A 114,175-nucleotide genomic window follows, 5' to 3' on the forward strand; every position below is an offset into this window, starting at 1 on the left:
ACAAATAGGATCATTAAATGCTAATTAAATCCTTGTGCCGCTAAAACACAATAAAAAAGTCTGAATTACCCCATAAATTATTCTGACGGTACGAATTATCCTCATGAACTATAAAACCAGACATTCTTCACTCTCAACTTTTTATATATGAAAAATTACCCCCCGACTCGCTCTAGAGCGATTTGTTCCTACGTGGTACACACGTGGCAATTCAATCAGCATAAAAAAACTAAAAAACGGTGGGACCCGCATGTCATATCTTCCCCAATGCTCTATTGCCCATGTATGACATGGTGGGCCCTGTCACTTTTAATTTTTTTTCATGTTGACTAGACTACCATGTAGGATCAAAATCGCTCTAGAGCGAGTCAGGGGGGTAATTCGTCCAATATGAAAAGTTGAGGATGAAAATTGTCCGGTTTTATAGTTCATGGGAGTATTTTGTATCGTCGCAATAGTTTAGGGGGTAAATAAGCAGATATAACTAATAAGACCTTTATTTTACATTAAAAAATTATAGTATGGTAAATAAGCATTTAATAATTGAGAAATACTAGTTAATTGGTATGTGGATGGATACATGGTATACATTATAAAATTATAATGATAGATGTATATGTGTAAATAATGTGAAAATAACGTGGAAACGATGATTTTAACATTACTTGCATGTTGAATTCTAAAAATACAACAATATTGTAAATAATATGTCATGCTTGTGATGAGGGATGTTAGGTCTCGATTTTTCAATAGGTATTGATAAACAGTCGAATTGGGCGGAGTCGCGACACAACTCGATCCGGCTTCTGAATGAACACGCTATTGAGCCCCGCAATCGCAGCACCACGTCTCCTCTGGTTATCAACCGTGCCGAAATCCGGTTGACCTCACCAAGAAGGCTAATCCCTACATGCGAATCGAAGAACACAAGCAAGAACAAGATAGATTGCAACCAATTTGCATATGAATGATTAAGCACACGAATTTACAAACCGATCTAACGGCGAAACTGTTCTTGACAGATTAATCTAAGCAAAACCCGACTCTAAATGATGACGGTTACTGATTAAGTATGATTAGGGACGTCCTAGGGTTGCCCTAGGGCGCACACCCCCTTGGGCTAAGCCCACGACACAATTACAAGGCCCAAAACCCAAATCAGATTCGGACTGGATAAGATACGTGGCTTGTTTTAGAGATTCCCGGCATCTCGGTAGGAATTTTGACGTGGGACCAAAACCATTAGAGTCCATAAGCTTTCCAACAAGTACTCATGGGCCCCGAAATTCCTTCTAGATCAGCGGCTAGGTCCGTTTGAAGTTGATGCTGTCAGAAGGCCCGAATCTGAATCCAAAACATGTAGAACTTTATCTCTTATCTTCTATGGACCAAAAGTGACATGGTGAGATGGAAGTGGACTAGGAGAAGGTCTTGATTTGGTCCCTAATGAACTTCTTTGATCATCCATGCATTCGTTATGCTCGGTATCTTTTCTTTCGCCCAAGCAAGTATCTCTACAAACGAAAACATACAAAACTTATTGTGTAGCAACGTTTGTTCAAATATATAATAAGTAAATCTAATGTAGAACACATGTACCTTTGGTTGATTAATACATAAGATAGTCATGGTTATATCCGAGCTAGTTGTGTCCTCATCATCTTGCATGAGATTTAAAATACTCTAGAGTATGATGATGATATGCCATAGTGGATGATGATGTGACACAGTTACATGTTGAGCTTTAGGAGTTAGTGTGTACCAACTATATAAAAAGTATAGATGTGTGAACAAAGAGAGTATATGTGTATTTATAGAGATACGTGTATGTACGGGTACTTAAGTCTTGTTAACTAAAAAAAAGTCCAAACACCCCCTATACTTTAGATGAAAGTCTATCTAGCACCCCGAACTTTAAAACTGGACATCTAATCCCTTGGTCTTTGTAAAACCGTTCATATTACCCCCTAAGGTGGTTTTGCATATTTTGGAAGCTTAAACAAACAATTTTGAATAACTAATATAACATATTTGCATATCATCAATTTGTACTTATATAGTTATACTATACTATTATTATGTTGGTACTTGTTTGCAAACAAGTGAGAGCTAACAAGTGATTAAAAAGAAAGATTTAAATGGAGATTTTAATATATATGTCCAATGTATATGTCACGTGATCAAACTCATCCAAGTTATATACTCTCTCCGTTTCAAGTTATAAGACGTTTTGACTTCGGTCAAAGTCAAACTGTTTCAAGTTTGACTAAGATCATAGACAAATATAGTAATATTTATAATACTAAATTAGTTTCATTAAATCAATAATTGAATATATTTTCATAATAAATTTATCTTGGGTTGAAAATGTTACTACTTTTTTCTACAAACTTGGTCAAACTTAAAACAATTAGACTTTGACAAAAATCAAAACGTCTTATAACCTGAAACGGAGAGAGTACAAATTAGATAAAAACCATTATACAAAATCACCTTAAGAGATAATATGAACTGTTTTGTAAAGTTTAGGGAGTTAGATATCTAGTTTTAAAGTTTAAGATGCCTTACAAACTTCTATATGTAGTTTAGAGGGTATTTGGACTTTTTTTTAAGAGAATAATATATTTTTTAATTTGAGCTTAAATTGGACGAGCTCAACGACTTCTGAGTTCTACTACTTCTGACCAATAGGCGCATCGAATCGAGACCATCCGATCCAATCTCATCCACGCACACAACTCAAGTAAACGAGAAACCAAAGATCAAAATAAAAAAAAAATCCCCACGGGCTCTTGTGTTGTGTTGTGTCTCGAGTCGAGGTCTCGCCTGAGTCGCCTCTCCCTCCCGAGTCTCCTCTCCTCTCCTTCTCCTCTCCTCTCTCGTGCTCTCGCAAAACCCTAGCCCACCTCCCCCTCCACCCACATGCACCGCGGCGGCGACCGCTCCACCGACCCCTCCTCCGGCCCCGCGCCCGGTTCTCGCGGCGGCGGGGACGGCCGATTCGGCCGCGGCCCTTCTCGCTGGTCGTCCGGCGGTGGCGGCGGCGGTAGCGGCAGCCCACCCCACCGCTTCTCCCGTGGTGGGGGTGGGGGCGGCGGCGACGGTGGCGGAGGCGGAGGTGGAGGCGGGAGGTTCCACCCGTACCGTGGCCCGTCGGACCACTCCGGCGGCGGAGGCTACAGAAGCGGCGGCGGCGGCGAGTACGGGGAGCCGGGTAGCGGGCCGAGACACCGCTACGGCAGTGGCCGTGGTGACCACTCAGGTTTGTGCCCAGATTATCGCGCCTGGGATACTTTAGGTTTTCCCGAGCTATCTTAGGATTGGGATCTGCTTACACGTGACGAGGTGTTTTGGTCACGATTTGTACCTTAGCTTATGTATGAAAATTATCTTAGTAAATCAACTTTTACTGTGGATGTTGGAAAACCTAAGCAATTAATATTCGCATGTGGGATATCTTGCTGAAATTCGCACTGCACACGAGTGTACAGTTCCATTATATGGCTCTGACGTATGTACTAGATGGCAAAGCCACCACCTAACTTTTTTTGCATGGAGGACGACCTTTGATTGGTTTTAGTCTTGTAGAGAATGTTTTACTTCATAACATGGCCTAATGGTTGCAGGAGGGGCTAGGAAATCGTCTCGTTCTGAAACTTGAGAGTCTGTTTATTCTAGGTTCAGCATTCAGTTATAGCATGTTCAGCTAAACGTTTCTTGTTTTATATACTATTTAGTTCTTTTTTCCAGTTCAAAGCCAACCAGGGCCAATGTAGGGATTGTGATAGTAGTAATGAATACAATGCTCTAGAGCATCTCGATGTACTGTTTTATCTAAGTGGGCTTCACTGGAGAATTATTTAGAGCTTATGTTTTACACCCTTTCATCTGCAAAATATGATTTACATCTAATTTTTCGGTGCAGATCATGATAACAGAAACAACTATGTTAAACTTTTTATTGGGTCAGTTCCAAGGACAGCGACTGAGGATGATGTGAGTGTTACACTTACACCACTTGATGTTGTATCTGCTCTTTCGTCCTTAGTTAACTCTTTATGTTCTGCTTTCAATTTGTATTCTTCTGCCTGACTATAATCTGTTATTTGAGGTTGTTTTATCGTAGCTATCGCTGTATCTGAAACAATCCGTAGGCTTAATGCTTACAAGTTCTACAAGTTGGCTTAGAAGATAATATAAATATAGGCATTCATGTTGGTCAAAAATCATCTAAGAAACTATCTACGTTGAGAGAAAAAGCTCACTTAGAAACTAGCTGAAGCTACCTTTTGCCTATTGCTTAGTTTCGGGTTTATCTGATCTCATATCCATTATAAGTAATTCATATGGTTACCCATTTAATTTGTTGTTCACTACTTGATTTTTGGCACTCTTTTGTTGCCTTCTATTTTCTTCTTGAGCTATCCAGTTTGTAAAAGACATTTCTCCTTTCTCCAGGTACGTCCTTTATTTGAGGAGCATGGAGATGTTGTTGAAGTTGCTTTGATCAAGGATAGGAAGACTGGTGAACAGCAAGGTACGGCAAAACTTTTTTCCTTAATATTATTACAAGTTCTGTATCTCTTTCTTTTCAGGTCCTGAGAGTTACTAGGAGCAACGAGGTTGCATCTTCTCTCAGTTAGATTTGGCAGTTGTTGACTTCATTTTACCGCGCTTCCATTCTGTTTCTCTCCTGTTGGTTCAGTAGAGGAAGAGAATGGAAGCAATTAACTGTTGTCTGATTACTGTAATCTAACTGGATATTCTGATCTGCTGCTAGACAAAGTAGCAGATTCAGTACCAGCAACTTTGTTCAGTCACATCAATCTGTTGAAAACTTTTGCATCCATTTCTTTTGAATGTGCTGCAAAAGAACAGGGAACATTTTGATGAATTCAGACCAAACTATTTCATCATTTTCTGTTCCATGGATCCAGATTTTGTTATTCTAGCATCGTGAATTTCTCTGTATGGAATCCCGTTGGTATGAGTGATGAACCCTTTGATTTGTGAGTGGGTTTCTGGTTGGATGGTGCACTGTAGTGTTGTCCTGACTAATCTAAACTGGTGCTATACTTTTTGTTGTTTAGTGTTCAGAAATCATGGGTGCTTGTTGTGAGCAGTACTAATCTAGAGTTGTGGTTGGATGGACAGTAATGCTATTTGTTCAGTTCAGCTATACATTATTACCATGAGTGGCGCGGCCTTCCTGGTTATTCTGAAATAATAATGATATCCTGTGAGTTCTGGTTGTTTGATTGTGATATGCTGACTATGCAATTTATGGATGCTTGGGCATGACAACTTTTTATTCTGTATGCATTTAGTGGGAATTGTATGTTTGCAGACAGAGTGTCATTACTGGGTGTGATGGTCATCACGATGGTACTTGCCATTTGTATGAAATATATCTATTAAAGTGCAATCTCCAACAGCTTTTGCTGTTGTATGTGATCAGCTTGCTCTGTTTGAGTTGACCTGTATTTGAGAATGAATGGCACTGCTGGTATCACTTCCAGTACCAGATAATTATGGCTTTGCTTTTGATGATTCAGCCATTCTGGTTCTTTAGCCTGGGACTGTGGCACCAAAAAATTGAGTCGATCTTTTGTAGAACTTACCTTTATATGATGGTGATGATGATACATTAAGCAATGCGTACTGCACCATGTGTTTATAGTAGTCCTCACCTTTGTGATTTTATGTATTTCATTTGTGGTAACTTTCACTCCGATTTTTTTACTCAGATTCATGATCCATGCATTTCTGTTATTATGGCGTACTAAAGATTTGAGTTCAGAATACCCAAAATCAGATTATGTGGCATGGAATTGATGGTAGTGCTGGGAAAAGCCCTTGCACTTGAACTGTGGTGCTGGTATTTTATTTTTTGTGGAAATGATTGGATGAGCATTTGTTTTTACCATCAGTTGAAGTTGAACTCTGATTCTAGACCCGTTTATACTTTATAATATGCTATCTGGGTTATGACCACACTCCAGCCATTGGAGTCAGGAGGCTGCGCAAGGCATCGTACCCTGAGATGTGCTGTTGTGATTATATTTTGTTTATTGCGCACGACTTGGTTGCCATCTTTAATGTGTGCCTCCCATCAGTTATGAGTACAGGAGTTATGCTCATTATTATTGTTGAGAGAGGATGGTACTATGATGTTCAACATGTAGCACTTATTCTTGGTCAAGCTGTGACTGGCTTGTATTGATATTGAATGGAACTATTAGGTAGTTGGTACATTATGCCACGTGTGCTAATCAGAATCTGAGTGCATCGACATTGTTGAATCTAGGTCTGGCTCATATTATCAGATTGCAAATGTGGTCTCCCTTTTGTGAACCCTTTGAAGATTTTTTGTTATCCTGTCTATTTAATGGGTACATGAGCTTTCTTCCTACTGTTACCACAATTTTCTGCAATTGCTGTGCACCACATGATCCATTACTGTGAACTGCTGTCTGTATGCCATCTTCTGGAGTGATGGATGTAGTATAGTGCTGTATGTGAAGTTGTGAACCAGGCACACCCTGTTTCTTTTATTACGAGCAAAACACTTTATGTTTGTTCTAGTATGATGGTAACATAAGTTGTATGATGCAAGCTGTTACTGAAATTTTAATGGAATATGCAGTCAGTTGGAGCATCGCGAAAGAACTTAATGTTTCATACATTAGCCGTAAATTCTTCTTGCATGAATGTTGCTGGCAGTTGCACAGTGTAGTCTAAATATTTTGACATGCCATATTACCAAATAGTTATATTATTTAATCTTATTACTTTTTAATAAGGCTTTTATGCTTGTCTCGTTGAATGGATTTCGCTTCTTGATGGTGGGAGTAGTATTGTTCATCTTCAATGTCAAAGATTGGAATGTGGAGTCGAATTTCACGACCTGTTTCAAAATAATGCGCCACCTTTCTATCCTGCTTTGGCTAACTCTGCTATGTTTCTCTCATATACATGATCATTGTGAAACATACAGAAAATTGCAACGGCTTGTGATCAAATCGATATGCTCATATTTGCAGGTTGTTGTTTTGTTAAATATGCTACTTCTGAAGAGGCTGAGCGAGCCATCAGAGCTCTTCACAACCAGTACACTTTACCTGGGGTAACTAATCTCTTTGTTGTGTACTCATTTATAGTCAGTCTTTTGTCTGTAAGACTCTTGAATTATTGACTGTGTGTATCTTTTCTGTCAGGCAATGGGCCCTATTCAAGTCAGATATGCTGATGGTGAAAGGGAACGCCATGGTAACTAATAGTATTTTTGTTATCAGTGGGCTATTGGTACTTTAGAACAATGCTGGGATTTGAGTCAATTGTATAGCATAGCTCCACCCCATAACTTCTATGGTTGATAATCGTACTGTTCCCTTTTTAGGCTAAACAAAAATATTAGTGGAGTGAAATATGTTTGACTTGTTAATAGAAATTTACTTTCTTCACTTATATTTTCTTTATTGTACTTATTGGGTGGTTTCATCACTTTTCATCTATTTGTTAGGGGCTATTGAGCACAAGCTGTTTGTCGCATCACTCAATAAGCAAGCTACTGCGAAGGAGATTGAAGAGGTAAGGGTCTGTTGTTCAAAAGAAGGTTATGTAGATTTAGAACTCATCTATCCAAGACCAATGTGAAATTTTGCATTGCTTTTTGATGCTTTATTTATGAACTCATCATTTTAAGTTAAGAAGCATATATCAAGTACATATTAAATCAAATTTGTGTCTGGTTTATTTTGTAGATTTTTGCGCCGTATGGTCATGTGGAAGATGTCTACATTATGAAAGATGGCATGAGGCAGAGCCGAGGTCTGTCATATTAACTTGATTGATTTGCAGTTTATTTTTTTTCCCTTACAAACCATTGTTGTAACATATGCAAAATCAAGGTTGTGGCTTTGTCAAATTCTCATCACGAGAACCGGCGCTGGCAGCCATGAGTGCTCTGAGTGGGAATTATGTAATGAGGGTAAGTTTCTGTTAGCTGAGTTCTTATTGACTTTCTGAAAATTTATAATATATCCATTATGTTGTGTTAGGGGTGCGAGCAACCATTAATAATTCGGTTCGCTGATCCTAAGAGACCTAGACCTGGAGAATCAAGGTGGCTACACTTTCACCCTATGTTTTCTTTGCTGATACCTCCATGCTAATCTAGGTTCAGCACATGTTTTATATTTTATACCTAGATAAATACAATTGCTCCCGTTTCCCAGTAAATACTGATGTCTGAATTGTCTTTTGTTAGGGGTGGTCCTGCATTTGGAGGTCCTGGTTTCAGTCCACGATCTGATGCAGCTCTTGTTATCAGGTTTGGTTACCCCTTCATTGAACAGCTACTTTTTAAAGATTGGAGAATAATGTTAAATTGCAAGTGAAAATAGTTGCAAATAGTTTGCCCCCGTCCCTTCAGCCTGTTCACTGATTTTTGAGGCTTGCATTTTGCAAGTAACAATTTATAGTCCTACAAAGGCTAGTAAATGAAAACGTCCATATAAACTTTGATCAGTAGTCCATCCAACAAACCGAACAATAAAACAGGTATTTTGACACCCCATTCCAAAATTAGTCCAATTTATCCATCCCTTCAGTATGTTTTCTAATTAAACAGTGCGGGCATTATACCCTTGTTTCATATTTTTCCTTTTGATGACTGTCTTTGTAGTACTATATTAAACTGATTTCTTGCTTGAGAATAGTTAGAACTTGAACTGAGTCTACTTTTTCTATCCAGGCCGACCGCCAACCTTGATGAACCAAGGGGTCGGCATATGCCTCCTGACTCTTGGCATCCATCAAGCCCAAGGTCAGCACCTCATCAGTTTAATAACTTTGGATCTGACAATCCTATGGCTCCGAAAGGGAGTACTGTTACATCAACAACAGATACGGTATGTGGTTCAAATCAATCTTTTTATGACAGTTCAATTCTGTTTGCTTCCATTTGCTTACCTTTGATACTGCAATATCATAGGCCACTTTTCGACCTCAGATGTTCAGCGGAAATGGCTCTTTGTCAAGCCAAACAGCTGTGCCAAGTTCGTCACATATGGTAAACTGGGATATTCGACTTTTTCTGTTCATCAATAGCTTTAGATGGAAAATATCGGTTAAACATCATGATACCTTTTACTTTGTAGGGCATGAACCCTCCTCCCATGGCACAAGGCCATCATCTGGGAGGCCAGCAGATCCCACCTTTGCAAAAGCTACCAGGGTTGCCTCAGAATTTCCCTGTTCAATTGCAGAATAATCAGCTGGGACAACCCTTGCAGGGTCCTGCTCAACAGATTGGTCAGCTTCAAGTTCCACAATCTATGGGTCCTGGTTCTTTTGGCCAGAATAGGTTATCTGGTCAGCTTCCTGTGTCACAGCCGTTGATGCAACAAAATGCTTCCGTCAGCGCTGTGCAGGTGCCTTCAGCCGTGTCCAATTCCATGCAAGCTATTCCCGGGCAACAGCATCTTCCCTCAAATGTTGCACCACAAATGCTTCAGCAGCCAGTGCAGCAGATGCCATCGCAAGCACCACAATTGCTACTCCAACAGCAAGCTGCTTTGCAATCCAGTTATCAATCTTCACAGCAGGCAATTTATCAGCTTCAACAACAGCTGCAACTAATGCAGCAGCAGCAGCAATCGAATCTAAACCATCAACAACCCACACAGGTCGCTGAGCAACATGTATTTTCTATGCATACACCAATGTGTACGCGGTTTGTGTTTAGTTGTATAATGTGGTTTACGGCTGACATTTTTTTTAACCGTTTCTGTTTCCACTACAGGGTCAGCCAGTGCAATCTAGTAACCCTGGTGCCCCAAATGCCATTATTCCATCAAACATTAATACAATTCCCCAGCAGGCTACTTCACCTGCAGTTCCTTTAACCTGCAATTGGACTGAACATACGTCTCCTGAAGGTTTTAAATACTACTACAATAGCATAACTCGAGAGAGTAAGGTGAAGAATTGAAACTCATCACCAATCATTTTAAAGATCGCAACATTTGTGGGTCTCACTCTTAGAGTTATTGTTTTACAGTGGGATAAGCCTGAAGAGTATGTGCTGTATGAGCAACAGCAACAGCAGCAGCAACAGCAGAAACTACTTTTGCTTCAACAGCACCAACAAAAACTTGCCATGCAGCAACTTCAGTCACCACCTCAGGCTCAGACACATCCAGCAATGCAACCTGTCCAACAAATTCCTCAGGCACAACAAGGACAGCAACAAATGCAGATGAAACAGCAGGTGCACATGCTGTTCCCTGAGCTATAATTCTAATATGCACATTACTATTTGATTCCAGCTTCGCATGATCTATATTCTGCTTCTATCTTTTTCCTTCTTTCCTGTTGCCAGCTCATTAAAGAGATCCCTTTTCTGTTTCTTGAGTCTTGTCAAACCAAGAAAACTATTCTAATGAATGTTTCTACCTAGCACTGTGTTTCAGTACATGTGCTTCTTCTATGTATTCAAACCTTTTATTTTTTCATTCTCAACTTTGATTTGATTACTTTGTCTATCAGCACTTTTGACACGTCAGGTTGTATCCGCTTCAAGAGACAAAAACTTCTTTGTTGAATATATGATCTTGAAACACTGTATAATAGCGATAAAATTTGAATGAACTTTACTGTTGAGATTTTAACTTTCCTGTCTCTTAAATCTACATTTGAAGTTGTAAGTTGTGTAAGATTTGAACATTTTACATCTCAAACATTTTATATAGGAATTGAATTATACTCAGCTACAGACTCCTGGTGCTATTGATCCCAGTAGGATACAACAGGTACTATTTAACATTACTTTTTGTTCTCAATATGTTGATCTTAGATTCTTCATTGATTAATTTCAATTAACAGAATTAATCTCGGTAACATTTAGGGCATCCAATCTGCACAAGAACGTGCTTGGAAAAGTTGAGACTGAAGGTGAGAAAAATACCTACCTACCCTCAGTATGGCATTCTTTGTGAACTATATGAAAGTAAACACCAGTGACCATTTCATGTTGTGTGGAATGCAGTGCAAGAAAAATGATTTTTTTTTTGGGTTGTAAAACAACAGTGGTTTTTTGAAACTGTATGCTTTAAACTGTAATGAGAAACTGCTGTCATGTTTAAAAGGGTGACCTGAATCAAATCTTTACATGCGATGCTGAGATACAGATAGTTTTATTTGACGAGAAGTAGAGAACTTGAGGGATTTTAGTTCCTTTGATCCATTTTCTAGCAGATTTTTTTTTCTTAAAAAGCAATGAGATAAATGCTGTTGTGTTATCGGACGGACCAGCGTGTACTGACACATGATTAACTTGTTACTCTTTTTTTTCAGGTGAATGATAAATTGGTAAGCTGTTACTCGGAAATGAGCTCCACTCAACCTGCTGCCTCCATCAAATGCCTTGACGGTGCCTGATGCCTGAGTGGTGGCCAAGCGGCCATGCCGATCGTTGTAACTCTGGATATAGCTTAGATTGATGTCTAAAAAGTTGTAGCTCCAATCCGTGTAAAATGTTTGCAGTCTAGGCCTTGTACCGCTGTAACATTTCTGCTGATTAGAATGTTCGCTTTCCTTGCATAGGCAACTGCCAGAGGTTCGTCGCTAGTATGATTTTGGGCATTTCATGACATGTCCCCAGCAATCATCATTTAGATTGTTTCCTCCTTTGAAAGCTGTTTGCTCTCAAGACATGCTAGATAAGAATAGATTTGGCCGCGGCGGGAATCAGCATGTTTGTCCGCTCCCAACTACAATGGCCGACCGACGTGGGCCATTTCTCACATCGATTAGAACATGGTTATCTTTGGAGTACATCTTATTAAGCCCGTTACATTGGACAATGATGTGACGTCGCAGTTCCAAGATTTTTGATAGACTAAACTGGAGACGTATGTGCAACGTTTTAAGATACGAATTGAGATATAAACAAAAATTCACGGATATAAACAAAAAGAGGGAGAACACTTTTTTTTTGGAACAATGCAGGAGAAAAGTACAGGATTTATAAAAGCCACAATGATACATATCTGGGCCCGTGTAGCTAAGCTGTACCTTTTTTAAATCAAGACCACCTAGAGCAGCAGGAAGTTACACCTACCAGGTAGGAATGCATAAGAAGAGTTGAAATAACACATCTTGAAATTTCTTCTCAAACGTGTCCGACGCGACAAGCCATTAATTAACTAACATTGGTGTGATTATGCATTGCAAACTTCATTAGTCAAACTTTCAAAAGAATGAAAATTTTATGCGTTCTGTTGTGTCGTGTAACACCAGATTTTATGCCCAAAATTGCCAGGCATGATGTACGGAAAGCAACACTGGCGATTAAACTATCTACCATGAAAGAGACCAACAAGGGCCCCGGGTTAAACAGTTTGCTTGATCAATAATGATGTCCCAATAATAGAAGATGGAAAGCTGATGCATTTCGAAGCCTTCCTCCATACAAAAGTACAACCACTTGTTTTGAGTGGCACGTGGTTCTCTCATCTGTGGACAGAGAGGCAATTTTGGAGTGATCATTATGCAAGTAAATCATTTTAGATGGGTGATTACACCAGTGATAATATTAATCTTGAAGAAAAGGCCACGTATGTTTGGTTGGTTCATGCGGAACACGTATCTAGCTTAGATTGGTGCTAAATCTATACTTTGTATAAAATTACAAAGCTTAACATACAACCATCCCACATCATCACCCACTGGTAATAATTACATATTTAACTTCATGCAAGTATAAAACATCATCTATAATTTATTTAATTCTATAAATCAACATGCAAACATATCCAATCATCACCCCTCGTATCATTTACACAATATTTTAACAAATATATCTATTATTTTTATAATATTTAACATATACTTATCAATATGTTTCACATTAAAATACAAGTATCATTTGTTTGTTTCATGATAAGTACTGATAAACCCTAATGTTTCAATTTTTTTCCTTTTTTACTTCTAGCTTGATTGTCAAAAAAATATATTCAGAATTGCTTAGTGATTCCCGCAGTAAAACGTGGAGAATCACCTAGTTAATAGTAATCCTACAACCTTCCAAAAAGATCAAGAACATTTTTAGTAATATTCTCTTAAGGTCTTGTTCGGTTAATCTCTCCCACAAGATGATTGAAAGAGATTTGAAAGAGATCTATTCTACATTCTACTGTGGTATAGAGTTATTTCCCCTTAATCCCCTCTCTTGGGATCAAACAAACAAGGTCTAAGAGAGAGAACCTAAAGATTTGTGAAAACACGATAGAAATTCAAGAGAGAATTCGAAAATATGAAGAATAAACATGTGGGGGAATATTGGTCATTTGCAGGGGTAAAATGTTAAACGAAGCAAAAAGAGAAAAAAAGTGAATTTTCCTTGGTTTGTGGCATTGAAGCGTAGCCAAGATAGCTTGTGGCAAGCAATGACATTCCCTTATGCAATAAAAAAAACATTTTCTTTTGTTTTGGGAACATATTCTATGCACAAAACTTCCCGTGTACACTCCGTGCGCACCAACTAGCAAATGTCATAGAAAATTCTAGAAAAAATTGGACACAGACTTCCAATAGTATTACACCTACGTGTGAAATCTTATCTTCAAATTTATTATATTTTAGCCTAAAAAAACAAAATTCTAATAGATTTTTACCCTTAAAACTGTTAGTTTTTTTTCACTTTTTTTGTTGCGGCTAAAATATAATGAATTTGAATATGAGACCTTACAGAAATGTATAATACTATTAGGAGTAAATGTCTATTTTTCTGTAGAATTTTCATGACATTTGCTAATTGGTATGCACAGGAACTTGTGTGCATAGAATATGTTTCCTTTCGTTCTTGTGACAACTCTAATACTGTACACTCCATGAATTTCTGTAGGAAGAACAAGGCACAAACAAAGCCATCAAGAATCTCATGTTGGTGTGGTGTGGATTATCTTCTCTATTTTGGTGTGGTACCTTTTGATTTTATCATATAGGTTCTGGCTTACCCATCGGTTCATCTTACATTGTATTTTCTTTATCTGGTCAACCCATGTTTTAAATCCCACTTGCTAGTCTCCTATATATGATACTAATGATAGGGCCAATGGAGATGTGATGGGGCGAGGAGATGGACCAAAGGTTATTGCGGGCAGCGGTGAGGTGGAGACAGTGGACTTGATCACTTGAGGACTCCCTCGGTGGTCAGCATGAAACGTGGAGCGTAGGGGTGAGCGATGGGCGTGGGATGCCTCGTAGGAAATGATGGTATGGTTCTGATCCGTGGCGCATGTGCACCCATGGGTGCCGTAGGAAGAGGATCCTCTGACTTACTTCCCTCTGACTTTGAGTCACTGACATGTGGGGTCCACTGGGTAAAGGGCCCACACGTCAGTGACACAAGTTAGAGGGAGGTAAGTTATATGATCTCAATTCAGGTGCTGTAGAACATCCTGCTCTAATTGTCTCAGATGGAGGCAAGAAAGTTGAGTTGGTTGTTGTCTTCCTCGCCACAGCGCGCACCCAGTTCGGGAGCGCATGTATGCCTCACCGTGCCATATGGAATCAATTGATGATTGGTCACCAAACATGAGGAGAGGTGGAGGAAGAAAACGAATAGGGAGGATGGCATGTAGGCCTAGCATGTTTTTTATTTTGAACTTATAATTTTGTTGAATTGCCAGCTATATAAGACAAAATCGTTGTGCACCACTAAGGGAGGTTGTTTGACTCGGTTTTGACATATGAGGGAACATCTGTATGGTTATCGGGTTGAGGGAGAAAAATGGGACTCGTGCTACAGTAGAGAGAGGCAACATATACTTTTTTTTTTGCCTTTTTTTTTCATTGTTGTAACAACCCATGGGTCATACATGGCATATTTACAATTTGGTGTTTAGTTCATACACGACATGGGTAAATAAACCCCGAGTACAAGTGTGTGGTAGACTTGCAATTCTGTTGTTGGTCCTAAACCTCTGAGTTTACACAATACACAATACTATATGATTGCAAGTGAAGGTAACTTAATTGGTTATGTTTCTTATAGTGTACTAGCACACCCTCTGTGGTTTGATACGGGTGCAAGTATTTACTGCTAATTATTATGTGATTTGATACGGGTGCAAGTATTTACTGCTAATTATTATTTAAGTGGTAGGCGATGTACCAATCAACAACGTCACAATGAGGCATCCGTGATAACTTCATCAATCTCAAAATATATCAGTCACTAAAGGTGCTCAATCTCCAGATATAGTAGCTTAGTCTTCCGGAGATGCTCATAAGTCTAAGGTGAGTGCGCACGCATTGTGATCATCTGTGTTTGTAAAAAAAGTATACTATATGATTGTTTTAGGATTATCTTATGTAACTAAAAGAGATAGTTAAGTATTTGTCAAATGTGATATTTAACAAGTTACCACCCCTATATGACTATGACATATGGGTCTAGCCACCCTATGTGTCTACTCTCTCCGTCTTATAAAAAATAAATCTAATGTGGGATTTGAGACATCCTAATAATACAAATCTGAATAAATTTCAGAGTGGTAAATATTTAAATACTCTAAATTTAAAAACTACTATCTCCGTACCAAAATATAAGAGATTTTGACAATAGAAAAACATAAACAAAAATAATTTATATCTCGGAACGTGGATATTTTATTTCTTATTAAGAAATTTAAAATGTTTTTAATTTTCAATGAGTAGTAAGTTTAATTTTCAATGAGTAGTAAGTAATCCCTCCGTTTCATATTATAAGACACTTGACTTTTTTTATACTCAAAGTTCTTTAAATTTGATTAAATTTATAGAAAAAAATAGCAACATTTATAATACCAATTAGTTTCATTAAATTTAGCATTGAATATATTTGATAATATATTTGTTTCATATTGAAAATATTAGTGTATTTTTCTACAAATTTAGTTGAATCTAAAGGAATTTGACTAAGGAAAAAAAAAGTCAAAACAACGAAGGGAGTACTTGTGAGGTCTTTTTCTACAGTAGGAAAATCAGCAGCGCACGCAACTAGACAGCCGCAGCCGGCCCCACGTTGCAGTCAGTGTGCACGCAGACGCAGTGACGCCGGCTGCCAGGGAGTCTCCAACTTGACCATCCATCCACAGTCCCTCTCTCCAATCCAAGCTGACTCGACTAAAATGGCTTGATATTTCTCTCTCTTCTTCCCCTCCTCCAACTACTAGCACTATGCTCCTCCTCCTCAATTCTTCCCTTCCCTTTGCTACCCTATCCTACCCTTCGATCTGATTCATTCGCCGCCGCCGAATCCCGGCCGCCGGCGGTAGCTGCTCCGACTTTTCTTCCTTCTCTCGACTCCACTGGGTCTGGATATAGATAAGAGTCTTCCTTGTTTCTTTGCTGTGACCAGTTAAATCCAAGTCTTCATCTTCCCCCTCGATTCCCTTTTCTGCTTCTCGGGGTTTGGTGGTGTTCTAGCAGGCAGTTCGTTCCCCACAAAATTCTAAGCTCACCCTTGCTTTCTTCTCCCCCTTGTTCTTGACTAGGATTTTCTTTTCATTTCCGTAAGGAAAAGGAGATCACGAGTTAGCAATCTTGTGCTCGCGTTAATTTCATTCGATTTGTGGATTCCGAAGATGATATCTCTGTGAATTCGAAAGGGTCAAGAAGATTGTTTATCAGTATCGATGGCATCTTTTCCTCTTTTCCCTGCTCTCCTCCTCCTTCTGTGCTCTTCCTCCCTGGCTTTGGACTCCGTCTCCGAGCCAACCCTCTCATGGACCTGCGGAGACGACCAAGTTGCCATCTTGGACACATCCGATGGCGGCCGCAACCTGTCCGTCAATGGGGAATTGGTTCAGGATCGTGTTCTTGGCTGCCAGAAGCTCCGGTCGTACTACGTGAGCCGCTGCCTCCGCTGCGGCCAGCAGTCAGAGGCATGGAGGGGCGCCTGGAAGCACTACTGCCGTGAAGGGAGTGAATCAAGCAACGGTGAGTTTCATCCTGTTGATTAGCTTTTGGTAACGAGCTTCAATTGTGCTAAGAATAATGCCCGGGTTTTGAATTTGTGTACTTTCTTGGTATCATGTTGTATTGTATAGAATTAAAGTTGAGAGAGCCAATATAGATCTGCTCATGGTAAATTATTGATATGATGTTGTGAGAGAGCACCTTTATTTGTGTACTTTCTTGGTATGATGTTGTACACACAAAGATTTTCTTTCCTTCTAAATTGTGTGTACTCATGGTTTCATGGGAATTATTGTAACTGCAGCACAAAATATACCAAGGAAGCTTTTAAGGCAGCCCTCAATGAATGATGCAAAAATTGAAGATGACCCATGTAAAAACATGGGAATTCATGGACATAATCAGGATGATAATGATTCTTTGGAAGGGCAGGATCATCTACTAGCTGTGCCAGGTGTGATTCTCCTATGCTGTGGTCTGATGATACCGTGCTTTCATGCTGAGAAAAAGGAAGTCAGCAGGCATAACACTACATCCATTCAGCGCAATGCAGGTGAGTCCACACATCATGAGTACCTTGCACTATATTACTGCTGAAAAAAAAAACCATTTGGTTGTCACCCACTCATGCTGATGGTGGACTAGAAATTAAATACACACAATTATTGATTTTTCATATCATGACAGTTGAAGTAAAAAGTGTGTTGAAGACTTACTGATGTCGTAAATGACAAGTAATAAGAGGGAGTATATAGTATTTCTGTTCTTCAAACTGTTTCACGGCAAGAGTCAGATGAATAGCTATTTTGTAAGGATTAAAATCCACATGTATTCTGTGCAATTTGTTGTCATAGGGAACTGGTTGTCTAAAGCTTTCTCTCATCATGAGTTAAATACATGCTCAAATGCTCCCTGTTCTAGTATGTTGAGTATGTCAGTTCAATCTTGTGCTATCCTAACCATCTTCTGCATGGTATAGTTTGTGATGGCACATTGGGACCTTTAGAGCTAACTCTGATGGATTACTAGTATGTGTTTACAAATTTCTTACCTACCATTTACTTACCAAACTAGCAACTCCCGGCTAGTATGTGGATTTACAGAGAACCATAGTGGATCATCTCTACCAATTCCTAACTTGGTCTGTGCTACTTAGGAAGGAGTGGCATCTAGTGCAGAAAAAGAACTTATATAATAGTCCGTAACTAATAGAACAAAATCTGTTTGTTTGATTAACTGTCATCCTGTAATTTTTAACTCATGTGCTGCTATTCCTTCCAGCCTCATTTGTGTCGTTAGCTCTATACACACAGCAGAATGAAATAATTGCTACCTAAGTTTTAGGTGTGCCCATCTCTCTGACACCCCTACTAGTTAGCAATTAATAGGGTTATTGAGAACTCAATGTTTCCTAGAAGAACCAAGAAAAAGTATTTGTAATAAAACTTCTTTGCAAAGCCATTTATATTTTGCACATTATGTATTTTAATATATGTTGCAGAATATCTCAATTCTGGTATGCAGCTCTGACTGTTAAGCTGTTTGCAAGATTAATGTTCTCCTACCGTACTAGCACCATTTTGATTCAGTGTCAAACTCAAAAGCATTGTTGGGATCTTGTCCTTAACAACCAAACTTCTTTTTTCCAGTCGAATCGATTGCATCCTTGGATGTAAGCACGTCATCTGAGAAGGTTCCACCAACTCCACACCGAATACCCCCAAGTCCATCTAGATTCGCACAATCTCCACAAATTGCTCGAGTTGGATCTGTGAACTTAACTGTGCAGCAGATTCTGAGGGCTACTCAGAATTTCTCACCTTCATTTAAGTTAGGTGAAGGAGGATTTGGGACAGTCTACAGAGCTGTATTGCCAGATGGCCAGGTGGTTGCAGTAAAGAGAGCCAAAAAGGTAATTCCATCAGCTCACTCAATCTGTGATTTTACCTTCTTTTTTTTTTTTTTACCTCTAATCAATTTGTTGATTCATCATCAATCATGTTGATTGTAATGTATTATCCCAGTTTGATTTAGATTATGAATGGATTATTGCGCAGATTATCTACTCGATTATAGTGATAAATTAAATATTTTAAGAAATAAATTTAACAAATGGTTTGAAATAAGTGGTCTAGGCAATGCGGTAGAAGAATTTTAAAGAAACTGTGTTTTCCGAAGCGTGGAGCAAATGATCTGGTGAATAAGCTGAAAAGAACAGGGCCAATGCGTAAAGTACACTAGCGGCCCTCTTACAGTGTCAGTCATGCCACTAAACTTTTAAATTGCAGATTTAGGTTCTTAAACTTGTTTATCATAACTCTCTAGAGAGCGATGTGATATGCCAACTTAGAGCCGACATGGTGTGTGGGAACACATAAGCTATGTGTGAGCTTGGTATAGATGGGATATATGCATATATTCCCTTCTACACTGCTCATGTCATCTTGTATGTCACGTCAGCTCCAAGTTAGCATGCCACATAGGCTCTTGAAGAGGGTATGGGCACATTTGGACTCATGATGGTACGTTAAACAACTATAAAGGCCTAAATCTGCAATTTGAAAGTGTAGGGACCTGGATGACACTATTCGGCAAGTTTAAGGACCACTGGTACACGTTGCTCCTTTTATATCACTATGTTGGGGTTAATTAGAATATCTATGGGTGAATACACTGCTCTTAGGATTTGGATTAAGTTACTCCCTCAGGTAAAAAATGATGTTTGATTTTTTTTTTCGTGGTCCTCAAGGTGCCTTACCCATAATTTTATATGAGAATAAATTTATATAATATTGTAAGTGTTTACACCCAAATTTGGCACCTAGGTTCAAATTAAGGAATTATTGCCAAGATTTGGAAAAATTGCCGGTTTCCTCCACAGGGCCGGTCAGACCGCCGTATGTTGGCCGGTCAGACCGTTGCTTGAGGGCCGGTCTGACCGGCGGTGCGTGCCGCCGGTCAGACCGGCTGAGTCCGAGCCCGAGTCTGTTTTTCGTCGGGTCTCGGGTTTCCTTGCTCGGGAAGGCATGTTTCGGGTTTCCATTGGTTTCTACCCCGAGTTGGACGTGGAGGACTTGTAGGAGGCAAGACCAACCCCTATCTAAGGGACAAGGCCGGTTTGATCGAGATATTTCTCTTCCTCAAACACAATCGAATCGTTCTTTTATCTTTACTTTAGCCATGTTTTCTACTTTACTCTAGTTTTAGTTCATCTTTGTCGATTTGCGCCGTAAATCGTCTGCCGTCGCTCGAGAGTGCAATTACCCCTTTGTAGGTTTGTCCCGTAAACCTTCCGTTTGCCCACGAGACGGGCAGTTATCCTCATATCGATCTAAATCAGCTTAGAGGCTGATTTTGATCTCTAAATCGGCTCCGCTGGCCGGTTTAGCTTTTTTTTCTACAAAACCCATCTTGATTTGTCTTTTGGCTAGATTGGGGTGGTTGGCGATTCCATATCACCGCAAGGCGTTTAGGTGTCCCGATCGTGATTGTCTTCTTGTCAAAAAAAAGTTGCCAACAATAAGTTTATGATGTTATGAAATTACATTTCAGGATAAATCTACGTACCATTTTTATGTTTTCAAACTTAGTACTTTATTAGAAGTCGCTGATAGTCAGATCCTATCCAAAACATCAAGTATTTATGACCAGACGAAGTATTTGGTTTACTGCCTGCTAATGGGTTTGACTATTTTTTGTGCACAGGATCAATTCGCAGGTCCCAGAGATGAGTTTAGCAATGAAGTAGAATTGCTTGCTAAGATTGACCACCGGAATTTGGTGAGGTTGCTGGGATTTACTGATAAGGGACATGAACGTATCATTATCACTGAGTATGTTCCAAATGGCACTCTGAGGGAGCATCTTGATGGTACATTGCACTTTCTGATTTATTCTCTTCATTGCCATTTGTGTGTTTCCAAATTTCCATATTAATAAATATTTCTGCATTCTGCAGGCCAATATGGAAGAACCCTGGATTTTAATCAGCGTCTCGAAATCGCAATTGATGTTGCACATGCACTGACTTATCTTCATCTATATGCTGGTAAGCCATCTCTGTTTTTCCTTGGATCAATATTGATGTGATGCGCTCATCTATACCTTCTATAGAGATGTGCCTGCCAGCACAACTCTAATGCCCATCGGACTACTAAATCACCAGCACCATTAAGTTCCTTGTGTAGTGAGCATTCCTTTTTGGCCATCTCGAGTTCTCTCCACAGTGCGGGTCGATCATCATGCCCTGTGTAGCAAAGAAGATGACCTATTCTCTCTCCCTTTATTTATTTCTATCACATGCAATCTGAATATGCAAGGAAATTTATTTTTATGAATTTTGCGAAGTCCATACACATTTTCTACCACATCAGATGCCGAAGTGGCAAACCACCTTGAAGACCCCTCTAAAGGAGTTATTTAAATGTTTTTGCATAGATCAGAAGTTTCCTGGGATGGTTTATAGTTTAGAGGATCTATTAGACTTTTTCCTTGTTAATTTGGTTGCATAATTTCTATTTTGAAATAACACTAGTGCCAATTTTCTATATTTGTATTTGAGTAAATTTCAGAAAGCTACAACTATTTTGTCAAAACTATCAGTATGGTTTAGCTAAGCATTTCAGAGAACTGCAACAATAGCATACGATTTTATCAAAAAGCTGTAACTTTATATCTCTACAATTTTGGCCCCACCTATCATACACATGACGTACACATGCTTTATGCAAATCGGGCCCACATGCCATACACACATAAGGGAGAAAATTTCATATTGATGAAATCATTTGCTATTGCTGCGGTTTTATGAAATTCACACTTTTTATTTTGATGAAGTTTGATTTTAATAATACTGTATTGCTATCTGATAATTTCTCCGATGTGAACAGAGAAGACAATAATTCATCGGGATGTGAAGTCATCAAACATCCTGCTGACAGAGAGCTACCGGGCCAAGGTGTCTGACTTTGGATTTGCAAGAAGTGGCCCCAGTGACACAGAAAAGACACACATCTCAACAAAAGTAAAAGGAACCGCTGGCTACCTTGATCCTGAGTATCTGAGAACATACCAGTTGACTCCTAAGAGCGACGTCTTCTCCTTTGGCATACTGCTTGTGGAAATTCTCTCTGCTCGCCGACCGGTAGAACTGAAGCGGGCTGCTGAAGAGAGAATAACTATCAGATGGGTATGTTCAATGGCTTCTTCTTTGATACCAATTCTTTGCAATTAATTCCAGTGATGTTACACTTGTTGCATACTTCTATTACTATGGATGTGATCATATGTTACCATGAACTAAAATGACACTGATTGTTAATACAGCTCTGGCAAAATGTGAGGGTAAAATCATACTCGTTTTTCTGATCTAACCATAACTGTCCTCAGTTTTTTGCACGATAATTTGAAATATAGCGGAACTGAACCTCTAGCTAGAATTTACCTACAACCGTGTTTCAAGTCAAAACTCTACTTTTGTATCTGTCCTGTCCATAAGTAGAGAATGTGGGCACACTTTAACTTGTATTTCTGCAGACATTCAAGAAATTCAATGAAGGGAACAGGAGGGAGATATTGGATCCGTTGTTGGAGGATCCTGTGGACGATGAGGTGCTCGAAAGGCTGCTGAACTTGGCATTCCAGTGTGCCGCTCCGACGCGGGAGGACCGTCCGACCATGAAAGAAGTTGGAGAGCAGCTGTGGGAGATCAGGAAGGAGTATGGAAAGAGTGTCAGGAGGGTGTGAACATTAAAGTTAGCTCTTTAGGCTTTTGATCTTCAGACATGCATATTCTTTGTGCCATTGTATACGCATGTGGTGATATGATGTTTCTGCTGAGTTGCTTCCAAATGTGCTACTTATTGAACAATGTACAGAGAGGGGTAACACCAGCCGCACTTTGTATGTATCTTTCTACTTTTGGAATTACATGACTGGTGTTGCGGGTTTATTTCTCCATGGAGCTACTGTTCTTTTAGTGAGACTAGCAATACTGCATGTACAATTCACGTTTTATTCTATATATGTTGTTTCATAACCGCGTCTAAACTATTGGGCCAAATTAAACTAGGGACTAGCCATATTTTTTTGTCATATTGTTCTAAAAACCAGTCAAATTTTTTATACTGTAAACTACATCTACACCAATATGACACTATAAATTTCAATGGTTACATTGTAATTTTTCTAGTACCCATTGTACAAGAGAATTAGAGTAGAAGAAATTGATTATCTTCTTGAGAGGAGATAACGGAGATAGAAACATACATATACATATATACTACACAGGGAATAAAGCGAGATCAAGTGAAAAAAGGGGGGCTATATCTTAGCAAAACTAAGTCAACTGAAAATTAGAAGACAAACAACATCAATGAATGAACTTTACTGATCTATGAAATTAAATTTTTACAACAATATGTGAACTATAGTCACTCAGATAACATTCAAGAAAACTTATATGGTAACCAAATGAAGCATAATAAAATATATAATCTTGGGATTATACCTTACCTTTTTGACCTTTGGGGAAGAGAAAAAAAAAAGCTCACCACCGTGAGGTACGTGGTGAGGTTGTGCGTGGCGGCCCTCATGACCACCCTCTCCGCATCTTTCCTCCTAGGCTCCCAATAGTTGCCACCAACCATGCCCATGCGATAATAGACCCCACAGCCCCGTGGTGCCATAGTAGGGCTACTACGACTCCGTGAGCTTAGTGGGGTGACCTCCTCAACCTCGAGCGTCGGGCGCTGGAGCAACTCCCTCACGGGCTCCAGCGATTCAGTGAAGCGATGTGTAGCAGTGAGGTTGGTGAAGCGGTCGGCCTGGGCGAAGCGGTTGAGGCCAGTGACCGCAAGCGCCCCGACGAAGACGAGCAGGTGGAACAGGAGCACCACCAGCCAGAACACATCACGGTAGCACCGTCGACCCTACCCCGCACCCTAGTCACCGCAACTCCGCAAGTGGCAATGGGGAAAGAGAGTAGGGTTCGCGCTCTCCCCCTCCAACAACGAGATGGCCCACCACTTGCCCGCCTGAGTCCCGACTATATGCAACTAGTCGTCTCTGTATGTTGAGCCACTGCCCCCTATGTGATTGATCTCTGTCATCTGACTCTACTTGTATGTAAATTATAGGTGTTCTGTATAGAAAATTTTTCCCATAAAAAATCTTTAAGGTTATTCATATGTTAAATGTTTTGTTTTTATTAAGCAGCAACGCCCGGGGTTCTAGCTAATTTGTTCAAATGCTCTGCCTTGATTTTAAGATACCATCCCGAGATGATATGTTCGGAAAAGGTGCTATGAGCTCTTTGATAAAAAAAAAAAGAAAATGAGCACAGAAACAGCTAATCGTTTCACGTGGCGCTGAAAATCTAAACCGAGTAGCTATTTCAACACAAAAGGGCGCTCTTTGTATCGCCGGCAACAGGTTTAAGGCCTGGTTTAGTTTCCAATTTTTTTCCCCAAAAACATCACATCGAATCTTTGAACACATGTATGAAGCATTAAATATAGATTAAAAATAATAATTGTACAGTTAAGGGAGAAATCGCGAGACGAATCTTTTGAGCCTAATTAGTCCATGATTAGCCATAAGTACTACAGTAACTCACATGTGCTAATGACGGATTAATTATGCTCAAAAGATTCGTCTCGCGCGCGGTTTCCAGGTGAGTTATGAAATTAGTTTTTTCATTCGTGTCCGAAAACCCCTTCCAACATCCGGTCAAACATCAGATGCAACACCTAAAAAATTATCTTTTCGTGAACTAAATAGGCCCTAAGACTCCATTGGCAAGCTACAAATTATTCCCCATCAGTACAGTCATACTTATAAGGGAAAAGATAAAAGGAGAGAGGGAGCGGAAAAACTATAGGGTGTGTTTGGCAAATGGGATATGGGAGGTGGGATTAGGAAATGGAAATGGATGAATGGCTAGGATTAAATGAGGTGTGAAGGATGAATGGTTAGGATGCAATATTGCCCTTTAAAGGGTGGGATATTATTTTCCCAATCCCATTTGCCAAACAAAGTCATAGTACTCCCTCCATCCACAAAAGTTACACATATTACTTTTGTCATCAAGACCAAGAAAAATTATATTATTTTGGATGTAAGGAGTGAATGCAAGCATGCAACCAATGAGCATTTAGATGACTCCATCAAACATTTAATTTATCTTCTCATTTAAGTCTTGAATGCATAAAGACTACAAATAGGAACAACTTATTTAGAAAAACTTTAATGTGAAATATGTGTAACTTTTGTGGATGGAGGAAGTATTATAGTGCCATTTTTTTATGGTTATTCATATGTTAAATGAATATAATGACAAAACATATGTATAGAAAATTTTTCCCATAAAAAATCTTTATGGTTATTCATATATTAGATGAATAGTGACAAAACATATGTTAAACTATTGATCTGTCGCCATCGATAGTGCAATTAAAAAATGGGTTAGGTTTGGATCTTACGATTATTACTAGGTAAAACCCCGCACGTTGCTGCGGGAATTTAGTATGATAACAATAAATAAAAATAATGTGTAAGACAAGTAGACAACATAAGATTACATAAGTTAACATCTTTTATGATAATTTAAATTTTAATAGTATATAGAATGATGATTAAAATGTAAAAGTAAGGTTATATGAATTTATGAAAGAAAAAAAATATTGAGATAGTTTGAACCATAGATTAATCATCTAAAGGCTAAAAATCATTGAGGTGATATAGATTAATGAGAGAAGAAAAAGAGAGAAAATTTGGACCATAGATTTCATTTAAGCACTAAAAACAACTGATTTGATATGGCTTAATGAGAGAAGAGAAAAATAACATGAACTATATAGTTACATAGTATATTTAAAAAATAATAAAGATGTATATTGAAATATTATGTGATAATGTGGGATGATGATTTAACATACTTGCATTTTAAAAGCTCTAAAATTTAATAAATTATAAAATTATAGACAATATAGCATCTTTGTTTGATGTTTAAATTTAATGATTGTTACTAGATAATGATGTGGCAGTGGCATCTTGTTAGTAGAGGATGATGGCATCTTTGTATGTTAAGTTTTAGGAGTTGGTGGGTTATAAATTTATAGTAAGAGAGGATACCTAGTACAGAATAGCAACTCCAAAAGTAATTCTTGGATTTTCTTTAAGAAGTTTTCAAATTTAGATTCTGGCCGCAGCTTATAAGCCAACGAGTAGTCAATGTAAGGAAAAAAAACTGATGGTGTCCAGAAGGCACGACGACTTCCACAAACCATGAAATAGTTCCCACATAGTTCACATTTAACACTAAACTCTCAGGTCTCAGGTTAACAAAACGCAAAAGCTTGTCCGTTGGCAGCCAAAATGTCTTTGGGACTTACTCCCTCTTTACCATAAAATACAAACCGTAACAGATGTGACATATCCTAATTTATATTAAATTCATAGTATTAGAATATGTCGCATGTCTTAGATTTATACTTTTTATAGAACGGAGGGAGTAGCTAGCAACAAAATAGAGGCGCAAGGTAAGGCTGAATCAACCTCTGTGCTCCATTTGGTCCTTCATGGCCTCCTGGGCATCCCTGCAGGGTGAAAAAAAAAAGAATTGTACTACAGAAACGGAGAAATCTCTACACAGATCCTTCTTTCAACTTTATAGCAAGAGAAGCATTCAAATGGCACGCAAGAAATTTTCTAATAACGATAACTACGCATGCACAAGGGCACCAGGGAGATCACAAGATGCTCACGGGATGAAAAATACAGAATAGTTACCTTAAAGCTTTCGCTATATCTTCATTTGCAGGGTCCAACTTCAAGCCATCTGCAAAAGCTTCACAAGCTTTTCCATAGTCCTATACACAAAAGAACAGATCAATTTTTCGACAAATAAAATCGAATTTTTTTAAAAAAACGTGCTCTTTTATCTTTTTTACCTTTAGAAACATGAAAGCTGCCCCTTGTCGATAGCATGCTTTGGGCCAACTGGGCCGCAACATTCTGCACATGTTAGCATCAGCAAGAGCCCCATTGCCGGTTGACAAACGCAACCAGCACAGGCTCCTGTTTGCTAGCAGGGTTGCCTTATCATGAGCATTAGTGGTAAGTTCTATTGCCTGAAGTAGAAGTGCATGAAAATTTTAGAAATACATAACATGGAATGTACTGTTTGTCTATACGACTCACCTCAACTGCAGCCATATCATGCCTTCTAATTAATTAAGTAATCCAACAAAGCATAGGTTTGTCAAATAGAGGTAGTATACTACTAGTACTGAAACAACTTTTTGTCAGGGTGCAGAGCTACAATGTTCTTACATTAGTGTAGTGTTGTCCTGCAAGCATATATTCCTCTCTCTCGAAAGCCTCTCTAGCTTGTAATTTCAGTTCAGCACTTTTCCTTTTAGACAGATCATTATCCTGAGGAAAAAAAAAAGGAATTGCAGTTACAAAAAATATGCAGAATTAATAACGATATGAAGCTGCATCTTTGAAACGATTGGTTAACACATCACTGTCAATGATTTACATATCTTGCATAACCTGTCAAAATAGCCAGTTGGATATTCCAGTACTACCGCTTTTGAAATTAGTTGACTCAACTACGAGCTAATAAATATCTGTGCAGTGCATTCCATATTACTTTTAAATACTATAAAAATACTATAAGATCAAGTAGCACAGCAAATCAGCATGATTAGCTTACGCACCAGAATATGGATGCGAAACAACATAAATTTTGCTGATTAGATGCCAATCTTCACGAATTCAATGATAAATAGTGATCAATAACCTAATACTACATATCCATGGATCTTTTTAGTTAATACTACATACTGATAGATGATTATTCAGTTCATCAGATATGCCAATAACCAATAATGTTTAATTGACAGGATATCATGAGAAAATATAAAAAAGGAAAAGAAAGTTAACATTTGGACCCTCAGCTATGGCCTCGGTCCAATTTTTATCTATCAACAATGACTATCCATTCAAAATCACACATTGTCCATGAACCTAAAGTAAAGTGGTTTTTAGTCACGTGGCATCCACACGGAACCTACTTGGGCAAAGAGTGATGACATCACCATACTGAATTACTGATCAATAATAAATAACCAGAAACACTTCCTTTTCTATCTCGCTTACACCTATGTTATCTTGATTTGCTAGCTAGCTAGCTAGCAGACCATACGTCATCTAAATCATCCACTGCGCTGCATGTGGCGTCCTAATAGACAAATCAAAATTTTAGAAAATATATAGGAGGCATGTGGATCCTAATATTTTCTTTATTTTCTTGAGTGCTTGTATATTGAGAAGGAGAAGATGGATAGGTGGACTGGAGACAAGTTTAAGCAGCAGACTCTGCTCTGCTCCAGTTATCCAGTAAAATAATCCTTAGTAAAAACAAAAAGTAAAATAAGCCTTAGTAGAAACAATATGGCTCCACCATAGCATCAAGTCTAGATGCAGTTGGATACGGTTATTATCTTTATCAATAGCAAGCATGGGTGGTAACTGGTAAGGGAAACTAAGAATGATGATAAACAATGATATGCAATTACAGGTGGCATGTAAAGGAACAAATACCCTTGGCTTCAAACCAAAAGTTTGCACATGAGAAATAACTCCATCGATACTCCAATCAGGCAGTGTTGAAATTGGTGAAGTTAAAGGAAACAACATTTTAACAATGTCCCTTCTGCCTCGATTAGCGGCAACTTCAATTGGAGTCCTATTAAACTGCAGGAGTAAAAGAACTGGTTGATTTAATTCTTCATCAACAATGCAAATATCACATATATTGCAAAGAATTTAACAATTTCAACATTAACAGCTAGGATTCCAAGTTAGAAAATTTGAACCCAATGTCTGGATGGACTTCAGAGAGTCCAAGTGGAAAAAAGAATAAGGTAACCTCGTACAACTTTCTGAGCCAAGCTTGTAAAATAAACATTAGGTTTAATAATATAGTAAGGTTAAACCAAGGGTCAGAAAAACAGGTTTTTTATATCATACTGATATTTGTCAAAACAGGATAGGATGAAGGTTCAAAGGGTACACAGCCAAAGAACTATACAGAATAGGACATTAGTTTGTTCGATCAGTTATAGGGGACCTAAATATTTCTCCACTCAGACATTGGTAAACCGTAAACCTTAGTATTTTCTCATCATTCCCTGTATTAAGCATCGCCAAACAGGCTCAGACAGTAGTGAAAATCAAAACTTATATCCACCCTTTGGAGTGGAATGTGAGCACTCAACAATTGCATTCCTATAAAGCAGCATGGAAGCAATGGTTCCATCATGTGTCACATACTATGAAGTATGCTTCACTAAAGCCATATGTCTTTGTCTTCTTCTGATGCAGACTTATCCATTGGTGCGCACTTGATAAAAAGAATAAGTGAGCAGATTATCCTAATCTCTCAAGATCACTACAGCCTAATGCAACAACATCCAGTCACAGGCTATAGAGGAAAGAATATTACTCACTTCATCTGGAATATTTGAATTAGCACCAGCATCTAGTAAGCACTTCATGATGACAGGAGAGCCATGATTTGCTGCGACCATCACACAAGTAACACCATTGGGATCTCTAAAATTCACATCAGCACCAACCTGTGTAAATGAAATTGTTGTTTGATCTCAGTTGTCATCCACCAAGAAACGAAAAGGAAAATAAACAAGGTGCTACTAGCCTACTACAATTTACAAACATGAATATCAACATCAAGAAAAAGGTAACTGACTTTGATTAATAGCTTCACGCATTCCAATGATCCAGAAACTATGGACATAATCAATGGGGTACCATTATGATTGACAACCCTGTTAGGCTGCGAAAGTGGAATAATCAAGATCTTGAAATTGTTTAAATAAAAGGGAAAAAAAGAAAATTAATATCAGTACATGGTGTGCTTATACAGGAAATAAATTGCATTTATAGCACTCCTGAGAAAGTGAGGATGTTGCGCATTGAGAGAACCAATTATAATCCAACATTAGTTGTGTGCATTGCTCCAGACCAACAGCTTATTCAGCGAATTTGCCAAAGTAGATTTCACCTATGCTCCTCGGTCTTGTAATACTTCTGCTTATGAACTAGCTCAAATTGCGGTAAGATGGGACCCGGGTCAGTCTGTTGTTTGGACTGATCCCCTCCCGGAGTAAGTAAATTGCCTGGTGGCTCATGATTCCACTGAGCCAATTGAGTAATAAAGATGTGTGTTTGACAATTAAAAAAAAGATGGGGCATAGGTGCTGGAGGAAAATTATTTCAATTATTAATTCTAATGTGTCATGGTCTGAAATCAGTGATACTATCCTTAAAAGCTTAACAAGTCAGGCATTTCTTTTGCACAGATGAGGGAGCAACAAAAAAAATTGATGTCTTACATCAGCGTGATGCTCCAATAAAATCTTCATCGTGCTATATTGGCCATTCATCGCAGCTGTCAGCAATGGGGTCCCAGTGATAGAATCTAAATCCACATCAACTCCTCTTGAAAGAAACAACTCTACTATTTCGCAGTGTCCTGCAAAAGAAGAATTTCTAAATAATTAATAAGAACAAAAGGTTCAGCTCAATCAGGAACACCCTAGAAACAGTGTTAACAGTGATTCCTGGACAGGAACAGAGTTTCCTTCAACAGCAGTCTGTTGGAAAACAATAAAATTTGGATTTAAGTTTTCATAAATTTAATATCTAAAGCTTGGCTTGAGCAAAATTCAACATATTAACAGCAAATATGCTTATAATAAAGGACAATAATAATGAAGTGTAGGAACAAAAGTTGTTGTCCAGAAACTTTTAGTTGTTTCTTTTTCATCCAAATCATCAATAAAATGTGAATCAGAGCCAAGCAATCACCCAAGAGAGAAGCATTGTTCAAGACTTCATGCCTTTGTCAGAATTCTATATTTGTCAACAATTTTTAGTAACAAACTATGAAAAAAAAACTTACTAATGACAAAAGACTGATGCAAGGAGTTAGTCTCTATGTGCAATTTGCCATTAGTTGTGAGAACTTGTTGCAATTTTTTCCACAAAATGACAGAAATCCAGAGTCATGACTATAATATAGTGATCAGTATTTTATTACAAGGAGTGCCTCTCCTGAAACAACCTTGCACATGAGGGGAAAACATTCTCTGGTTTCATCTAGCTACTGGCCAATAGTCTGTGCTTATCCATTTTAAGTTTTGAGTTCAAACAATAGTTCAAATTTTGATAGAAATGTTAGAAGAAAATAATGGTGAATCCAAGTGAAGAAAGAATTCACTTGCATATGTATCAAATATATTGTTCAAAATATATGTTGGACTCTGTGTGCGCGGTGTGTGAGAAAGAGATAGATAGACCTTTCGTTGCAGCAGCATGAAAAGGTAACACTGATTTATCAATCGTAGGATCAGAACCGTGATCGAGAAGATATCTTGTAGCAGCAGCTCTCCCATGAATTGAAGAAAGGCACAGTGGTGTTTCACCTGCCAAGAAAAATATGGCATAAGGACCATAGGGAACCCGTATGGTCATATGGATCGAGCCTTCAACAATACAAACTACAAAGGTGCATAATGTAAAATGGTATTGTCTAAACAAAAAAAAAAATCTATTTTACCACTTAGACGTATGGGAGCTCATCTACTTACAGGCTGTTTAGTTTGACTAACCAACACATCTAGGACGGGTTATCGATCACATGATCATCCCACAAAATTTGAAAATGACTCCATTAATTCTTCATCCAATAGCTTGGGACATTATGCAGTGCAAACCTGGAAACTACTGTAGGATAAAAAAGGGACGTCTGAGATTTGTCCACGTCATCCTCAGAGTGTGATAGACAAATCTCAGATGTCCATATTTTGATCCTACGTTAGTTTCCAGGTTTGCACTACATATTTTCCCCAATAGCTTAGCATGTACTTTTTAGATTGAGGTGGTGATGGCCCATTCCATTCCTCAAATCAAATAATGTCATCAAGGATCAAGTGGTGAATTCATCATCATCCCACTTCTCAAACCTAGGTCATTAACCCCTTACGCCTTTAAGTATAAAATTTGGTACCGTATCCCTAGTAGGTATTGAAAGCCATCTAAAAAAACCCCTGAGATGCCAATATACCAAATGACGTGGAGTCGCGGACAACAATGTCGCGATGGTCTGCATCCTAAAAATATTTTATGTGGTGAATCCACTCATGCGAGGGTCAAGTTTATCTTTTGCTTCCAAAGTTAAATTTATGTACCGGCATGAAACATTGTTTTAAGAAGTGGGGCATTTTATTACTGATTTTATATTCATCTGCTAAGTCTCACTACTCACTAGTCATGTTGTTTACCGTGGCAAAACCACCTCAGGGATTATTTTGACATCCTATGCCATCTTCCTATATAGTTGGTACCCACTAAGGGGCATTTACTCCTATAAAGCAAGATATGCCAAAAGCCACATCATCAGCAATTTTAAGCCATCAAATTGCATTAGTACAAAGATAATAGCCATTGGATAAAGAAGCTACTTATTATCCATCTAACTCAATCATTTATTAGTCGTCCATTCACCTCCCTTTGCTCCACCTCAAAGGCACACATAACATTGTTACCTACTTTTGCACATAACACCATGTTTTTTCCTCCCAAGTCCTGAAAGATAATGCTAACTTATTTTTTTCGAATACAACTCAAATTATTGTTTAAGATGTGAGTTTTGTTTTATTATGCATGCATTAGATAGCATACAATTATTAGGCATCATTCCCGAACCCATTTTCATATGCTTTGAGAGAAGTAGAGATGTGCAAACAATCTAATTGCAATGATACCTAGATTGTGCATGAAAATAATATTCATATATCGTAAAAATACACAATGACGCTTTGAAAAATAAAGCATGAATTGTATCATAATACCAGAGGATATATATAAAGCCACATTATCATATATTCTGTATATATGTAGAGTTGCACCCAGCCATTTAAAATTTTGATTTTGTTTGACGATAAAACTAACAAAACATGTGGCACGGCGCGGGGTACCGACTAGTTTATAAGCATTTCAGGACGCATGATACCGGTTTTTCTTCTGCATGAGGTTAAGTAGGCTTCTCCTTTTCAAAAAAAAAAAGAAAGAAAGATGGGGTGCACCTGGCCTCAGTAGTTCTAATGTTAGTACCAGTGACTCCACATGATTAATGATTACCGTAAAAAGTATGGCATGCAAGGAAATAAGAATGCACAATTACTGCTCAGAATACTTCCAGTTCCAAGGAACACATTCCAATTCCATTGAAGAGGTTGTTGTATGCCATTAGGAATTGGAATTGACAATTCAAGTCCAATTATGAGACAAGGTACTGTGTATAAATATGAAACCAGTTATCTGCTGCTACACAATCACGGACGCTGTAACTCAGTTGAATTCCAACCCACGTCAACTCTCTCGCCTCTCACGCATCTCTGCAATGGTACCACTACTTCTCCAACTACTGTATGTGCAAGACCTGGCCTCCCCAGTCACCCTAACAACTCCTCTGGTCCACAAAGTGGCAGCCTCCAGCACACATGATGACAAGGCTCTCCGCATTGCTTAATTAGGTGATATATTTGGTCTCTCTTTCTTTGTGATGATTGTGGATTTGTGGGATTGAGTGGGGGTGAGGGGTCAAGCAATTTGTTTCGGTTTTGGTTAATCTGTTAATTGTTGTGACATTTTTTCTTTCGCAAGACATATATATAGTTTAGTAGGGACCAGGGCTTCCAATATAGATTTCAGCCATTTCGGTTCTACCAAAATTCCTGAAATTTTGGTATTATTGGCACTTTTCGGACTTGAAATTTTAACTGAATTTGACTAAGTTTTGACCAAATTCACAGAAATTTGAGAAAAACCCAAAAATTCGGCCGAGATAGTAACTCCCCCCCCCCCCCCGTTTCAAAATTGCAATAACTGTTAGGGACCGTCCTATCGAATCTTTCTGAGTAATAAAAAAATGATGTTACCAAATTTGATACTTGGGTTCACGATAGTTTTGGAGTGTGATTTCAATGCAAACTGTGGGTTTTCAATGCACTCAGAAAAGGAGATATGCAATGCTTGCACAATGACTAAAATTAGGTTATGTTGACTGAGCTTAAACCATAACTAATTATACCATTTTTTGAACAAACTAGTAGAATAAATCAAACTGAAAAAATAGAACGGAAGAGAGGCAATGCAAGACCTTTGGCATTGAACTGGTTGACGCTGAGGTGGAGGTCCTCCACGAGGTACCTGAGGACATCCATGCTTCCTCGGGCGGCCGCCAGGTGGAGAGCGCGGTTCCCGTCGGCCCTGCCCGCCACCGCCGCCACGACGGCAGCCTCGCCCTGCCCGGTGTCCAGCCCTCGCGCCATCTCTATATCAACGGAAAGAACGGTGAGTTTCGATCGGAAAAGCATAATAAGCAATTAAACCCTAAGAGAGAAAGGGCTAGGAAATATACGATACAATACTCACTCCTGAGGAGGCGGAGGTTGTCATCGTAGGCGGCCTGGAGGAGCATCTTCTCCTGCTCCTGCTTCCCCATCGATCAGGCTCGGGGGTGAAGAAGGCGAGAGAGCGGGAGCGGCAGCCTAGGCCCTAGCTAGCACTTGACTGGAGGAGACGAGACGAAGACGATGCGGCGCCGGCGTGGGTTTGGTAGAGACTGCGGAGTTTGGTTTTTGGAAGGGAGCGGTAGTGGGATTTGGATGATGCGCGCGAGTCACGCTCTGGGCCCCCAACCCAACCAGGTTAACACCATTTTCTTTTCCTATTCTATCGGTCATCTGAATTCGCACAAGGGAGTACCTATACATCTTTCGAAAGATTTTTATGATCGTATCACACAGATTTTTAATCTTTAGATTAAAATCTGATAGATATAATAAAAAGCAAAAAGCAATTAAGAAACACCATAATGGACACTAAATTACCATATCCTCAAGAAAAAGACCAAATCCAATACAAAATTTAAAATTTATATGCGAAGATTTAAAAATTACAGTATAACTTACAAAGTTACAGTGTAAGTTTCATAAATTACACTGTAACTTACAAGAAAATGCACTGTAAATTTGAGTGAGAAAATCGAGTGAGAGATAAGAAAAAATCTTTCGTGTGAGATATAGCAAAATCGTTCGCACAATAATCATAATTTAAAGAGTAGTAAAGGTGAACTGAATTCGCACAATAATATAAAGAGTCGGTTCTTAAATTTAAGCGGAGGTGTTATATAGGTCCGTAAACTTGAAATTTTCACGTTAAAATTCATAATCTTGTTTTAATGAACCATAGCTAGTCCAAATGACGTTTGACTAGAGCTGAACGGCTATGTGGTACTCCATGTAGGCAATAGTTTTTACTTATCCCTTGTTGCTACAGTAGTCATCGAAATCCATCAAAATATCCCAAACCCCTGCGTCCCTTTGCATCCCCCAGACGCTTTCGAGGGAGAGGCCTGAGTAGGGCGAGGACGATGCCGACGATCATCGGTGGTGCGAATTGATTGAGGTGTCAATTTGGATGCGCGACTAGCAGCGCTTGATAGGCGATGCATAATGCGCCTTCCTCGCCTTCAGTGGAGAAGATGAATCGGCGCCCCAACCGCCATTACCTCGCCGCCTCCGGATACCGCCGTTGTCATCGCAACCCTAGCTGTTGTTTGGAATGCAAAGGGATGAAGGGATTTTTTTTTTGGGGGGGGGGAGGGGAGGGGCGGGGGATTTCAGCGACTACTGTAGCAACATGGGGTTAAGTATAAAATTACCACCATATATGTCAAGATGTGAAGGGGGCGGATGCAAAATGCTGCCTAAGTAGAGCACCATGTTAGCGGTCAGCTCCGGTCAAATGCGCTTGGACCGGCTATATTTTATTAAAATAAGATCATGGACCTTAATATATAATTTTATTAATTTTTAAGTTTATTGACCTAAGTGGCATCTTCGCTCAAGTTGAAGGACCGTCAATGTATCTTAATCTAATCTAAAACAGTTTTCGGAAACACCAAATCTTAATCTTTCTTTGATTTTATCTAATGAAATTACCTGGATGTTTTTTAATTAAGATCTAGATTATTTTTTTAATATTTACGAGTGCCACGTTACTCACGCAATTTCTCACAATTCTAAGGGGCAAGCTTTAAAACGCGTGATTTGAAAAATGTAGAAATAGAAATAGTAAACAACAGATGTGTGAAAACACATATATAGAAAGAGAAGCCCTTTAATTACACTGCATAATAAAATAAATAAGCAGAGAAATTTTGCAAGAGGTATAATAAATATTAGTAGAGAAAATATTCCCAAGAGGTATACCTCGTACTTATTTTTCAAAAATATAACCGCATGCTTAATTTTCTACTAATAATCGTGTACGTGCATATGAATTAAATCAAACATACTTCACCGCATAGGCAGACAAAGTGAAAGCTTTTTCAGTTTATCAAATTGTACAAAATCACATCCAACGGTACTATGTTAAAATAATCCAACAAACAACTAGAAAAAGCCATTTCACAATATCACAATAATAGAAGAGCCATTTCACAAATTTAAAATGGTGCCAAAAGGTTATTTTTTTCTAATATGGGAGAAAATAATCTCTACCATTATAAAAATATAATAAGTATGGTTTCCGGTTTTTTTCCATCCGTCATTTAGCTTTCCGATTTTGTGGAAGATTTCTCATCTGATTGATCATAGCGCATAAAAAAAAAGAAGAAGACACCCCGTCATTTTTTTTAACGACTCGCACAAGACGGTGTGAAGTTCTATTAATAGACCAGAAAAAAATTACAAGATTACAACCCTGGAAAGTCGTAACTAGGAAAAGGAAAAAAGTATACCACCACCCACACACCGGCAGCGCCAACACACAGGTCCAAGAGAAGGATAGCACCGGACCGGCCGTTGCTAAGCGTGATCGATCGCTGCTAGGCTGACAACGAAACATGGCCGAGATCGCCCAAAACCCAACCCTTACAGTCAACACAAACCCACTCTATCCAAGACTTCAGGAGTTAGGGAGAGAGGGTGAGAGAGAAGAATAGAACACATCTCCCCCTAGGCCCTCCGACGTGGCCAACTTGTAGTGTCTAGCACACCGCAACAAGAGGATGAAATCTAGAGCGAGCTTGCATCAATTGGTTGGGGGGTTTCGGCTAAGGGATGTCTAAACAACGTCTTCAAGAAGAGAAGCGACGGAAAATACCACCGCCGCCGTCCGTCAAGGTTTCAAAGAGAACCGAGACTGGGCTTTCGCCTGACATCCACACTTGAGGGATGAGACGGCATGACAACGCCCTTAGGAGGGGAATGACGCTTCGAACGTCATCGTTGCCGACCAGGGCGAGACCAGGCTGGGTTTTCACCCGCCACTCACCACCTGCGAGTCCACGGCTGGCACGATGCCCCACCACTGTCAAACTTCTGCCGGCACGTGGGACCACTGCACCGGCGCCCTCACCAGCCAGCCTTCTTGCGCCGTAGACCAAACCGAACCCACCGGAAGCTCCTCCTCGTCGCACCGTGCTCGCCTCCTCCACCGCCGGCAACGCCTCGTCGCGCCTTGCCCGCCTCCTCCGCCACCAACCGCGCCAAGCCGGCCTCCAGCCACCGGCTGCACCTCCTCACGCCAAGCCGACCTCCACTGCCGCCGGCCGCGCCACCTCGCGTCGTAACGCTCCGCTGCTACCTGTCACGCCTCAAAGCATCGTGCCAACCTCTGACCCCTCCTCTAGCCGCCGCCATGCCGGCCAAGTGCGGTCGTCTGTCACGCCTCCTCGGCTAAGCGCCCGTCGTCTGTCATCGCCCGTTTCCAGCCGACGACATCGCGTCCGCACCCACACCTAGTCTTCTCCTTCTCCGCTGCCCGACTCCTTGATGTGAGCAATGGTTGTATCCGTAGTAGCCATGGTCACATCATCTCCGTGGCCCGATCTTTCGGTGAGTTGTAGATAACTACACTTTGGGAGAAACGTTGACGACCCGACTACAACCGTACAAGACGTTGTTGTATTGCGTCTTAGCGATCGATACACCTCTCCGTGGGTTGTTGATCTTGCCGGTGCAGATCAACCTTATTCCTGTAAGCAAATAGAAGAAACAAGCAAGAACAAGATAAAAGCAATCTGAATTGCAGATAGGAATTCAATACAAATGATAAATTGGGGTTCCGTAACGAGCAAACCGTCGATCTAACCGATCACGGGATTACACGGCAAAGTAGCGAAGCTAAACTTTAATCTAAACAAAACCCGAGAAACCCTGAAGTGGTACCTAGCTATTTATGGATGTGGGAGGACGACCTAGGGTGCCTAGGGTCGTGCTCCACCTGGTTGGGGCGCCCCCAACATGGGTCCCACATGGGCCGGGGTTCCAAACAAAGTTACAAGCCCAAAGGCCCATGACAGGTGTTACAGCACCTTGTTTCTTTATTTGCAGATGGCTAGGGTGGAATTTGGTGATGTGGCTAGATCCGTTGGAAAGAGGACTCCGAGAGCTTTCCATCAAGTACTCACGGGTCAAAAACGGAGGTCGTATGCAGATTCGGTGGCTGTTTGAAGTCAGCAGTGTAGCAGGTGGCCGAATTGGATCCTAGCACTTGGAGGACTTGAACTTGATATCTTGTTGTTCATCCATGATGTGAACAATGGTTGTATCCGTAGTAGCCATGGTCACATCACTCCTTCCCCGCCTCCACTTGCTGCCGCCGGCAACCATCTGCACGATGTCGCCAGCCGCTGCCGCATCCGCCGACGTCGCCAGCCGCCAGACGCCGCCTCCACCGCCACCTTCATTGCCGCAGCCGACGTCCGTCGCTGCCGCCGTCTCGGTGTCTCCAGCCGTCGTCGCCAGCCACCGCCGCCGCAATCACATTCGCTGCCTCTTCGCCATCCACCACCTCAGCAGTCAGCATCCACCACAACACCGCCACCATAGCCACCGCCGCCGTCGCCAGCCGCCATCGCCAACCGCTGCCACATCCGCGACCGCCAGCCGCTAGCCGCCATCCAGGTCCGACCGAGTTGGCGCGGATCTGGGGGACTCCGCCACCGTCGCCGCCAAACCCCACGCTGCCACGTCCGCCACCAGGCGTCGCCGCCGTCACCTTCACTCCCCGCCGCCAGTGACCCCTCCGCCAGATCCGGCTGGGCCCGGCCTGGATCTGGCCACCAATTCTGCCGCTCCGAGCAACGCCCCTGGCCGCTGAGCGCGTGGAGGGTGAGACAAGGCCCCGTCGCCGCTGTCCTTGCGGCCGCACGGCTTTGCCGGCACCCGCTCATGCGGCGGCGAGGCAGGGGAGGAGGAGGAAGTTGGCGGTGTCGCCTCCCGAGTCACCTGGGGAGGGCGATGCGGGAGGAGGAGGGAAACGTCCTTGTAGTGTTGGCCTTGGCTAATGATTTACGTACCCCGTCATATATTGTACTACACCAGATCGGTTTGGACTGGTTCATCAATGCATGCATGTCGGTTTCGTCATCCAGTCATCCTTTCCCTTCGCAAGTCGTTGGTTTGGACTATTATTAGAACGAAATACTCCGAGGATGGTCGGTGCCGCATCCCGCATGGCGTCACTGTTGTCGTGCGATGAAGACATTGCCGTCTGCTGTACATGACAACATGCCGATACCTGCTCAGGTTCAGTCTTTTCGCCGAGCTCGCCTCACCAAGAGCTCGCCTCACTGTACATGACAGCATGCCGATACCTGCTCAGGTTAAGTTTCGCGCGTTGACGTAGCCATGCACTAAGTGCTTCCATCCAGCGTATTTCTTGAGCCCCATTGCCGGAGTACGTACAAGTACAACGCGCGTGTGTACGCAAAGCATGCATTCTATAATTAACAAAGTAAAACTCACTAGTACACAAAACATTTTCCTGGACAGGGACCCATTTAAATTGCAGACAAACCATAACTGATCGCATCTGGGAAAATCGTTCTCCCATTTTATGTGCGGAATCTTAAGAGTTTTCGCGTGCGGGCATCTTAAGACCACCGCACGGAAAAATACCCTCCCTAGCTCCTTTTTCCCTCACAACACTTCAAAAAAAAAATTCCATCCTCACATCCTTATCCTCACCTCACCTCTACCTCTCTCTCTCTCCTCTCCTCTCATCGGCAGCGCGCGGGCGACGACTCTGCTGCCGCCGCCGCCGCCGAGGTGGCCAAGATCCGACGGCGCAGCGCAGCGCCTCTCCGCCGCTCGGATCCGGTCTTCCGCCGCCCGGATCCAGCGGCGCCACCCCTCTTTCGCCCTCCCCCGCGCGACAGCGACGATGACAAGGTGGCCGGGATTCGGCGGCGCAGCGCCTCTCCACCGCTCAGATCCGGCGGCGGTGCCCCTCTCCCGCCCTCCGCCGCCCGGATCCGGCGGCACGCCCCTCTTCCACCGTACCCCACGCGACGGCGACGACGGCGACGATGACGAGGTGGCTGGGATCCGGCGGCACGACGCCTCTCCACCACTCAGATTCGGCGGTGGCGCCCCTCTCCCGCCCTCCGTTGCCCGGATCCAGTGGCGCTGTACCTCTTCCGCCATCCGCCACGCGACGACGACGATGAGGTGGCTGGGATCTAGCAGCGCGGCGCCTCTCCGCCTCTCCCCGCAGCGCGATGGCGATGGCGACGACGAGACAAGCTGTGGCGGCGGTGACGGCTACGTCGGCGACAGCGGCGACGATGACGAGCTGCGGCGGCAGCTAGGGTTTCGATTTTTTTTTTGTGATTTTTATTTTCTTTTTTGGATTTTTATTTTCGCATGCGGGCGACATAACCGCCCCGCACGAGAAAATGTGACTTTCGCGTGCGGGTGTGCCTCCCGCACGTAAAAATCGCGATGTTCTCATACCCCTGCGTGCATGCGGGCCGCCCACCCGCACACGAAAACCCATTTTCACCATATGGGAAAATCCTTTTTCTAGTAGTGACTTTGATGCGCCGATCATAATGTTGCACCGTAATTAATCTGATCAGCATGTTTGGATAATTTAGGTTGTGACAAACTGAAGGATTAATTAGTTAACATAAGTGTAATTGCACAAGTGCTAATCAGACACGACACATGTATGTGTAAACTATTTTCAAAGTTAGTGTAAGATCGCCATTCCGTCCAGTTCCATAATTCTTAATGTTTTGAATAAGATTGAGGCCAAACTTTTTGAATAAGATTGAGGCCAAACTTTTATAATCTAACATCCTAGAAATTCATGTTAATAAAAACCACTAAAATTCGATTTTCTTAAAACTTTTGCATCATACACTACTGGAGAAACCATCTTTGGTCGGTCGACCAAATTCCACAATAATCCCGGTTGCAATAAAAACTAGGACTAAATATATTCTTTAGTCCCGGCTCAAAAGGTTAGAGCTACTTTTTGATCTATAGTCCCGGTTGGTAACACTAAAGATCATTTTTAGTCCTGGTTAAAAAACGGCAGGTGGTGTCAGACACCTCTATTATCTCTATGTATAGTCCTGGTTGCTTAACAATCAGGAAAAAAGATCGGCATGTGTGGAGAGGATGAGGCGTGCGCGCGAGATCGATCAGGAGGAGGTGCACACGATCAGTTACTAAGTTCTATCTCCTAGCCTCCCTCACATTTATCTCTTCCTTCTCTCCTCTCCTCACTCACCCCATCTCTTCCTCTTCCTCCTCCAGATCCGCCCCCTCCCCTCTCCTCCCCACTTCTCAGGCGGCCGAGCGGCGGCCGGGCGGCGGCGAAGGTGGCCTCGTGCGGCAGATCCGGGAGGGGAGGTGGCAAGGCGGTGGCGGCGGCCTCGCACGGAGGGCCGTGCCCGGTGGAGGCAGGCGACGGCCGACACGGAGACCAGTGCAGCGACAGGCGGTGGAGGCCGGTGCGGCTGCACGGATTTTTTTTTCTTTTTTCTTTAATGTGTGATTCGATCTGTGTTGAATGATTCGATCTATGTTGATTAGATCTGTGTTGAATGTGTGATTCGATCACTGTTGAGAATGAACTATGTTGTTGTGAATGATTTTGAGAATGCACTATGTTGCTGTGAATGATTTGGGATGAACTATATTGTTGTGAACGATTTGGGATGAACTATGTTGCTGTGAATGATTTGGGATGAACTATGTTGCTGTGAATGATTTGAGATAATGGGCGTGAGATATACAAAATAGAAAAAAAAACTGGGACTAAAGATAGCGATCTTTTGTCCCGGATTCTTACTCCGGTTGGAAAATCGGGACTATAGGAGGTTATCAACCGGGAGTAAAAAGCATTTCTCCACCAGTGATACGCCGGATGGATATTGTGGTTGCTAGTGCTTGCCAAACCGTAAATTGTCACAATGGGGGAAATAAATTAAAGATGTACAATTTACAAGGATAGATTATTTATCAATCATACAACCATCTATGCAAAAGACAGAAAGCCAAATAAAGAAAAGGTTAATTATTAATTTTTGTAATATAAGTTATAGATCAAATATTAAGTAACTGAACCATGTCGATAGCTTGATCTCAGGGGAATACAAAAATTAAATCTAATTTGCCTAGATATATTTTCATAAAACCCACCCACATGAAATAATAGTTGTCGGTGATATGGGCCCGAGGTTACCCACGTTAGGGGGAAGGAGCGGAGGAGCCCTTCCTCCTAGCCACGTGTAAGTAGCCGAGAGACGCCCCACGTCCACCTAGGGGCCTCGGGGTACCCCGTCGCACCCCTCGGTCCCGACGGGTTGCGCCACCTCGAGACCCCCGCTCAGCTGCCACTCGGCGGCTAAGTGGGTGGAGGAGGGGGCGCCGCTGGCGTATTTATGAACGGCGTCCCAACCACGCACGCGCATCGGCGTGGCTGGTCGTGCGACGCCGCCCAAGTGATTGACGTGCGTCAATCACTTGGACCGGTCTGTGACCGGTGGCAGATGGATAGGACGGGTGGCAGCGCACCCACGCCCCGCCCTATGTCAGGCGGCGTGAGGGCAGGTTTGCCCCGTCCCATCAGCCATTAGGGCTCAGCACGTACGGCCGGTGCATTCCCAGTAGCATGTGCCTACAAAAGTCTTCAAGGTTTAATGAGGGAATGACAGGGGATGTCCCCCGTGTCAGATGGGAGACGGTGCTGGGACCCACCTCGGAGCAAGCAGCCATATTGCTTCCGGTCTAAGGCATAAGCGGGAGTAGAACCCGAGGAAGAGGGACCCCCTCCAGGAAAGATGAGACGAATAGAGGCGGTGCATGTGGTATCCCCTTGAACTATAAAAGGAAGACCTTACCCACCAAGCAAGGGGACAACTTTTGATAGCCTGAACTCTAAGGGAAGTACAGTTAGGTTTTCCCAGGAGCCCAAGATCTCTTGTAAGAACTTAAGCATAGTTCCACACACAGAAGTAGGGTATTACGCTTCCGAGCGGCCCGAACCTGTATAATCTCTGGTCTCACTCCCGGTCACTCTCGACCACCTTGGTCAAATCTTCGGCTAAGGTTGGCTCTTAATCACTCGCGCCCTATCGCCTGGTCGAACTCACAAAGGGGGGTGGTCTCATGTCCTCCCGCTAGAGAGGGTTACTCCTCGACAGCTGGCGCGCCAGGTAGGGGGAAACCCGCGCGTTTGTGAAGGAGCCGCTTTTCTTCCGCCCCAAGTTTCCCTCCATCCTCAACGACCATGGTTGAGGTAGTGGAGGAAGAGGTGGTGGCGTATACTCCCTCACCTTCCGGAAGTGAGGACGGTAGCGGGAGTCGCGACCCTCGCCACCACCGCTGGAACTCTCCGACCCCTCCTCGTCGATGTCCCGGACGGCAGGAGGACCCCACCGGTTCGGAGGATTAGCCCTTTCCCCGCTGGCGGACAGGGGCAGGTTACGCCGCGCCGGGGTGCGACGCCGCCTCAACTACAATGATGGCGGCACACCCCACGGCACACTCTAGGCTGTGGGGGCTCTCCTGCGGCACCCTTCGGTCGTTCTAGAGCCGGAAACCCTAGTCCGGCGGTGGCTGGATGACGTGACCCACTTGGTCACCACCGCCCCGCGACAGCTGGCCGCCGACGCCGGCGACCGGCCCGCGACCACTGGTACTTCGCGTACCACCTACAACCCTCTCCTCATCGGCCAGGAGGAGGGCCCGTCGTTCCGCCATGATCTCACGGTGGTTGACGGTCCCGACGTCATCGAGGCCCACGGAGAGCCACGGGCGTCACGACAGTCTGTACGGGGAACAGGACGCTCGCATCAACATCGAGCGCCGCAGGGACAAGCACCGTGCTACCCGCGTGGGGAAGGCACCTCCTCATCAGGAATGTCGCGCCACCCCACACGAGGTGGCCGGCCCCCCACGCCCCCGTCCAGTGAGGCAGGGTGCAAGGCTTTCATGGCAAGTCTCCGGAATGTCCGGTGGCCCCCGAAGTTTCGTCCGAACCGCACTGAGAAGTACGACGGCAACGTCAACCCCTCCGAGTTCCTCCAAATCTACACTACGATCATCGAGGCCGTGGGGGGCGACGATCGGGTCATGGCAAATTATTTTCCCATGGCCCTCAAGGGTCAGGCACGGATCTGGCTCATGACCCAGCCCCCTGACTCCATCCACTCCTGGGAGGACCTGTGCCAGCAGTTCGTTACGAACTTCCAGGGTACGTACCCTCGCCCGGGAGAGGAAGCGGACCTGCACACTAGGGATGGCAACGGGGCGGGGTGGGGCCGGGTTGGGCTAGAACGCCCGCCCCCGACCCCCGACTTCACCCCCCGCCCCTGGCCCCGATTGTTGATGCGGGGTCAAATTATCCCCCGTCCCTGACCTCTCCGGGGCCCCTCAACTCGACCGGGGCCCCGCATTGGGTAGCATCTTTATCCAATCAACACCAAAAATACAAGACAATCATCAATTTGGCAAAAACAAATATTGCACATAATTGACACACCATTAAAAATAGCATGAATCGTCGACCGTCGCGCCCTTGCCTGTCTCGCCGGCCGCCGCAACCTCGCCGGCCACCGAGCCCTTGCCGCAACCTCGCCGGCCGCTGCGTCCTTGCCGCGTGACCGGGCGTCCAGGCCTGTGCGCCGCCCCGTGCGTCGTTTGCATTGTCGGAGGGAGAGGTGGAGGGGACGAGCTCGGGAGTCGGGAAGGAGAGGTCGAGGGGACAGGACGGGAGCCCGGAGGGGAGAGGAGGGGAGGGGAGGGGAGAGGCCGACCGGCGACGGCGAGATCTAGAGGTGCGCAGTGCCCCCTGCGCCGCGCCGCCGCCTCCGCTCACTTGTGTGCGTGATGCGGACGGGAGGGGAGACCGGTAGATGGGGATAGGGGAGGCTGGGGAGAGGATAAGATTAGGGTTTAGTAATTTTGTTTATATATCTCAGTTTTTGTTGGGTTGGGCTGTTTTGGGCCTTCTATGGGCTATGTCTCCCCCGTCCCCTCCTCGCCCAAATGCGGGTCCCCGGCCCTGACTCCCCCATGGGTCAAAAATCACACCCGCCCCCACCCCTGTAGGACGACGAGTCCCTCTGCTCGTGCATACAACGTTTCTGCCAGGTCCGCAACACTATCCCGTGCATCCCGGCCCACGTGGTCGTCTATGCATTCAGGGGCGGCGTGCGGCACAACCACATGCTCGGGAAGATTGCCTCCAAGGAGCCCAAGACCACCGCCGAGCTCTTCCAGCTGGCAGACAAGGTGGTTTGAGGAGGCGTGGGCCTGGAACATCTCTGGCTCAGGCGCAGCGGCTTCGGCTGCCCCCGAGCCCTCTTCCCGCTCTAAGCCGCGGGACAAGAGAAAGAGGAGGAAGTCGGCCCGCTCCGATGATGAGGGCCATGTCCTTGCCGTGGATGGTGCCTCCAGGCCCCTGCGTAAGGAGAAGGCCACCGGCAGCAAGCCGGGCGCCACCACCCCCGACGAAAGCCGTTCAGCGGACAAGTGGTGCTCGATCCACAACACTTACCGGCACAGTCTTGCTGATTGCCGCACGGTCAAGAACTTGGCCGAGCGCTTCAGGAAGACTGATGAGGAGAGGCGGCAGAATCGCCGAGAGGGCAAAGCCCCCGTGACCTCCGCTGGCAACCGGCAAGGGGAGGCCAAGAAAAAGGCCCCCACGATGATGATGACGATAGCGAGGACCTGGAGTTCCAGGCTCCTCAGCAAACCGTCGCCACGCTCGACGGAGGGGCGTACGCTCACGCCTCCCACCGCAGCTTTAAGGCCATGAAGCGAGAACTTCTCGCTGTGGCGCCAACCCACGAGGCGGCCCGCCGGGCACGCTGGTCGGAGGTGAAACTCACCTTCGACCAGAGCGATCACCCCACGGTGCTCGCCCGTGGGGGGAAGTTGGCATTGGTGGTTTCCCCCACCGTGTACAACGTCAAGCTGAAGCTCGTCCTGATCGACGGTGGGGCGGCTCTGAACAACATCTCTCCGGCGGCCTTTGAGGCCATAAAGGCCCCGGGGATGAAGCTTCAGCCGTCACTTCCGATTATCAGCGTGATGCCAGGACACACGTGGCCCCTGGGCCACATCGAGCTCTTGGTCACCTTCATCGACCGTACCAACTTCCGCACCGAGCGGCTAGACTTTGATGTGGCGAATCTCAATTTGCCCTACAACGCGGTCCTGGGAAGGCCCGCGTTGGTGAAGTTCATGGCCGCCACCCACTACGCCTACCTCCAGATGAAGATGTCGGGCCCCAACGGCCCCATCACCATCTGCGGCGACGTGAAGATCGCCCTGGTCTGTGCGGAGCAGCGCGCTGACACCCTGGCGGCGGCCTCTCGGCCAGAGGAGGACGGCAGAGCCCCGGAGGCCTCCACATCATGTGCCTCCAAGAAGCGGATCACCTCGAGCGACGAGGTGCCTGTCAAGGAGATACCCCTTGGCGGTGACCCGTCCAAGACCGCCAAGGTTGGCAGTTTTCTAGTCTCATCACGAGGCATAGAAGCTAATCCCGAGAAGATATGTGCAATAGAGAGGATGCGCCCCCCCCAAAGCAAACTTAGGGATGTGCAGTGCGTCACCGGATGCATGGCTGCCCTAAGTCGCTTCATCTCGAGGCTGGGAGAGAGGGCGCTACCCCTGTTCAAGCTCCTCAACCGCTCCAGGCCGTTCGTTTGGATGGAGGAGGCTGAGCAAGCTCTCAACCAGCTGAAAGCTTACCTCACCTCCCCTCCGGTCCTAGTGGCCCCGGGGCCAGAGGAACCACTGCTGCTCTACTTGGCCGCGACCCCCCAAGCGGTGAGTGCCCCCCTCGTAGTGGAGTGCGACAAAGACCATCCGTGAACCACAAGCGACGAGCCCGATCATGGGAAGGGACTAGGGGCCCCATTAATCGGTGATGGCCCCTCGTCTCCCGACGGCCCGAGCCTCGATGCTCCTGGCCCCTAGGCATGCCCCGACGCCACCATGGGGGAGCAGGAGGCCCTGGCGGGTGGCCCCGAGGTCCCTTGCGCGGATGCGGGAGGAAGCCCCCTGGGGCCCCAAGAATTGACTGCCCTGAGACTGGCGCCCCTGACAGCAAAGATAGACCCCGCCGAAAGGTGCAGCGGCCCGCTATTTTGTCAGCGAGGCGCTTGAAAGTGTCAATTAGGCCTAGAGGGAGAGGGGTGAATAGGCTAATTAAAAAAAACAACTAAAAGCGGAAGCAGTAATTTTCGGATATTTCCGAAATTTTTGGATATATCCGAAAATTTTCGGAGTCAGCACAAACAGCAAAGTAAATCCTAGATCTGGTTGCCTACAACAAGAATATGCTAGCACAAACAGCAACTAGACCTATAGCGGCTCAAACAAGAAAAGCTAGTGGAGAGGGAGGAAGTGAAGTCACCAAAGATGAAGCTCACGAGGTTGTTCCCGAAGTTCGAATCCTTGAGGGGATTCTACTCTCTGTTGAGGAGCTCACTAAGAGCCGGGTCTTAGCTAACCCTTTCCTCAAGAGGTTGCACTAAGCACTCCTCCTTCCACTAAGGGTATCTCTTCCCTTTCGGAGATAAGATCCGACCTTCACAAACTTCTCCCGGCCAACCACAAGTAGATCGGTGGCTCGGGAGCGACACCTAGCCGCCTAGGAGTCCTCAACCTCCAAGAGTAACAAATGAAGCAAATAACTCCCGGAGATGATGCAAGTGCTCACAAATCTTCACGAAGTCAACAACAAGCACTCACACAAACTTGAATCCACAACTCTCACACACACACCAAATCCAAATCGAACACGGGTGAGAGGGGAAACAAGAAAGCAAGGCTCAAAAGTGCTAGAGAGAGAGAGCAAGCCAAGGGCACAAATGATTGGAATGGAACCAGCAGCCCTCACAAGTAAGGGGAGGGGGCTATTTATAGCCACAGCCCAGATTCTGCCCGTTGTGCACAATAATTGAGATTTTCGGACATGTCCGAAAATTCCAACTCAGCACCAACAGCTATGTCAACGAAGGATTTTTCGGACATTCCGAAAACTTTTCGGACAAGTCCGAAAATTTCCAGTACCAACAACATCGTTCTGGATGTTCTCGGAAAAGTCCGAAAATAACTTTCGGACAAGTCCGAAAATTGACTCTACTAAAGATTTTCAGAAAAATCCGAAAATCAGTTTCGGACAAGTCTGAAAATATACAGAACCACTTTTGCCTTCGCAGTCTTTTTCGGAAAGTCCGAAAATCACTTTCGGATATATCCGAAAATTTCCAGAAGCGAAAATCTGGTTCTGTGTGTTTTCGGAAAGTCTGAAAATGAGTTTCGGAAAACTCCGAAAAAATCCAGAACACACCAAACTGAGGAGAAACACTTTTTAAAAATAGATTTTGAGCACTTTGATCACTCCTCGTATGTCAATGCATCATCCCTCTTAATAGTGCGGCTTTCCTAGAACTCAAGGAAACGAAAACGTACAAAATACCGTTTGCTCATTTGCCGTATCACATCACATCAACGTATTCGGCGGGATATGCATTACGCTAACTCATTGAGGACATAACAACCTTCACATCTGCTTAAATAAAAATGTTAGTAATCTTTAATCGCATTGTAATTAATCACCAAAATCATTAGGGGCCTAGATGCACTTTCAGCGCTACGGGACGCAAAAACCCGATACCCTCAAGCTCAGAAAATGCTTTATGCAGTTCTGATGGCCTCGAGGAAGCTACGCCATTACTTTCAGGCGCATCGGGTTTCCGTGGTAACGTCCTACCCTCTCGGTCGGGCAGATCCTGCACAACCGAGAGGGTACTGGACGGACTGTGAAGTGGGCCATCGAACTAGCGGAGTTCGATCTGCACTTCAAACCACGACACATGATAAAAAGTCAAGTCCTAGCTGACTTTGTCGCTGAGTGGACACCAATGGACGATCCCGACCTACCCCTCGACCCTTCCCCCTCCGAAGGCGGGGAGGACCCGAACACCGACATCGGGGTAATGCACTTTGATGGTTCTTTGAACCTTCAAGGTGCCGGAGCCGGAGTCACACTAACCTCGCCAAGCAGGGACGTCCTTAAGTACGTCATTCCTCTCGATTTCCGAGCAACGAATAATATGGCGGAATACGATGGACTCCTCGCGGGATTAAGGGCGGCAGCAAGAATGGGCATCCGCGGCCTCCTCGTCCTGGGCGATTCTCAGCTAGTGGTGAACCAGGTCTACAAGGAGTACCAGTGCACCGACCTGCAGATGGACGCCTACGTCCGTGAAGTGTGACGCATGGAGCGCCATTTCGACGGACTCGAGCTCCGACATGTTCCCAGGCGCGACAACGCAGTCGCTGATGAGCTATCGTGTCTCGTGTCAGCGCGAGCCCCACTCCCCCCAGGAGCCTTTGAAGAAAGGCTCACGCAGCCGTCGGCGCGCTCGGATTCCCCGAGGGTGCCTGATGCCGAAATCCCCACCCGACGCCTCGCGAGCCATAGTCCTCGGGGCCCGAGGGGGTCAACCCCGACCCCCCACGTCAGGTCGCCTAGATGGCCGACATCTGGGCATACCTCGACAATCGCACTCTTCCTAAGGATCACGCGGAAGCCAAAAAGCTCGTGCGCATCTCCAAGCGCTATGTGCTAGTATAAGGGACCCTCTACAGGTGCGGTGCCAACGGAGTCCTCTTGAAGTGTATCTCTCGGGAGCAAGGCATCGAGCTCATCGCCGACGCCCATGAGGGAGAATGCAGGGCCCACTCGGCCTCGCGCATTTTGGTCGATAAAGCTTTTCGGCAAGGCTTTTACTGGCCAACCGCTCTCCAGGATGCCCAGGACTGCGTCAGGCGATGCAAGGCTTGCCAGTTCCATGCCAAGCAAACTCATCAGCCGGCCCAGGCTCTGCAGCTCATCCCTCTCTCTTGGCCTTTCGTGGTCTGGGGTTTGGATATCCTAGGGCCCTTCAAGGCGGCCCGTGGCGGGTACCAACATCTGTACGTCGCCATCGTCAAATTCACCAAGTGGCCCGAAGCTTACCCGATCATCAAGATCGACAAGCATTCGACCCTCAAGTTCATCAGAGGCATCACATCCCGATTTGGAGTGCCGAACCGTATCATTACGGACAATGGCACCCAGTTCACCAGTGAACTATTGGTGACTACTACGACAACATGGGCATCAAGTTATGCTTCGCCTCACCCGCCCACCCCAAGAGCAACAACCAAGTCGAGCGCGCCAACGCCGAGATCCTCAAAGGCCTCAAGACCAAAACATACAACGTCCTCAAGAAGCACGGGGACTCTTGGCTAGAAGAACTGCCTGTGGTGCTGTGGGCCAATCGGACCACCCCGAGTAGTGCAACAGGAGAAACCCCTTTCTTCCTGATATACGGCGCCGAGGCGGTCCTACTGTCGGAGCTCTCCCTAGGCTCGGCTCGAGTTGCGCTGTACAATGAGGCAGATCAGGATGGGCTCCGTCGTGATGACCTCGACTATCTGGAAGAGCGAAGAAGGCGCGCGGCCCTCCGGGTGGCGTGCTACCAGCAGAGTCTGCAGCGCTATCATCAGCGCCACGTCCGGGCCCAGTTACTGCAAGTCCATGACCTCGTCCTCCGCCGCGTCCAGTCGCGCTTAGGATTGAGCAAACTCTCACCAATGTGGGAGGGAGCATACAAAGTGATCGGCGTCCCCCGACCAGGCTCAGTTCGATTGGCCACGGAAGACGGCACAGAACTACCTAACCCCTGGAATATCGAGCACCTTCGCCAATTCTACCCGTGATGTCATGTGTCATTTCTTTTGGGCTCGGGCCAACTTCCACACACCCCTCGGGCTGTGCGGGCTTGGCCGGGGGCTACCAAGTGTCAATTCTTGTATTTCGACATCCTTTCTAGCAATAAATCTTTCTATTTATTTAAAGCCATCACGTGTTTTCTCGTTCCCTTCCTGAGTTTTATTTCGGCTTGGGAGTGGTTCGTGCTTACTCTCATCCCTAGGCGGCGTCGGGCAACCTGAAAAGCGCCGGAGGTAGCCCAAACGTGGGCCGTGCCCCGGGCCGCGGCGAACCCCGGGGGCTCTGAAGGGCACACTCGATCGTCCCCGACCCCCGGTCGCCGCGACTCCGGCTTGGCCAGTCCCGCTAAGCGGCTCCCCCGAGGTGACGGCTCTGCCCCTCGCCATCAGGGTCCCGAGTGCTAAGCGCGAGCTCCTTTCCCCATCCGAACAAACCCAGGGGGAAACGGAAATAGCATTCCACCCGCTAAGAAAATAATTGGCGAACCTCCCGATTTTTCCATTGCAGGCATTCACAGATTGAAAGAGTGCAAGCAAGACGAGGAAATAAGATTTATGTACATACTGGGGGCGGCACGAAAGCCTAAAGTCATCAAGTGTTCATCACAAAGACACAGCAAAAAAGAAGAAAGGGGGCAGTCATCGGGTGCCCGGGCCTCCAAGTCCTGCGCCGCTGACGACCTCGTCCCAGTCCTCGCCACCGCCATCGCTGCCGCTGTCTTCGCCCGAGGGTAGTGCGAGGTTGAACCGAGGGGCCGTCCCCATGAAGATCGACACAATCACATCGGCCGCCTCTTGAACCTGCTCCCGGGCCACCGCCTCAGTCCCCGGAGGGAAGTCTTCAAGCATGCACCAGGGGAGGAACTAGGGATCGTGGGCTTGGTAGCTCGCTAGGATGAGCTCCACCGCGGCCCGCGCCAGGGAAGCCGACGACGACTTGAGGACCGTGTCAACCTCCCCCTGCAACTTCTCCAGGTCGACCGCCATCTCGTCTAGCCAGTGTGCGAGCGCTGGACTAGTAGATGGTAACTTCTTGTCCCAGCACATCGAGATGCCCACCCGTCGTCCCGCGCGCTCCAGCCGTTCGATGGCGTCGTGGAGGAGGCCGGGCCCCACGTCGTTGGTGAGACGAAGGGCCCTGATCTCCCTGGCTTGGTCCTGCATCAGGCGTTCCAGAGCGGCGAGTGCGTCCTGAGCCGTGGCGAGCCGGTCAGCTAGATCGGTGTCACTGCGCTGCTCGCGCGACGCCAGCGCCTTCTCCCTAACCTCCAGCTCGGACGCCCGCGCTGCCATCGCTGCGCGCTCGGCCCGGGCGCCTTCCAGGTGGCGAGCCTCGCGGCCGGCTACGGCCTCCTCACGCTACGTGGGATGGTCGCCCAGCCGCCGTGCCGCCACCTCGCAACGGGTGATCTCAGCCTCGCGCTCGGCAAGTGCGGCATCACGCTCCCGCCAAGCCTCCTCCCGGAGGCGCAGTTCCTCCGCGCGTCGCGCAACCGCGGCCTCGGCGGTGGTGGTGGTGCGGGCATGCTCGGCGGCGGCCTCCTCGCGGAGGCGGAGGGTGGACTGCGCCCAGTCCAGCTCCTCCTGCTCGCGGTGGGTGCGGTCGAGGACCTCGACCCACCACCGGATCGCGGCCTCAGACTCCTAGATGGAGCGAGCGCGCCTCTCCAGGTCAGACGCGCGTTCGTCCAAGGTCCTGCCTTGGGCCGCCAGCGCCTCCTCCCGAGTCCGCAGGGAGGCCTTGACCTCCGACGCCGGCCATTCCTGGGCCGCGACCGTGTTGAGGACCCCGCGGGCGGCCTCAGCCCGCTGCACCAAGTCCTCGGCGTGGGCCTCATACTGCAGGCGGATGTCGCCCAGCGCCTCGTCCAGAATGCTGGAGGCGACGAGGGCCGCCTGCCACTCCACCTCCGTCTCGCGCATGATGGAGTCCAGCGTCTCCTCGCGCGCCTGGATCTCAGCCAGCTGAGCCTGGTGCATCTTGCGCCCTGGCTCGACCAGGGCATCCACGGTGCAGCGCCCCTCCTCCACTCGTGAACGGTCTGCCGCGACCTGCGCCCACTCGGCCTCCAGGGCCACACGCTCATCTGCCAGGGCCTGAACTTGGACGTTGAGCCCCTCTCGGACAGTGGAGTCGGCGGCGGCGAGGACCTGTAGAAATGGCTCCATGCTCACGGGAATCGGAGTAGAGAAGGGCGGGGTCCACCCTCGTGATGACGGAGTCTAGCTGGTCCTCCCACGGGATTGCGGGCTGCGCTCGGAGCCCCTCCTGCGTGTCCGAATCCGAGGGCGCCCCAAGTGTAGAGGGGTGTGGGTGCTCTCAGCACCCTCCACCTCGGGACCACGAGCCGACTCGGTCTCAGCCTTGGGCTCGCGCTCGGGCTCAGCCTCGACCTCGGCCTCTGGGCCGCGCTCCTCCTCGACCTCGATTTCAGGGCCACCCCCGAGGTCGATCTCGGGGGCGCGTCTGGCATCCCCCTCAGCCTCGCTCCTGGAGCCGCCCCGAGGGGGACCTCAGGGCCACCGCCACCGACCCCCGATAGCGTCCTCTCCTCCCTCACCGGGACGGTCTCAGCCATGGTGGACTCAGAGTCGGACCTAGTGTGAGGCCCTCGGGCCCTGCTGGAGGGTCGTGTGGTGTCCGCGGTCCCGGTTTGGCCGGCCTCCGGCCACCCCGACCTTTCAGGCTTAGATCCCCGGGGAGACTCACTGTCGAGCCCCCTCGGGAGGGGATTTCGCTGCAATAAAATCCCAGGGGCGCCTGTTAAAAAAAACATAGAGAGAAAGGCAAAGCTAGAGTGAAGAGAGATAACGGAATCGGAAGGCGGCAGATGTACCTGCGGGCGGGGAGGGGGGGCGTTTGAAGGTCTACTCCGGGGCTCGATGAAGCTCCCCCGGCACGGCTCCGTCTGCCCCATCTTCCGGAGCCTCTTATTCTTCCGCTCCGGCTCCGCCGCGGCGGGACGCTTGTGGCTGGTCGGTGGCCGGTCGACTGTGCGCTCGGCGCCGCCGCCGTGTGGATGGGAAGGCGGCTCGAACCCAGAAACCTTCCGCTTCCCTTTCGGGTTGGCGGCCGGGCCTCTACCAGCCCCGTGGCTCGGGCCAGGCGCCCTGGAGCCACCACCGCCGGAACCGCCAGCCCGACCGCCGCCCGCGGCCACATTGCTGCTCCCAGCGTCGTCGCCGCCGCCGCCGCCCCCAGCGGCACCCCTGCGGGACCGACCTCCGGCGGTGCCAACCGCCATCATCACGGCTAGGATACTCTCTCGGTCGCGGTCGCTGCAGAGGGGAAGGATCCCATCCGGGATCAGCATCGGCTCGACGGTGTCCAGGCTCAGCACCCGACGAACCACCGCCCGCGCGTCTTCCTTGCCCCAATCCAAGCATTGGCCCACATGGGTGCGCATCGGGTCATTGTACCCAGTGTAGGCCCACGCGCCGCGGGACCATTCTTGAAGGGGCGCGATGCGGTGGCGGAAGTAGTCGCCGAACACCATCGTCGCCGTCAGTCCTTTGCTCCGTAGGCCCCTAAGGCGGTCTAACACTGTGTCGTATTCCTCTCCAAGCTCCGAGACCGCCAGCCAGCCAGCGGATCGCTCAGGTGGGCCGGTGGGGAGCCGGAGACGGAGGTGGTCATGCAGCGCGGTGTAGAACCAATCCCTCTTCCAGTCGTCCCACTTCTTGCGGAGGTGGGTCTCGATGTACTGCCCCATCACCCCCGCGCGGGGCTGAAAGTAGCATCCTCCCACCACCGCGGACTATTGCAGCTGTGGGATGAAGAAGTACTGGAATAACCGCATGGACGGCCTCACCCCGATGAACATCTCGCATAGGTGCGCGAAGATGACCAGGATCATCATGGCATTGGGGGCGAGGTGCAGGGCGTGGATCTCGTAGAAGTCCAAGACCTCGTGGAAGAAGCCAGAGAATGGCGGGATTAGTCCCGCCATGGCAAAGGACAGGAGGTGCACGGACCGCTTGTAAGTTCAAGTGCCTTAATTTGGTTTTGGTGATTAATGACAAATCTAGTTATATGAGACTAACATTTTTGTGAGCTTTTGTTTGACTAGTCTCATTTGGATATGAAAGTAAAAATGATTAGAGGAATGTATTAAACTTCACATATTCTAACTTGGTCTCTCTTGTGGATCCAAAATATAGTGTGAGCTCCCTCATTGATCTTGATTGATTATGTGCATATGTGTTCCTTTATATCCATATGTATGCACATCTTGAGGAGGAGGTTATTCTATATTTTGTTTATTATAAGATTTCTATCTTGATTTGAAATCATCTTTCATCTCATCTCTCTATATTGTTTATATCGGATTATTATCTATCACAAAAGAGAGAAAAGATTGAAAGATCTTGGATTAAACAATTTGTGTAATTGTTGCTTTGGTGATAGATGATATACCGATGTTTATGGGATTAACCCCTCTTTTACATAAGTTTTAAACAAGGTTATTTCCCGATAATGAGATGTGGTAGATATGCATTCTTTGGTGATGGACCTTAATCATGACAAGGATGAAATTCATGGAGATAAAGCGATATGTATCACTTCTTATCTCCTACTTTTGATAGGTTCATATATATGATTTCCATGTTATTGTTATATAAGTGTGAGACTAATGTTTACTTGAGTCTTATCTTATTTAGTCTCCTTTACATTGAGAACATGGAGATCATGAAGGTATGTGTTTTTTGGTTTATTTTTATCATTGCTACATGCCTTCTCCATGTGTATAGGATAAACCCCATTGGTTCTTCATAACTTATGCATACACTTGCCTCTCTTGTATATTTATTTGTATGCATATATTTAGGGGGAGCAAATCCTATACATTTATTGTGCATGTTTTAGATCCACGTTGTTCACCTATTATTTATATTGGATCTTTACATTTGAGCTTGCATACGAGTATATGACACTTGCGATGTTAATGAATACTGAACAAACATATCCATATCTTTCATATGCAACCGGTTGGTCACCAAGTGGAGGATGACAACCGATTTGTTGGTACTAATGTTCTTCTTTGAGATGTGCAAAGGAATAGGTCTAATTGTGATGAGGCTAATGGATGACACCTTGGGTTGATGGTCACCAAGCCAAGGGCATCGCCGTGTCGACAAGAATGAAATCAAGCTTGTGATGAGAAGAAAGTCCTGACAAATGATGGTAAATACCTTGGTATAAACATGGTTGAATCAAATGGTCACAAGTGTTGATCTCGACTCAAGCTTGACCCCAAGATGGATGGCGCAAGGCAAAGGTATAATGTAGCTAAGAATGTTTTCTTAGTCTTTTCCCGGTCTTGGTGTTTGGTGTAGACCGGATTTGCTAGATAGGCGGCGTACTATCAAGAGGGGTCTATGAAGCGAGCTTGCGGATGATCTTGTGCCATATTAGCTCATATGCATGTAGGTGCATTTGGTGGGCTTGTCTAGCCAAGTGTGATGAGTTTTCTCAAGTCCTAAACCAAGAAAGAAGTGGGCATGTCCAATAGGAGTGAGTGACATCTTATGGGTATGTCCGGTGGATATCCTTTGGAGTGTGAGCCCTTTATCCTTGACTTAAGTTGTGTTTCTTGGATGGTTTTTTCATGGGTTGGATGGTCCTTTGAATAAGCTTTCCATAGAGTCCAAGAACGCCAAATTCCGAGACCCGAGTCAAGAGATATCGCCGTTTTACTAACGGTCGGTTGAGCTGAAAAGTGACCTGCGGTCTGACCGTGGGCCTTAGGCCGGTCTGACCGGACCTGTTAGCCGGTCTGACCGGCGTGGTAAGGCCGGTCTGACCGACCCCACTGGTCTGTTGCACTGGTCTGGTTTTTGGTGGCGATACAGAGCCGTGGACGGTCTGACCGGCTACTACACTACGGTCAGACCGGCCAGGTTGAGTGGGCTCAATGATTGCCCTGTAACGGCTAGTTTTCTAGCTGTTACAAAGTAGTCCGGTCTGACCGGCCACTCTATGGCGGTCTGACCGGCGGAGCACAGAGTTGGGGATTTTGACTCCAACGGTTAGTTTTGGTTGTTAGGGGTATATATACCCACTCCCCAACAGCAAGGGCAAGGTTTTGGCACTCCATTGCATTATCTTGAACCCTTGCAAGAGCTCTCACACCCTTGTGCACTTAGTTTATCTAGTGAGGTGTTAGAGAGTGAGTTGAGCCAATCCAAGTGCATTGCTTCATTGTTATAGCTAGTGTGGCACTTGATCATCCTCGGCAAGCATCCTAGACTTGTTACTCTTGGAGGTTGCCGCCTCCTAGACGGCTTGTGGTGGTGTTGCCCGGTGACCTCTCCGAGGAGATTGTGGAGGAGGCCCGGCACCGTTTGTGAGTGGTTTGGAGTTCACCACCTTCGGAGTGAAGGAAGAACTACCCCGAGTGATCGAGGCTTGGGTAGTCCTCTCCGTGGGCCGGCTCCCGCCTTGCCCACCCCTTGACGAAGGCGACGTGCGGTGGCTTCGTGGTTGAGCGGTGAAGTTGGGCTCGCCTCAATGGGGATTAGGAAACCGGCGAGTTTCCAAACCTCGGTGAAAAATTCCTTGTCTCTTGTCTTATTTATTTGTTGCATTTACATTTGTGCTATTTACATTCATAGAGACATATTTGAGCCTATATCACTTAGGTTTGCAAAACTTAACTTAGTTGCTTAGTTAACCTTGCACCTCACCTTACCTAGCAACTTAGGTTAGTTTTGTTTAAGTGCCATTAAGTTTTAAAACCGCCTATTCACCCCCCTCTAGTCGGCCTCCTTGATCCTACACCGCTCCGGGTACCGCAGCCGCGGCCACGGCTCCTCCGCCCTCACGACGGCGTCCTCTGGCATGAATTTGCGGACAAAGCTCATGTGCTTCCCCGACATGATGCACGAGGCCGGAAGAATGGCGTTGCCGGCGTCTTGTGCCATGGTGACCGAAGAGAGTGAACAGGGGTTGGATGAGAGATGTGGTGGTTGAGGAGAGAGATGTGGTGGTTGAGGAGAGAGATGCTGGGGGCTGAGGTGCAGGAATGCGAGAGTGAGAATGGCGAAAGGAAGAAGAAGGGGTCTCCTCCTCTCCCCCTTTTATACTCGCCTCGTCTGGGCCTGCCTCCTCAGTTCTCTCAGTCGCTGCTGCCGCCCCCTTGATTCTCGCGCCCGCTCGTCCCACTCGCCCCGCTCGTCCCACTACGTCCATGTCCCGCATTCAATGCGGCTGACAGCGGCGTAACCGACGTGAGGCGCGCGATGATTTCGGATGTGGCTAGGCGGGCCCACCGATAATCTCGTTTCGCGCACCTGACGGACGCGCGACCGATGCGACGCGAAGCGATAATTCCGGATGTGGCCAGGCGGGCCCTCCATTTTCCCAGATTGCACGCCCCCATGCGTGGCGCGATCACCCATGGGCGACCTGTCATCATGGTGAGCACTTAAAGCTGCCCACATCGGTGAAGGCTGCTCAGATTCCCCGCGGGGCCCACCATCACAAGACGGAGGTTATTAGGCACCGCACCAGACCGTCCCAGGTGGGGTGCGGTCGGACGTAGTACCGGGGGCTGCTGTCGGTGATATGGGCCCGGGGGTACCCACGTTAGGGGGAAGGAGCGGAGGAGCCCTTCCCCCTAGCCACGTGTAAGCAGCCGAGAGGCGCCCTGCGTCCACCTAGGGGCCTCGGGGTACCCCGTCGCACCCCTCGGGCCCAAGGGGTTGTGCCACCCCGAGGCCCCCGCTCAGCTGCCACTCGGCGGCTAAGTGGGTGGAGGAGGGGGCGCCGCTGGCGCATTTATGAACGGCGTCCCAACCACCCACGCAACGCACGTCAATCACTTGGACCGGTCTGTGACCGGTAGCAGATAGATGGGACGGGTGGCAGCGCACCCACGCCCCGCCCTGTGTCAGGCGGCGTAGGGGCAGGTATGCCCCATCCCATCAGCCATTAGGGCTCAGCACGCACGACCGGTGCATTCCTGGTAGCATGAGCCCACAAAAGTCTTCAAGGCTTAATGAGGGAATGACAGGGGATGTCCCCCGTGTCAGATGGGAGACGGCGCTGGGACCCACCACGGAGTAAGCAGCCATATTGCTTCCGGTCTAAGGCATAAGCGGGAGCAGAACCTGAGGAAGAGGGACCCCCTCCAAGAAAGATAAGACGAATAGAGGCGGTGCATGTGGTATCCTCTTGAACTATAAAAGGAGGACCTTACCCGCCGAGCAAGGGGACGACTTTTGATAGCTTGAACTCTAGGGGAAGCACAGTTAGGTTTTCCCAGGAGCCCAAAATCTCTTGTAAGAACTTAAGCATAGTTCCACACATAGGAGTAGGGTATTACGCTTCCGAGCAGCCCGAACCTGTATAATCTTTGGTCTCACTCCTGATCACTCTCGACCTCTTGATCGCTCGTGCCCTATCCCCTGGCCGAACTCACAAAGGGGGATCTCACGTCCTCCCGCTAGATAGCTAGGGTTACTCCTCGACAATAGTCCTTTAGTATGTGTCATGAAATATAAGTATACATGAAATGATAACCGTGCAAATAAGTTGAGCTCTATCTATAATATCTATAAAATAGTTTTATTGGGAATATAATTAATTTGATATCACATATACTGTACCGAGTATCAAATATTGTAGGGTTCCATAAAAACCAATTTAAAAAGGATATGTTAAATTTAACTTGAGGATTGAAATTAGATAGAATTACCCTAGTCACGTAAAGGATGTTCCATCGGAATATTTAAAACATATCGTCAAGTCTCTCAGGACATAAAATTCAACTCGGCAAAATAATTTGCCACACAAATAAACGGAGGCAATGCTTTATTGCCTCTATAATGGTCCTAGTTGAATATTTAAATCAATATAAAAAAGTTATAGCAAGTCCCTGATTTCATTGGGATCAAATCTAAATTAAATTAAGGCAAATCATTTGTGGGAAGAAATCAATAATTCAAATTCAAGTGAAATATTTGAATTCCTAATAAAATTTTCAAATCCAAAATGTTTTCAATCCAAATTCCTAGTCTCAACTATCAATTTGCAGTCAAGTCCCTCCCTTTTCGCTCTATTATTTTCCTTCTATTCATCTCTCAGCCAGCACTGTTCATGGTCCACCAAGGCACCAACCCGTTCGATCTGGGTCTACCCAAGAACGAACTCTCTCCCCAGAGCAACCCAGCCGCGCCGATACTGTACATCTCCTAGCGTAGCGTCACCTCCAGAAAACCCGGCGATACGCACTTGCCCGCGCGAGCGTCCTGCTCCCGTCGCGCCAGGGTCGGCGCCGCGACCGTCCCTAACCCTAGCCGCGCCGCACCCATGTCGGACCCGCGTCGCACTGCACCATGCCGCTCCCGTGTGCCGCGTCGCGTCCACTCCGCCGCGATCCCGCTCCCCTGATTCTCTCCGGAGAATCGGCACCACGCCGTCCCGTCGCGCCGCGCGCGTTACCTCGATCGCCTCGTCACATCACCACAGTCGCGTCGCCATCACCCATAGCACATCGTACGGCCGCCACGTCGCGCCATCGTCACCATGCTACGCCGCGTTTGCTGGTTAGAACCGCGCATCCCTAACCCAAGAACCCTAACCACGCCCTACGCCGCGACGTCGCCCGTCACCCTCACCATGACCCCGGCGCCGTATGAGAATACCATCGCTCCGCGCCGCCTCCGTCGGATAATGACGCGCTCTCCGCACCAGTCTAACTTCTAGCCCAGCATCTAGCTCGACTGCCCATGTCCTAGCCAGTAACTTTTCTATATTTTTTTTAAAAGATCACATTGTTTATTATTTCGAGAATATTTTCTTCCCACTGTGCTTGTCTCAAACACAACCTAATACTCCCTCCGTATGCAGCAATGATTTTTCGTGTCCAATTTTAATTGTCTGTTTTATTTTTAAAAAAAATAAAAAATAAAAATATAAGTAGTCATGCATAAAGTACTATTTATATTTTATCATCCCATAACAATACAAATACTAATTATAAAAAATTTTAAATAAGACAAATAATTAAAGTTGGACACGAAAACTCATGAATACACTTAACGTGGGACAGAGGGAGTATTCTGCATCGTCTCACTCGGACAGAGATGGCGGAGAAGAACCATCAACTTACTATCACAGTATTGGATTTGGACCGGTCTAAAGAAGCGTATTTGTTTAATTTCTGTCTTGATTTCAAGATGCCATCGCGAGATGATATATCCGGAAGAGGTGCTATGAGCTCTTCGACCAAAAATTAAACCGAAACTACTGTTTCACGTGGCGCTGAAAATCTAAAGCGAGCAGCTGTTGTTTCGACAGAAAAACTTAATTTCGAAGGGTACTTTTGTATTGCCGGTACCAGGTTTAAGAGTGAGTAAGCTACTACAAATTATTCCCCGTCAGTATAATCGGTATAAAATTATAGCGGGAGCTAAACCAAAATGACCAAGAGCAACTAAGATAAATTTAGGGTTGGGTTACGATTTTTTAGGCCTTCTTAGCCTGTTGGGCCTTCTAACAACCTCAAACAAAGTCTACATTAGCCCCTCATCTATAAATATATGGACCCCCGCCCCCACACTGTCTCAGCCCTTGTGTGGAAGGGAGGAGAAAGAAGAGAGACAGAGCAGATATGTCGCGAGTGAAAGCGCAAGATAGAAGGGATTAGGTTTGGAACTATAGCTATAGTACTCTATACCTAGTACAAATAGCAAGTCTAAAATTAGGGTGCATTCTTTTTACGGAATTGCTAACCTTCAGTCGACATGAAACCCATCTCCAAATCTTGCAGATTTTGGGCCACCGGATGAGCTTCGTGATTCGTGCCCCAGGCCTTCTCCTCTAACTCCGGCGACCTCCTCATCTTCTCTGGCGCTGATGACACCCTAGACTCCGACAGAGAACTCTACGGATTAGGGTCCCGGGTTGGGGTGGTGATGGGAGGAGGAGAGGGAAGAGGGGGGAGTTCGCCGGCTTTAGAGGGATGGCCGTAGGAGGTGGCAACCCGGCGGTGGGCGGTGGCAGCATTATCAAAGCCGCGGGGTCGAAAGCTGGCAGTGCGCCGATGTAGATGCCAGGGGCAAAGCAGAAGGGCGTGTTAGGAGGAGGCGGCCGGTGTTGTAGCCCCGTTGCCGGAGACGGGGAAGACGGTGGCGCGCCGCCGTTGGCTTAAGGAAAGAAGAGGAGGAGAGGGAGGGGAAGGAGAAGGGGAGGAGGCTGGCTGGGAGGGGGGGCGGCCTCACCGGCACCGTTGGCACCTTTGGGCCAGCCGGCGTAGTGGGCGGCAGCGCGATGGCGGTGGGGGATCGGGCGGGGCGAGATGGAACCCGCGAGGGGAGTGGTAGTGGCGGAATGCACGAGCTTGAGAGGAAAGGGAGGAGAGAGTTAGGGTTGAGGTTTTGCACAAATCTTAAAAAGCATATCTAACGGTCCAAAATTTGAAAGATGGAAGGTGGGATTTTCTATCAACATATATGTAGACAGTCACTTCTTTTTAAATTATGGGTTTAGGTGATTAGCTGCACACAAAAGTATGAAACAAGAAACGTGATTAGCTTATAGTTAATTAAGCATTAATTATTAAAAATTTAAAAAATGAACTCATTTTTTAAATCATCCTCTATATATATGAAGTTTTTTACGGAACACACCATTTATCAATTTGAAAAACATGCTAAAAAAAACGAGAAGTAGCTATAAGCTTAATTAGCTATTTAAAACGCATCCTAGATTCTCAACGCAGCTTACAAGCCAAGAAGCAGCAAATGAATTGTTGGAAGAAAAGAAAACTGATGGTGTTCAGGAGGCACGACGACTTCCACAAACCATGAAATAGTTTCCACATATATAGTTAACATTTAAACTCTCTAGTCTCTAGACAGAGAACATACTACGAAATGTGAAGAGTGCAATTGGAGCTTGTTAATTCGACCACGATTAACACGAGTTGCCATCTGAAGCTTGCAAGAGCACAAGCTTGTCCGTTGGCGGCCAAAATGTCCTGGGTTGCTGATGAAGGACGAACTTAGCTAGCAACAAAATAGAGGCTCAACATAAGGCTGAACTCAACCTCTGCGCTCCATTTTGTCTTTCTTCATGGCCTCCTCGGCATCCCTGCAAGGAGAAAAAAAAAAGCATTGTACTACAGAAACAGAAAAATCTCTACATGGGTCCCCCTTCCCACTTATAGCACGAAGCACAGGAATCATTCAAATGGCATGCAAGAAATTTTCCCGAAACGGTAACTAGGCACGCATGCACAAAGGCACCAGGGAGATCACAAGATGCTCCTTTCCTGAGAAGCAAAAAAGGCTTGCATACTAACCCGATTCCACATTTATAATATACATTCTTTTCTACTGAATCTATAATATAGTGGGCTCTTCACAGGATGAAGATCCAGAATAATTACCTTAAAGCTTTCTTTATATCTTCATTTGCAGGGTCCAACTTCAAGCCATCTGCAAAAGCTTCACAAGCTTTTCCATAGTCCTATACACAAAAGAACAGATCAATTTTTTGACAAATAAAATCGAATTTTAAAAAAAATGCTCTTTTAGTCTTTTTTACCTTTATAAACATGAAAGCTGCCCCTTGTCGATAGCATGCTTTGGGCCAACTGGGCCGCAACATTCTGCACATGTTAGCATCAGCAATAGCCCCAATGCCGGTTGACAAACGCAACCAGCATAGGCTCCTGTTTGCTAGCAGGGTTGCCTTATCATGAGCACTTGTGCTAAGTTCTATTGCCTACAGTAAAAGTACATGCAACTTTTAGCAATACATAAAATGGAATGTATTGTTTGTCTATATTACTCACCTCAACTGTAGGTCTGTAGCTATTATCATGTCTTGTTAATTAGGTAATCCAACAATGCTAGAGGTAGGGATGAAAACGGAGCGGATAGTTTCCGCCCGCTTCGGAGAAAAACGAATACGGATACCTTTCGTATCAGATAATTCTTAGATAGTTCAGATACGGATACGGATATTTTCTCCGTCGGATACGGATAATAATTCGGATATCCACATAAGTTATGAGACATACCCCCATTTTTTTATAACTCTATGACCTTCAATAGACATTTTTAGATTTTAATTGTAGTTCATCTCTTATCACTAGTCCACACTATTAATACTATTTAAATTTTTAAAAATATTTATAAATCATACTACATTTTATATAAAATGAGCTAATTATATATGTTGATATTTGTTTCTATTAGAAGTTGAGTTGGTTTTCGTGTTATGAGAAAAATTTGTTTCCGTATTCGTGTCCGATCATATTCGATTATTACTCGTATTAGAGATAATCTATATTTGTTTCCATATTCGAGCTGTCTGTATTTGTTTCCGTGTCCGGCAAAAAATATGAAAACGAACATGGTATGAGCATTATCCGCTCCGTTTTCATTCCTAGTTAGAGGTAGTATACTGGTAGTATTGAAACAACTTTTTTAAGGGTGAACAGAGAGCTACAATGTTGACATGAATTGTCTCCAAAAAAACAACACATTTAGGCACTAAAGATGTGTTGCAATGTCTTACGTTAGTGTAGTGTTGTACTGCAAGCGCATAATCATTTCTCTCGAAAGCCTCTCTAGCTTGTAATTTCAGTTCAGCACTTTTCCTTTTAGACAGATCATTATCCTGAGAACAAAGGATTATCAGTAAGAACATGCATGTATAACTAATACCAATATGAAGCTGCATCTATGAAACGATTGGTTAACAAATATCACAGTCAATGATTCACATATCTTGCATAACCTGTAAAATATCCAGTTTGATATTCCAGTACTACTGCTTTGAAATCAGTTACTCAACTACGAACTAGTAAATATCTGTGCACAGCGCATAACAAAATAACACATGGAAAGAACTCTCTAGCTTTCTATAAAAGCTGGGCCACTCAGGCCTTTTATCCAAAAAAAACACATGAAAATAAATGTTCCATATTACTCTAAAATTGCTTTAACTGTTCACATTCAGTACAACAACAAATATATACTGTTGTGTTGTGCTCATCAGCCTCATCATAACCATAACCGGCCACGTCAAATGAAGAAAAATACATAAGGAATTACCATAATAACTCTCAGGGGAAACAGAAGGGAAGAAAAATACATGAGAAGCTAAGTTTGCATTTGAGGTGGTATGTTACTAATATCCATGTTTGTGATGGCACTAGCCTGATTTTCCAAAATAATTGATGGGGAAATGGACGAAAAAGATAACAAAGCTAAAAGAGTTCAACAATAATACAAGGAAACAGAAGGTGGCAAATGAATTGGCAAGCTCATCAAAACTAACTGAGAACTATAAATACTATCTATGCCCTAGATGTGCTTGAAGTGAAGAAAATGTTTTTTTTTTCTACATATAAAAACAGTTAGTGAGGTAAAAATACTAAACTATCAAGTAGCAATCCAAATCAGCATGATTGACCTACGTACCAGAACATGCATCCAAGACAACATAAATTTTACTGATTAGGTGCCAATCTTCATGAATTCAATGATAAATAGTGAGCAATTACCTAATACTAGATACCCACATATCTTTTTAAATAACTAACTGAATGCCCATGCTTTGGTATCGATAGAAGAAATAATATTGTCTGAAATTAATAAAAATATATTTTCCTAGAAATGAGTTACCCATCCTCGTTTTGCCATAGGGAACATTCATCTCAATATTAAGAAGTCCAAGGGCTAATTTGCAAAATTTACAATGAGTAGGTGCCTTGGCGGGCTGGCAGATTCACTACCACCACCCCTGCCTTCTTTGTATAGATATAGATATTGTCTGAAACTAATAAAAATATATTTTCCATGAAATATGTTGCCCATCCTCGTTTTGCTATACGGAACATTCACCTCAATATTAGGAAGTTCAATGGGTAATTTGCAAAATTTACAATGAGAGTAGGTGGGGTTGCAGATTTACTGCCACCGCCACGGCCTTCTTTTAAAGTAGTATAGATATAGATACTACATATGCATACTTATTTTTGGATAATACGATATACTCATAGATGATTATTCAGTTCACCAGATATGCCTAAGAACTAATAAAGTTTAATTGACAGGATATCATGAGAAAAAAAATCGAATATCAAAAGAGGAATACTATATTCCAAAAGGAAAAAAGTCGACATTTGGACCCTCAACTATGGCCTCGGTCCAATTTCCATCTATGAACCATGAAACTGTCCACAATTGGTCCCTCAACTCTCAAAATCATTCACACTATTTCCCTGAGCCTAGTAAGGTGGGGTAGTAAGGGAAACTAATAATGATGATAAACAATGATATGCAATTGCAAGTGGGCAGATAAAGGAACAAATACCCTTGGCTTCAAACCAAAATTTTCCACGTGAGAAATAATTCCATCGATACTCCAATCTGACAGTGTTGAAATTGGTGAGGTTAAAGGAAACAACATTTCAACAATGTCCCTTCTGCCATGATTAGCGGCAACTTCAATTGGAGTCGTATTGAACTGCAGGAGTAAAAGAACTGGTTGATTTCATAATAATTCACCACCAATGCAAATATCACAGATATTGCAAATAATTTTAACAACTTCAGCACTAACAACTAGGATCCCATGTTAGAAACATAAGGCTGTAAAATTGTCTGAGCTAAGATTGTAAAATAAACATCAGGTTAAATAATATAGTAAGGATAACCCAAGGTTCACAAAAACAAGTTTTTATATCATGATTTGTCAAAACAGGATAGGATGAAGGTTCAAAGGGTACAACCCAGGACATTAGTTTGTCCAATGATCACTTACTGGGGCACTAAATATTTTCCCACTCGTAGATTGGTAAACCTTAGTATTTTCTCATCATCCCTATATCAAGCAGCATCAAACAGTAATGAAAATCAAACCATATATCCACCCTTTGGAGTGGAATGTGAGCAATTTCCTTTGAGATGACATTTCAACAATTGCATTCCTTTAGAGCAGCATAGAAGCACTGCCTTCTTCTCATGCAGACTTATCCATTGGTACAGTTGATAAAAAGAATAAGTGAGTAGATTATCCTAATCTCTCAAGACCATACAGCCTGTCGCAACAACATCCAGTCACAGGCTATAGAGGAAAGAATATTACTCACTTCATCTGGAATGTTTGGATTAGCACCAGCATCTAGTAAGCACTTCATGATGACAGAAGAGCCATGATTTGCTGCAACCATTACACAAGTAACGCCATTGGAGTCTCTAAAATTCATGTCAGCACCAACCTGTATAAATGAATTGTTATTTGAACATCAGTGATTGTGTCTCAGTTGTCATCCACAGAGAAACGAAAAAGAAAATAAACCAAGGTGCTACTACAATTACAAATATGAATATAGACATCAAGAAAAAGGTAACCGACTTTGATTAATAGCTTCACGCATTCCAATGATCCAGAAACTATGGACATAATCAACGGGGTACCATCAAGATTGAAAACCCTGTTAGGCTGTCAAAAGTAGAATAATCAAGATCTTGCAGTTTAAAAAAAAAAGGAGCAAAAGAAAATTAATATCAGTACTCGTACATTGAGTGCATGTTGGTATTTTCAGGCAGGGACAAACTGAGATGCTTATACAGGAAATAAATTGCATTTATAGCACTCCTGAGGAAGTGAGGATGTTGCACTTTGAGAGAAACAATTATAATCCAACATTAATTGTATGCATTGCTCCAGACCAACAGCTTATTCAGCTAGAATTTGCCAAAGTAGATTTCTCCTATGCTCCTCAGTATTGCAATACTGCTCATGAACTAGCTCAAAATGGAGCCACCCAGATCAGTCTGTTGTTTGGACTGATCCCCTCCCGGAGTCTGTAAATCGCCTGGTGGCTTGTGATTACACTGAGCCAATCGAGTAATAAAGAGGCATGTTTGACAATAAGAAAACAACTTTGACTCTAGATGGGGCACAAGTGTTGGAGGACATTTTTTTCATTTTTTTTTTCATTCTAATGTGTCATAGTCCAAATCAGTGATACTATCCTTAAAAGTTTAATAAGTCAGGCATTTCTTTTTGAAACTGATAGGTCAGGTGTTTCTTTTGCACAGATGAGGGAGCAACAAAGAAACTGATGTCTTACATCAGCATGATGCTCCAATAAGATCTTCATCGTGCTATGTTGGCCACTAATCGCAGCTGCCAGCAATGGGGTCCCAGCGATAGAATATAAATCCACATCAACTCCTTTTGAAAGAAACAACTCTACTATTTCGCAGTGTCCTGCAAAAGAATAATTTATACATTACTAACAAGAACAAACTAGAAAACAATGTTTATCATAGGTATAGAGGTCTTCATTGGTAGATATATGTTGAAAATGGACTTGGAACAAGGTTCAGCTCAATCAGGAACAGCCTAGAAACAATTATTAATAGTGATTCGGAACAGTTATGTTTTCAAAAGGAGTCTGTTGGATAACAGTAAAAATTGGATTTTAAGTTTTCATAATTTTATTATCTAAAAAGCTTAGCTTGAACAAAATTCAACATATTAACAGCAAATATGCTTATAATCAGGACAACAATAACGAAGTATAGGAACTAAAGTTGTTGTCCAGAAACATGTAGTTGTTTCTTTTTCATCCAAATCATCAATCAAATGAGAATCAGAGCCATGCAAACACCCAAGAGAGAAGCATCATTCAAGACTGTGTCATTGTCAGAATTCTATATTCGTCAACAATTTTAAGTACTCCCTCCATCCCAAAATAAGTTAACCTAGTACGGGATGTGTGCCTGTCCAGATTCATAGTACTAGGATATGTCATATCCCGTACTAAATTAACTTATTTTGGGACGGAGAGAGTAACAAACTACAAAACAAACTTACTAGTGACAAAATACTGATGCAAGGACTTAGTCTCTACGTGCAATTTGCCATTTAGTTGAATAGTTGTGAGAACTTGTTGCGAAGTTTTTCACGAAATAACAAAAATCCAGAGTCATGACTATAATATAGTGACCAGTAAATATGTATCACAAGGAGTGCCTCTCCCGAAACAACCTTGCACACAAGGGAAAATTTTATCTGGTTTCATCTGGCTACTGGCCCTGTGTTTATCCATTAAGTTTTAAGTACAAACAATAGTTCAAATATTGACAGAAATATTAGAAGAAAATAAAGGTGAATCTAAGTGAAGAAAGAATTCACTTGCATATGTATCAAATATATTGTTCAAAAATATATGTTGGACTCTGTGTTTGCGGTGTGTGAGAAAGAGACAGAGAGACCTTTCACTGCAGCACCATGAAGAGGTAACACTATTTTATCAATCGCAGGATTGGAACCATGATCGAGAAGATATCTTGTAGCAGCAGCTCTCCCATGAATTGAAGACAGGAACAGTGGTGTTTGACCTGCCAAGAAAAACATGACATGACATAAGGACCATAGGGAACCCGTATGGTCATATTGATCGAGCCTTCAACAATACAAACTACAAAGGCTACTGATGCATAATGTAAAATGGTATTGTTTAAAAAAAAAAACTACTTTACCACCTAGAGGTATGGGGGCTCGTCTACTTACAGGCTGTTTAGTTACAGGTATGAGGAATCAACACATCTAGGACGGGTGATCCATCATGTGACCATCCCACAAAATTTGAAGAATGACTCCATTCATCCGATAGCTTATCATGTGCCTTTTGAGGATTGAGGTGGTGATGGATAAACTCATTCCATTCCCCAAACCAAATAACATCATCAAGGATCAAGTGGTGAATTCATCATCCCACTTCAAAAACCAAACAGTTCCTTCACACATTATCCCTTGAAGTATAAAATTTGGTACCATGTCCCCTATAGGTATTGAAAGCCATCTAAAAAACCCCTGAGATGCCAACATACCAAATGACATGGAGTAGTGGACAACAATGCAGTGATGGTCTGCATCCTAAAAATATTTTATCTGGTGAGTCCTCTTGTCAGAGGGTGAATTATCTTTTGTTTTCAAAGTTCAATTTAAGTACTTGAATGAAACATTGTTTCAAGAAGTGGGGCATTTTACTACAGATTTTATATTCATCTGCTAAGTCATCATCACATCACTACCCACTAGTCATATTGTTTACCATGGCGAAACCACCTCAGGGTGTTATTTGTACATTTTTAAATACTTCAGGGCACATGATATGTACCTTTTTTTTCTTCAGGGGGTTAAGTAGACTCCTTGTTAAAAAGATAAAATGTGCAACTGGACTGGCTAGTGCTAATGTAGTACCAGTGACTCCTTGTGATAAATGATTACCGTGAAAAGTATGGGAAGCAAGGAAAATAGGAAATTAGAATGCACAATTACTGCTCAGAATACTTCCAAGTCCAAGGAACACATTCCAATTCCATTGACAAGGTTGTTGTCTGCCATCAGGGATTGGAATTGACAATTCAAGTCCAAATCTCAGAGAAGGTATATATAAACAGGAAACCAGTTATCTGCGGTGTTACACAATCACGAACACCCTCACACAGTCAAACCCAACCCATGTCAACTCTCTAGCCTCTCACGCTGTCACGCATCTCCACCACGGTACCACCACTTCTGCAACTGCTGTCTGTGCAAGACATGGCCTCCCCAGTCACCCTACTTCTCAAACACATTACAGCTCTTCTCCTACCATTGCTCCTCCATGCCAGCTTCTGGTCCACAAAGTGGTGACCTCCAGCACCCACATTGACAAGACTCTCCGCGTTGCTTAATTACGTGATATGTTTTGGGTTCTCGTTCTGTGTGATGATTGTGTGGTTGAATGGGGTGAGGGGTTGAGCAATTTGTTTCATTTTTGGTTAATTTGTTAATTGCTATGACAAGTTTTTTCCACGAGATAGTTCAGTAGGGACTGTCCTATTAAATAATCTTTCTTAATAATAAATTGAAGCCACCGAATTTGGAGTTTGATATCAATCTAAATTGTGGTTTTTCAATGTACACAAAAGAGGGGATGTTCAATGCTTGCACGAGGACTATTCAAAGCATGAATTATTGTATCATTCTTGAGAAAAAGAATACTCAATGCATCTTGATTCGTATAAGAGCGAGCTGAAAAATAGAACGGAAGAGAGGCAAGGCAAAGAGCGCAAGACCTTTGCCATTGAACTGGTTGACGCCGAGGCAGAGGTCCTCCACGAGGTACCTGAGGACGTCCACGCTCCCTCCAGAGGCCGCCATGTGCAGAGCGCGGTGCCCGAAGCCGCTGCCCTCCACCGCCGCCACGACAGCCGCCTCGCCCTGCCCGGTGTCCAGCCCTCGCGCCATCTCTATATCAACGGGTGAGCATCGATCGGAGAAGCACAATCAGCATTTAAACTCAGGCCTCGTTCGGCACCAAGGGATAATTATACCCAGGTAAAACGGTCACCGGAGGGGATTGGGTTCATCCCCTCCCACCACCCAATCCCCCACCCAATCCCTTTCACCACGGGATTATCATTTGGTTTGTTTGGACAGGTAAGGGATTGGTGGGATTGATTTATTTGGACTAAGGTTTAAAGATTTCATTACATAAATTTTAAATTGTCACCAACAAAATTGCAGAAAATTCAAAACACCACCCAAAAAAATCTAAAAATGAGAAAAAATGAGAAAAAAAAACAAAAAAGGGAAAATAACGAAGACTGGCTGTACAATTTATGTCGTGATTATTACAAAGTCTAGAAAAAAATGTCAATTCATATTAGAATATTAGTGCACACTAAGATTATAGATTCACACATGTAGATCTCTATTACAGTAATAAGTAGCAGGGATTAAATTACATAAATTGAAGCTAAATCATTAATATCTACTTGTAAAGTTCCTCAATTAACAGAACAGCATATTTCTCAGGTACATCACAATAACATTCTTGGTGCAGCAAACAGAAGTCCCTGAAAAAACATATGAGACGGATTATCACTTGAAAGAAAACTGCACAATTCAAAGGCCGAAAAATAGCTGATCAATATGCCCCTATATGGTCAACAGCCACATATTTCCAATAACGAGAAAGTTTTAGGTTATTTAGTTCCAGAGGTTCAATAAGTTCCATGAATAATTCAGGTTTCACTGTGAACATTTCCAATTACCTGCAAAAGGGAAAGAATACATCATCCTCACTATACAGATCAGTCTATGGTATACACATGTTGATGTATTATGTACAAAAAAGAAGAATATTGTGTCACAACAACAACATATAATAGCTACTCCTATAACCAATAGTTGCTAAACCACATGTTTAAGCCCCATTGAAATAGCTTAACTAGCAGCAGTCAACAGAAGCTACAGGTTAATAAAAACTACGTCCAATAGACAATTCATATATCGAAAACATCAACTGCATGACAGGCACCTAAAAAGTGTCTAATTACGGGAATAACATCAACTGCATGATTTCTCTATTTATACACTTCTAAAGATCTGGTGTTGGTCTATGAATTAATCAAAAAAAGCACATTGAAAGGAAAAATGGCACAATCTACAGTTGTACTCTTCATCAAAGTAAAAAAAATCAGTTTCAGAGAACTGAAACTCCCAAACCTGCACATGATCTGAGACTGAATTTTCTAGCTAAATTTCAGCAACCTGAACCATAATTTCAGAATTTTAGAATTCAGAATTGAGCTCAATTTCAGCAGGTCCCCAACATATACACTGCACTAATGCAGTCAGTGGGTAAGAAACACAAGCACATTCAGAGTGTATAGATGGAATTGATGTTCCTACTCTTGTTTGTTTTTAAAACCAAAAGAATTGCATATTCCTGGGAAGCTGTTAAGAGGGAGATGTGATATTCCTTTGATCCATTTCCACAGTGAAGGACGCATTTCACAAGGGGCATCCTAAATTCCTAAAAATGATGGCATCCTTTACAGAATTACAGGGTCATGGGAATCAATAATCATCTTCATCTTTCGTGGAACACGTGTTGTATTAACAAATCCAATGGCCAAAGCAGTTGATAGACACTCAAACTACCAGAATTAAAGGGAAAAAAACAAAACAGAAACAAAATCAGAACAATACCAGATTCTATGCTAACTGACTAGAATATACTTGCTGTCCTATTTCAGCTAATGACTCTGAACAAACACATGTCATTCTCTATTACAAATGCATATATGCCATTCTCTAGAACTAATGCAGAGCAAATCTGAGCACCCAGGGACAGTAGTAAAACTTAAAACTTAGTACTACCTCTGTCCCAAATTAGTGGTCATTTTGGCTCTTTTCTTGCAATGTTTGACCATTTGTCTTATTTGAAAAATTAGTGCAAATATAAAAACGGATAAGTCATACGTAAAGTATTTTTGATAATAAAGCAAGTTACAAACAAAATAAATAATAATTCTATAATTTTTTGAATAAGACGAATGATCAAAAGTTACAAACAAAAACTCAAAGCGACAAGTATTTTGGGACAGAGGTAGTACTATATAAATCTGAGCACTGTTTAACAGAACATTATCGAAACTCAAGAACAATTAATTTAGGCAGGACATAAACAATAGAAACTCTAGGCAGAACATACCTCACAAAAGCACCCAATCTCATGTATATCAACCCTGTCAATACAAGAAAACCAGTTAAGACAACACGCTCTGAAAATTCGTGTGAGCTACTTACTACACTGCAGGGCTTGCATTGAAAGCTGAAGATAGCAATGTTAGCTAGCTTTTAAGCTAATTAATTAGCCAAAACTAGCCTAATTAACAGTGTGAAATTAGAAGGGTAGGTTTGTTTAGTGTTTTGCCAGGTATAAAGGCTTCAGGTTGGGTTAAATTATGCTGCTTGTTGGGGGGATTAACACTTAACAGCCGCAACTTTAGACCTTAGACACGCCACAAATGTATCTTGAAGCTAATCTCTACTACTTAAAAAATAATCCGTAGTGGTGATGGTGAAGCCAACGTAGACGTGTGACCTATCAACCGTGGGATCAGAGATCGGACGCTTCTCCGGATCCGCAGTAGACGAGAAAAATGGCGCCCCCCAATCGCCCCGTCGTTGTGCCCCTCCTCTCTCTCTCTCTCTCTCGCACACCCCCACCCCGCCGCCGCCTCCGCCTCCGTACCCCTACGCCGTGCCATCGCGCCTCCACCACTCGTCGCGCCCTCCACACGCCGCCGCATCAGCGCACGCGTCTTCCCCCTCTCTCGGTCGCTCCCTCCGCATCTCCCCTCCTCAACCCCTCGATCCACGTCGCCGCAGCCCCCTCCCTCGGTCGCTCCCTCCGCTTTCCTCCCCCGCATCGCTCGCGCTCGCTATCCAACCGCCGACGCCACTCCTCCCACCTCTTCGCCGCGCCCCGCCACGCCTCCACCGCCGGCGCCCCCATCGCCACGCTGCGCTACTCCGCGGTGCTCGGGATTGAGGCCGCCGTGCTCGTTGGCACAGCTCGGGACTCCACCTCGTCGCCGATCCCGCCCTCTTCCACTGGAGCTCCCTCGCTAGCCCGATGCAACTACATAAATGCAAATAAATGCAAGCTGCAGGTAATACGCTAATGCTCCCCATGCCCAAAAGGTGTTCGACAAAATGCTTGCTTAGACGTTACAGTTGTGATGTTCAGGGAAATCACTTAGGTTTTAATCCTCGCTGAGCCATATCATATATGAACTACGCCTGCCGCCGCTGCTCCGTCTCCGCCCTTCGTGCCGCTCGGGAGGAGTTGCGACGGGGTCGAGCCCCTCATCGCCGACTACCCTTCTCCGCTCGCAGCCACCGTCGTAGCGTTTAAGTCTCTGCATATGCTGAATCTGAAAGTACCAGCCTGCTCTTTTCTGCTCGTTGGGGATCAATAGGAAATGAATTTCAGACCGATACTAGCCTGCTGTTATAAGTCTCTGCATATGCTGAATCTGAAAGTACCACTTATAGTCATTATAGAACCAAACAGGTTGGAGCTTGCATGCTCAGTTGCGAACAGATGTATTTAGGTGCCAGTCTCTTCGGTTTGCCCATGGCTGCGATGCACAATAGCAGTTGCGAACAGAGTTTTCCTTCCTCGTATACCTCTATGTCCGTCTGATGATGATATGTTCCCGTTTCGCTTCAAGAGGAAGCAATTTCCGGTTAGATTGAGCTTTGCATTGACCATCAATAAGGCGCAGAGTCAAACAATTCCAAATGCAGGCGTCTACTTACCGGAGCCTGTCTTCTCTCATGGTCAATTATACGTCGCGTTGTCTAGAGCAACCTCTAGAACAAACATAAAAATACTATCGATGCCGGTAGAAGACAAGAAACAAAAGAAAAAGTCTAAGTGTACTGGCGTGAAGGACAATGAGAAGAAAGGAAAGGAATTGTCTAAACAGGCTGCAACATACACAAAAAATATTGTGTATAGAGAGGTCCTCACAGATTAGAAAAGGTATATTATGCGACTAATTAACCATCCACAATATGCTTGCTTAAATTCCATTCTTTCTGTAATTTTTATATTCCAAGTCAAACATTTCGTGTGTTTTTTTTCTTGGACAGTAGTAAACATTACTTTCGGTGGGATTTTGGCAAGGCCTATATACACCATTACAGGTATTGTGATCAACTGCAGGTTTTTTATGTGCTACTTATACTAGGAAATGAAAAATCGAAGATTTTTGCATTGTCGTTGTGTCCTACAACTCTACGAGTTTGGATGCAGGATGCTAGCGGACAAGTTATCCAGTGCCTGAACTCTGCTTTATCTAACCTGGTGGCTGACATTGACAACAAATCTATTTACAACACTCTATTATTAGTCTATTACCTGACTCTGGAAAACAACCATCAACTGCAAAACCATTTGATTCACATCCCTTCACCTGATCCCACCTGGTTTCTTGCTTAGGTAGCTTCATGGTAAGGTCAATATGGAGCTGATGATACTTCTATATGGTTCTTTTTTCTTCTTCTTTAATTTTTTTACCTAACAAAAGTACTGAAGCATAGTTCTTAGGTCTGATGATTTATTTAGCTGAATGCTGATTGTTTTCTCTTAAACCTTTCCACGCAGACTATGACAAAGGAAATTTGGATGCAGGCATGTCACAAACTGATTTCATCATTATGGAATCTGCAGAAATTCCAGGCTTTGGTGGTACTAGCTGGACTGACCAGGAGACCTTGCTTCTTTTGGAAGCTTTAGTAATTTTGCAAGCAAAATGGGGTGACATTGCAGAGCATGTTGATACAAAAACCAAAGCACAATGCATGCTGCACTGAGCAAGAGCGTTCTATTTGTTCAGTAAAATTTGTCGGTCCATTTGGTTGTGACGGAGCGTGGGGCTCCTCACCGGGAGACCGCGCAGGCCCCCCTTTGCCGGTTCGGCCGGGGACCCTAGGTGAGACTCTAAGCTCCCAATCTGTATGTGGAAGGTTCGCCAGACAGGAAGCACAGAAGACGCCGGCGATGTATACAGGTTCGGGCCGCTTAGAAGCGTAATACCCTACTCCTGTGTTTTGGTGGATTCGTGTGTGAAGGAGCTACAAAGTATGAGCCAGCCTCTCCCTTATTCTGGGTTCCTAATCTGGAAAAGTCCAAAAAAAAAACCTCCCTTCTCTCAGTGGGCAAGGTCCTCCTTTTATATCTTAAGGGGATACCACATGCACCATCCCCCCTCTCTGTGGGGACTTACCCTACCTTTTCATAAATGGACGGAGATTTGCATGGTTGCCGTTCGAGTCACCTTCTGATGGGACGGCCCGCACATACCTCCACTTTCGCCGGGAGCAGGCGCGACGCGGAATCATGGCTGTCTGCTGACGACATGACCGGTGTCAGACTGGTCACAAATCGGTCATTCTTGTCCACCACGCGTCAGCTTAGCAATCTGCACGTTGGCCCTTCTTCACACAATATTTTGCCTGTAATGGTTAGGATGAAGCCTGGCATATATCTGACCAGGACTAACGTGCCATCTCTGGGAGGTAACACGCTAGCTCCAGCTGGGGACGAGTGCCTAGAAGCCCTCGTCCTGACGGGATGGGGCGAGGCGTGCGTCAGATCGCCTGTCGCCACCTAACTCGCGATCTGACCGGTCTGTGATTGGTCACAGACCGGATAAATGAGTACACTGCACCGCGTTACATGCGGCGTGACACGCTCAGCCAAACCGCAATAAATGTGGTTAGGTGAGCCCCACTGTGCCCACCTAACCCATACACGCGGAGCGAAAACCCACGAGGGGTCGGGGCGCCTCGACCCTCGGGGCCGAGGCGGGTGCGGCTCGACCCCCTCGGGGGGGCTAAGAGGAGGGCGAACACATCACCCTCGGGCCCGACGTCCCCCGAGGGTGCCAGGCCACGTGGGCGATTGTGTCTGCCTCAAACCTCTAGTCATGATACTCCCGATCCCATGTCACCGACAGTAGCCCCCGGCGTTATGCCAGGGCGATCGCCCTCCTTAAGGGAAGCGGTCGGGCGTGACGCCACTCCTAAGGCCTGGTGACAGGTGGGACCGGTCTCCACAATTGGGCAGAAACCCAACGGTCAAAAATCACGCACATCGGCAATGGTAACTCGGTTGTCAATAATGAGCGGTCTCTTCAAGACTGCCACATTACTCGAGTAGCACACGAATCTGGACATGGCGATTCGTTTCATCTGGAGATATGGTAACGTCGCTTCGGTCGGCGAGCGTAATTAACGCGCGCACGATATGATCTATCTCGACCGCCACAACCGCATATCCACCTCATGCACCGCAAGCGGGCGAATGGGATTAGTGGAAGCGTGGGCGCGAGAAACGAGGGGGCGAAATAGTGGGCGCGAGAAGCGAGGAGCCGGGCACAGCGTTGGCAAGAGTATAAAGGCACTGAGGAAGGGATTTGTTTCCTTCCTTTCGCCATTATTCCCCTTGTCTTCGCCGCTTGCGCCCTAACTCCTTCTTTCCTGTGCCCTACCTTCGCCACACGCGCTCGCTCTTAATCTTCTCTTCCTTCCGGCGCCATGGCACGGGGCTCCGCTCTGCTCGATGGTAGCGTGCTGCCGCCCTCCCGCATCGTGAGCGAGAGGCAGGCTGGGCTGCCGCGCCGCTTCATGCCGGAATCTGCCACCGGCCGGGAGATAGTCACGCTGGGCGAGGGACGCCCGGCGCCAGACTACCCGGGGCGGTCCGTCTTCTTTCTCCCTTTTGCAATGGCAGGGCTGGTTCCGCCATTTTCTTCTTTCTTCATGGATGTTCTGGAGTTCTACGATCTCCAGATGGCGCACCTCACCCCCAACGCGGTGATGACATTGGCCATCTTCGCGCATCTGTGCGAGATGTTCATTGGGGTGCGCCCATCTCTTCGGCTGTTCCGGTGGTTCTTCACCGTGCAGTCGGTGTCGCCGCCATCGGTAGTTGGTGGCTGCTACTTCCAGCCACGGGGGCCGGTGCCGAACCGCTACATCCCCTGCGCCCTCCGCAAGAAGTGGGACGACTGGAAGAGCGACTGGTTCTACACCCCCCTTGCCGACGAAGTGCGCCTCCGACTTCCGAGCCAGCCCCCGGCTCAGGCCTCCAGCTGGCGGGCGCCGGTAGATCTGGGGGATAGCTATGACGCCGTCCTCGACCGCCTGGCGGGCCTGCGATCCCAGGGGCTCACAGGGGCCATGGTGTACGGCGACTACCTCCGTCGTCGGATTGCGCCGCTCCAGCGGCGCGCTCGGGGCGCCTGGGAGTACACCGGGTCCGAAGACTTCATGAGGACTCACCAGGGAGTGAGATGGGACTGGGCTCCTGAGGACTTCAAGATATTGGTCCAACGGGTGCTGAATCTCAACTCCGTGGAGGCGGCCCTCATTCCCCAAGGAATCCTCCCCCTCTGCAGCGATCCAGACCGCGCCTCCATCCTGACCATTATGATGGCGGTCGGGGCCTCAGAGGAGCGAGCTCCAAAGGGCCACGACGGCGCAGGCGGGAGCCGCCGGGGGGAACAATCTACCCCGAGAGGGGGTCGTGCTTCTGGGTCCCGCGACAGGGGCCCGGGGAGCAGCCGCCCTGCCGACGCCCGGGGGAAGAGGAAGCAGGGAGGAACACCTCCCCCATCTCCCCGAGGGGGCGGGGCGGCGCGTGCCAGCAGCAGGCGCCCGGAGGGGGCCGCGCCAACATCGCAGCCCGAGGGGGAGCGCAAGAAGAAGCGGCCCCGCAAGATGGGGGAGACAGAACCATCTCGGGGAAACCTCATTTCCCCCCCCCTAAAGTGGTCGTTTAACCGACCCCCTCGCAGGTTCGTCTCTCACCCATCGTGGTTGTATTCATTCTCTCAACGCGAGTTTTCACTCACCCATCTCGTTCGTCTTCTGGTCTTTTCTTTTGTTTCAGCGAGATCCCGTCGCGTCCCTCCCGCCATTCCAAGTCCGGCCAGCCTGAGGCCGAGGATCCGGCGGCCGCAGAGGCCCGGAGGCGGGAATCTGACCGGCGAGAGGCCGCGGATCGCCTACGGGAAGCCGAGGAGGCCGTCTAGGAGGCCGCCCGGGCTCGCCAGGCCGAGGAAACCGCTCGGGAGGGAGCCGCCCGGGCCCGCCAGGCCGAGGAAGCTGCTCGGGAGGAGGCCGCCCGAGCCCACCAGGCCGAGGAAGCCGCTCGGGAGGAGGCTGTCCGAGCCCACAAGGCCGAGGAAGCCGCTCGGGAGGAAGCCGGATTTCGCTAGGACGAGGCGATGGCGACTTCCGAGGCAGCTCGCGACGAGGCCGCGGGCGCGTCGCTCGGGCCCACTCCCTCGGGCGACGCTCAGGCGACAACTTCCGGGGTAGCTGGCGACGAGGCTGCGGGCGCGTCACTTGGGCCCACTCCCTCGGGCGACGCTCAGGCCCAACCAGGTCCGGAGGACATCCCCGCGTTTGGCACGTCCATCGGCGGGCCGAGCCGCGTGGCATCTTCTCCGAGGCGGCTTTTCCCCACGCCTTCTGCTGCCCTACTGAGCGCAGAGCCCCTTCTGCAAGCCTTGGCCGCCGCAAACACCACGGTGTTGGACGGGTTAAGTGCCCAGGTGGAGGCCCTGCAGGCAGAGCGGGCGGAGCTCGATGCCGCTTGGGCGCGTGTCGAAGAGGGGCGACGCTCGGTGGAGGCCATGGTGGAGGTGGGCTGTAAGGCTCACCGCCGGCACATCTCGGAGCTTGAAACCCGTAAGAAGGTGCTAGCGGAGATCGCCAAGGAAGTGGAGGAGGAGCGGGGGGCTGCCCTCATTGCCACCACCGTGATGAACGAGGCGCAGGACACCCTCCGCCTTCAATACGGGAGCTGGGAGGCGGAGCTAGGGAAGAAGCTCGACGCCGCCCAGGGGGTGCTTGACGCTGCCGCTGCCCGAGAACAGCGGGCGGCGGAGACCGAAGCGGCGTCCCGGCGGCGCGAAGAGGCCCTTGAGGCGCGCGCCATGGCGCTGGAAGAGCGCGCCTGCGTCGTGGAGAGGGATCTGGCGGACCGCGAGGCCGCCGTCACCATCCGGGAAGCAACGCTGGCGGCGCACGAGGCTGCCTGCGCCGAAGAAGAGCTCGCGCTCCGCCTCCGCGAGGACGCGCTCACCGAGCGGGAGCGAGCTCTCGAGGGGGCCGAGGCCGCGGCGCAACAGCTGGCGGACAGCCTGTCCCTCCGCGAGGCAGCGCAGGAGGAGCAAGCGCGCCGTAATCTGGAAGGTGCCCGCGCCGAGAGGGCCGCACTGAACCAACGGGCCGCTGAGCTCGAGGCGCGGGCGAAGGAGCTGGACGCGAGGGCGCGCAGCGGCGGGGCGGCCGCGGGCGAAAGCGACTTAGCCGCCCGCCTCGCAGCTGCCGAACACACCATCGCCGATCTGCAGGGCGCGCTGGACTCGTCCGCCGGGGAGGTCGAAGCCCTCCGCTTGGCAGGCGAGGTTGGGCCCGGCATGCTTTGGGACGCCGTCTCCCGCCTAGATTGCGCCGGTCGGCAAGTGGGCCTCTGGAGAGGGCGGACCGTAAAGTACGCCGCCAACCAGGGAGGTCTCGCCCAGCGCCTCTCGAAGATGGCCGGGGCTCTCCAACGGCTCCCCGAGGAGCTCGAGAAGACAATTAAGTCATCCTCGAGGGACCTCGCCCAAGGAGCGGTGGAGCTCGTCCTGGCGAGTTACCAGACCAGGGACCCCAATTTCTCTCCATGGATGGCGCTGGAAGAGTTCCCTCCCGGGACCGAGGACCGCGCGCGCGCGCAAGTCCGGGATGCCGCCGACCATATCGTCGACAGCTTCGAGGGCTCGGCCCCTCGGCTCGCGTTCGCCCCCAACTCCGACGAGGAGGGCAATGCCGGTGGTGCAGACAACAGTGACGACGAGGCCGGCGACCCGGGCGCATCGGATTGAGCCCCCAGACCCCCGCCATTCTTCAGTTTTTTCTTCTTTTCTTTCTTCTAAGGCCTTCGGGCCTCTTTTTTGTATAGATCAACTTAATCTGTAATCAAAAATGAAGAAATTTTTGTGTCAATTTCATCTTGCTGTGTGTATGAGATGAGGATGATCTGTGCCGTGGTCCTTTTGTGTCTTAGCTTGATTAAGGGTTCGTGCCCAGGTCCCAGTCCTCAAAAGGCGCGGGTCGGGGCTAGTGCCTGGGGAGATCCACATGTCGAGACTGGCCAGGCCGGGAACGTGGTGACCGAGGGTTATGGGTGACCCGATTGTGGGTTTTTACCGATTCCCCCCCGGAGTTCACCACGCCCCAGGGCACGGCTCGGTTCTGGGCCCCGTTTGGCGAATTTAGCCGACCCGAGCCCCCGAGGGCAGGATTGAGCACGAGTGACCTATTTCAAGTCAAGATTCTTCAAAAGGAAAAAACAGCACAGACACAGCCTTTAGGAAATTGAAACTGCTTTTATTGAAATACTGAAAAAAAAAGAAATAAGAATGTGCATGTGTGGCAGCCCCCGGCCAACCTTGCACGCCCGAGGGGGTGCGGGGTTGGCCCGAGCCCGAAACCTGACACCCGACCCCCCCCTCAGGGGTAGAAGCGACGAAGGTGTTCAATGTTCCACGGGTTAGGCAGCTCAGTGCCGTCGCCCGTGGCCAGCCGTATGGAGCCCGGCCGGGGGACGCCGACCACTCGATACGGACCCTCCTACATTGGTGAAAGCTTGCTCAATCCAGCACGCGTTTGGACGCGGCGTAGGACGAGGTCGTCGACGCAGAGTGATCGGGCCCGGACGTGACGCTGATGGTAGCGCCGCAGGCTCTGCTGGTAGCGCGCGGCTCGGAGGGCCGCGCGCCGCCTTCGCTCTTCCAAGTAGTCGAGGTCATCTCTGCGAAGCTGATCTTGATCAGCCTCGCAGTACATGGTGGCCCGAGGAGACCTCAGGGTGAGCTCGGATGGGAGAACTGCTTCCGCGCCGTAGACGAGGAAGAAAGGCGTTTCCCCGGTTGCTTGGCTTGGTGTAGTTCGGTTTGCCCAGAGCACTGCTGGCAACTCCTCGATCCATGAATCGCCATGCTTCTTGAGTATGTTGAAGGTCTTGGTTTTAAGGCCTTTGAGGATTTCCGCATTAGCGCGCTCCACTTGGCCATTGCTTCTGGGGTGGGCAGGTGAGGCGAAGCAGAGCTTGATGCCCATGTCTTCGCAGTAGTCGCCGAAGAGTTCACTAGTGAATTGGGTGCCATTATCCGTAATAATACGGTTAGGCACTCCAAACCGGGCCGTGATGCCCTTAATGAATTTAAGTGCGGAGTGCTTATCGATCTTGACGACCAGATAAGCCTCGGGCCACTTAGTGAACTTGTCGATCGCGACATACAGATACTCAAACCCGCCCGGGGCCCGCCTAAACGGTCCCAGGATATCGAGTCCCCAGACAGCAAATGGCCACGAAAGTGGTATGGTCTGCAGGGCCTAGGCCGGCTGATGGATTTGCTTGGCGTGGAATTGACACGCTCTACATCGCCGGACCAGGTCGACCGCATCATTGAGAGCTGTCGACCAATAGAAACCTTGGCGAAAAGCTTTACCAACCAAGGTGCGCGAGGCGGAGTGGGCTCCGCATTCGCCTTCATGGATATTGGCAAGAAGCACAATGCCTTCCCGAGGAATGCACTTCAGGAGGATTCCATTAGCCGCGCGCCGATAGAGGGTCCCTTCTACCAGCACGTAGCGTTTGGAGATGCGATGGACGCGTTCACTCCCTTCGCGGTCCTCGGGTAGAGTCTTATCTGTGAGGTATGCTTGGATCTCGGCGATCCAAGCAATCAATCTAAGGGAGCTGGGAGCACTCCCCTCGGGTCCCGAGGCCTGGACTCCGACGGGCCTCGGGGGCCGGTCAGGCGCATCCGTCTCCCCTAAGGGGTCGGGTCGCGCCGACGGCTGGGCAAGCCTTTCTTCAAAGGCGCCCGGTGGGGTCTGGGCTCGTGAGGACGCGAGCCGTGAGAGTTCGTCGGCCATCATGTTATCCCGTCTGGGCACGTGCCGAAGCTCAATCCCGTCAAAATGGTGCTCCATACGCCGTACTTGGCGCACGTAGGCGTCCATCTGCGGGTCAGAGCACCGGTACTCCTTACAGACTTGGTTAACGACCAGCTGGGAGTCGCCTAACACCAGGAGGCGGCGGATCCCCAGTCCAGCTGCCACTCTGAGTCCGGCAAGGAGTCCCTCGTACTCTGCCATATTATTGGTCACTCGAAAGTCGAGGCGGACCAAGTATCTGAGGACGTCTCCACTCGGAGAGGTCAACGTGACCCCCGCACCGACGCCCTGAAGAGACAGGGAGCCGTCGAACTGCATCACCCAGTGGGCGGTGTGAGGCAGCTGCGAGGGGCCCGAGTTTGCTTCGGGGACCGAGACGAGCTCGGGAGCCGGGGTCCATTCTGCCACAAAGTCGGCGAGGGCTTGGCTCTTGATAGCGTTGCGTGGTTCAAAGTGCAAATCAAACTCAGAAAGTTCGATTGCCCATTTCACCACCCGTCCAGTACCCTCTCGATTATGCAAGATTTGGCCGAGGGGGTAAGACGTAACCACCGTAACCCGATGCGCCTGGAAATAATGGCGCAGTTTCCTCGAGGCCATCAGAATAGCGTAAAGCATTTTCTGGGCCTGAGGGTATCGGGTCTTGGCATCCCGGAGGGCCTCACTAACAAAGTAGACGGGCCGCTGCACCTTTCGGTGGGGCCGATCCTCTTCGCTAGGGGCTGCATCCCTGGGGCGCTCTTCACCCAAGCGGCCTCGCGGGGCGCACTCGTCTTCTGTGCCGACGACCTCGGGGTCGGAGGACGACAGGGGCGGCCTTCCCACAGTGGCCTCGGGGCCGTCCTGGGGGTCGGGGGCTCCTGGCGTCGTCGGACAAGCGGGCAAAGGGCCAACTCCGGTCGTCAGGGGCCTTAGGCCACCGTTCGGCTCGGGGGCCTCTTCTCCCTGCTCTCTCCCGGGTCGAATCGGTACAGGGTTAGCCTCGGGGTCAGAGGGCGATAGGTGCGGCCTTCCCGCAGTGGCCTCGGGGCCGTCCTGGGGGTCGGGGGCACCTGGCACCGTCTGACAAGCGGGGAGAGGGCCTGCTCCGGTCGTCGGGGGCCTTGGGCCACCGTCCGGCTCGGGGGCCTCTCCTCCCTGCTCTCTCCCGGGCCAAGCCAGCACAGGGTGGGGGTGCGCGGAATGAGGATTGTCCTCATCGCGCTCCACAACCAACGCCGCACTAACCACTTGCGGGGTCGCCGCTAAGTAGAGTAGCAAGGGTTCATTTGGCTCCGGGGCGACCAGAACTGGGGGAGAGCTGAGATACGCCTTCAACTGAGTGAGGGCACGTTCAGCTTCCTCCGTCCAAGTAAACGGCCCGGAGCGTTTGAGGAGCTTAAATAAGGGTAGCGCCTTCCCTCCCAGCCTCGATATGAACCGACTTAGGGCGGCCATGCAACCGGTGACGCATTGCACATCCCTAAGCTTGCTGGGGGGCGCATCCGCTCTATAGCTCGTATATTCTCGGGGTTGGCCTCGATGCCTCGGGCAGAGACCAAGTACCCGAGAAGCTTGCCCGCAGGTATAACGAACACGCACTTATCGGGGTTCAGTTTTATGCGGGCGGAGCGGAGACTCTCAAAAGTTTCCGCTAGATCCGAGAGTAAGGTCTCTTGGTTGCGCGTCTTTACAACCAAGTCATCGACATAAGCCTCAACATTACGTCCTATTTGGCTACCCAAAGAAATTCGAGTAGTACGTTGAAAAGTAGGACCTGCATTTTTTAACCCGAAGGGCATTGTTGTATAACAATAAGTTCCTATGGGGGTAATGAACGCAGTTTTTTCCTCATCCTCCCTAGCCATGCGAATCTGATGGTAACCAGAGTATGCATCTAGAAAACACAAAAGGTCGCACCCCGCTGTGGAGTCGACAATCTGATCTATGCGAGGCAGGGGGTAAGGATCCTTAGGACATGCCTTGTTAAGGTCGGTGTAGTCGATGCACATCCGAAGCTTGCCGTTCGCCTTGGGAACGACCACCGGGTTCGCCAGCCACTCCGGATGGATGACCTCGCGGATGAATCCGGCCTCCAGAAGTCGCGCCACCTCCTCGCGGATGAAGGCTTGACGTTCCGGGGCCTGGCGCCGCACTTTCTGCCGGACCGGCCTTGCGCCCGGCCGTACGGCGAGACGGTGCTCAATCACCTCCCTGGGGACCCCGGGCATATCCGCCGGTCTCCATGCGAAGACGTCAGCGTTTGCCCGCAGGAAAGAGACGAGCGCGTCTTCCTATTTGCCGTCCAGAAGACCACCGATCCGTGTGGTCTTGGACGGGCCGTCGCCCAGGGCAACCTCCTTGACCGGGACCTCATCGCACGTGACTATCCGCTGCCTCGGGGCGGCGGGGGCGGATGTGCCAAGCCTCTCGTCGCCACCCTCGGGCTTGGACACGACGGCGAGGCGGTCCGCGCGCTGCTCCATACAAGCGAGCGCGACTTTGAGGTCGCCATGGACAGAGATGGGGCCATCGGGGCCCGGCATCTTCATCTGGAGGTAGGCGTAGTGGACCGCCGCCATGAACTTTACCAACGCGGGCCTCCCCAAGACCGCGTTGTAGGGCAGACTGAGGTCCGTCACATCAAAGTTCACCCGCTCCGTGCGGAAGTTGGCGGGTCCACCGAAGGTGACCGGGAGGTCGATATGACCTAGCGGCCAAGTGTGCCCCGGCGTCACACCGATGATCGGCTGGGACGGCCGGAGCATCATCCCCGGGGCCTTGATGGCGTCAAAGGCTGCGGGGGAAAGGATGTTGAGGGCTGCTCCTCCATCAATGAGGACACGCCCCAGCTTCACGTTGCAAACAGTGGGGGAAACCACCATTGCGATCTGTCCTCCCCGGGCAACGCACGGTGGGTGGTCGGTCTGGTCGAAGGTGAGGGCAACCTCCGACCACCGCGCCCGGCGCGTCGCCTCATGAGTAGGGGCCGCGGCCAGAAGCTCTCGCTTCATGGCCTTGAGGTTCCGGCGAGAAACGTGAGCACACGCTCCCCCATCGACAGTGGCAACGATGGCCCCAGGCTCTTGGAAACCTAGGTCATCATCGCTGTCATCGATGTCCTCGGCGGGGGCCTTCTGCTTGGCCTCACTTCGCCGATTGCCGGAAGGAACCGCCGGGGACTTGCCCTCTCGGCGCTCCTGCCTCCTCTCCTCCTCCCACTTCCTCGTCCGCTCAGCCAAACTTTTGACTGCACGGCAGTCCGCGAGGTCGTGAAGGGAAGTGTTGTGGACGGTGCACCACTTGCCGGTCGGGCGCTCCCTGCTGGGAGCGCCGGCCTCCTTCTTTTTGTCTCCCCAGGCCTCCCCTTTCGGGTGGCCCGCGGAGCGCCCTCGACGGCGAGGACATGACCCTCATCGTCGGTATGGGCTGACCTCTTCTTCCTCCTCCTGTCACGCCGCCCTGTCTGAGCAGCGGATCCGGGGGCGGCCGAAGCTGCCACACCGGAACCGGAGGGGTTCCAGGTCCATGCCTCCTCCTTACGAGCCACTCGGTCCGCGAGCTGAAAAAGCTCCGCGGTAGTCTGGGGCTCTTTGGAGGCGATCTTTTCGAGCATACGGTTGTGCCGCACACCCCCCCTGAACGCGTAAATCACCGCGTGTGCAGGGATGCATGGTATGGTGTTGCGGACTTGACAGAACCGCTGAATGTACGATCGAAGTGACTCATCGTCCCTTCGCTGTACTGCGTGCAAGTCCGCTTCCTCACCGGGGCGCGGATATGTGCCTTGGAAGTTCATGGTGAACTGTTGGCACAAATCCTCCCAAGAGTGGACAGACGCGGGTGGCAAGTTCATTAGCCAACCCCGTGCATGTCCTTTCAGGGCCATGGGAAAGAAATTCGCCATGACCCTGTCGTCACCCCCGGCGGCCTCGATCCCGGTCGTGTAGACCTAGAGAAACTCGGCGGGGTTGACGCTCCCGTCATATTTTTCGGCGATGGTGGGCCGGAACCTTGGGGGGCAACGGACATTCCGAAGGCTCGCCACAAAGGCTCTACAGCCGACACCACCAACCGGGGGCACGGAGGGCTGGTCCCCGCGTCCGTGTTGAGGTGACACTCTGGACGAGGAAGCGCCCTCCGTTGCGTGGGCAGCACGTCGGTCATTACGCCGGCGCTCGATGCTGGTGCGGGCGTCCGGCCCCCCACGCAGATCTTCCCGGGTCGAAGGAGTCGACAAAGGAGTGGCGGCCGAATGGCGAACAGCGGCTGCCGCTCGTCGTGCCCTCCGTCTTGACGACGCGGAGCCGGTGGTAGCAGCTCCAGAGGCCTTGGTGGCGGAGGACCGCCCACCAGCATCTAGGCGCTGCCGTGCAGTCATGACCAATTTGGCCACATCGTCCAGCCAACGTTGGGCTGGAGACTCCGGTTCATGGGCGACGGGCGGGTGACGTAGGAGCGCGCCTGCAGCTTGGAGCGCGCCCTGGGGCGTGCTGCCGTCGCCGTAGACGAGGAGACGACGCTCCCCATCTCGCCGCCCTTCTCCACCTCCTGTGGATGTCGAAGTCGCGGATCCTTCAGCCCTCTCGAGCGCCTTTTCCCGCCTAGGACTTTGGCGTGGAGGGGGCGGTGGAGTACGAGCTCAACGGCGTGGGTTTGGCTCCCCGTCGTCACCGCTCATACTCGGGGAGAGGTCGCGCGCCTTTGCTGGCTCGGCCATTGGGCTGAACAGGAAAATGCTTGGCGCACACGAAGGAGTGCGAGAGCTCAGAAGATCACTCGCAGAGTCCCCTACCTGGCGCGCCAGATGACGGAGCGTGGGGGTCCTCACCGGGAGACCGCGCAGGCCCCCCTTTGCCGGTTCGGCCGGGGACCCTAGGTGAGACTCTAAGCTCCCAATCTGTATGTGGAAGGTTCGCCAGACAGGAAGCACAGAAGACGCCGGCGATGTATACAGGTTCGGGCCGCTTAGAAGCGTAATACCCTACTCCTGTGTTTTGGTGGATTCGTGTGTGAAGGAGCTACAAAGTATGAGCCAGCCTCTCCCTTATTCTGGGTTCCTAATCTGGAAAAGTCCAGTCCAAAAAAAAAAACCTCCCTTCTCTCAGTGGGCAAGGTCCTCCTTTTATATCTTAAGGGGATACCACATGCACCATCCCCCCCTCTCTGTGGGGACTTACCCTACCTTTTCATAAATGGACGGAGATTTGCATGGTTGCCGTTCGAGTCACCTTCTGATGGGACGGCCCGCACCTACCTCCACTTTCGCCGGGAGCAGGCGCGACGCGGAATCATGGCTGTCTGCTGACGACATGACCGGTGTCAGACTGGTCACAAATCGGTCATTCTTGTCCACCACGCGTCAGCTTAGCAATCTGCACGTTGGCCCTTCTTCACACAACATTTTGCCTGTAATGGTTAGGATGAAGCCTGGCATATATCTGACCAGGACTAACGTGCCATCTCTGGGAGGTAACACGCTAGCTCCAGCTGGGGACGAGTGCCTAGAAGCCCTCGTCCTGACGGGATGGGGCGAGGCGTGCGTCAGATCGCCTGTCGCCACCTAACCCGCGATCTGACCGGTCTGTGACTGGTCACAGACCGGATAAATGAGTGCACTGCACCGCGTTACATGCGGCGTGACACGCTCAGCCAAACCGCAATAAATATGGTTAGGTGAGCCCCACTGTGCCCACCTAACCCATACACGCGGAGCGAAAACCCACGAGGGGTCGGGGCGCCTCGGCCCTCGGGGCCGAGGCGGGTGCGGCTCGACCCCCTCGGGGGGGCTAAGAGGAGGGCGAACACATCACCCTCGGGCCCGACGTCCCCCGAGGGTGCCAGGCCACGTGGGCGATTGTGTCTGCCTCAAACCTCTAGTCATGATACTCCCGATCCCATGTCACCGACAGGTTGAAATATCAATTATGTAATAAGCGCATTCTATTTGTTCAGTAAAATATCACACAATCCTTTTGAGTTGATTAATGGTACTATGTTTTTCTGGATCAGTGATAACCAGGGTAAACAACTCTTAGCATTGATAGTACCAGGAAACTGAATAAAACATTTCCAGAACTGGTGAAATAAGTTAGTTTTTTTTCACTTCAATGATTGTCTCCTCCAAATCATGACGAATACTTTGAAGGCCAGAATACGAGCGGGCGGCACGGAGGGCAAACCCTACCGATATTTTGTAATGTGGTATTCCTCTATGCAGTTTCTCTGTAAGACTGAAGTTATTTCTTTCATAAAATTGGTTACATTCTGATCAGTGCAGTTTATGGCTCTTAATGTTGCCAACGTACAAGTCATTTTATGTAACGAGTTTGAGCATTACTGTTGCTGCTCCTTAAATTTGAGTCAGCGAGTAGTTCTGAAACACTAATTAAATTATGTTGGAATCCTGGAGTTCACGGCTTTATCCCCCGTGATCAACAAAATTCCCCGTAGCAACGCACGGGCACCCTACTAGTTGTCTGTAATGCTGATAATTGACAAGCATGCATGTGCCATCTTGAATCGTCGATGGAGTTCAGAAGAAGGATGGTGTTTGACATACCTAGCTGATGTAGCAGAAGATGCTCCTCGAGGAGGTTCTTGTTGGGAAAGACCCGGTGTCCGGACAGAGGTGACTGAACAGAGAAGTAATTGCCAATGGATCTTGCATGGAGGGATGGCAGCAAAACATAAGCTTCTTCATCCACACGAGCAGCGACAGGGAGAGGAGTAAGGGGCTCACCTGATGTCTGCACTGGGAGGAAGGAAGGCGGCGCCGGGGAAGTCAGTGGCGGCCGCGGATGCGTCTACAAGTGGCTGCTCCGGCAGATCCGATGTGAGGCGGCGGCGGTGTCTACAGCGAGAGCCGAGAGGAGGCGGCGACGCGGGCGGATGCGGTGGAAGGCAGCGGCGCAGGAGGATGCGGTGGGAGGCGCCGTCGCCGGTGGATGCGGTGGGAGGCGCCGGCTCGCGACGGGACAAGGAGAGCGGCGCGGGAGGCACCGACGCGCGACGGGGAGAGACGGCGCCTGCGCCTCTCGGGTGGAGCGTGGTGGATTTCCACCGGTCTGGGTGGTGGATCAATATCCCTAGGGTTTGGGGGGTAATGGGCCGGGATTCCCACCTTCCCGGACCGAACCGAATGCGATTTTTGTCAGCACAGGGATTTTTTCCCCGCGTGGTGGGCTTCCCCGAAGGGGCCGGGGATCTCGGCCTTTTACACTCGAACCGAACGAGGCCTAAGAGAAAGGGCTAGGATACGCACTCCTGAGGAGGCGGAGGTTGCCATCGTAGGCGGCCTGGAGGAGCACCTTCTCCTTCTCTTGCTTCCCCATCATCCCCTTCTCCTCCTCCATGGAGAGAGAGAGGATCGATCGGGCTCGCTCGGGGGTGGAGAAGGCGAGAGAGCGGTAGCGGCAGGCAGTGTGCTACTCGCTACTAGTAGAAGCCTAGGCCCTAGGCATTAGCCCTTGACTGGAGGTGACGTAGGGGCGGAAGAGAAGAAGACGAACGATGCGGAGTGAGTTTTGTAGAGACTGCGGAGTTGGTGGGGAAGGCAGCGATAGTTAGGTCGTGGATACTGGATAGATGATGGTTAACCAAGGTTAACACTCAATTTCTCCCTTTTTAACGATGGTTAAGTTGGAGGTTGGTGTTGGGAACCATCCCATACATGGAAAACGGAGCGGTTTATTAACGTATGATCAATTAAGTATTAGCTATTTTTTTAAAAAAAAATACACAGTTTAGCAGTTTGAAAAGCGTGCACGTGAAAAACGAGAGGGGAGTGTTGGGAACTTGCTCTTGCAAAACACACCAATTTGCACAATAATCTAAACTCAAACAGTTTTTTTAAATAAGATATATATTATATTTTTTAATATTGGCAGTTTACACGCGCAGTTTCTCACGATTTTAAGGCTGTGTTCAGCACTCTGTTTTTCCAACTCATCTCTCTTTTATTCCGCGCGCATGCTTTTTAAACTATTAAAAGGAATATTTTGTTGCAAAAAGTTTCTATACGAAAGTTGCTTTAAAAATCATATTGATCCATTTTTTTTAAAAAATAGCTAATACTTAATTAATCACGCGCTAATAGACCACTCCGTTTCCCGTGCACCAGTAGATTTGTTCCTAACGAACTCAGCCTAAGGCGCTTTAAAATGCATATAAGAAAAACATATGAATAGAAAAAAAAAGTAAAGTCCACTGGCGGTTACTAAACTTACGTGGTTATGTCATCTACCTCTCTATACCCTTGAAATGTATTTACGGATCCCCAAATTTATGTTGATTATTATATAGGTCCAAACGGAAACCAATCCACTCTAAATGCTGACGTGACAATGTCACAATTGGGGCCGACCTGCAAGTGGGAATGACATATCAGTCATATAAAAAAGATAAAATTAAAAAAAAGGAGATAATATGTTTTTAATTTTATTTTTTCCCTATGACTGATACGTGGGTCCCACTACACATATGCACCACGGTGGCATGCCTTGTCAATGTATGAATCGGGTTAGAGTCTGTTTGGAGCTGTAGGACAACCAAAAAAAAGTTTGGGATCTAAAAATATATTTTAAGAGTTTAATGACACAGATGATACAACTGCACAAAGTTTAAGAAGCACTTGCGTACTCACTCTAGAAAAAAAACATAGAAATTAACGTAGTACTAGATGTGTGAAAATAGATATGGAAAGAGAAGCCATTTAATTACACTATATAAACAATATAACTAAGGCGTAACGCCGTGCTTATTTTTCTATATATCTGTCCAAGAGGTTTGACCATAGGAATACAATCCTATAAAAAAAACAGATCTTCCCCCTGTGAATTGAAAAGGACCTATAGGAAATTGAATCCTTCCTTCTTCTTTTTTTAAATTACACGGTACAACGCATACACTCACAACGCGCACACACACTCACCCCTATGAACGCACGCACGCAAACCCTACCCTTATGAGCAGCTTCGAAGATTGGGCCAGCAAATCAATCTGGAGATTGACGACGTGTCACGCCCTGAAGTTCCCCTACCTTGCTTTAAATTCATAAAATAAATCGTCCAAAGAAATGATTTAATTTAACCTAGAGATGAATCCCTAAATTAATAAATGTAAATAATAATTGGAATCGGCATGTGGAATTTTTCTTGGATTCTACATGTCAAAATATGCTAACAGGATTTTTAGTGGAATTTTCAGAGCTCAATAAATAATTTTAACCAATTAAAAACTTTAAACCACAATAAATAATCCCAGGAAAATCCTTTTTCTTTTTCCTCCTTTTTCTTTTCCTTCTTTTTCTCTTTTGGGCCGCCAGCCCAACTCGCCTCCCGTGCCTCCCTCCTTACCGGGCCGGCCCAATACTTCTCCCCTCCCCCGAAGTGCTACCTTCCTCCCCCTCTCCCCCTGGGCGCCGACAGGTGGGGCCCACCTGTCGGGTTCACCCCTAACCTCCAGCCGCCGTGCCCTATGCAAACCGCCGCCCACGCCGCCGCTTCCCCTGCTCCTCCCGTGCCCCACTCCGCCTGTGCTCCGCGTCCCTATCGCCCGCCCACTCTCCCACCACTCCCGCACGCGCACACACCCGCTTGGAGATGGGATTCATTTCGAATCCTCCCCCCTCTCTCTCTCCACCTCCCACGTTGCCGGCCAAATCGGCCACCTTCTCGGCCTCGTCCGCCTCCCCCTTCGCCTATAAAACATTCCCCCGAGCCCCCTCTCTCTTTTTCCCCACTCGCCGTGCTCTCTCGTGCCTCCTACCTCCATCGCGCCGCTCGCCACTAGCACCGCCGCTTGCCTACGCCTCCGGCCATGCGCCGCCGCCGCTGCGCCACGCCGTCGCCGCTGCTAGCTTCGCCGTCATGGGAGCTATCCCGGCCGCCGCTCGGTTGCCCCTACCGCCGTCGCACCGCTCTCCCCACGCCAAGCCACGCGCCGCCGCCCATTGTTGCCTCCATCCGTCGCTAGCCGCCGCTAGGGCCATCGTCGAGCCACTCCGTCATCGTCGTCGGCCTCGCGACGTCGAGAGCCGCCTCGTCCACCCCGCGCACCCCGCCATCCGCCGCTTGCCGCCGCCGTCCGCCGTCGTCTTCACCCACGCCGGCCGAATCCCCGGTGAGGCCTCCCTCCCCCTCTTTTTCTCCCTTCCTCTCCCTCCTAGCGCCGGGCTGCGCCGTGCGTCGCCGCCCTTCGCGCCGGTCGCCGCTGCCTTTCGCACCGCCCGCCGCCGCCTCTCGCCGCCGATTGTCGTCGCAGACGACGCGCTCGCGCAGCCGCCCTCACCATAACCGGCCGGCCGCCTTGAAGCCGAGCCGAGCCAGGCCGCCTTCCTCCTCCCCTTTGAGCCACCGTCTGCTGGGACCCACCCGCTAGGCCACCTCCTCCTCCTCTTGTGCCGCTGACATGCGGGGCCCGCTTGTCGGCGCCGCCCCCCTTGCTGATGTCATCCGGGGTTATTTATTGCGCAATAAATCTATTAAGGTCTTTTCTTTATTAGTAAAAACACAGATAATCTTCTAAAATTCATATCTAATCCATCCAAGCTCCGTTTAAGTCCATTCAAGTCTCAGTAAATTTATAAAAATGCATAGAATCCATTAAAAATGGTTTTGTTTCCTGTTTCAGTAGTCTTATAGCATGTTTTCCTTGTGTGCTTTGTTTGTCGCGTAGATTTCGGCCGCTTCGTCGATCCGCGGTTTCTCGAAGACGTTGCTGTGGTCTCATCAGTGTGAGAGCAAGGCAAGTCATGCATTACGATTGATCATATTATACCCAATTTACAAATGTCCTGTATTTCTATTAAATGTTGCATCGTTTTACAATATCATGTGGGATGGGCCCAACTACTCAGCCATATATTGTTTACCTTATGTTATTGATAACTTGGGTATCCAAATGATTAGATGTTGGCTTAGGAAATGCTTAGCCATGCTTAGTTCAACTAGTACACAAAAGGGGAATCACATTAATGCATAGACTTTGATTATTGGCATAGCTTTGGATTAGTGCCACTGCAATGGTGTTAGTTAATTAAAATACACTACATGGTGGGCTGTGGGTGCATGGTTCTGCTAGTCGTGCCCATGGCAATTAAGGATCGGTTCGCGGGATGCCCTAGAAGAACTTATCGTACTTACCACAAGCCAGCGTGGGCAACGGCTGGGCTTGTAGTGTAGTGTAGCTTTCCTCTAGCCGACGTACCCAGGCGAGGGTGGGCGTGATGGAGTTGGGTCGGCCGAGGTGTCCGGTTGATCGGCTTCTGGATTCACCGCGGCATGAAAGGGGGGCTGCCCGTTGCCTGCTGATGACGGGGGCGAACCCTAAGGTGTGGTGCGATCGGTTAGAGGGGGTTATGCGAAGGATCCTGTCACGGCCTCTTTCCGGTATGTCGTGGTGGCATGTCGGCGCACGGTAACGTGTCGTGGGGCTGTGTCTTGTGGGTACAGTTGTACACCTCTGATCAGAGTAAAACTATTCGAATAGTCGTGCCCGCGGTTATGGGCGATCGACCAGATTCATCGTGATTAGTCTCACCCCTAGTTTAGCTTAATGAACTGGTATAGTTCAGGTGGTTGGTTGGGCCTGTTGCAACCTGGTGTAGCATTGGACAGTGATTGGTTAATATTGATTAATTGCTACAACTGTTTTACTGCTTTCAACTACTGCTTTTAAATGCTAGCTTTATGCAAATGAACCTCTAGCCTCCTTTGGTTATACCCTGCATCATACATTCTCTTCCGGTATGACTTGCTGAGTACAGTGGGTAGTACTCAGTCTTGCTCTCTTTTCCCCCACCCCAGAGTTGAAGTTCTTCTCAGTTGGAGATGTCTCGAAGAAGTTGGTTTTGTCACTGCCGTCAAGGATGCCTGTGGAATAGAGTCACCTCATTGCAGGAGTCAAGTCTTCAGGCTTAGCTCGCTTTTGTCTTTTCCGCTGCATTTGTAATCTTTTATATTTTTGTAAGACGTGGATCTGTATGTCAACAATTGCCGTTTGTGTACCCTGGCTGGTCCTGGACAGGGATTTAATGCACATTCAGCTTAGAAATTCTGGTTCGTGAATTTCTAGGCGTGACACGACGTCACCAGTCGAACCCAGGACCTATGATGGTACTGAGGCTCTTGTAACTAGTAAACTATAGGCCCTTTCGCAATTGAATCCTTCCTTTGCCAGTCCTCTATTTCAAAATGGACCTAAGAGCAACACCAAGAGATTGGCTAAATCTCATCCCTAAAATTTTGGTTTTTTTCAAATTCTAAACATAATTTGATGCGTGAAAAAAAAAAATATCCCTCCAAGAGGTTGCCAAAAATTGACTCCCTAAAATAGAAAACGTTGGCCTCATGTGAAACTAACCATAAAAATCAATTTATTCCTCTTCCTCCTGCATGATTGTCGGGTACAAGACTTGAGCGGCAAGAGCACGCAATTGGAAGCGGATCAGGAAGGCCCGCTTGTACGTTCCTCACAAAGCGAAAACTAAAGGGATGGGAACTCCAAACTTTTGGCAGTAAAATGAGAAAATGCTAGGTGATACCCCGCGCTTTGCTGCGGGATTTATGGATGAGTATATGTTAAATATTGTTGAAATGATGAAAGTTGAAATGTTGAGAAAATAATGTGAGAAAGATGATTTGACACATTCTTGTTGATGATGTATCATGTTTACATGGGATTTAAAATAGGCTAGAATATAATTTTTTTAAAAAAAGGCTAGAATAGTAATTGCTAGTGAGTGAAGATGTGGCATGCTTGCATGGGATTTTAAATGGGCTAGAATAGTAATTGCTAGTGGGTGATGATGTGGCATGCTTGCATGTTGAGCTTTAGCTTCTAATAATTGTTAGTGGGTACCAACTATATAGAAAGTATAGATTGGAGTTGGTTTTTTGCTAGTAATCCCAATAAGAACGGGGTAGGGGCACTACTAGACATGCTCTAAGGAGAGTTATCTAACCGACCTCTTCTCCTCACGTCATTGGCAGCACACAATCATCTTCTACTCAAACCAAAAGAGTAGAAGTACATGGACAGTCCTTCAACTTATATGGGTGTGTCGTATAGATCCCTAATCTCTCAAAATGTACACCTAGGTCCAGAAAACTTATCAAATTGTGTCATTCCGGTATTAAATTGCCACGGTCCCTCTGGGATCCTACGTGGCATTCCATATAGACATTGACATCATGACATGGCATATTCAGCAATTCTACACTGACTGATAAGTGGGGCCTATTCATAAAAAAATATTTTACTTCTTTTCCTTTCCGTTTTCTTCTTCTTCATTCAGATGTACAAACTACGATGAGACTGTGAGAGCTCGAGGGCAGCTGCCAAGGTGAGCTTGACCAGAGGCAACTAGGGGCGATGTCAGCGGCACGGAGAGATGAAAGCAAAGCTAGAACTTGCCTGCTCACATGGAGAGGCTGAAAGGGAGCTCACTGCCGCATGTTGTTGGATCTGAGTAGAAGGTGTCGACATCGGGCTTGGAACAATGGACCAAGACCATTCAAATCGAGGGGCTTGTGCCCGGTCCATGCCCACCAACTCAAGCTTGGTGAGGCTATGCCAGATGAACCCCGCCCTACAGAAGGCAGCAACAATAAAGAGGAGTCAGAAGCTTGAGGTTGATGACCCCTCACCTTCCCCTTGCTGCGCTATTTCCCCATCTTCTCTACCATGCCAGCATGCTTCACCTGAGCCACCTTCTTTGAGGCCCTCCCATTTCCCGCATCTCCTCCCTCACAGGCTAGATACGCCTGGGCCGCCATCGCTGAGGCCCTCCCCCTTCCCACATCTCCTCAGCCATGCGGCTAGCCACATCTAGGCCACCGTCACCCCCTTCCCTTGTTGGCGATGACTTGAGGTTGTCGAGATGAGTGCCGCATTCCGCGGTGGCCTACAACTGTAGTGAGAAGGAGAAGAAATGGAAAAAAAGAGAATAAAAATAACAAATAAAGAAAAAGGAAAATTTTTAAGTGGATCTCTATTTGTCAGTGAGCCATGATGCCATGTTTATCTTCGTGTGGCATGTTACGTTAGTCCCCCGTAGGATCTCAGAGGGACTGTGGCAATTTGGGATCGAAATAACATACTTCGACAAATTCTAGAACTTCAATCTGCATTTTGATAGTTTAGGGACCTACTCCCTCCATCATATTATAAGTCGTTTGATTTTTTTCTTAATCAGACTTCTTTAGGTTTGACCAAAATATAATAACATTTTCAATACAAACAACATTATATCAAAATATATTTAATGTTAAATTTAATGGAACTAGTTTGGTGTCCTAGCTAGATGTTGATAATTTGTTTTTCTGATAATAGATTGAAGCGGTTCTAGAGTACTGGTTGTTACAGTGCACTCTCATCGCCCCACACTCTGTTGCGGGATATATATTAGATATTGGAAAAACAAAGAAATGATTTGGATTGAAATATTATGAAAATGATTTGAGAATGATGATTTAGCATGTATGTGTTCAGTTTTAGAATGAAATAAATTGTAGACAATTACTATATATTTGCATGTTGAACTTTATGTGATTAATGGGTTGATGTGACATGCTTGTAGATTTTAGGAGTGCTAATAAATATTAGAGAGAATCTCTTATATGCCACTCTAAATTAACCGGCTCCCTTATATGCCACTTCAAATTGGCTTCTCCCTTTTATACCACCGGTTCAAGTTTCTCCTCCTTTTTATGCCATTGCCGTCAGTTGACCGTTAACTTCATTGTAAAAAGATTAATATAGCTACTGGATACAACATATGAAAATTGATTTTTTCTACATCACATGCAATTTTAGCCATTACCATCACAAATAAATTTTCAATATAAGCATGAAACATGCAGTTTTCCAACAATATTTTTAATATAAAGAGCATTTTTCGCTGGTTCTGATAAAATTTTGTTCACTCAAAAAGGATTTAAAATAAATTAGTTATGATTTTTTGAAGTTTACACGTTTTTTAGTTGAGAGGGCATATTGGTCATTTATGAAAAAAAAACTAACCTTTAACTAACAGTCAACTAACACTATAGTAGTGGGAGTGGCATAAAAGGGTGGAAAAACTTAAACTAGTGGCATATAAGGAAGAAGCCAATTTTGAGTGGCATATAAGGGAACTGGTCAAATTCTAGTGGCATATAAGGGATTCTCTCTAAATATTATGTTTGCATGTTGAGTTTTAGGTGTTTAATGAACATTAGCTCTATAAAAAAAAGAGGTTCCCTCCCAATTTTTTTTTCTGAGCACATGCAGCCCTTCCTATGAGCACGCAATGTTCAGAATTCCATTTCTAAACATGAACAAAAGGAACACGTCAATCCTTGACATATAAAATAGCAAATGGATTTTTTCATGAAAAAAACATTTTGCAGCCTTGTTTATAGCAAGAACGAGCATAATTAGCAGCATAGTGGCATAAACTCACCTATTTAAAGCTAATAGCACTTGTTTAGGTCCCTTAGCTTGCTATGTTTAGATTATACTAAGACTAGTAATCGTGCACGTGCAATGCACGTTTTCGACATATAAAAACACTAAAATATTATTGCATTTTCCTGTAATGTCACCCAAAACACACAAACATATTTTTAAGAACCGGTGATTGAAAAGGGGCACACTTGGTGCGGCGAGGGAATTTGTGATTGGGAACTCATGATCCCAACATATTCACCCTGGTAAAATTTCACTAAATATTCTTTTGAGCTATTTTAAAAACAAAATTATTGTTTGTTCTTTGTATGTCTCTACCCTGCGACAATCAGTCGTTAAGATCATTTGAAAATTGGATGGGCTGAATAGTCGAGCTGTTTGAGCATGACACAAGCATACAACTCCAAGGTAGTATAACAGGGAATTGATCTAATCATACTGAAAGGCTCCGTGCTCGTTAGAAATATGAAGTCCAACAGATAAAAATGTAATATATGACCAATCACAGATATATATTTTTTAATTTTTTTGAACCTTTTCATTTTTAGTTTTAAAAATAAACCTTCCCAAAACTTATTTTTGAATATGAATATTTTTTCCATGAGCAAGTGCGGATGGTGTGACTATTGTTTAGCCAAGCGAGGCGAGGCGGAGTGGGCAAGAAGGTTCAGGTTTAGAAATAAGTATCGAGATGGTTTATTTTTAAATTTAAAATCCGCCGCTCACTACCGGGCTGCCACCTCTCATGGCCATCCCTCTGAGCCCGGCCACCTCCCCCTTCTTCCCCTCCCACCTCCACCCCACCCCACCCCGGGACCCTAATTCGCCGGCGCCGGAGAAGAAGAGGAGGTTACCGGAGTTGGAGAAGAAGCACATGGAGCACGAATCGCGAAGCACATCCGGTGATTTAAAATTTGCAAGATTTGGGTATGCATTTTCTGTCGATAGATGCTTAGCAATTCCGTATAAATTATATCAACAGAACGTGTTGTCGAAGCCTAACAGGGCCATGGAACAAACTTGCTCCAAACTAAAACACGGTACAACTCACTGATGTTTTAAAACATACCAGCTTCCTTCCAAATGGAGATTCCATCCTTGATGTCAGCAAATAGTTGGGCTGCTGTGCTTCTCTTCTGATCAAAGATTCTTGCAGTACGTTCCCTTCCAAATGAGCCAATAGACCAACATAAACAAAGTATCAAACGGCTTCCTATAGCAAATTAAGAGGGAATTGAATACTTTGCTTCAGATAAGACCAATGATGTCATTCTACCACTCAGGATTCCGAGTGAATTTTACCGATCTACAAAACAAATTTTTAGAATAATTTATGAATTATATCAAACATCATTTCAGTTTTGTGGTAAGAAAATTATGCATAATCTAGAATCTTTGTTATACCTCACCATTAAAAATTCATTCTTTCTGATCTATAGGGAAGAACATTTTCAATTGCTGTAGTTGAATCTTGAATCATGTACAAAGGTAAATCAGATTGACATCTGCATATGTAATTCATTTAAATCAGAGTGCAAATGAAATAAAACCGCAGGAAACTTGGGATAGATTTGTTGCCACAGTGTCTGCACATACAACATTAAAACCATTCGATTCTGCATCAGTAAAAATATGCAACACATGCAATCAAATTTGGGAAGCAAAGAGTTGCACAGGTGGATTTGCAGATAATGGATGGACAAAATGTTTACCTGCTACTCAGTCATAAGCTTGTGGAATCAGCGAGTTGCATGGCACCTTGAGACCAGGTCTGTGTTAGCAGACCGATTACTCCTGTAGTTCAGGTTGAACAGAGAACACCACCAAAGGCAGCCGCATCGACAGTGTTACCTGCTGCACATCTTGGAAAACCAAATTTACGGTCATCAAATGGCACATGAAAATATGATGGCAAGAGCTCCCTCACATGGCTATATTCGGTGTATCATGGCAGTGAACTTGATTCTTGAAAAGTCATTGTTTTTAATGGTATGAAATTAGGAGATAACTCAGAAAGAATTTTAATGTTACCAAATTAAGATATGATTCATACAAGAGAAGTGTTTCTATGCTCCTCAATAAAAAAAACCTGCACAAAAATTAAAGCACATCAATGGTCTGGATTAAAAAGCGATTAACAGGGTAAACCTCATCAGCGAGGGGCAATTTCGTCCCGGACGCAAAAGTTCATATCCATACCCACCCCATACCCAGCCATCTCTCATCGATCGATTCGCAACGGCAATTCCCTCGCGACGCACCTGGAATGATATTCAGATAATATCTGCATCATCTATGTCAAGCGGCCAAAAGGATTAGCTTTTGTAAAGGACGAAAATCACTGAATCAAAAAACAGGAGAATCGTTGGGATTTCTATCTAGGTTTCACTAGGTACAAGAAGCGGGTATTCTACCATGCAGGAGTTTGAGTCATCATGGATGGCCGCCGCCGTAGAGGATGCGGCCATTCTCCATCTGGTCTGCCGCTTCCACACCACACTGCCCTTCGAGAACTGGTCCTATATCTCGTCATACTGTATAATCTGTCTCAACGCCGAGCGCAACGACAACAAGTCGACAATAGCCCTCACAGCTCGTCGCCCTCCCATTCCTCGCACATGCCCGGCCGATCTGGTGATCTTCACCATCTAGCCCTGTTGCCGTGTCGACCTCCCAGATCGATGGATCGATCGGCCTGGGCTGCATGTGGGCTTTCACTTCCTGGTCGAAATTGCCCCTTGCTAATGACGGTTTACCCTAGTAATCACCTTTTAATCCGAACCATTGATGTGCTTTAATTTCCGTGCAGGTTTTTTTTCAAGGAGCATAGAAGCACTTCTCAAAAGGATGACACTGCAAAAAAAAACATAAATCACGCCAGCTTACCTAGTAGTGTAGCCTGGCAACTTTTAGTTGCATACAAACACAACTGAAAACCTACCCAAGTCACATCATCTTGATTTTAGCTGCTACAAGTAATATCACGTAAGAATAATAAAACAGGAGAAATTAGAAAACATTAAATTTGGCTTGATGAAGCTATACTCCGCAACAGAAAATCACACAGGAATCGACATGAGGAACCGACACAAGATCTGAGTATATTTCATACAGAAAATTGAAGGGGGATTGGCAAGCAATTCAACACCCTGAAACAACTCGTCTCCATACCGATGGATGTTGTTTTGGACTTCTGGTATAAAATCTATAACATCCAAAACAAAATTAGTTAGTACTCCTCAGTGTTAACCAAGGGGAGAGAGGAACAAGCGACAATAGAGAGAGCACCGGGTTGTGTGGTAGAGTAGAAGGAGGTGAGCGGCAAGAGATGATGGGGATGGAGGGGATCGGCGAAGGGATTGGCACAGCAGCAGATGAGGAGGACGTCGGCGCCGGTGGCGGCGGAAAGTCAGCTCCGGCCGTGGCGGATGGGGCCGAGGTCGGAACTGGCTGCGGCGGGGAAGAAGCAGCGGCTCCGGCGGCGGGGATGCGACGGCAGTCCACGCGGGGAAGAAGCACCGGCTCCGGCGGCAGGGAAGAATCAGCAGCTCTAGCGGCGGCAGTCCACGCGGGGAGGATCTCTAGCGAGGATGCGGCGGCACGGCGGCAGAACATGCGGGGAGGAGGAGGAGCGAGCGAGGAGGAGAAGCGAAGTCTTCGCGTGTGGAGCGATGTCTTCGTGGCTGGAGGAGGAGGAGCGAAGTATTCGGCGCGGATGGACGGTGCAGATTAATCCGGATGATTTCACCTGTAGGATTGGAGGGGGGACAACTCCTCCTTTTTATATTAGTATAGAAGTATAGATATAGAAATATAGGTGCAACGATGATTCGAAAAAGCAAAATATGCCGATACGAAGTTAAATTAGCTACCAACACTAAATATGTAACTAATATGCTAAATAAATGCCATGTACATAGTTGAAAAATATTTAATATGCAAAATCACTTGGTTTTTTTTAATTTCTTTTTTCCTCTTGTTTTTTTCCCTATGATACATGGAAGGACTACATATGTACAAACATGATATCATGTTTAAGGTCTTGTTTGAATAATTTAAAAGTTCAAGTATAGAACAAAACTTACCGTGGCTATATATTCTATTTCTTCCTACTGCATTCATCCCAAAATATTGCTATTTAATATGTGATTAAACACTTTATAGCATGGAGTAATAATTTTGGACAGCTAAGAGCGAGTTTAATAGTATAGCCAACTATTGGCTCCAATTTATCTATAGCCAATCTAATAGCTTATTCATACAATAGTTATGTCAATGGGTGATACCCGTAGACCAGATGAGTAGAGTACTAGGGTACGTTGGTACGAGGATCTACACGATACGACATCAAGCAAGAAAAAATACAAGGATTATATTGGTTCAAGCCCCTTATCAGCTAATAGCTAGTCCAGTTTATATGGGATTAATATGGAAAACCACATAATACAATAGGAGTAGGCAAATTCGGCTGTACCGACGAGATCGTAGTCGATGGATTCGACGAGATTTTCTGGTGACTTGGCTTCACGTGCTCCGGCTTTGTAGGCTATGGTCGATGTGTTGGTGGTGAAATTCGATACCCGAAACCCCTCCCGAGGTGTCCCTTTTACACCGTGAATCATTTCCATGTAGAACTTGAAAATATCGGACCCCGTACGATATAGAAGACACCTTACCTCCTCCGAGTGGGACTTTGTTAGTCTCCCGACTCGTAAGGATACTTTCCATAATATTTGTTGAATTACCTTAGCGTATATGGAAGCAACCTGTGTACGCAAAGGTATATCATATTCGTATATTCTATAAGTCATAGGATAGAAGATATACCTTCTCCGTAACCATAACGAGTTACCTATAAACATATATTACACCATTAATATTTGGTCTCATCTCTCATACACACAATATATTGGAGTCCGTGCTGCAGTTTTCCTTCTCTCTCTTCTCTTCTCTATTTCACATGTGCTTACAGCTAAGAGCAGGTACAATAGCAGGCTATAAGCCAGCTGCAAATATATTTTAAGGAGATAAATGAGGTGAGAGAAGAGCAACGGGCTATAGATTTGTAGCAAGCTGTAGCACGGACTTTAAGACACTGTGTGTATGATAGGTGGGACCAGATATTAATAGTGTAGTATGTAACTATTGTATGAATGAGCTACTAGATTGGCTATAGATGAACTGGAGCTAGTAGTTGGCTATACTATTAAACTTAAACTTGCTCTAGTATTTTGGGCGAAGGAAGGAAAAGAAAGCACCGTATGACGTGGAAGGATGGGCCCGGGGTCAGCGGCGTCATCTCCGTCGCAACAGAATCAACGCGATCGCCCCCGCTCAGGCCGCTCGTCTTCTCTACTTGCAGGCTGCAGGCTGCTACTACTACTTCACTTCGGTATGGAGTCTGGAGTCTGGACGTTTCGCCTTCTCCGCGCCGCCCGCTCGATCGATCGCCATGGAGGAGAAGGGGATGGGGAAGCAGCGGTGGGAGAAGATGCTCCTCCAGGCCGCCTTCGACGGCAACCTTCGCCTCCTCAGGAGTCAGTACCCACCCAACCCTCTCTCTCCCTCCTAGGGTTTCCCCCATTAATTCCTATTTTCTTCCCCCTTCTTATCGCTGGGCGTAGAGATGGCGCGCGGGCTGGTCACGACGGGGCGCGGCCGCGGCGAGGCGGACGTCCTGGCGGCCGTGGCGGACGGCGGCAGCGGGAGCCGCGCGCTGCACCTGGCGGCCACCGAGGGGAGGATGGACGTCCTCACGTACCTCGTCGAGGACCTCCGCCTCGACGTCAACCAAACCAACGACAGAGGTTCTGATCTCTGATCCCCTTCCATTCGCTCTAATGTACGAATCGTTCACTTATCCTGGATGCTCCTACCCGGGGAAACGGAAGAGATCGATATGCGTGTCCATATAGTTTAATATTCCTCACCTGCGACAGTTGGTTTCATGCTGGTTACGTACTATATGAGCTTGTGGTGTTATTTGCACGCTTGTGCAACTTTTGATGCTGTGCAATGCAATGTATGCATTTTAAATTTATACTTCAGGTTCTAGCTTGAATTGCTGCGGAATATCAAATGATTATTACTATATCAACTATACCAGTGCCTCCCCCATTGTGTTTATATCTAGAGCTGGACCCAAATTTATATATATCCTAATGGAATTTGAATTTGATTCCAAACAATAATACCAATGCATTCTATCGGGTTGTGCTTTTTCAAAAAGGGGTCATGTTCATTTTCTATGTGCATCAAATCCATATTTTAATATGAGATCACACACCAATCCACTGTGCTTTTATACTATTAAAGACGAGACGATATTTAATTTAGCAGAATGATTTTATCAAGAAAGAAAGGTCCCACCAAACAATTACCAAAGGAACTGACTCTTGGGCAGCGGCGATGGTTTCTATTATTATATTCTGACTAAGAATTGAACTGGAATTTCCAATCTGATTCTTGCTGTCCTCGAAACTCCCATGTCATAGGAATTGAATTCCAATTCCATGATTCTAGAGCAAATTCATGGGTGCCAAACGGGGTGCAATATCATTAATTATGGCCAATGTCATTGGCATATAAATGTTTTTTTTCCCGTATTTTATTGCACAAAATTTCTGCATTACTAGTTGGACACTTTAGTTCTTTTCAAATCAGTGGTATTACATTAGGATCACTGAAGATAAATCCACATTTTTGTTGTTTTAACAGCAATAACTGCAGATATATTTTACCTTGTGGAGCAGGAGCCTTTGTAGTTTGCATTGTTGAAGGCAAGAATGGTATATGACCATATGAGTTCCCTAAGCTCTTAATATTCACTACCTTTTCTTATCAGGTGAAACTCCACTATTCCTTTCTGCGTTTTTTGGGAGAACTGCATCTACAAGATATCTGCTTGATCATGGTGCTGATCCAATGATTGTTGGTAAATCAGGATCACCTCTTCATGCGGCTGCCGGGAAAGGTATCTCTCTCACACTACGCATGTTTTGAAAAATATGTTTGATATATATGTGTAAATACTTTGTCACTTTAGATTAACCATCGGTTAATTTGTTCTATTATCTACTCTATTAGTTTTCCTGAGCAGGGCCAGGGATTGCAATTTATTTCTGAAATTTCGTCCCCCCCCAGCCGCAAGCACATATCTTGCCTGAAATTTTCGGCATTTTGCAATTTTTTTGTGAATTTGGTCAATTTATTCAAATTCATTCAAATTTTGTCAAATTTTCTAATAATTCCGGCCAAAAAAATTCGGTACTTATTCTAGTAAATCACAAAAATTTGTCAACACTAGGAAATTTTCTAATAATTTCGTGAATTTCAGACCGACACCCCCCCCCCCCCCCGGTGCGCTTGCGCGTGCTCGGCAAAAAACATTTCGAAACTGAAAATCCTCAGCAAGGCTCCAGAATTTGCACCGTTTCAGTCAAAATTTGAGCAAGTATTTGAACATAATAAATGCTGCAGGCTGTCAATTCTAGCGTTAAAGACATAATTAGTTGAGCAGCAGCCAAATGAAACTGGAGAATGCTATCTTTCTTTTTTTGTCCTGAGAACTCAATGGAAGGTCGAGATGACCCAACTTAGTTTATATGTACTTCTAAAGAGGTAGCACTACGGAGACAAAAGCCCAAGACCGGACGAGATTACAACTTAAAAGAGATGGGGAAGTGAAATAAGTACAATAAAGTTATGTTACAATCTGGTGTCATAACTTAATGAAGTTATGCAGATCTCCAATGGCACATACTGATGTGCCAATAACTCAATCCTTTGCCAATGATTTAAAAATCAACTCACACATTATACAATCCAGAAAACATCTTTTATGGTAAAGGGTAGGGGACTGTCGAGCACCAAACACCAACCCCTTTTTTCAGGCAGTGGGGATATATTTTTTCCTAGTGTTGTATAGACATATGTGCTCCTAACATGACGGATGTCTCTCATGCCTATAACAATTACAAAGAACTCAAATAACCAACCAGCCATTTTAAAAATGTAATCCCTATTTACTGGTTACCAAGTGGTTTATGGTTGGTAAACTGAACCCTGATCCTGAGTCTATTTTGAATATTTTCCTTGAATACAGGGGAATTGATTTGAATCAAATGTGACATTTCTTAGGTCTGCATCATATGCTTCTGCAGATACTATAAACATTTTGTTGCAATTTAGTTTTTTTTTTATTTAACAAATGTTCTCTTCCAGGACACTGTGAAATAGTAGAATTGCTGCTGTCAAGAGGAATTGGTATTGTTTTTGATTCTCTCTATGGGACCCCGTTGCATACGGCTGCTGCTCATGGTCAATGTAGCACCATGAAGATATTATTGGACCATCATGCAGATGTAATATTTTCTTCATTTTATTTGTTCCTTTCTTAGGTGTATAACAGAAAACTTATATGTTTTTGCCTTTGGTACATGTGGTCCATCTATATCAACACTTGATTATAACTGGTTTGAATGAAATAAAGATGCCTATTTGCTCAGAATTTATGTAAATGCTGTCTAATTTCTTTGCAAGCATGCATATGATTGATAGTTCTCTATTGATCCTTATTTCCATCATTTTACTTCCAACAGCCTGATAAGGTTTTCAATCTTGATGATACCCCATTGAATATGGCTATATCTTCTAAATCATTGGAATGCGTCAAACTGCTCATCCAAGTCAGTGCCCCTTTCTTGATACGGATATTCTTATAGTTGTATTTGGAAGCTCCATTTTCATTCCATGGACATTTTCTCTGGATAGCATCTGAAACACAAACTGAACTGATCAAATAATAATTCATTTATACAGGCTGGGGCTGATGTGAACTTTAGAGACTCCAATGGTGCTACTTATGTTATGATGGCAGCAAATTATGGTTTTTCTGGCATCATGAAATGCCTATTAGATGCTGGTGCTAATCCTAATATTCCGGACCAAGTGAGTTATACTATTTCCTTCATTTTTCAGTTGCCATGAGCTATTAATGCGAGATTGGACATTTCTTAGCAAAATCCAAATACTGACGGGAATCAACTGAAAATCTTATCGGCACTCACTGGGTCCTCAGTAGTCTCCAGTCTGTTCCTCCATCCCACCAAACCAAGGTTATTAGACTAGGCGTCCAGTATTCCACTCCACCAGACCAGCCCCAATCCCTCATGTTTCGCATCCCCGTGCCTCAGGACATTGAGGTTATGAAGAGGTGAGGTTCAAGGCCTGAGGAGAAGCAACTTGAGTTTGCTGCATCCCTGGCCAAAATGCCTCAAGGATCCCATTTAAATTCCCAAGGCTTATGGTTCTCGTAGTAGGGGTCTGTTGATATGAATTGATGTGTGCCTTGTGTGGTGCATGTGGTTCTATACAGTAATTTGTCCTAAAAAAGAAAGACTACCAGATTGAAACACCCCGAGAATTTCGGTGCATAAATTCCTGAAAAAGACTAACAAAATTATTTTGGTAAATTCGGTGTGGCTTCTATTTTTCTAACTGATTTTTTTGTTGGCAATGTTGGTGTTGTCGATTAAAATCTTGACAATAGAAAACTTGTTTACCTAGGTTCTATTTGTCTGTGTTACCTTCTGAGGTCCAGTCAGACAAGAGATGATTTATATAAAGGTTCGAGCCCTCAGGCCTCCCTAGACTGTTGCTTTATTGATATATGGACAAAAGAGGTGTATGTGTCTATCCTAAGCTTATTTGTTATACTCCGGTGGCTCTTGGCAGGTCGATGGATTGATGTTAGCGGGGCTTGGTTGGCGTCGTGGTTTAAGTTGATTGTTGTTCTGTAGGGTTATTCCTTGGCAGAATAAGGGATTGATCTTGGTAGGGCTTGGTTGGCGTCATGGCTTGAGTTGATTGTTGTTCTATTGGTTTCCTCGTCTGCACCCCTCCTGGGGCCGAGTATTTATACTCGTAGGTCTCGTTTCCTAGGACTTGTAGAGGTGTTTTTGGTACCAGTAGTTTTAGTGGAGTCCTTGTCGAGTCTAAGTAGGTCTCCCGCAGCCTTCCCAAAGTAGGTCTATTTGACGTTTCCTAAGTCTCAGGGGCGTGCCATAATTTTTACACCGACAGTTGGAAAACTAAGTTTTCTATGTGGTGGAAAAACTGAACTGAAGAAACCAAGTGGTGAACGAGTGTATCAGTGATTCCAGAAATAGATACTTTGCATCAGGAGGAAACACATTGTCTTGATAAAGTGTAATGTACAGTGTGGTATGTTTTACATTGTGTATATTGTATAGAGATGGTAATGATATTATTATTTCTTCCTACTGTGCGCTTCCTTGGCCTATATTATTGAGTGAATAAGTGTAACTTTCAAGGCTTCATGTGCGAGAATATGCTTGTGTGATGGGTTTCATGTGGTGCCCAAGATGGTGGGTTAGCTTGGAGGCATTGTGGCGTAGTGTTTCTTGTCTTCTTGGCTGTCGTATTGTTGATGTTCGGCATTTTCACAATGACACCACCTCTATGGCTCCCAACGTTTTACTAATTTTCTATGGTGCATTGTGCTTCTGCTCATGTGCACTTGTCTTGGGTTGGGTTTGACTTGCTGGTGGTTGCCGTCGGTGTTTTTGGTGCTGGCATAGTTGTTGGTGTTTGAAACTTCGGATGTTTGCATCAAGTTTGGCATGAGCCCGCCATTTTAATGCATGCATCATGGCTGGCTGCTTGTAGCTTTGTGTTTTTGAGGTTTTTGTTTTCTTTTCTTGGTTTGGTACCTTAAATGCCTTCAAGCTGGTGTTGGTACCACGGTGTTCCCTGCAGGGGTTGGTCTCTCTCTTTGTATTGTTTTCTCCTGTTTTATTAATATAACTGGAAGGCCTGCTACTTTTTTATTAAAAAAACTATCCGTGTCGTAAAATTAATGTTTCTTGAGAAAGTAGTCAAATTGGATTTGACTAAGGTGAAGGGCATGTATGCTAATTGCATTGCTTCAAACTATCACTAGAACATGCATGTACTAGAAAGATTGGTGATGAGCTAGCTGTAGAAAGCTATGACGGCAATGGGTAATCCAAATAGAAATTTCTAGCTATGCCCTCCATTTCATATTATAAGTCGCTTTGACAATTTTCCTAACCAAACTTCAAGTTTGAACTAGTTTATGGACAAAATTAGCAACATCTACAATACCAAATTAGTTTCATTAAAACTAACATTTAATATATTTTTGATAATATGTTTATTTTGTATTTGATATGTTGTTATATTTTCCTATAAAGTTGGTAACTTTTTTAAGTTTGGCTAGGAAAAAGTCAAAGCGACTTATAATATGAAAAGGAGTGAATGTCGATCCTATGAGGGAAAGGAGTGAATGTTGATCCTAGGAGTGAAAAGGAATGAATGTCGATCCTACGAGTTTGACTAGGAAAAAAGTCAACTTTTTTCGCCGGACCGAACGAATGAGTCCATCTATTTGGGCTGTTTGCTGCTTTGAGTGAATGTCGATCCTGGTGTTGGAGCCAACAAATAGATCCAAATTGTCCGTAGCCTGATCAAACAAGCTAAATCCTACTTCCACAAGTACAGTTTTGTGCCCTCCCATGTATAATTGTGGTCTTTCATCATACCAACATGTCCTTGCTTTCTGTGCGTCTCTGATGATTTAACCTATGCTCTCTCTTTTTTCTTTTTCTTTTCTTTTTGCGAGGAAACCTAATGCTTTCTGTGCGTGTGTGACGTTACCTGTCTTGTATAGTTGTACTGGGATACTGCAACCATTGGGTTGAAATATTTCTAATTTGGTTCAAATTCTTTGCAATTATATTTGGCATTTGTACTAGTCATGATATATTATGAAAGAACTTTTTTTTTTCATCTTGCAGTTTGGTGTTTTTCCAATTGAAGTTGCTGCTCTCCAAGTCCATAGGGAAATTGTTGAGATGTTATTTCCTTTGACTTCACCAATTTCAACGGTGCCAGATTGGAGTATTGATGGAATCTTTGCCCATGCAAAAAACTTTGGTTCGAAGCCATTGGTATCTTTTTTTTTCCATCCTTGTATTTCCATAATGTTATTCTCCAACTTTATTACTCTCGATCATTTATTTTGTAATTGCTCCTGATGTTCACAAGGACTTGGACTTGAAGATATGATGGTGCCATTTTTTTACTTCACCTTTTTTTTTTGCAAAAAAAAAATGTTTTCCTTGATCAAGAACAGCTACTTGTATATTAGGGGCCAAAGTTGTTGAAGTTTTAACATGTGTAATCTAAAGCAACATCCATATATACTGAAACTGCCGAAGTAGTTTTCTGAATGCATCTTCATGTCAGCATTAAATGTACTGCTGCTCTAACAATAAGTTTGTTCTCAGCCTGAAGATCTTTGTGTAAAGAAAATAGCTCAAATGAAAGTAGAAGGTAAAGAGGCTTTCAAGAGAAAGGATTATTTACTTGCGGCACAACTCTATACAAGTGTAAGGCATTGCAGAACATCTTTATGTCTTGAAATGGATTGTTAATTTGTGTGGAGATGACTTGTATCAATTTTATAGCTCTGTTGACTATTTACAAAAAGTTATTGTATATAAAGATAATTTGTTGATTTCTTTGTACCAAGTAAATTGTCTTTAAATCACACCTATTAATTGAAGGTTCTTTCTGGCCAATGTCATGTGCCTTGCATCTGGTAGGATTTGTTCCGCTGTCTGTTGGATGAAACTTGGGTGGATTTGAGGCATGGGGGTATTCTGATGGTATTTTTTTTTTGTCTGAGAAACAAGAACAGATGTAGATTATCTCTAAAAAAATGAATATACTTTTTTTAATTTGTTGGTCATATTGAAAAGATATATTTCATGAATGAACTAAATGTGCTTTTGTCAGGACAAATATCTGGGTAGGAAAAAAAAGGGTGAGCCTGAATTGGAAAGTGGAGTCATTTAAGAGAGAAATATACCCACATGCTGGTCAGCTTGTATAGTGCTGGTAGTCATGGGCTGTATCATCATCCCCTGACTCATTGCAAACATTATAGCTCTCTTATGACTGTAGCTTTACTGAGTAAAGTTTTGGTGTCCGGGGGAACCTGAGCCTGCGTTAGAAAATACATCACGATGCGGTGTTTCAAAAAATACGATAACATTATGCATGCAACAGAAAGAAGTTATGCAAACCTGCAAACACTTGAGATGAAGAAGATAAACAAGTCATCTATCTGACACTGTTCATAATTACTGGCAGTACTACTGTTTTTTAGTATTAATATTGGCGATGATTTTAAAAATGATTTTTGGAAGGCTTTCATAGCTTCATTTGTGTGATGTTTTTTTGGTTATTGCTGAAAGCTGTATACCTGGTGTAATGTAGGCACTGGGACTTGGACCTAGTCCTGATGATTCTGCAACTCTGCTGGCAAATAGGAGTCTCTGCTGGTTGCGCTTGGAAAATGGAAAACAAGCTCTTGCTGATGCTAATATGTGCAGAATGTTCCGGCCTCATTGGATAAAAGCCTGCTATCGGCAAGGAGCAGCTTTCATGCTTCTTAAGGTTTTTTTAGGGAATAATTAAGTTATTAAAGAACATATTACTCACAAATTTTTTTGATCATAAAATTGATTAGTTGTTGCTCTGTGCATATAGGAATATGGTAATGCTTGTGATGCCTTTTCAGATGGCTTGAAGCTGGACCCAGCAAATGTTGATATTGAGAATGCTCTAAGGTACCTGGTCTTTATTTTCGTTGTGGCAAGTCTCGTTACCCTTCACTGTGATGGGTTGAGTAAAGGAATATTTGCTGCTTCTATGAATAGTAAATGTTACATCCTTTTGGAATGCTAGTATTTCGTCTGCTTGTTGCTTGCCTTGTTATTATGAAGTGATAGTTCCTTAATACTCCATGAAACATTGCCCGCACAAAGCTGGAAAAGCTGTCTATAAATTATGCTGTCTAATGCTTACCCTGAAAACATTTTCTTTATTGTAGGGCAGCGCTTCAGGCCGTGAAGAATGACCGGTGCGTTAAGAATAATCAGTGACTTGGCTTATATTGTCAGTAGAAGTTGAGCTTCTGCTCTGTTGCTAGTTCCAGTACATCTTTTTGCCACGAAAACTCTTGTGCTTTTGTGAACTAAAGTTGGCACGGAAACTGGAGTGTTATTTACCCATTTTAATATTTTTTACGCCTATCCACTTGTAGCTTAGTTTGTAAGTGTGGCAGCTTAGTTGGGGTGGTAGTCATTGTTCTTCCTGCCTGCTTAAATAGCTCTGCGTGACATGCCCACATCATCTGATGGATTTGTGGCCGTCCTTGCTGTAAATTGGACATGCAAATCCTGTTTATAAGGGGCTCTAACTCACTGATTCTAACTCCTAACCCTGACTTCAGTGGGAACTAGCTCCTGTGCGATATGGAGTTTGCCTGATAGTGTTTGGCTAGTAAGATCAGCTCTAGAAATCCTACAAGAGAGGATATTAGGAGGATGGATAGAACTACTACTGGAGTTAATTTTTAAAATCATGAACTTTTAGGCTATGTATGATCACTATGTGGAATTTGGTGGTGTGCTATCCGGTGTTTGGAGAAGCCATTAGTGTCGCCCTTAGTTATTTGTCGGCGTCGGTGTTGTGATAGTAGGTTGCCGGTAGTTATTTGTCGGCGTTGGTGTTGTGGTAGTAGGTTGCCGGTGATGGGATCAGCAGTGACAGGAACACGGTGGTGTTGCATTGGCGATGGAAATTCGCCCTTTGTTCCCTTTAAGCACGCCTTAGGATTGGTAGTCTTGGGGTTTTGGGAATGGTTTAGCGTACGTGAGTTGTCGCTCCTGCATGGGTTAAGCCTAACCAGTCCAATCTTAGTAAAATAGTAAACCAAAGCAATGTGTTATAGCAGTCAACATAATGCTTCTATGACAACAATACCTATAGTCATCATAATACCTTGGTAGGAATTAACTTACTTTTATTGGGTGTTAATTAATTCTTATGCCCCTATATCTAGGATTTTGTTAAAGGCATTACTTTTCATATGCACCGGCTAGCAACATAATCTTACTTCAAATTAAGTTATAAGTCTATGTAGTGTGGATCCATGAGCATGAACTTCACATTAATATGCTCATTAGTTTGATCGTGGGACCTATCTTTCACAACATGATGTTAATGTGTTCGGCAGAAACACATGACATTGTTACTTGAATAGCAAACTGCGAATTATAATGTTGCGCATTCTCATTATCGTAGTACATTAAGTGGTTTAGAAAGCAAT

At 46.0% G+C, this 114,175-nt stretch overlaps 6 protein-coding genes, 2 long non-coding RNA genes and 2 other non-coding genes across 16 annotated transcripts; 5 read left to right on the forward strand and 5 right to left on the reverse strand.

The window, feature by feature from the left end:
- The first annotated feature begins 2,642 nt into the window (after positions 1-2,642).
- LOC4346429 (flowering time control protein FCA) lies at positions 2,643-11,749 on the forward strand. Of its 4 annotated transcripts, none has more exons than NR_175404.1 (18): positions 2,643-3,262; positions 3,926-3,996; positions 4,459-4,537; positions 7,044-7,126; positions 7,218-7,269; positions 7,523-7,590; positions 7,764-7,830; positions 7,911-7,990; positions 8,061-8,125; positions 8,270-8,332; positions 8,756-8,912; positions 8,996-9,073; positions 9,162-9,689; positions 9,806-9,982; positions 10,064-10,273; positions 10,755-10,814; positions 10,888-10,956; positions 11,359-11,749. NR_175404.1 is itself a non-coding variant. In NM_001403735.1 (18 exons), exons 1-17 carry the CDS (start codon positions 2,923-2,925, stop codon positions 10,946-10,948), a joined length of 2,217 nt encoding a protein of 738 aa, NP_001390664.1. In that variant the 5' UTR covers positions 2,643-2,922; the 3' UTR covers positions 10,949-10,956; positions 11,359-11,749. The 4 variants fall into 4 exon arrangements, 3 of the variants coding, with proteins under 3 accessions (NP_001390664.1, XP_015612121.1, XP_015612119.1); NM_001403735.1 differs by having other exon boundaries at positions 10,910-10,956; XM_015756635.3 differs by having other exon boundaries at positions 2,785-3,262; positions 9,162-9,704; positions 11,359-11,604.
- Positions 11,750-16,218: 4,469 nt separating this feature from the next.
- Positions 16,219-22,918, forward strand: LOC4346430 (calmodulin-binding receptor-like cytoplasmic kinase 3). The gene is made up of 7 exons (XM_015756815.3): positions 16,219-16,989; positions 17,273-17,521; positions 18,618-18,880; positions 20,674-20,839; positions 20,927-21,016; positions 21,858-22,156; positions 22,504-22,918. The coding sequence occupies exons 1-7, from the start codon at positions 16,686-16,688 to the stop codon at positions 22,711-22,713; spliced, it is 1,581 nt and encodes a 526-aa protein (XP_015612301.1). The 5' UTR covers positions 16,219-16,685; the 3' UTR covers positions 22,714-22,918.
- A 3,324-nt stretch (positions 22,919-26,242) lies between these two features.
- Positions 26,243-34,750, reverse strand: LOC4346431 (uncharacterized). Its single transcript, XM_015795930.3, has 11 exons — positions 34,498-34,750; positions 34,223-34,396; positions 31,359-31,484; positions 30,393-30,532; positions 29,747-29,833; positions 29,487-29,615; positions 28,579-28,731; positions 27,301-27,402; positions 26,919-27,098; positions 26,758-26,837; positions 26,243-26,564 (listed from the first exon to the last, which is right to left on the reverse strand). The coding sequence occupies exons 1-11, from the start codon at positions 34,565-34,567 to the stop codon at positions 26,519-26,521; spliced, it is 1,287 nt and encodes a 428-aa protein (XP_015651416.1). The 5' UTR covers positions 34,568-34,750; the 3' UTR covers positions 26,243-26,518.
- A 15,802-nt stretch (positions 34,751-50,552) lies between these two features.
- LOC107278813 (uncharacterized) lies at positions 50,553-51,161 on the forward strand. Its single transcript, XM_015755586.1, has one exon. It carries the CDS (start codon positions 50,553-50,555, stop codon positions 51,159-51,161), a length of 609 nt encoding a protein of 202 aa, XP_015611072.1.
- Positions 51,162-62,972: 11,811 nt separating this feature from the next.
- On the reverse strand, positions 62,973-71,611 carry LOC4346432 (uncharacterized). Its single transcript, XM_066304205.1, has 10 exons — positions 71,274-71,611; positions 69,423-69,548; positions 68,273-68,412; positions 67,552-67,638; positions 67,286-67,414; positions 66,508-66,660; positions 64,705-64,806; positions 63,727-63,906; positions 63,569-63,648; positions 62,973-63,270 (listed from the first exon to the last, which is right to left on the reverse strand). Exons 1-10 carry the CDS (start codon positions 71,443-71,445, stop codon positions 63,222-63,224), a joined length of 1,218 nt encoding a protein of 405 aa, XP_066160302.1. The 5' UTR covers positions 71,446-71,611; the 3' UTR covers positions 62,973-63,221.
- Positions 71,612-71,795: 184 nt separating this feature from the next.
- Positions 71,796-90,990, reverse strand: LOC112936431 (uncharacterized). The gene is made up of 4 exons (XR_010735058.1): positions 90,245-90,990; positions 90,065-90,165; positions 73,700-73,733; positions 71,796-72,056 (listed from the first exon to the last, which is right to left on the reverse strand). It is a non-coding gene; the product is annotated as an uncharacterized protein (transcript).
- Positions 74,233-76,402, forward strand: LOC4346433 (uncharacterized). The gene is made up of 5 exons (XR_001539675.3): positions 74,233-74,663; positions 74,741-75,541; positions 75,652-75,705; positions 75,815-76,011; positions 76,166-76,402. It is a non-coding gene; the product is annotated as an uncharacterized protein (transcript).
- A 5,556-nt stretch (positions 90,991-96,546) lies between the features above and the next one.
- Positions 96,547-100,116, reverse strand: LOC112936467 (uncharacterized). The gene is made up of 3 exons (XR_010734875.1): positions 100,022-100,116; positions 97,206-97,414; positions 96,547-97,093 (listed from the first exon to the last, which is right to left on the reverse strand). It is a non-coding gene; the product is annotated as an uncharacterized lncRNA (long non-coding RNA).
- A 1,796-nt stretch (positions 100,117-101,912) lies between these two features.
- On the reverse strand, positions 101,913-102,625 carry LOC136351739 (uncharacterized). Its single transcript, XR_010734876.1, has 2 exons — positions 102,241-102,625; positions 101,913-102,157 (listed from the first exon to the last, which is right to left on the reverse strand). It is a non-coding gene; the product is annotated as an uncharacterized lncRNA (long non-coding RNA).
- Positions 102,626-104,291: 1,666 nt separating this feature from the next.
- LOC4346434 (uncharacterized) lies at positions 104,292-113,284 on the forward strand. Of its 4 annotated transcripts, none has more exons than XM_015755377.3 (11): positions 104,292-104,489; positions 104,577-104,759; positions 105,797-105,925; positions 107,176-107,315; positions 107,553-107,639; positions 107,773-107,901; positions 110,793-110,945; positions 111,285-111,386; positions 112,279-112,458; positions 112,583-112,631; positions 112,895-113,284. In XM_015755377.3, exons 1-10 carry the CDS (start codon positions 104,405-104,407, stop codon positions 112,589-112,591), a joined length of 1,197 nt encoding a protein of 398 aa, XP_015610863.1. In that variant the 5' UTR covers positions 104,292-104,404; the 3' UTR covers positions 112,592-112,631; positions 112,895-113,284. The 4 variants fall into 4 exon arrangements, with proteins under 4 accessions (XP_015610863.1, XP_025875885.1, XP_015610862.1 ...); XM_026020100.2 differs by having other exon boundaries at positions 112,900-113,029; XM_015755376.3 differs by having other exon boundaries at positions 104,293-104,489; positions 112,552-112,631; positions 112,900-113,284.
- Positions 113,285-114,175: the final 891 nt, after the last annotated feature.

This window comes from Oryza sativa, chromosome 9 (genome assembly GCF_034140825.1).
Source record: "Oryza sativa Japonica Group chromosome 9, ASM3414082v1".
Classification (NCBI taxonomy): domain Eukaryota; kingdom Viridiplantae; phylum Streptophyta; class Magnoliopsida; order Poales; family Poaceae; genus Oryza; species Oryza sativa.

Coding starts and splice junctions, on each gene's coding strand:
- LOC4346429 (XM_015756633.3), top strand. CDS start 2,923: ATGCACCGCGGCGGCGACCGCTCCACCGACCCCTCCTCCGGCCCCGCG. Junction 7,831..7,910: donor TGGCATGAGGCAGAGCCGAG/GTCTGTCATATT, acceptor TGCAAAATCAAG/GTTGTGGCTTTGTCAAATTC. Junction 9,983..10,063: donor GCATAACTCGAGAGAGTAAG/GTGAAGAATTGA, acceptor ATTGTTTTACAG/TGGGATAAGCCTGAAGAGTA.
- LOC4346430 (XM_015756815.3), top strand. CDS start 16,686: ATGGCATCTTTTCCTCTTTTCCCTGCTCTCCTCCTCCTTCTGTGCTCT. Junction 20,840..20,926: donor TCTGAGGGAGCATCTTGATG/GTACATTGCACT, acceptor TGCATTCTGCAG/GCCAATATGGAAGAACCCTG. Junction 21,017..21,857: donor TTATCTTCATCTATATGCTG/GTAAGCCATCTC, acceptor CGATGTGAACAG/AGAAGACAATAATTCATCGG.
- LOC4346431 (XM_015795930.3), bottom strand. CDS start 34,567: ATGGGGAAGCAGGAGCAGGAGAAGATGCTCCTCCAGGCCGCCTACGAT. Junction 29,616..29,746: donor GCGTGAAGCTATTAATCAAA/GTCAGTTACCTT, acceptor TCATTTACACAG/GTTGGTGCTGATGTGAATTT. Junction 28,732..29,486: donor ATTCAAATATTCCAGATGAA/GTGAGTAATATT, acceptor TTACTCCTGCAG/TTTAATAGGACTCCAATTGA.
- LOC107278813 (XM_015755586.1), top strand. CDS start 50,553: ATGGGCATCAAGTTATGCTTCGCCTCACCCGCCCACCCCAAGAGCAAC.
- LOC4346432 (XM_066304205.1), bottom strand. CDS start 71,445: ATGGCGCGAGGGCTGGACACCGGGCAGGGCGAGGCGGCTGTCGTGGCG. Junction 63,907..64,704: donor CAGTACAACACTACACTAAC/GTAAGACATTGC, acceptor CTTTTACTGTAG/GCAATAGAACTTAGCACAAG. Junction 63,271..63,568: donor GATATAAAGAAAGCTTTAAG/GTAATTATTCTG, acceptor TTCTCCTTGCAG/GGATGCCGAGGAGGCCATGA.
- LOC4346434 (XM_015755374.3), top strand. CDS start 104,405: ATGGAGGAGAAGGGGATGGGGAAGCAGCGGTGGGAGAAGATGCTCCTC. Junction 104,760..105,796: donor CAACCAAACCAACGACAGAG/GTTCTGATCTCT, acceptor TTTTCTTATCAG/GTGAAACTCCACTATTCCTT. Junction 112,459..112,551: donor CAGCTTTCATGCTTCTTAAG/GTTTTTTTAGGG, acceptor CTGTGCATATAG/GAATATGGTAATGCTTGTGA.